The sequence below is a fragment of the Aptenodytes patagonicus genome, chromosome 6 (assembly GCF_965638725.1).
Source record: "Aptenodytes patagonicus chromosome 6, bAptPat1.pri.cur, whole genome shotgun sequence".
Classification (NCBI taxonomy): domain Eukaryota; kingdom Metazoa; phylum Chordata; class Aves; order Sphenisciformes; family Spheniscidae; genus Aptenodytes; species Aptenodytes patagonicus.
The window spans coordinates 55,294,598-55,415,504 of record NC_134954.1 but is presented as its reverse complement, the minus strand read 5'-3'; the positions used below and the strand labels follow the sequence as shown (position 1 = coordinate 55,415,504).

At 38.3% G+C, this 120,907-nt stretch overlaps 1 protein-coding gene across 6 annotated transcripts; it reads right to left on the bottom strand.

The window, feature by feature from the left end:
* Positions 1-23,054: 23,054 nt before the first annotated feature.
* On the bottom strand, positions 23,055-109,988 carry COBLL1 (cordon-bleu WH2 repeat protein like 1). Of its 6 annotated transcripts, none has more exons than XM_076342740.1 (14): positions 109,554-109,988; positions 60,095-60,274; positions 53,003-53,204; positions 51,847-52,075; positions 50,090-50,128; positions 49,111-49,205; positions 48,743-48,982; positions 40,249-40,393; positions 39,569-39,637; positions 33,761-34,019; positions 31,147-31,232; positions 28,183-29,810; positions 27,367-27,549; positions 23,055-24,348 (listed from the first exon to the last, which is right to left on the bottom strand). In XM_076342740.1, exons 1-14 carry the CDS (start codon positions 109,595-109,597, stop codon positions 24,262-24,264), a joined length of 3,486 nt encoding a protein of 1,161 aa, XP_076198855.1. In that variant the 5' UTR covers positions 109,598-109,988; the 3' UTR covers positions 23,055-24,261. The 6 variants fall into 6 exon arrangements, with proteins under 6 accessions (XP_076198855.1, XP_076198857.1, XP_076198861.1 ...); XM_076342742.1 differs by having other exon boundaries at positions 33,761-33,914; XM_076342746.1 differs by having other exon boundaries at positions 33,761-33,842.
* Between the last annotated feature and the right edge of the window lie 10,919 nt (positions 109,989-120,907).

Below are 120,907 nucleotides of genomic sequence, written 5' to 3'. Positions count from 1 at the left end.
CGCCACGCCGGGGCGGGGGGGGGGGAGCCCTTCCCTCCGCTCCCTGGCGGCAGGGCGAGGCGGGCCCCGGCAGGTGCGCGGACCCGGGACCCAGGGTCGCGGTGTCACCCGCCCGCTCGGGGCGTCGGGCCGGGACTGACGGAGGGGTCGGGACGGCTGAGGGGAGAGGGCGCCGCCGTTTGTCTCTTCAGGAGGCAACGCGGGGCCGCCCCGCCGAGCGGCCCCCAGGGGGCCCCGGGCGCGGCCCGCTGTGTGCCTCGGCCCCTTCTCCTGAGCGGAGGAGTAACGCTTCCCTGCCCCGGCCCTGGCCGGGAACCTCCTCCCCCGGGAAGCGCCGGCCCCTCATGCAGCGGTGCGCAACAGGGCCCAGCCGCGCACCGCTGGACGGGCCTGGCACTTGTCTTAAGCGCCTGACAAATCATTAACTAAGCTGCCCCATCCGTCTGTGAGGTCGGGAATTTATGGTTATGCCTTGGAGAAATAAGGAATGAACAAGGCCGGGGAACAGACCCATTACCTTTGTGTCAAATGAGCAGCTCGTGAGGTTCCCAGCTGGGCCCAGCACTCATGTTCCACCACAGCTCCGATGAGGGCGGAAAGTGGAAAGGTTTTTCGTCATTGTCTTGGGCTCCCCCACAGCAGCCTGTGCTGCTGAGGAAGCCAGCTCCTGCCCTGCTTTATGTACACAAAATCCTATGTGGCAATTCCATGGCTGTCCTTATCGGCGTTCATCCTATTGCAAAATAAAAATACCCACTCCCTGTATGAAGAACAGTTTGACGGCACTGAGCAGAGTGGGTAAAATCATGTAAGTCAGTCAATTTGATAGAAACTCAAATAATTAAAGCCCAGCCCCTGGTAGAAACAGCTGTATGTAGAAACCTTCTGACTGTACTTGGCGTACTCGGGGGCAGTAACTGATGATGTCGGACTGGTGAAAATTCAGAATGTTTTGGGATGTGTGCTTTGCTGTTTTCCTGGACCCACTGAAGAAATCCTCACATGCAAGCCAAAATTTCAATTCTGGAGAAAGATTTTTCTGACATAGAAGCAATACTCACAGTTTTTATTTTGGCTGAGTCACAGATGCTTTTGCAGGACGTTTATTTTCAATGAAACGAAGGATTCCTTGTCCTCTGAACAGCTCATTCTCTGTTATGCTGACAGCAGAATTGCAAGTCCGAGTTGATTAACAATTCTTATATACACAGACTGGCAAACATATCTGGAATTTTACAGTGTCAGATGATTGACTGGATTTGCTCGTTGCTTGTGAACAACTATCCTTTTACACAGTTGCACAGACCAGACTACTGGTTTTTTGCCTAATTGATTCACTGGCATAAATGTGGCGTGTTAAACCTCACTGTCTTCAAAAGAACAGAAGGAAGGACAACTGGTGTAGGTGTTCTAGGTAGAAAACTGAGGTCGGGAAGAGAGAAAAAACTTCAAGGGGCAATTGTATGCTGATATTAATCAGCATTTAAAAAGTTCAGCCACAAAAAGAAAATATGTTTTGACTTTTCACCCAGTCTGTGCAACTTGTTACATAGCTGCAACCTGACATAAGTGGTACATTTTTGTGTCTTTGGCTTAGTCATGTAATTGTTTTAAAATGGCAGGCAAATAGAAAACACAATTAGAAGGAATATTAGCAAATAAATGAAATACTTCTGTGTTTCAAAATAACTTTGCTAGGATTCTAATGAGTCATGACAGCAAAAATGGCACTTGTAGGAAAGATCAATAAAAAATGTAATGCTATTACAATTTCACTTGAATGTAGTAATTTAAGAAACAAATTGACTTTAAAAAAATTCTTTTCTATTTCTCATAGTCTGTCCTGATGCTTGCTGCTTTCAGTGCTTTCTGTGGGAATAGCATAGTATGAGAAAAATACAATCATTGGAAAACTGAGGCACAGAAAGACCTACATGTGTAGCATTGGAAACGTTACATAGGTAAGAATGTGAAACTAAAGTTTCTCCTGACTTACTGTCTCTCTTTGCAAACAACTGTAAGGATAAAAAAGATTGCCTGAGCTTGGCTAAAGATGTCTGAGAGCATTTGACCTAGACTCTGTTCAAGTGTAACCACCTTTAATGCTTTCTTTGAACAAGTACAAACCCAGTAATCTCTGGACAATTAATAGTGTTGATATTAAAAGGCTAGCAGATTTCTGCTAAGTCCTGACACCAAAATACTTGTTGAGCTGTGTGACTTGGCTTCCTTTTTATCATAAATACACCTAAGCTGCCTAGTCTGTTTTTTGATACTTGCTATGCTTCTGCAGCACAGTGGTCCTTGTTCTAAGACTTAAATTTCCGTAAAACTAAATTTCTGGGCATTCTTCAATCCTCAACTCGGTAGTTTTGTTTTCTCTTTTAATTTAATCTTCGTTAGCCCTAATCAGGACCAGGTATTTATCAAGTAAAATTAAAAATATATATTGAGAAAAACCCCAATGGATTCAAACTATTCAGTATGCACCCCACTTCCAGAAAATCAAGCTCTCCAGTTCTCAAAAGCCTGTGCGCTATTTAGAACCATGGGACTTGATTAATGTGACAAAATTACGCCTTTAATTAGAGTAAACTTTCACAGTTATTACTGACAAAAGTGAAGATTTAAAAAATCCAAACTATCTGTGATTCTCTCTGAAAACTGTAGAAGGTTTTTGTTGGATTTTTTTATCGCAACCTTCCACACATCCCCCCTTGCTTTTATCATGATATTTTCGATGTGGTTTTAGATGTATAATGGTTTCACCATGAAAAGCTTCACTATAATTTCTTAAAGATGGTTACACTAAGAGAACTAATATCATACCTTTACACCATCTTCTGTCATAGCTGCAGTAGCAGAGAAAAGAATTATCTCTACTGAAGTACTAGATTGAAGCCACAGAAGTAGCTAGTTTTTCCAGTGCAAGGCTATAACCAGGCCTAAGTCTTGTCTCCCAATACAATGTTTTCTCTACAAGCACCCCGAAATAAATTGCATCAAATGTAATGATACACCTTAAGAAAAAAAAAGCAATTTGTCCAGTAAAAAAGGCATGCCTCAAGATAAAAGCCTGAATTTGTAATTTATGTGTATTTGTTATCTCAATGTACTTAGAATATGTTAAACACATACTATGGTCCTAATACAACGAGCTGTGCATTCTTGCTCCTTCTTGAGCATTTCGGAAGCCTATTTTTAACTTTGAAAACTGGCGCATCATGAGAGCCAAATTTATCCAATGAGCACAAGTAGAGATATCACTAGCTAACTTCTTGGCAGTAGTGTGTAACTCTTTGAAAATTACCTGTGAGTGAATGTTTTGAGAGGAGTCTTGCTATTACTGTAGCTCACATTGAACGTTAAGTTTAGAATTACTGTTAAAATGTGTATCTTTTATTGCAGATAAGGAAAAGGTTCCAAGGGATTAAATCGGTACCGCCAGTCTGTCATTTCCAGAAGCTGCTTTTCAACCTAATCTGAAACTCCCTACGTGCACTTACACAAACCACAGCATGGTAATACTCCGGTGTTACCCCTGACTTGATTTTCCTTTTTTGCACTTACTATCAAGAAGCAGATTTGCACTGTGTTTTCTGTTGTTGTTTGGGTTAGGCTAGGGATTTTTTACCTATTGAAAAGCATGAATACTTTAGCATACTTTGGTAAGAAACTTGAGGGATGGATTTTATTGCTAGTTTTGACAACAGTGTTTGCTATTTCAATAGCAAGTTCTGTGATTCCCTGTGACAGCTTTGTCCTCAGCCCAGAACATCCCCCTGCTGGAATTTTGCCTTGAACTGTAACAGAAGAACAGAATTAAATTCTGTGCAGGGTTTTGAGAATAAGAATGATACCCTTCAAATCAATCAAATCAAATCAAGAGCTTATGATTTCTGAAAGGTTGTTGTAGCTAAAAACAAATAATTAGGTTCAGCATAGGGTTGACTGGATGGCATGTAGGGCCTGTGAGATGCAGGTCAGACAACGTGACATACTGGCTTCTGCTCCCTCACACTAAGGCTGTGTGAAATCAGTCAGCAGTGTCTATAATAAACTGTGTATTAGGTGATGCGATCTGCACTGGCCAACCTTGAACTTCTATAAGGCATAAAGTTCCTTCCTAGAGAGAACTGTAATAGTCCAGGGTGAATATTCCGTATGTATGGATTACAGTGGCTAGGTTTTCATCTAATGGGTCTAAATCTACTGGACTAGATGTAATCTTCTGGGTAGTTATGGATGAATGAACCGCATAATATACTGCTGCAGTTATTTGTGGAAGTGAATTGACGAGTCTCAGGCAACTGATTTAGCAGTGCTAAACATTTGTAATGATAGTATTGTAATGGAAGAAATGTTTTTCTTTTAATACATTTCTCTGTTCTTATTAATCCCTTGTAAATATTTGTGATAATTAATGCTTTATTAGCTCCTCTGAAATAACCACTGTGAAGAGTGAACAACTTCAAACATCACATAAGTGATAAAATATTTAGATAAATTAAACCGCTGATGTTTCACAACAGCAGAGTACTGCTGATACTTTTTACAGCCCTTTTTCTGGAACTCCACCTTACAGAAAGAACAAATTTCTGACCTTATATACCTTCAGAATACTGCATACAAACATGTAATTGTTATGGAGGGAAGGATGCAGGTGAGTCTGCTATCTAGTACTCCTTGTGTTTATCCAGCACACAGAAGTTCAGTTTCCATAATGTGAGTTGTTGAGAAATCGGATTCGAGATCCTTTAACACTAGTCATTTTGTAGAGTGGGAAACAAAATACAAGCATTAAAAAAAAAAACAACAAGAAATGTAGAGCTAAAATGACTTTTCACAAACAGCCACACCACTCATAAGTCTCAGCCATTTCTGAGCTGCTGCCAAGGACACTGAAGCAACAGTACCAGACAAAGCACAGTAAGAGTCTCCAGATATACGCAAAGAGGAAGGGAGACGTAGAGTTATTTCGGGCAAAAAGAAACAACATACCTGGTCAGACTCAAGGCAGGCAGCATTCCACTTTTGTTACCAGAGTACAAGGCTGATACATGAAATTTAAAGACAAAATGTATTCTGTATTTTGAAAAAATGATGTATAGAGATTTGTTTGCCTAAATGCAGGCATCTAATACCAATTTAGATACCTATTCTACCATGCCCTAAGAAGGCATGGGTTTCCTGTTCATCCTATGTCACATGTGACAGCGCAGTGTGGATGTTTCACATATCCTTGGACATTAAATATGGCACCAGACACTGAATTTCACTCATATTGTTTCTTTTCTGCTTCTGTAACATGCAGCTCACAATAGACTATCCGTGACTTTAGGAAACAAAATTAAAGTCTAGTAACTTCAGACATACTGCATTGTGAAATTGGGTTTTGGAAGCTTTTATTAGATCTAAGGAGATTTTTCTCTAATTCTGGGAATAGTAGGAAATGTAAAATGTGATTGTATGCATATCTGTGTACATGTGAGGGGAGGAGGAATCTTTCTCTTCCAAAATCACTAGAATAACAGCCCAGATTTGCACGCCCAAATTTGCACCAGCCCTGATTGAGCAAAGCAATTTCCAAATCAATCTAGCTGTGCATGTGCAATTTTGAATGCCTTGAAAATGGGCTCTGAAAGGGAAAGCTCTGCTGAATCTTAATGATGGACTCATTATGTTCCTCCCAAATGACAGAAAGTAAAACAAACAAATACTTATCTGGCCAGCTGGAATTCCTAAGGTAGTGCCACTGTATGATAACGTATCTGCCACTATTTTAATACATCACCTGGTAGGACATTTAGTACTCTTTGGAATGAATTAATCCCACAGGGTTTACACAGAGAAGGGGCATTTGCTCTGTTTCAAGAGTTTTTCCAAGAAATCTGTATTCAGGGAATGAGGTATTCAATAAACCTTTGAAAAACCAACCTACCATTCATGTTTTAAAAGCATTGTGCTGACTGCTTGGAAGTTATTATATTAAAAGGTTATTAATGCAAATGTCTGTAATTCAGGAACCCTATCTAACAACGACAATCTCAGTACTTATTATGAACCTAATTATCACAACATCAGTGCACCTAACATTTTAATGTATTTATTCCCTTCATACGGATGAGTAAATGTTTGCATCTTTATGTGCCTGAACATGTTTAAAAATTAACCCTAAGTGGGTATTCATAGTACCTGACTTTAGACATTATACCAAGTTAGGCTGGCCATTTAACATAGAGGCATAGAACTTGCATGGAGAGAAACAGAAAACTCCAGAGGTCAACTAAAAAACACATAGGGGTTTTAACGCCGACAGCCATGCCAGAATAACTTTTTGTTTCCTCTGACTACATGGGAAACCTAGGGAGAACTGTCTTCTGACTTAAGCATCTCAGTTAGCTGTTGAAAATTAGACAATGCAATTAATTTGCTAAGTGATTTTCTCAAGATCTAATGGAATTTGTGGCTGAGTAAGGAATGCAAACTCTGAGTCCAAAATTAGTACACTAACAATCAGGCTGTCCTTCTTTGTAACTATAATGAATGTTTCTTGTTTCTAAAAATAAAAAAGGTAAAATGTATTAATACTTCAGTACTCCCGACAATAAGCCAGCTTTAAATCTGGTCCAAAAGGTGATTTTCCTTTGAGCTGGAGAAAAAAGCACCTTTTCCTTTGATTTCACGTTTACTGAAGCTGTGCTCTGGAGTTGTTTAGTAGCTACTCTACTTCATTTAAAAAGTGATTTTTATTCTACTAGTCCTCATTTTACCATGACAAATAGAACAATTTCATAACACCGAATGTAAGCAACCTTCTAGTTCACTTTTGTATATTTATGAAGGAGACATTACACAATACATGAATAATAACATACAAGATAATTCCAGACAATTGTGTTACACACAGTGGCCCTGTAAATTCTACTTAAAAGTCAAAAAGTCTTACAAAATTTTCCCTTGGGATGGGAGGGGAAATGAGAAAAATGCTGGCTACTGAACAAGTTCATAAATAATTTGCACCTGACTTCAAAGAAATTTAACATCTGATGTATCTGAAGCATTTGGGAAGCAGGAGTACAAACTGAGATCACATCTAAAATTAGGAAAATTGTTATAGCCACTCAACGCTTTTAAATTCAACCTTCAGTGTTGTCCGCCAGTTCCATAAATTTAGTTCAATCCATTGTACTTGTCTGAGAATTCAAGTATAAGAAAGCAATATACGGGGGTTTTTTTACATTCTTTGAACTTATTTTATAAAACAATAGCAATACAGTTTTCAGACTTCTAACCCACCTGAACGTTCATTTATCATCCAAGAAGAACTACTGGACTAATACGTTCCCTTTCATAAAGTCCAGGTTTTTATAAATCCACACTAGACACAAAAGATGGTATTCTTTGTCATGACTGGATTTCTGTGCTACTGGATCACTCAAGATGACATACCCATTCTACAGAAGGAATAAGCACACAGTCACATTTCTGTCAAATTAGCCACAGCACTTGATAAAGAATCTGTAGCAGCTTTATGTTTCTGCGTTGACTTTATGCAGGCTGTGGGAGAACAGACAATATCTGATCTGGCAAAAAGCCTACTGGTAAAAAATTCCACCCATGGAAAATCTCTTAACAAATTTGAACTAACAAAATGAGTTTGAGGATTCTCCTTCCTGTGGCAACTCTTCAAGGCCTCAGGCCCATTTTAGCATGTTGTCAAGCCATGGCCTCAGAGCCAATACCAAGCCTCTGACCAAGAAATCATGCTAAAGCCAGAATGTGTCGCTGAAGGTGATACATGAAACTTCCTAATTAATAAATTGTACTTTGTGCAAGTGATAGATGGTGCCTTAACTAAATTCCAACTTACATTCCGCCAGCCTGCATGGTTTTAGTTGGAGAAGTTACTTTGCATTGTAGCTGGAGGTAGCCTGTTGAATATTGCATTCAGTCCAAATGTAATTGCAGTTCAGCAATGGGTGAAGAGAGTTAATTGTTGCATGGGCTAAGTTTTGCTTCATTGCAACTTGGATTCAGGTGAAAATGGATGTACAGTTTTAACAATGTTTTGAGTTTCTGTGGGGAGTAAGAGGCCACCATGTAAATACAAGGCTTCCAAACATTCTACTTTCAAAGTGGCTTTAAAAGAAAGGTATATTCCAATCTTTTATCAGCACAGTCCCTTCAGAACATTTCTCCTTTTGTTTATTTGAAGGGAAGATCTACCATTAAGTGATTTGTTAAGACGTTAAAAACCCATTCCATTTTCTACAGATAGTTTGGCTGGCTCTCAAGCAAGAATGTAGGCTTCTATTATAACATATTGGGAGCTTTTAGAACCAAAGCAATTCATAATAAATTTATTCAAATTGACACATTTCTGGTTACAATGTCTTCATTATTTCTTCAGAGTTATGAAACATGAATTATATCACTGTAACCACAATACCAGTCAAGGAAATCTGATTTGCCATGAAGTCTGTTTGTACAGTCATTGTGTAGCTCAAGGCATACATTCGATTATTTTCTTGTACTGTTTCTTATATTGGTGTTATTCCAAAGGCTATAGTGGTATTACAACCTCATTACATCTAATTTTAAAAAATATTCTTGCACAGCAGGCTCTAAAAATATATAGCTACATAACAAATTAGAAATAATTACATCACTAAAATCTATTAGGCATACATTGAAGAGAAGCATCACTAAAATCTATTAAGCATACATTGAAGAGAAGTGTATTTCAGATTATTTTATATATTTCAAACACTTTCTGTTTAAGCAGTACATGCATTTTATCATCATAGCCAGCAAGCTAGCCAGTATTTTATTAATTTCAAATTAAAGCTGAATTAAATTAACACAGCATAGAGTTCCTGAATCATGAGAACATAATCATTAGAATGATCAATATAAACCAAAAAAGGACTTTTTAAAGCAAAATGAAAAGGTTCTCCATAAGTATCTTTTCTCTCTTAGACTTAGTTTATTAAATTCTTCTAACAAGAATGAAGTGAACTATAATTAAAAAAAAAGAAGCTGATAGCCTCTTTTACAGCTTTTTAGGATGGAAAGATTTTTTTTCTCTCTCACTTTGCTGTCAGAAATGAAAGCCTGAGCTGCAATTATTAAAGGTCTGAATTTGCATTTTTCAGCAATCCAGAGAAATGAGAGCAACTATTGTTATGATCATTATCATTATAAAGTTCTTTGTCTCTAGATCTTCTAACAAAGTTGTTGGTCAGCTGTTTGTTAGATGCCTTGCCAGTTATTAGATAATCTCATAGTAGATCAAAAAGAACAGCAAATTAAAATGATAGCTTTGTATATTCACAAATGGTAAATCCTCTATAAACTAAAGCAACTGGATGTAGTGCCTAGTGCTAGAAGCTAACACAGGAAATTTGCAGCAGCTAAAAATATATTGATGGATTTGTTTGTAAATAGCTGATAGGATTTTGTCTCTAAACCTGGTTCTCTTTCCCCCAGTCCTTCTTGTTGAGACAGCTGGACTAACCAACCTCTCAGAACTAAAAACTCCCCTAAGCCAAGACCTCTCAAGCTTACTGTATTTTGAACAGCTATTTGAGGAAGAATGTTAAAGACAAAAAGACTCTTGATAAGACCTTGCTGGCCTGAACTACCAGGGAGAAGGACCAACTTGAGAGAACAGAGTGCAAGATCCCTTCTGGAGTAGTGGAAGAGGGTATCTTCTCTGCCAAAAGTCAGACAAGTTCAGATGGCTCTTCAGGTAACTGAGCTGACTGAGTAAAATAGGCAACCCCAGTCTTATTCTAGGAATGAATCTTTACAGACCTGCCTTAGAACATCTCCAAAACCAGCTCAGGCAGACACCCAGAGAACTGGTGTGTTAGGAGCTTATCTGCTAGAAGTACCTGACAGGAAAAAGTGAAAGCTAAGCAGAAGTTTACTGTTCCTAGGGAGGTTTGAAGTATGCATATTTTATTTCCAGTTTTCCCTTACAAAGTATATTTACTTGTATTATTTTTCACTGTGATCAGATATGTGCATATCCCTAGTCTTCATGTGAAGCCAGTCTGGAAAGATGGAGTCTCACATAGCATCCTCTGATAAGTCTCTGCCTTGTTTCACTCCAAATTCTGTTGCTGTAGCAGTTACTGTGGAAGACTTCAGTGGAGGGCTACAGCTACAGGCAGTCCTCTTGCCACTGGCAGCCTTTTACAGAGCCTTCACCCCAGGGCCTATGCAACGAACTGTTCACGTTCAGCGTGTTACAAGGTAGAACCGGAGAGATGAAGTGAGGTGGTGGGTCCTCACACTTTTGCTTTGGAAGTGAGGCAAGATTATGTTCCTCTGCACAGACTGTTAGGTAATCAACACCATGGGCATAAGTGCTTGCTTCCTTGTCCTGCATGGGATGGGAGAACAGCTGAAAGACAGTATCTGCATTTGGTATAGGTTCCCTCACCACTGCTTTGGCTACCTCTGGCAGACTGGTGGCATGGTCACTCTTCAAAAGCTTTTGGTCCACCTTGCTGTGCTATGTATGCACTGCAAGTGAGTCATGGATGTGCTAGAAGGGCCTCCCAAGTACATGAGAGGTGGTGTGGCACCGTGGTGAGGCAAGCATTGTGGAGAACTCTTCAGAGTCTGCTGCATAGATGTGGACAAGGTACTCTGACCTGAAAAGGTCTTCTGAACTGCTTGGCAGCAGTCACATAGAACAGTTAAGGTATTGCCATTGTTTCCACAGTTAAGGGAATTAATGCATTTCCAGTGTCCGGCTGCTGCATAACTAAGGGAACGGAAATAATTTAACAGGTACCACAAATTGTTTTCATACTAGGATTCCATTTTTCAGGGAGTAATAGAATATATCAAATTGTTGACCCTTTGCAAGCAGGCTTCAACATAAATTAATTGTTGTGTAAAAAACTGAATTTAATGTTTACAGTGCAATTTGTCACCGAAATGGAGGCTCAATTAGAGTCTTAGTGATTTACTAAAGGCATTTTAAACATAATGTCCAAACAATGCTACATAAATTAAACATGATGTAATTGAGTGTAACACTAAGTGGCTCATCACTGTTGATTCATGTGGAAATCACAGAAATTTTACTGATCATTATGCATTCATTCAGTATTAATGTAGATACCATATGTGCTTCCATAGGGATTCTACTGTTACTCAGCATTCATTAAGTTTTAATGTACCATTAAAAAGGCATCAAAAGACCCATCTAAAAATACTGCTACAAAGGTAGTTCATTTAAAGAGAGTTAAAGAAACATGTTTCACTTTAACATTACAATACAAAGTAAGTTAATAATGAATCAGCAGAAATAGTTCAGGAGAAAACACCGTTTGATTGCAAGCCAGATTAGAAAGAATAGTTGAACTAAAGGCAATACATTCTCCCTGTTCTAGATTTCTGGACAGCTATCTGTAGGCAAAAGTGCTCATCATGCAAGTACATGGTCTTCATTCAACTGATGCTTTACAGTAACCTTCAGCATAGCGATTGACTATGGTGAAAATATGATTTTAAAAAAGGGGAGAAGGAGTACAAATTATGGCCATATTGCCTACTGAATTCAGTTTGGTGGATGGGGATTGAAGGGGGATGAGAAAACGACAGCAGCGTTAGTAACTTGCCCACAGCTCCCTGCTAGGCCTGGTGTGCATCCGCTAGCAAAATGTTTTTCCAGGAGTGAACTCTAGCATGTCTCAAGTATTACATTACTCTAACCCCTTCCACTCAGGGGCATACTTTCCATCAGAGCCAGGTATTGAGGCCCTAAGCACATCCTCCCTTGTCTTTCGGGTTTGGCTTCCTGAGCTAAAGGCCAGGCCATTGTGGCTGGTGACCTTGGGAAGAGCTCTTCAGACAGCTCAGTGGGGAGGCTGTATTCAGGGCTGTCCCCTTCCTGGGGAGCTGCTCTTGATCTGAGGCTCCAGTGTTTTGTCCCCACTTGAGTACAGTTCCTGCTGCATCCATGCCTGTGTCTGGCCATGGACCTGCTGGACTGCACCCAGAGCCACAGACTTTTCCTCCTCACTATGGACTTGTTTGGTAATCTGGACTCTTGGCTGACCCTGGCTGCTGTGTCCAGGGCCTGCCCTGCTTCCTCACTCAGGGATGGTGGGATGGGGCCCTGCCCAGCAGGGTCCCTGTGTTACCACGCTGGGTTATGACTTGCCATCCCTTTGGAAGCAACAGCTCTTGGTGCTCAGCTGGGAGGTAGCATGTATGTTTGCTTGGCAAAGGGTTTTTTTGTTGTTGTTAAGCTTATTCATTTCGCATCTCACTGTTGGAAATCTTATATATTTATGCCTTGATAACTTTCTGGGAAAATTGCTAATGGATGAGTTAGCAAGATTAGATGAGCTATTCTAATGAAACATAGTATGTTGCTAGTGGATTTCGATAGAAATTCCTATCAGAAAAATGGATTGAAATTTCACATGTAAAGGTGGCACATTTTAGCTGCCAAAGCAATCTCATTATTTTAAGTTGAAACTAATGAACAACTATCACAGTAAACTGAGCAACGTATGTATCATACTGTCCTGGTTTCGGCAGAGATAGAGTTAATTTCCTTCCTAGTAGCTGGTACAGGGCTGTGTTTTGGATTTAGCATGAGAAAAATGTTGATAACACACTGATGTTTTAGCTGTTGCTACGTAGTGCTTACACTAGTCAAGGACTTTTCAGCTTCCCGTGCTCTACCGACTGAGAAGGCTGGAGGTGCACAAGAAGCTGGGAGGGGGCACAGCCAGGACAGCTGACCCAAACTGGCCAAAGGGACATTCCATACCATGTGACATCATGCTCAGTATATAAACTGGGGGAAAGCTGGCCGGGGGGGCCGCTGCTCGGGGACTGGCTGGGCATCAGTCAGCGGGTGGTGAGCAATAGCAGTGTGCATCACTTGCTCTGTATATTATTATTATTATTATTTCAATTATTAAACTTTTTATCTCAACCCACGAGTTTTCTCACTTCTACTCTTCCAAATTCTCTCCCCCATCCCATGGGGGCAGGGGGAGCGAGCAAGCGGCTGCATGGTGCTCAGTTACTGACTGAAGTTAAACCACGACACATATCCTCAAGTTTTTAAACTCTTTTGTTCACTGGCCAGAGAACTGAAAAGATCACCTGTGAATCAGATGATCACATCTGTGAATAAATAGGACTTAGCAAGGTTCTATTCAGCTGGATATTTAGTACTTTAGATATCCTGCAGGTGACTCATTATGGCAAGTAGCTGCAAAAGGAGACAGATTTGAAAAGTAAATGTGGCCAAGAGAAAATATCCTCTTCCCAAGATATTGAGAGAAGTGAATCATAAGGCATGCTCAGACCTACATCTTTGTTTTGACAAATGTCGATGACATCTAACAGATATAATGGCAAAAGTGTACAAGTCTCAAATGCCTGTGGTACAACCCCTTACGTTATGTAAAGACATGAGTGGCATAGAGAACATGAATGGGGATTGATGAGTTAATGTCTCTTTCAGAAGAAGAATAGGGGAGGATAAAATTAAGCTAGCGAGTGGAAGTTCACAACAAACAAGAAAAGATGGTTTTTCAGATAGTGTGTCATTAAGTCAAGGAACTCCTTGTCACACAGTACCGTCACTGCTCAAAGTTTACAGAAGTTGAAAGAATGAGTAGCCGACTTCTTGAACAAGACGACTAAGACTATTAAATACATAGAAATCATCTTCACTTAGGCATTCTCAGAGCTAAAAATTGTTGAAGGTTGAGCGTACCTGGTGTAAGTATTACTTTGTGTGTTTTATAATTTTATGTTTTTCTTTAGGCATGAATTTTTGATCATTGTCAAAAGCCAGGTAACAGGCTAAATGAACCTTCAGTTTGACCCAATACAGCCATTCTTCCATTATGCGCCGAAGGTGGAACAGACTATTGCTTGAAGATACAATGATTAATCACTTGCCATGGTGTAGCAACTTTTTTGTGTTGAAACACGGTTATGTCATCCTAATCAGTCTTCCTTTTTTTTTTTTTTTAACACTAAACCAACCTCATTCCTTTAATCTTTCTTGACATGTTTTCTAAAGGTCTTATAACTCGTTTTATTCTCTCTCTCGCCCAAATTGCCTTCCACCTTTAGATTATCAATCTAAAGAGTCAGAATTCAATCTAAAATATCTGCTGTTTTTAACTGGTTTTTTTTTTTTTCACTTTCTGAGACAAAATCGTTCCTACTGGGTTGCAGCTTGATTTCTGCTATATCGTTTTCTCCACCGATGCTCAGGCAACTTACATTTCACATTACCACCAAATTATATTTTTTAATTAATGTAGTAGTTACACAAGAAAAGACTCACCTTCCCCCTTTTCCTGACACTATGATCTAGCAGACCCTTCCTTATCTCTCTTTTCAGCCTTTTATCTTTAGTGGGCACCAAAGAATATCTTTTACATCTACTGAACTTCCAAACACACTTGACAGCCTAGAATTTTTTTTTTTTTTTTATTTTGAAAATTCTCATTTTTAAAAAAGCATTAATAGCAGACACAGGTTGAATTAAAAAAAAAAAATCAAACCCACCATTTCCAGGTAGAGCCCTGAAGCCCACTTCCTCCAAACCTCCCTCTCTCAGGGTCCCTTGTCCTGATGGACCAGCCCCAGGTGAACTCCGTGCGTACAGCTCATGCCTGTGTCTCATGATAGCTTCTGGTAGAGCTCTCTTACACAGCTCACAGTAGAGCTCTGGTAGAGCTCTCTTACACAGCTATGTGTAAGAGAGTCACCATACAGCTATCAGCAGCTACACAAACTGTTATGCTCTCCTCTTCCCACCCCTGTTGTCTTGGTAAAGGGAGACTCAGGTAAACAGTGTCTCTATCAGAGAGCTTTCTGTTCTCAGCACTCTGGAGATGGTTAAAACATGCCAGCTCTGCCTATTGGCTGTCTCCCAACAGACCTTCTGACCATTCAAGAATTAACCCTAGCAGTACTGCAGCTTTTAATAAAGGTTAACAGTGTGCTAATCCTTGAAAGTGAGGCACCTAACTGTGCAGCTGCCTGGGTGCCCATCTTTCTCTCAGTCCTCTACAATTTAAAAAGGAAGTCATCTGCAATCCACTTCTTCAGCCTTTGCTTCACCTTCTGTATCACTTAGGTGCTGAAGTTCAGAATTGCAGCAGCTTGGCATACATACCGTAGGGACTTACTTGCTTGGTACACGCACTTTGTAGCTGCAGGTGTCCCCCGATGTGATCCACGTTTGTGTGGCCAAATGCACTTCAGTTTGCAGAACGCAAGTGTTTAATTAGCTACTAGCATTTGAAGAAATGGAATAGCGTCTGCTGATGGGATCAATCATGCTGTTTAGCCAAGGTGACCAACTGCAGCTCTCTTCACATTCCTTCCCCTGTCTCCCTGTTTAGTTCAAGTGTTTCATTTAGAAAACTGCAATCTGCTTAACTATTTTAAAGATGATTTTCATTGTATTTTTGACAAGTCAGAGCTATATAAAGCCTTAAGCAACTGTGAAATAAATTCATTTGTCCTTGCTTTACTGCTTCAGATTAATTGTGACTGTAGCCATGTCTTAGTTCTCGTTCAGGATCACATGGGGGGGGGTGTGTGTGTGTGTGTGTGTGTGTAAACAAACAGGCAGACACACATATAGCTGGGGTGAAACTATGAAATTCTGAGTCCAACAATAGTTTATTATTTTTTCAACTAGAAATATATTAACCATTAGTAAGTACACTAGTGGTTAATGTACGCCAGCACTAGTACACTGAGTATGCTAGTACTTGCAAATAGCCACTGTTAGCCAGATTTATTCTTTAACAGATGTTGCACCTGCAAGTTCTGTGGACTTAATTCTCCCCCTGCCCTGAGCTGATCCTATGCTTCAACTCCTTTACTTCTCTGGATGCTCGCTATCACATATGCAAGCCCATTCTTTAACATTCCCATTCTTTTAACTATTCTGTCACTTGTGAAAATTTCCTTGTATGTACTGTACTTCAGCGTGTTCTTGTTGCTCTGGCTATGATGATATCAAATATCACAGGCTAAGCAAGGTCAGCCCTGCTTAGTACTCAGAGGGAAGACTTTAAACAAGTGACATTACCCTTTGTGTGGTACAGGAGAGGGTGCTACATTATTTGTAGTTGGTATTTTGCTTTTTGCCTTACTGTGTTACAGATTGGTAAACAGTACTAGAAAACCCTGCTGCATTAAAATTTGCTTATTTATAAAAAAACAGGACACAAAAGGAAGACTAAGAGCCCTGTTCAGTCACTAGACATGACAAAGTCAGTTCTGTAATGGTGGAAACATCAGCCCTCCAGCCATACCGTATTCTAAGTAACTACATTCTTCGTACCCAACTTTCCTTTGACACTTGCAAAAGACTGTTCTACAACAGTTTAATGCTACAGTCTACACCTAACTGATAATTACAAAACAATTACCCACAAACTACAGTTTCAGTATTTCAAATCATTCCAATCCTTCTTTGAACAAAAAACTGTCAGCTGGTAGACTTCTTTAAAGTACTCACATAACCTGATGTTTCGTCTTTTTAGTTAAACCTCACTATTTCTAATATATTACTAAGCTCTATGTTTTCCCCTCCCTGCTTCTGTATCAGCTTACTTCAAAATTAACAAAATTTTCTGATATGTATATTGATGGAGTACACTCTTTTTTTCCATTATTACCTGTAGGAATTCAGGTATCTGATACCCAGGTATCAGATGAAAATAAGGTACCACTGTGACCGTCTAACCCTATGTAGTGGTAATACTATATAACCTCATGCAGTAATCTCTGCATCAAGCCTATAATTTGTGATCAAGTTAAATCTCAGTTCACATACAGAATGTAAATACTGACTAAACCTAAGTTTCTGTGGGAAGTTGCTATAATGGTGTGCTGCTTTTGGCTGGGGTAGAGTTAATTTTCTTCACAGAAGCTAGTATGGGGCTGTGTTTTGGATTTGTGCTGGAAGCAGTGTTGATAACACAGGGATGTTTTCGTTACTGCTGAGCAGTGCTTACACAGAGTCAAGGCCTTTTCTGCTTCTCACCCCACCCCACCAGCGAGCAGGCTGGGGGGGCACAAGAAGCTGGGAGGGGACACAGCTGGGACAGCTGACCCCAACTGACCACAGGGATATTCCACACCATGTGACATCATGCTCAGCATATAAAGCTGGGGGAAGAAGAAGGAAGGGGGGGACATTTGGAGTGATGGCGTTTGTCTTCCCAAGTAACCGTTACACGTGATTGAGCCCTGCTTTCCTGGGGATGGCTGAACACCTGCCTGCCGATGGGAAGGAGTGAATGAATTCCTTGTTTTGCTTTGCTTGCGTGCACGGCTTTTGCTTTACCTATTAAATTGTCCTTATCTCAGCCCACGAGTTCTCACTTTTACTCTTCTGATTCTCTCCCCCATCCCACCGTGGGGAGAGTAAGCGAGCAGCTGTGTGGTGCTTAGTTGCTGTCTGGGGTTAAACATGGTTTAACAACAAATGGTTAATTAATTTCTTTCATATTAGTAATGTTGACTTCCTTATGCAAGTTACAGAGCAGCACTTAATCTCGCATTAGTGTCAGCAGCACACAATGTTCTCATTCGTAAATCAGAGCAGGCCTGAATTTACATCTTAAAAATGACCAAAGACAGTTATAAAGGAGCCATGACTACTAAAACAGGAACAGCTTAATATTTCAAGAATCACTGACATGGTATAGACATCCTCAGGTGCTGTTCTAGTCCATTTAATAAGGGAATGCCTCTAATCAAAGCCACTGTATGCCTTAAGTGACAGTATTTCATTAATGAATAAAGTGATTAGGTCCACCTAATTATATACTGTTAAACATCTGGGGATCCTTCACACTTAAAGATGTTAAAACATTTTAACAATTGCACATTTGTTCAACATTTAAGTTTAATATGAAATTCAGATTAAAAAATCCACATAGAGACTTAAAACTATAAAAAGGTGATGCCCCATTGCTTTGACATTCTCTGAGCACAGCAACAGCAGAAGCAGAACCCCCTATACTGACAATTGCTCTATTTTTAAAGTTTAACTTGAAACTTTGAAGACTGATGGAATATTTAATGAACATTTCTTGGCACACTGCAAATTCTTATCTTTACAGTAAACTGAGATATAGGAGACGTTTACAGATTTACAGTTCACATAACCTCATGCAGCTAGATGCCACAGCTGCACAAAAATGCGGATAAATCATAAGATTAAATCTGTGTTTGATAGCTATGTAAATGCTTTTGAATATGCCACTTGGTGATCTATCTTCATTTTTTGCCATTAAATAACTAAGGGAATGTGATACTTAATTCATATGTGGCACATAGTTAGGTATACTATGAAGAATCATGCCAATCTAATGAAATCTATGATTAAGGCTTTGAATTTTAGGTATTTCAGTTTATTCTCCCAATGGAAGGAACAAGGGAATGGTCCATCAGCAAGTTGTGGGTTTTTTCTGGAGGAGTTCAACTACATTGATCTCCAAGCTTCCCCTCCCTCACCCCAACGTCCCCCACCTCTTGATGCCTGCTTTTTACTGAGAGAGAGTTGGGCCACTATTAATACGAATAACAAAACAATGCTGCCTTACATTTCATATAAGACAAGACTAGAGTGTATTCTTCAGTCTTCCACTCCGATTGAGTAAGTTTTCTTCAGCCTCTTCATCTATTCTACCAGTTACTCTGAGGAGTATTCAAATGACTAAGGAGGAACCTAAGAATTAGCTTCCCACCCTACCCCTAAACTCCTGTTTTGAGCATTGTTTGGGAATGCCCATGCACTCATGGTAACTAATGCTTTAGAAATCACCAAGCAGATCATCTGTTGAAACAGAAGACAGTTCTTCACATGCAGCAGCTGATATCAAGAAAACAGCTACTAAAAATATACTCATTATACAATCACAAACTGGTAACTAGTAAATGTCACTGGCATTTGTGTATAATCACAATGGCTGTAGGCTGTAGTATGTTATCGGCACTAGACTGTTGTCAAAGTTTGAGAAGTTCACAGAGGAATTAGCAACTTACATCCAAATCCAACTCTTTTGGATTCTTTTTGGCACTGGAGTTGTATCTATTTCTGTTGGAGATGACACAGCCCTTGTTATTTCCAGGCCCTGAGTTATACGTGCACAGTCAGTCTGAAATAACGATTACCAATAGATGTAGTTAAAATTTCCTAATAGTTTTAGTGTCCTTTTCAGATACAGTTGTTTCTCCCTTTCCCAATGCTAAGAAATTTTCTTTCATTGCTATATTAGCAAATGCGGAACAATGCCTGTCCTGCACAGGATTGCATTTTCATCATTGTACTTATTACATGAACGTGGATCACAAGTTACCAGGCTTTCTAAAAGTTATTAAGCTTTTAGTTTCTGGCTCGCACCCACATGTTCCAAAATGGTACAATATTTGTAGAATCCTGAAGCCAAAACAGAAAACAAAATATGAAAAGTAGGGGGAGAAGCAGCACTTCCTATTGTAAGACACTGATGAAGAATACCAAATTCATTCAACATCTTCCACTGGAAAGCAAGTGAAGTCATTCCTCAACTGATAATTTGCCTGTAGAAGGTTACTCCTTCGTGCATTAAACAGGGGAGGAGCAGAAATATCCTTCTGTCTGTCCTCACAGAAGTGGTGATTCTCCAGACCAGGAAAAGCAGAACTCTTTTTTTCTCTCTCTCTACCTCATCCCCTCTCCTTCCCCCTCACATTAATTTTGTTCTCCTAAGTATCTTGAATAATTTAGGAATAACTAAGTCCATTAACAGTTTTAGTGGTCTTTCCAGGGTGATGGAGGGAGAGGGGAAGGAAGTGTTCATCTACTCCTCTTTCACTTAAACACTAGCTGTTGTACTGTTATATGAATGTGAGGTTTAATACAGCTAAAAAGAGAAAACTATACGTCTCTTCCAAATCTGCTCCTTGAAGACATATACACACCAAAAATGTTAAGGTGTTAAGTGCTTGTGTTAACGAGCAGGAACAGCTGACAAAAAATAATGCAACTTTATGTACAATACATTGCAATAGATTCTTGACACACGGTTTCTGTGTTAGTTACCATATCACATAGTTCTTGCAAGGAAGACAAAACAAAATGAAGTATTTTTTAAAAGTGTAGTATCCCGTTACTTGCAAATTTTGTGTCATTTTAACAAGGACACCTTCCCTCTCACAAAGCTACCTAATCAGAAATTTTAAAGGGGAAAAAAAAATCCACCTTACCTGTGATTTTCAATCGGATTGTATAAAATAATCCACATAGAAAGCATCCTTTTCAATTAAAAGCTGTGAAGCATTTCCATTGATATTGCTACAGCTTTGCTTAATCATTGAAATAGGCTTCACTTGTTATAGATGGATTTCTTGTGATGTTTCAGATCAGGTATCCGGTCAGCAGCCAAGCTGAACAGAACATTGCAGCTTCAGAACCTCAGACCATTCACTGCACCCAGAAACAATTGTCGTGCCTGTGAAGATGGCAGCTCCGGTCCAAACACACTATTTTGACTTTAGCCTCACATTCTATTAACACGGACACAGACAATTAAATTAAGACACATTTTCCTTTCTGCAAAGAGCTCGATTTGCTTGGCTACCAACCCATCAACTTAGTCATTTACAGTTAGTCTTCAATCTAGTTGTAGTTGTCCAACGCCTGATAGATGCACTCTGGCCAAGCATTACATTCAAGGATGTACACCCTACTGCTCAACAGCATCTTTTCTTTGTTTCTGTTTAACAGAATTCTTTCAACCTTCTCTACAACTGCGTATTAAAATAGGATTCTAAGCAGCTCCAACTGAAAATGTTTGCTTTGGTTGGTAACAGGTGCCTGTACAAACTTCAAATTAAAAGCATTAGCTGCTCTCATGTTCTATTCTCATCCTTTAGCTGGTGTGTGTGATCCCATGCCTCTTGGTCCACATCCATGTCATTTTAATGTCTTCCTTGCTCTTAGAGATCTTCATGTTGTATGCCACAATATGCTAGGGCACAAATCACAAGTAGCTGGGAAAAACTAGGGCACTGATTACTAAATATACTTCCCAAAAATGGAGACATCCAGTGGTTTAACATCTTTCAGCTGCAAGTATGAGAACTCTTGCCTTGGCCTTAAAACCTGTAGGCACAACAATATTTCCAAATACTATCTGGTGATGCTTTCCCAGCAAAACTGCTCCCTTCTCCAGGTACATCTGTAGTCTTAATTTTATTCTTCTATGGAATAAATAAAAATTATATCATCTATAATAACTAACGAGATCATTTTTACTCTCTCTCTTCTTTTTTCTAGCCCTCCTTTACTTATGAAGACCTGGAGTCTGAAGTAGACCAAAAATCCCACTGTACTACATGGATATCTGCTGCTTCTTCGAAGAACTCATGACAGTAAGTCATAGCGCACCTTTATTGGGGTCTGCTATTTCGTCTGCACAATTACTCTGACATTCATTTACTGCAATATCCTGACTTTCCTTCCCTAAACATTTTGACTGCCATTCAAAAAGCAGCAAGGGGATTGTAAGTGGTGTGGCATAACTAGTTGCCTTCTGTTGGAAGACATCTGTAGTACAGGTAGCCGAAACTGTAAGTATTCTTGGGCCAAAAAAAAAGTCTGTTTTCCCTGATGTAAGGCATCCATAACAAAAATTTACTGTTGTCTAACTTGGGCTTGCAGTTGCTAGAAACACTTACTCGTTACTTGAGCAGAAATGTTTTCTTGTTTGAACAATGAATACACAGGTCAAGTTCATCAACAAGAGTTTTTCTGGTAGAATTTAATACGAGAGTATAAGAAAAAATGAGTCTCTAGATATACAATAGCAAGATTTAAAAATGTCTTACATATATATGTCAGAAGAAGGGGGAAAGAGAATGTTTTTCTAAACAATATTGCCAGCTAGTAACAGAAAATCTCATTGAAGAGTTTCACAGTACTATTGTGTGTAGACATGTCAGTTAATTATCAAGCAAGTTCAGTTACAAAGACAAGAAACCCTAAAATTCAAGCAAGGTGTTTTTAGTTTTAATCTCTGTTACTTAAGATGATATTTGCCTTCAGGAGTTCACATAGAAGGGCAATGTACTTTTAACATACGGGACTAAGGAACATACAGTAGTATAGTTCTGTAGTCAAAACCAAACAAAACAAAGCAAGGTTATTTGATCTTTCCCCCAAATCAGAATAATTGGACTCCACCAATTTGTTTGAAATAGTGAAATGTCATGTAGACTTGTATTACCACAGATGGAGATTAAATTAGTCCTATGAAATAATTTTAGTCACCTTGGCAGAGAATACAAAGGTTTGAGAAAAAACGTGACCCCCTCCCACCCAAAGTACAAACAAGGAGATTCCTTTCACAGGGCAGCCTCTCTGTGGCAGTTACAGATCAGCATGTTGTATAGGAATGCTTAAAACATGGACTCAAATATCACAATGAACACAGACACTAGAATCTTGGGAGAGTTACAATTTTCAAGTCTGTCCCTCAAGACATGGTGAAATCTAGAACGTAAGCCCCAGTCAGAAACTAGAAAAAAACCCATTACCTCTTCATTCTCACCATTTTCAAGTGAAGGATGAAGCGTTCTTTTGCAATTAGACCCTGAAACAGATCTTTGAACTACCATGTGGGTCTCCCCACCCTTGGAATTGGCCCTTGATTGGAGGCAAGAACAAGGTGGAGAAGGAAGTGGTAATACACACTGACAGGGGACTAAGATATATGAGAGAACAGCAGTGAACAAATGTTCATCAGCTCTCTTTATGAATTTTTATTTACTAAAACGTTCCTTGAAGGGTTTCAGCATTAAGTTAACACTGTTATTTGTAATCAATAATTGACTCTCTGCTAGAAAAGTAATGAGACCTCTTTGAGATTATTGCACAAAAACCTGGCAGCAAACCATTAATAACCCTTTGAAATGCACATATAGATCAGCTTCTGAAACTGACTTACAGAATGTCTCTAAAGTACAAAATAAATACGTTGTTAAAGAATAGAAATACTATTACTTTTATTTAAATCAAGTCCAGCAAGAAAATATTTTAATATGGCAAATACCCGAGCACTTGCTGCATGCATCCATAACCTAGCTATTTCATCATGAATGTGATCATATTTCCACCCCCTCCCCAAAATGTATAACCTTGACAAGAAATGGAAAATAGATAAAATATAACATGAAGCATTTTCTCTTAATATTATTCCCATTTTGGTATTTAATGCTTAATCTATAAATAGACGCTCTCAGACACAAGAATGCTTTAGAAGTGTGTTATTGTGCTGTTTTAAGATTAAAATATTTTACATGAATAAGTCCCAAGCAGTTCATTCTTTAATCATACTTCCAGTGAAAAAAAGTTTCTTCTATTTCATTAAGTATCAAAACTGGAATTTGCATTTTATCAGTAAAGTGACTATATGCTGATGACTACTTTAAAATATATCTTGTTCAAAAAAAGTATTGCTTATCTGAGTGCTAGGTAAATACTATATACAGGTAGTCAAAGAGTAGATGAGAAACGTCATGTAGTGCTACTGTTAAGAAAAGTTTTTAAGTAGTACAAAAATTTCCAATAATTTAGGTCCTGATTTTTTTTTTTTGTGTGCGCTACCAGGAGATAATTAAAGATTAAAAAAAAATCAAAATACATATCCCAACTACTCTCAGCTGAAGGAACAAAACCATTTTTTAAAGAGAAACAAACTATTGCATGTAATTAAGATTTTCTATTAATTACAAATTTAATTTAACAAAGTAATATGGAGGCAGCATGTGGTAAATTTAAATTCGTACAATCTGTTAAAGTAATACACAATTGAAAATTAATGATCTGAAATTCTTAGAATGCTTTAAATCTGATTTCAGCATAGTGCTGAAATATTGTTCAGTCTTGAAGGCTAAAATCCAGAATTTTTGCATCTCATTCTAACATAAGCAAAGCTCATCTGCACCTTCTCTTAAACCTTTTTAGCAGCATAGTCAGCTTTATAAAGAGAAAAAGGCAAAATATTACCATATTTTACATATTCTAATAATCTTTCCAAGGCATCAAAGGACCCAGTTGAAATTCCTATAACAATTGACAAAAATATATTAACATATACTTGCATTTACACTTTCAAAAATTTGTAGTTAGTATTAAGTTGGCCTATGAAGCAGTAGTAAAGTGCAAAATATTTGGTATAATATCTAGTGATTAGCTTTTGCTTCTGTGGAATACAAATGAGTAAGCCTGGCTCTTCCATTGACAGATATGGTGTTTGATGGAGGACCAACCTGGAGGTGGGGGCGGGGGGAAGAGAAAAAAAAAGAAAAAAATTAACCTAATTTTTCAGATTCTTCTCTCTGTAGTATGTTACACAGTATTATTTCAAGGAAACAGAAATACTGCTAACTTCAGTTAGCATTTTTCTCATCGCAGTGAAAGACCTCCTATATGATTTCTGAACAAAGCACATATGCTACAGAAGTAGAAATATAAGAAATTACTTAAAAACATATTTTATCCTATCTAAAAATTCCGTGTATAACTATTCAAAACACACATAATTTTTAGTCCTTCTCCAGACCCGGTTGCAAAGAAATACTTGAAAAAAACATCACTAAACCAAACACTTCTGATTAAATATTGAATAGAGCTGATTTCTAACAAAAATCTGCTAACACTCCTTTATACCATGGTAATGTTTCTTTTATCAGGAGCAAACTATAACTTCTAGGATAGATAGCAAAGACCTGATTTTCAGGGGAGCTGCATAAACCAACAACTCTGACTGGAGTTAATGGGAGCTGTGGATGCTCCACAGCCATGCGAACCACATACCACAGCGCACAGTTTACTAAACACAATGAAAACATTCTGAAGAGAAAAATGGTTAAAAAGAAACCTCACTTGACCCATTTTAGGTTAGTAATTACTGAGGGCCCTATTGAACAGAAAAGACCAGCATCACAAAAGGCCACATATCTCGGCATTGCATACTCACAAAATAAAGTAAAACAGCGGGAAAAAATGAAGAATTTGGCTAGTGGTGCCAGCATTTTATTTTTTTAACGATTCTCTCACAGAGCTGAAAGAAGGGAGAGTACAGTAAGATGTAAAAAGAGAAGCAAGCACCTGACAGACCTCTTTCACAATTCAAATGGATCAGGTTAGTACTCCTTTTACTGAGTGCAGCCCGATAGTGGAAGCTATGAGGTGAATGCATTTAAAAAGTCCTTTCAATGCTGGAAATCACTTTTGGGTGCTAGTAAGTTATTGATACAAAATGCTTCATTTCTCTGTTTGTCCTACTAGTGCCAGTTCTCCATGTTAAACATGAAATGAGACCATCTTTTTATTAAATTTGCCATAGACCAAAAAACCTCTCTTTCTGCTGTCAGACATACCTGTACCACAGCACATGTGCTCTGGGTAAGAGTGAAAAGAACAGCATGTACAATTTTATGTTTGGCAAAATTTCAGTGGGTTCTTCACTGCATTTTTGTGCGTGTGTTTCAGGTTTTCTTTGAAGCCTGTTTCAGGTTTCTGTGTTGCAGAATGCTTTTCTTTATGTTTACAGCATCTTCATTATTATAATTTTTCCTTAAAAAGTATAGCCCTTTCCTCACCCCCAGCCTCAACAGATACTATACTGAGAAAGAACATCTCCCACCCACAGAAGAGAACGGGAGGGGAAAAAGGACTTCAAGCGTCATCTCTCTCTTCTTCCCCATGCCACTCTTGTACCTAGACCGATAAAGACTATGTGGGTCAAATCTACCCTAAGAACATTTCTATTAGAAAAGAATGAAGAACCACATAATGAAGTTTTCCTTTGTTTTCTTTCTAGTAGAAATAGACTTCTTGAATTTTGAAAAGCACATTATGAACTTTATTTTTTAAAAGTTATAAGCTACTGTGCCAACAGCCATGCCTATGCATATATCCCCATAGAATCATAAAACAAAGTTCACACACTATGCAAAATAAATAAAGTTCAGTATTACTCAGAATGTAATTATGCGTTGGAGGAAAAAAAAAACCTTAATAAAAATATATGCAAACAAAAACCAAACAGTATTTCTGGTAGAACAGATAGATTTGACCTCTAAGCGACTCTGAACAATACAGCATTTGCTTACTCTTACCCTGTTTTTAAAGTGGCTGTGCTTAGTGACATGTAGTTAGAAGTAATACTACGGTGTACTATGTACCACTTTTACCGACTAGAGGCCAAAACCAACTTGAGCATGCTTGTAACCTTTCTGGGAAACTGAATCTTCCTATTCAGTGTAGAAATGATGGGAGGTCTACAAGTGTCAGAGAGGCTGTTGCAGTGCTACACTGAAACAGAACCTCACGTGTGAATGGATTGTTCTACTATCTGACCATCCACTGAGAGATTTTGACCCTAGGGAATCAAAGACTTCCATAAAACCAAAAAAACCCCTCACATCCACCCACCACACATAATTCGTTTCTTTCAAGTGGGACAGGAAAGAGAAACAAAAACTACTGAATTTCTTTAACCTTCTGCAATGAGAAATTATTGCTCTATACAGAACGCAAAATACTAATGCTGGGTCAAGAAAGCTTTGTGTGAGACTATCATTAAACTATCTGGTTACAAATTTAAAACAATACAGATTTTTAAAGTGTGCAATGTTTTACCCAATGAGAGAAGTATAGGCAAATTTTAGGAGAGAGAAAAGAAAAATTAAGCCACAGTTTTAACCTGAGGGGGTAGGGGAAGATGGTCCTACCAGGACTGTTGACAAAACACTGAGAAATATCTTGCTAACGATACCAAACAGCAGCAGGAGGCTTGAAGTACACTTAAGAAGAATTAAGGACCTGGTAGAGTCTAATAAATAGAAAAATACAATCTTCAGAACTTCTGTGCGTTACCTGCCTGCAAAAGATTGCAGCTACTTCAGGTGTAGGGTGAAGCTGCTTAGCATGCGTCTAAAACCATACCACTTCAAACCATATAAACATAAATAATTGAGTATGTTCCTGATTTTATTAAAGAGATACTTAATTGATAGCTTAGAGATTTCTAATTCATTTCGGGAAGGTTTCCGACTGGATTTGTACTGTTTGAAAATACGGACATATGAAGCTTTGCATGCGCATTCACCAGTTTAGTCTGCAAAACTGAACACTCTTCCCTACCACCCTTCCCATTGTTAAGAGACCTCCTGGTAGCACTTTGTGCCAAAGCTAACTGCTTTTAGTGTCAGGCATTAACATAGTAATTTTGAAGGAAGTACCATGAGTTCATTGTTATGGATGCAATGATGAAAACTCACCCTTTTCAATTTGGCAGCAGCTTCTCCCGAGCGGATTGCAGCCAGCAAGCTCTGGTGGATCTGTTCTGGGTCAGAGCGCTGGAACGTCATCGCGGTTTGTCTCTTAGTGACAGGGGGTGGGTGGTCAGTGGAAGCACCTGACTGCGCCTGACTCTTCTGCTCACTATTCACATTGCTGCCTTTCTATAAAGGGAGGAAGTGGGAGGAAAACCAAAACAAAGCCTTTTAATCTGAATTAGTCATAAATGGAAAACTAAGTCAACATGGCACGAAGTTGCATATCAAACTGCCGCTGTTCTAGTGTTTGCTTCATTCAAGATTTCAGAGATCAGCCACATTTCCAGTATAGCACATAGTTTCTCCCTCAGATAATTATGCCAGCAAAATTTTATACCCCTGTTCAAGTGTGTTTGTGCCATCATCACTTGAAGCCAAACTGATCACGCTACTCAGAATTAAATTTAAGAAATCAACACAGAGAACCATAGAGAACAAATCATAAGCACTCCCAACATAAAAATAGGTATACACAGTATAAGTGATTCTATTTAATTTACTGTTCTTCGAAGTAGGGTTTGCTAATTATGGCAAGAAATAATTATTTCCAATAATCTGAATGAGGTAGTTTTCACTTTAACATTCCCCGTTTTCCTGTATTTCATTATGACGCTGTGCTACTGCTAGACACCACAAGGTGTTTACACCATATGAATACAGCGCTTTCTGATCAGGGAGCAGTTCAGAGACTAGCCTCTAGACAAGCCACACTAGATGACAGTGGATCAACAGTCAACCAATATTAGAAATAAAGTTTACCTTATCCATTAGACTATTTGGTGACCCCCCTGTTATAGTCTGTAAGGAAGGGTTTTTCACTTGAGGCACAGAGGTAGCTGAGGAGAATTCAGCTGCCGAAGCAGCAGAGGAGAGTTCAACAGGAAATTCCTCTCTCGGTGCCTGGCTAGTGATTGTATGTGTCTTATTGAACGACTGTGACCTTTTCACTGCGGATGAGACGGCAAGAGCAAAAGGGGATGGTCTCGAACTGGAATACGGCTTTGGAACTGCAAAAGTTCTTAGAGTTCTTAGGTTCAATGGTGCTGGTGGACAGGAGGGAAAACTTGAAGGTTTATTGCTTTTAACAGGAGAAGTGGAGGATTCAATTTTTTTTCCATCATCAACCTTTTCTTCATCTGCTGGAGGAGAGGAAGTACTTGTTTTAGGTAAAGACCAAGAAGTGGGATCAGGTGACGAGATTTTTTTTTCCATCTCTGTATTTTTAGCTTCATTTTGAATAGAATTAGGAGCACAAACTGTACTTCTGGCAATTGCAGATGTCACATAATGACCTGAAGCTCTTCGTTGCATCTGCAGAAAAAAAGAACTAGGCTTTGTTGTAGGACTTAATGCATTTGACTTGTCCTGAGTCTCAGAAGCATTTGTATTATCCAAGCTTAGCATCAGTGGGACACGCTGTTTGGAAGACACTGTTTCTGTCCGATTGCTGTCAGTAGTAATCTCAGCTCCAGACATCACAACATGTTCAGAAATGCTGTTCACTCTGTGCAGTAGATCGTTTGCTGCTGCAGGTTCATTCTGTGAACCAACCTGTAAATGACCCACACTTTTTGGAAGATGAGGAATTTCAGCTTGCACTATGAATTCTTTGGGGTCTTCGTGCTTCAGAGAGTTTTCCAAAGTAGATACCTCTTGATCCTTATAATCTGATAGCATTTCTGATTCCCAGCTCTTCATTATTTCTAAGGATTTTGGAGGCACTATTTTATAAGTAGTCATTCCGATTTTTGGTATGTAATCTCTTGTAATTTCGTTAGCGGGCTTGGGTTTAGGTTTGGTGTCCTGTCTATAAAGAGGGTAACCTTTTACAGGAGAGCCATCTGGAGTTTTTGCAGTTATTTCTGGTGAAGCAAAATTACTGCCATTTATACAAACATGACTCTGATCTTTTATGGGAATTACTTTTTCATGGGTAACTTCTTGTCTCTCAAGATTTTGTTCTGTTGAAGTATCTTCATCCCCTTGTATTCCATGCATCACCTGAAGAAGGGGGTTGTTTGTATCTGTATTGCGTTGAGGGACCAGTCCTCTGAATGTGGATGATTCACAACCCTGAGGCATAATAATTTCTTTCGGTGTAGTCCTTCCCAAATTGGTATCCGATGGACCTGTCTGGATTGCAACATCCTGAGTTTTTACTGTGTCCAAGCTGGTTTGATTTGTTTTCTGATCTTGCTTTTCTACAATCAGTTGAGGATAATTCCTGTGACTTACAGAGATGTCATTTTTACATGCCTGGCAGTTTGATAGTCTGTCAACTTCAAGCTTGTTATTTTCTCTAAAATCTACTGTTCTAATTTCGGCTGTCTGAAGTTCTTTCCCTTCTTCTGTTTTTGGAAGGAGTTTTGTATCGCTGTGATCTTTAACTTAAAGAGAGATTCCAAAATTAATACAAATGCCAAAAAGATTCAACCTTCCCCCTTGCATCACGAAGCCCTGCATCCAACGTATTTAACTACAACGACTGGCTCCTCACCGATATTAAAATTTTCCTTAAGTCTTACTTTTAAAAGCTATTTAAAGATATACTTATCTTTGACTAATATTGCCAAATAATAGTATTCTAACCCAGGTATTCTTCCTTAATTAACAGGCTACTGGTGCCATGCATCAACTTAATAGAAAAATCTATTCTAGAATAATTTAAAAAGTGCTAAAGAATTTCAGTTCATTATATAGGCATCAGTGACTCAAGAGCTCAAGGACTATTCAATATTAAGTTATATGCAATTTTTATTTAGTTCCACACCTTTGTGGCTTCTCTTCTTTAGTTTTAACATTACAAGTGTTATTTGTCAACTACACCTTATGTATTTGTACAAGGGAACAATTGGAAAACATATGGACAAAAGCAATTTTCCAACTCTGTTTTTCCAACTGTTTAGCAGGGCTGATAATTCAATTTTCTACCCCCAGACTAAACACATGTAGTCCTCTCCAAAACACAGGAATGTTTGGGTCAAATTGTTTTAAATACAATATTGGGAAAAAATTAAAAAAAAAGAAGTCTCATTTCAAGTATGTTATAAAATGGCAGTTAAAACTTATGTCACATATAAACAGGACTCGTGCAGTATGTTGTTATGATTTATAAACAGAGGTGCACTGAATATAAAAGACTATGGAAGGCCTGATATATAAATCTGAAAATCAGTGTCACAAAAGAGCAAAATAAATCAGTCAGGTCACTAAATCCATGGAAAAATTTATGGTCCATTAGATACACAGGATGTCGTCATTTCTTTTCAAATCAGCTTGTTACTTTGTTCTATTTGTATTTAAAAATATTTGCATTTTCATGCAGAAAACTCATGCTAATTTCGTAAGCAAAGAACAACGAATGGCCTCTCCTTCCCCAGTGCAGTGCCCATGTCACACCACGTGGCAGGATAACCTCTGCGTCGAGCCTTCCCCCTCCTCAGCACTGCTCCACCCATACTGCCCTACAACAGCATGATGCAGCTTTGACTACAGCTACAAGAAGTAATAAAAAAATATTAAAAATAAAAACCAAAAAAAGCAAAACTGCAGTCAATTCTTGTCACCCCATCTCAAAAAGGATACAGCAGAGCTAGAGAAAGTACAAAGAAAATCTGATGATAGCAATTCAAGAGTTGACTGTATTGTCATTTTTTTCAAAGGAATCGAAAAGTTCTCTTCAACCTTGTTTTGAAGTATTAAAAATGAGTGGGAACTACTCACCATCGTTTTTATTTTGATCCAAAACTCTAAGCTTCCTGTCTTTTTCAAATGCAGCTTGCTCACTGCTTATCTTAGTCTGTAGTCCTCTGCAAAGCACAACAGTACATTAAATATGCTGGTATCATTCATTTCAGTAAACACAAGAAACGATGCAAGAGAACTGGCAATATTCTCCAAACACAGATGGACAAAATAGAATCACTCTGCCAAACATTGGAGTACTCAACAGAATAGATTCTTTTACTTTTTTTTTTAAAACAAGAGGAAATGCTGCTATGATATTTTACCAAAATGACATGCAGCTTCACTCTCTTCTGTGTAAGCAGATGATCAGTTTTCCTTTCCCTTCTCCCCCTCCTTTTGTTTACTCGTGCAGATTGAACAAGCCCCTTTCCAGTAACAACTTAGTTTCAGCGAAGCCATAACGGTGATGGTTTATCATTCATATAACAGTGTTCTTCGTGTGAAGTGTTCTGATACCCCCAATATTTAAAACGTGTCCTTGATTTTGTCCCCAACACTATATACAGGAAGCTGCATGAGACGCTGACTGCATATGAACATATGAACCGTGCAGTACAGACTTTTCAAAATAGTAATGACAAATGTTCTGTCCCTTTCAAGAAATACCTTGAGAACAACAAAGAAACATGCATCAGACATGTTACTTGCATACTAAACATTTTGCAAATGCATACAATTTCTGTCCTCAGATCATGGGGGAAAAGAGAACTGCACAAATGCTGAATAAACCCCTCATCTTTTTTGGGGGAAATACTAAGTCCTTGGGTTAAAAAGGTAAATGAAAAAGGCAAAAATGCTTACAGTTTCTCTTTAAAAAAATTATTAGAACTTCAAACTTACATCTCTCTTTAAGATACTTTTCTGTAGTTACAAATACTGGCATTATAAGGATTCCAATTCATTTGCCACATCAAATGTATTAGTTGTCAGGAACCAGTGCCTTGAGCTGAAAGATCTGCTTTGAATCATTTGAAATGATAAATTCCTCAATAACCATCCATCCTTATGTTGCTTGTACAGTCCAAAATATACTGTCAGTGTCCAATAAACCACTAAACAGGAGCATACGCTCTCAAAATTATTGTTGGAAGAAAGTTAAAGCTCAGTCCTGCACTCCGAACTCTTGCTTATCTCCATTCCCTTGAACACAGCTGAGGGACTGAACTACAAGTATTCACAACAGGCTGAACTGTTTAACAACAAACTCCAAAAGCCACAGAACACCACAAAGTATCATTAGAGAAATCAGTGGTTTTGACTGGAATATTACACATATCCCTAGTTTGATTAAAAAGCACTTCTTCAAAGTAACTAGATCTTATATAAAAGACCTGAATTATCAAAAGGTTTCCAGAAATACAATGTCAGAGAAACCGTAGTCCTCATTCTGGAATGCCTGTGACATTTCAAGAAAGAAAGGATTGCCAAACTCTGAAGTTAAGGCGTAGTGCATGCTAGATGATACTCACCAGGATTATAGGCCATGAAAGGCTATTACAAGTTAGTGGGGGGAAAAAGAAACATCCCCTGGACAACTGGGCAAACTGGCCCAAAAACACAGGTCTGATAATTTGCAAGTTCAAGACAACTTAAAAATAACATTTGATTGATCCTCCTCCTCGTAGATCCCCATAGAGCAGACACAATATTTGACAGGACAGAGCACCAAAGATTTTTGCAAAGCCCCATTTGGCCTTGGACCGACAAAAAAGACCCTTGAAATAAAAGTCAAAGCTCTCCATACTACCTTGAAAGTTCTTGGCTACTAGAGCATTCACACATTTTGGCTTCAGTACAATAATTGAAATAGTTCTTTCAATTTAAATTGGGAACAGTAGCCAGTTTAGTTGCCCCAGGGAACAGAGAAATAGTGAATTACATTAACACAATGGGACTTCTCTAGACAATCAACATTTATTTCAAGCAGGCACTAACTCATGTTGGAAACCTGCTGAGTCAGGTGGTTTAACAAACATGCTGAAGGGCAGCATCACCAGAAGGGAAAAAGAGCGGTTAAGGAAACTAATGTGTTTATTCTTTAAAAAGGCAGAATTAACTTGTTTTCCTGAGAGCAGACGGGTCGAGACAGGTCAAGACAACATGGCTTATATGGGTAACATAAGGAAAAGACAAAGGAAAAATTAAAAGCAAAACAAATATGCAAGCAATGGATAACTGTGCCCAGAAGAACAGAAATGGCCGATCTACCTGTTTTTTCCCAACTGTAAGAATGAATTTGTAAATTCTCATTTAACTAATCAATCCAAATTTTTTCGCAGCATGCTGCTCTAGTAAATATGCTGGGTATTTTAGAGCCAGGCTCAGCTTTTCTGGGGTCTGACCGTTCAAGTAGTAAGGAAAGGGAGGCTTAAACAGAATAGCCTGCAGAACACTTCTTTGTCATTTTTGTTGAAAAGCTTCATGAATTACTGTGCACAGAAGAGTGCTACAGTGAAAGCTAAGCATATTAAGCTCATTCCTCTCTCACAATTCTCTATTCTGTGCTCCACAATGAAACAGCACTCTACATTTTATTTGCCTCCCCCATTCCCTCCCCAATGCTCCTTTCTTTGTCACAAAATGTACTTACTTGCCATCTGTGCTCATATTTTCTTGTTTTTCTTCCTTGAAGCTTTGTGAGTTGTCTACAGAAACACTGCCAGGAGCTGGAGCTGATGAAGCAGGATCATTTTTTTCAGTTTCCAGTGGTACCTCAGCAGAGCTGAAGGCTGCAGTAATCTCTCCTATCCCGAGAGAGGTATTTGTACTTTCACTGTCCTCTCTCTGTTGCACACTCATCTCTTCCTTTTCATCAATTTCCTCCAGGTTGTATTCTGAGCTCCTTACACCTACACTCACAGAAAGAAAGAAGGAAAAAAAAAAACCACCCCACCAAAAAAGAAACCCGAAACAACCCACAACTCTCAATGCAGGGTGTAATACAAAGGGACTAGGGAAGTCAGCATAAGTAGTTTGAAGAAGGAAAACTGAAACTTCTCTTCATAATTCAGGTCAAAAAAAAAAAAAGACAACTCAGAGTTTTAACTTCACAGTATTTTCTGGTTCTTTCCAATTCTGTCTTTTTACACGTGAGAATATGCTCATCGCCATGCTACTGTCCATCTGTTTCTGCATCTGTAACTACTGTATAACATTTTCCTTGTTTAAGCCAAGTGCTGGATTAGGATAGATCAAAATGTATTTAACAATATCATAATCCCAAATTTCATGGAGGTAGACAGTTTATTTTACCCAGATTTCTTAATACGTCTATTAACTCTCCAATGAGGTTTAAAATACACGGTTCCTTTATATCAGAGTAGGTATGTTAGAGAACAAAAGAGCAAGCCAAATCTCAGTTTTGCCCATGGTTTGAACAAGTTTGCTCACCACTATCAAAAATTTCCCATAATTACCTTAAGTATATTAAAACATAGTTAGAAGTGTCTTGTGCAGTGCCCTGTGTTACAGTAGAAGTGCACAAAATTAAAGTACATAATTATTTTTTATGGATTAACACTTTTCTAAGTTTTCAGCTACAGCATAGTTAAATTAAAAGGTTTAGTTACTGGATTAGAACACACATAAGTCAGTGTACGTAAAGTTAAGCTAATAAATCCGCCTATTTTGATTTCCGGAGGGACTAACAATCTCTAGCTTCACTTCACTGCCAGGAATCTTCCTACAACAAAATGATGATTCACATTTTTCAAGTATTAGTAAGTAGACCACACAATTAATCTCTTGGCTTTGTAACTTGCATTCTATAACACAAAGAAAATAGTAATCCCATCTATATAGTGCAATATGGTGCCATGGAAGGCTACTGGCAACAACTGAGCCATACAAGCAGTGCGCTCTGCCTGACCTGACCAGGGTATTCCTGTCAGTTCTGCATGCACCAATACCTGTTAGGTACAGGCCTTGCACTTGGGCAATTAGGTTTCAGACTTTTCTAAGCTGTACCAGTAAATTTCCAAGTGTAAACCAAGGCTAACAATGAAAACAAAATACTGGCTTTAAGCAAGCAATGCTGGAAAGTAGCAGATCCCAGAGTACGAAAAAACTTAGATTGACTTTTTTTTGTACAGGCTGGTATCCTACAATGCTTCCAGTATTTCTCTAGAAGTACACTGTTACAGAAACATAACGGAGGACTGTATATATTGGAGAAAATCTCAGTACAGAACAGAAACTTCGATCTTTCCAATAGGGTCATTAGTTAAGGGTTCAGTAATACCAAAGTTACTCATTCACAGTTACAGAGCAACTACAGAAGCCAAACATTTTACTATTTAATTCTAGTTTTTTATATTGCACTCTTGTAATAATGCTTTGTAGTTACACGTTAAGCAATGTGATCAACGTGTCATAGCGCTGAATGCAGAGGTGATTTAGATCCCCAGGGAAAGAGGGGCAAGACTGCAAAGTGGTGCAGGTGGGCTCCTTCCATGTGATTTAAGCATAGGTACATACCAATATGCCACACTGGTATTAAAGGGACTCCTTAAGGATTTACTATTAGTAAGGGACTCCTCTTCCTTTCTCCCCCTCCCCCCCAAACCCTTTCATCTCCATCTAGAGAAAAGTCATGCCAGCAGCCTAATATTTTGGGAGATGATTTTAGTGATAGCAGTACCATTTTATGCATGCAAAGATAAATATACGTCACAAGGCACAAACAAAGCGTAACAGAATGTGGGCAAACATCAAGCCTGCTGAGACTATTCCACAGCCCATAACCAGCTCTCAGGAACACTGTCTCCTTCACCGATGAGAACTATTATGCCATGGGCCTGAGCCATCAACAGCCACAGGAACAAAGGCTAAAGACCTTCAGTCTAAATACTCTGTGGAAACCTGAATTATACAACAAAGCACAGCCAGGACTTCTGACAAGACAAATGGAAGCATTCTGGAGTTGCTATGGCTTCATGCCCAGCCACTGCTGTCATCTCTGTTGCTTTTCCTCTGGAGAGAAGTATAACAAAGGCTGAGTTGTATCTATACTGATGGGATGGAAACTTAGCTTGGGTTGGTAGGAGACATTGCTGTCATTCCTGCTATGTGAAATTCTGTCCTTTGCTGTGCTAGGAACACTTCCAAGTCTGGGAGTGGACTAACCTGACCTACAAATGTGTAATACCAAACAAAAACAACCCTCGCGCTTTTTCCAAAGTGCTCTACTTCATTTGTCAGCATATCAGCCTTGCTTGGAGTTAATTTCAACTTGTGCTTTTTGATCTGTTACTGGATCTCACTCCAGACCCGGGCCACCACTGCTGCAGCAGAATAAAGTCCGAATGTGCTTAATACATAAACAACACTTAACAGCCATCCTTCACTTACATCATGCAGTTAACTCCCCAGAGGAACAGCTCAGATTTTGTGACTTGTTTCCAAACCCTCAGTGTAGTTTTTATATGCAACATATCGCTAGGAAGTACTTATGGCAATACCGGCTAAATACTGTTGCCTTATTGCTTATATACTCTATATGTAAGTACATATATAATATAAATTTCACTTCTGTCTGTGTATAATTTCTCGTCTGTGAACATTAGCCATTGAGTTTAAATTCGTCCTAAAAGAACATTGTTAAAGTGTACAGGATGACGTTGTGAAGACATACCTGATAAGATGACTGACATACCAACTGCAAGTCTCCTTTGAGTCAGTAAGAATACTCTTTGCACAACAGAGAATAGGCGTCTGACACTGCTCTGTGAGCCATTATGCTTGTAAGCACCAAAGCCGGAAAGCCTGACTGCATCATGCAAATCTGCCAGTGTTTTTGCTCTTGACTCTATAGTACTTAAAAAGGTTCTTAAGTGATACTGTAACCAAGAAGATTATATCAAGGGATTTGTTTGATGAGAAATTATTTTAAAATCTGTAATTTTTTAATTATTTTTTATAAAACACCATTTCACCCTCTTCCTCAGAAAAAAAGACTGAGCATTAATTAAGCTTTGGGAAGGAACAAAAATCATAATTGAGAAAAAAAATTGTTGTTTGTGATCCCAAATGTTCAAATTAATTCTCTCTAAATATTTGTTCTAGTAGATGTATGCCTTCAAACTACTTTTGTCAAGGTACAGTCTGTTTTTACACCATGGGAAAACTGTCATTTCACAACAGAGATGTTGCCTATTCCAAATGATATAGCACAGTTCCACTTGACGTACACGTGTCTATTAGCTATGCACTACTTAGACACCAAATAACATTTATTGAACATTTGAAATGGTTCATTATAGGGCAGAAAGTAACACTGTATTTGCTAAAGTAGCAAATCCATAACAGAACTCCTTTGGGAATGCCAGTCACAGCTGAACAAAAACTCGCAATGCTTCCAGAAGCCTGACAATCAAAGCAGTATTAATCCAAATGGAAGGAACTACTGAGTTTATGTAAAGTTAAAATTATGTCCAACTTACCAATTAAAGACATATTGAACTACTTTATCTATTTAAAACAATACCCAAATCTACATAATTTTCAGACTAGGAATAGGATGAGTGTACTGCAATTATTTTGCTGCAGGTGAATATTGATTCTCACAGCATGATGGGCTTTGCTAAAAGGACCCTTTATAAATAGGCCTCAGGACAGTTTCAGAGATGCCACCAGAGAGCAGCAGTATCCCATGAGAAAAAGAAAAAAAAGGCAATGAAGCTCTGCTATGTGACTTGTCTCTACATTTAAAAAAAAAATGCATTGCATTAAGTCTTCAGCAAAGGACATTGCCTGAAGACATCAGCAGCAGAACTAGAGAATGAAGACTGTCACTAACTGCAGAAGTAAATCCTAGGGCTCAACACAGACTGTTCTAAGCCCAGTGAAGATGATTCCATTTTTCTATTTCTTTCCATTACAGCTTAAATTAAAGTATTTCATTACAAAACTCAAATGCCTCAAGCAGAGGTTCCTAAATCTATGGAAAAGCAAACAAGCCATTTCTATGAAGTTCAGGACTTTTTATCTATGCAGCACTCGGACATTACAGTGATGGGAAATGCAGAAATTCTAGCATGGACCTACAGTCTTAAGATAGAAAGAAGCTCAGGAAAACCAAAAAAACTTGATTTTAAATCATAGTATGATAACTTTGCTCATCATCTTAGACCCATCACATGTAGATAAACACAGTTTTCAACACAGAAAATTAAGTACTAATAAACTTCATTAAGAGCCACTCACTTAGAAGTGACTACCCTCCTTCATCTGCTACAACAACTAGGAAAAGGAAAGGTTACAGCTTCGTCACATCTTCAACCTCAGACTACACAGTATAGCTTCATACTTCCCATTCATTAAGTTACATATTATTTCTATTAAAGGTCTTTTCTGACAATTTACATAAATTGCCCTAAACAGAAACCAAGCCCAAATTTACTCATTACTGATCTTTTTTTTTTCCCCCTTTACCAGAGACCTAGGATGGCAGGTGACTTTTTCAACTCTTGTTGCAGTACATTTGCGTTTTACCACTCCAACCAATTTGATTTGCATCCCAAATAAAATAGCTGGAAAATTACTTAAGAGTTCCTGTCAACTAGCACAGAAACTGAGTGTTTAGCCTCATATAATGCCAGTGGCACGCCACATGCTTAGTGTTTATATATTTCATTCTTAGTGAAATACAATGAAGAGTGACTTTTCCAGACTGCACTGGCACTGATTATTCTAAAAGCTTTTAAAATTTTAGAAGACTCCTAGATGCCCTATCTTGTATCTGAACCCTACAGTCTGATGCTTACAAACAACAGTACTTAACAGTACAAACTGCATAAATTAGAAGTATTATGTTCAGCAGCTAAAGAATTGTATTTTAAACAGCTATACTTTTATATATCACATTTTTTCCATAGCACCCAACAAATGATTTAATTTAATGTATAAACAACCATTTTTACAGTTTGTATTTACAACTTATGTTTTCAAAGGCTGTTCAGATGCAAACCAAAAGGCAGTCACAGATTTGCTCCTACCCCTAGGTTATGCAGGTCAAGGGCAGCACAAGGAGGGGTTCTGAAAACAAGACTGGGCTTTAGCTTTGGATAGGTTTGTTATGAGGTATACAAGAATCACAAGAGTTCTGGCTTGTTCTTGTCTACAACTTGTGGGGGAGGAGGGAAAACAGGGATAATGTTTAGGTTATTAAATGTAAAGCACAGAGACCAATACAAAATATATTGTATGTGTTTCTGTAGACAGTAAAACATCTGTATTTTAGAAAGCCATATTTGTATTGCAAAGGAAAAGTTAATTGATCTGAAGCGTTAAAATTAGTTCTATGCTTAGGACACATCTGTAGTACAGTAATTTATTACTATGAATTATCATAGCTTGCTATGAAGTAAATTTTATCAAGGCATTTGGAAAAAGAACCAACCTGTTTCAGACCGCATTTCGGTGGCTCTCTCTTCCACTTTAGTAGGGGCTGATTCCATTGACTCTGTTACTGCAAAAGGTCAAGTGACAAGCTTTTTTTATTGCCTCTCAATTTCTGCACCAACAAAAGTTCTAGATAAAATGTTAAATTGTGATCTTATAGACTGGTGAGTTCTTCAAGAAATGCCCCTTCTCTTAAGCAACCAGTGTTCGTTGTCACATTTCCCAGATATTTTAATTTCAACTCTAAGGTATTTTTGAACCAGAGAACTGAATTTTTGTTCAAACAGAAGAATTACAAAAGAACAATACAAAACTTTCTCTAAAATTCTTCCTCTCAGTCCATTTCCTATTAAACCTTCTCTGATCCAGAGGAGCTAATCTTTTCTCCCCTAAAGCTGTCCACCTGATTAACACAAAAACAATTGCTATAGTTAACCTAACTATAATTAATTTGTTATTTTCTGCTTTTTTTCTGATCTGCGTGCCCTAAAGCCTGCCTACTTTCTCACACTACATGAGCCAATCTCAAAGTAGTATTACCGCTCCTTACAGTCTGAAGATGTTTGGCACTCATATTTTAACTTGAAGTTCTTATCTCATAAGGTGGTATTTCTTTAATGTTTAGCCAAATTGCCATACTTTCTGTCGCCTCCCAATTAAACAGCATAAAAAGATTACCAGTCTCATTACTGCTTTCACTTTGATCTTCTGGTGCTCTAGAGGGTGGTGAGGGTGCTTTGCGCTTCATCCTCCGTAGAGAGGAGTTCACGGAAGCGGTGTCACTGAGCGGCAGAGAACCTTTCCGTACTAATCCCGGAGGGCCCTAAGAAGGGAGACAGGGGAGGAAGAAGATTATTAGCAATCAAAGAAAAACAGCAAAATAGCTGTAGTAATTATTCTCCAAAGTATTTATAATACACATTTGGGAAAGAGAGAGTATATACCTATTACCAAACATACTATGTTTTTCACCTTAATTCCTCCGAGTAGATTTAAAAAAAAAAAAAAAAGATTTTTTTTAGAATAATTGAATATATTCACAGAGGTACAAGATACAGCGGGGCCGGGGGGGGGGGGCGGGAATCAGTTGTTAATATATAGTATAAAAGAGGATTTGAATTCTTTTATGCCTGAAGGCTATTCTATAAACCCCAAATAATTCTTTCCTAAAAGTAGCTAAAAATCATTGTGGAAAGAAGCTTCAACTACACCCCGCTGCAATGACATGACATAATGTTCCCTTCTCCATTCCTTCAACAGCAGTCCTAATTGGGCTGTATACATAATTATTAGGATTTTGCTTCTCTATTTGAAATGCCTGAACTTTTATAGAATTTTTTTTGAACGCCAGCTTTCAAAACTTATCTTGGAAAGTACAACTGTCTTACAATCATAATATTACAATTAAACTTCAGTAAGTAAGTTGTAATAGCAATAATTGTAATACCTACTGATGTTAAATTGTAATAATGTCTTCATTATTGTAGGAAAAGACAAAAAAATTTCTTAATTCACAAATAATCAGAACCGTTAAAAAATGGACAAAGGCTACCTACTGAAGACTTCATAGTTTTTACGATACAGCAGTCCAATTGCATTTTAAATCGTTTTTGAAATATGTTCCGTGTCTCAAAAAGACAGTGGCTGTAAATTTGCCTGCCACTCTTAACTGCAGTTTGCCTTATGCTGAAGAAACCTTGTATTTCCACATCTATTAGAACGGTAACGTTCCGGATCTCAGCAACAAAGGAGTGTATTTTGGCATTAGACACAGCTGCCTATTTCTGTAGTAATTCTGATCCCTATCACTTGTCTACTCGACAATATAATAAAATCCAGCAGTGACATTCATTTCTTGCTGGAAGGATCCACACAGCAACTGGATATGGGGTCATCTTCAGAGAACTTCTCTGTGCTTCAATGAACCAGCCCACTTCACAAAGCAGAATACTGAGGAACAGAGATAGCATAAATACACCTACAAATTTTTGTTTCACTGATGACCCTTTCAAAAACATCACTGACAACAGAATTATTGACCATATCAATATCCGTGGAATAAGATACTTATCGTTTAGAAAGCTACCACCAAACAAATACACATCTTACAGTAAGGGTGTAACAGATGTTACACATCTGTACACAATCAAAACTGTAAAGAAAATTACTCACAAGAGACAAGATACTGGCACAAGATGTCTGTGAAGCAGTGTTTGGCAGCTCCTGTTAGATCTCAATGGAATACCTGAATGAATGAACTGGGACGGTGAAAACCATCCTCTGAGCTACCCTGGGCATACTACGTCACCTGTTTTGTCCCACCTCGATGTCAGGTATGACAGATCCCTGAGATACTTTACTGCACTGTAAGGAGCAACACTGTCCAAAATGTTCACACAATTCTACCTATCACTTTAATGCCAAAGCAAGCAACTCAAACCTTTTACAGCAAAGCAGGACTCTGGGTTTTAAGGAGAAAAAAAACAAAAGAACATTTCACCTTGTGCTTCAAGAACAGCCGAGGATACGGACATAGCACTCCACTCCTAATTAAAAACACTTGCATGCTTGAGTAGTTTTTAAACAAGTCAGTTTCTAGATTAAAACGTCACACGACAAAAATCACTTTACACTTTTACAGTTTCTTATTCACAGTTCCCAAACAGTTCTACAAGAAAATGAATGAATAGTATTCAGCATCTGAATTTATGCAGGAGGGGATGTCAAATATAGTATTATTTCCCCAAATGAGGCTTTTTTTATTGTTAAATCATTTTCTTCCTTGCTGTTGGGCAGTTCTATTTTTCTCCTCTTTGGTAGCTGCAGCCCCTCCGTTCTGCACAAAGACACTGTTTCTCTGTTCAAAGGTCTGCACCCTCATCTGCTTCGCACAGGCTCCCTCAGCTGACTTGGCTGGCACAGAGTTCTGCGCATACTCGCTCAGCTAAACAGATGTCACCAGAGTTCCTGCTGCACAGAAAAAGTATGTGTGTAGGGGGGAAATAATGTTCTCAGCGTAAGAGCACAAATGCTACTAGAAGATTTTTATAAGCCTTTCTACTGCCCTTTGCATCCAAAGAAACAAACGATTTGCAAAGAGAGATTTTGAGAAAGTACTAAATGTTCCAGTTAAGGTTCAAGTGTTGAACAGATTTTCTCAGGAATTATTCAACATATGAATATTAAGAGCTTTCAAATCCTAACAAAGGCTGTAATGTGAAAATAGTACTTTAAACAGATGGGAAAAAAATAATGTTATTAAGATGTATCTGACAAAGTTTTAGAATATACATCTGGGTGTTCATGTGTCATACCAACTGCCAATGATAACCAGTGCTTTATCAGTTACACTTAAATTAAAAATCATGTTAGAATCACTAAAGTAATTAATTGTGCTTGTGCAGAAACACCAGTGAACTCTGTCATAACTTCCACAACATATGTAGGAGTTCTACTTTTGACACTGTACATCCTCCTCATCCTCGAACAAGCAAGGGTGGATATGAAGCTTTTTAGCCTCAAATGCGTACCGACAAATTTGGCACCAAGTCCCACACCACCCCAAGCAGACACTTAGAGAGGCCAGTGTTTCCAAAGTTCCAGCCTCTGTAAGCAGTGGCAGACATGATGCCTGGCCTTTCTTATAATTTCAAAAAGCAAAGGAAAGGTAATTAAGCCACAGTAATTTTGCAGCTGGAATGGAAGGCAAAAAAAAAAGTAGTTGGGAAAGAATGTAGTGGTAGTGGTGCACTTCAGTGTGCTGGAAAGCATACCTCACACCAAGGGTCACTATATACACATTTTCATACCACCAGTACCTACCTCTTTTGCTCCATAGATAACCAGGTTTAACAGAAGATATACAGGCGACTAGGATATCAGGCACATTGCTAGTCATATTGCTAGTATTTCTTTCTTCCCTTTGTACAAATATGCATGCAAATGTACGTTCAAGGAGTAACAGGGGAAAAAAATTATATTTGCTCTTAACAATGATTAATGCGCTCAATTTCTATTACGTGACTTAAGCTTCCCAAATACGTAGCCAAAGTACTACAGAGGAAGTAATATACCTCTGACCTATTGGAAAGAAAGGACATACAGAATATATTTGGAGAAACTCAGCTGGTGTTATTCTGTCCAAACACCCGATACTATTCTCTCCTACGATTTATCTACATACTGGCCGGTACAGAACTAAGTACAATAAGGGGACAAGGTTATGCATTTGGTATACCAAAAAGTAGATGCATGCAATCTTCACCACCAATTCTGAATGATACCAGAATCATATCAAACGATCTTCATGCAAACTTCAGCAAGAGCAAACAGGTAGTCCTGAGCGTTGTCTTCTCTCAGGTAACACTGGCTCTATTCAAGACCTCCCTGATGTTCATAGGGCTTGCTGCATCATTGCCCAACTTCTCCTTTAAAGGGCTGACCGTCAAGTTTCAGGCAACTGAGCCTCTGGTGTAACTTCTTAAGTGTGGAACTCGTGCCTCCCAGAAATCTTAACTAAGCTGTTCCGTGACAGTGGCTAATAAATCTTCTCAGAAATACTTTATGGTTTAGTTGCTTCCCACCCTTCCCCCATTCTCCCATCTTCTCCTTCCCTTTCTTTTCTAAGGCGTAGACTGGAGATTTCAATTTCTTTAGAAGTTAACGTTGTGTAAATAAAAGCAAGCTATATTTCTACAGTTGAGAAGTCCTATCCATCACTTAAAACTGTAAATGTTTTGACTAAAAATCTCCACTTAATTGTTCCTACCCAAGCATAGCTTCAGTATACTCCTTTACAATAACTGAAAACAGTGTAAGGAGACAAACGTTCATGGGAAAATGAAGACATCACAGTCTAGTTTTTATAAATAAAGCATTAGGAATAAAATCAGCAATGACATTTTGGACATAATCAAATGCATTTCTTTCTTTTAAAGAAGTGTTATTACTTGAAAATTGCATCCACTTCTATGAAAACTGTGAAGATACACATACTGCATTATACAACAACACTTTGCAAAAACCCTTGAGAGTCCTCTCTACTTGCAAGTGTATTTAAACTTGCTAGTTCTAAACATACTTCTGGCAAGAGCCATCTTGCCCAAAATTAGAACTGACAAACAAGTGAGGGATTTCAATATTAGAAACTAACATGCTCATTTCCAATCTGATTTAATGTAGAAATTTGCTGGACAAACATTAACTATTTAAGCTTACTAGTCATCTTCTAAGTCTCATATAGAATGAGCAAATCATGCTATGTAAGAACTTGTAAAAGCTACCCTTACATCCATTGTACTAATTTCCTCCCTAAAAATAGGAACAGATCTCCAGAAACTAATTCTATAATCACTCTGAAATTGAGGCAGAAAAAATGCCAATCCTCATACCAGAATGTAACCGCACATATAAAGAGAAAGCAGTTTCTTTTTCAAGGGAAAAGAAGTGGAGAAGCTGTAGGAGGTAAACATTAAAACCCTTTTTCATACTGTGAGAAATTGGACTACAATTTGAAGACAGACAACAGTGAGAACACTGTTCCCTTAAAGTTGGCTCATTTCACTGTTGTCTGATGTTACTACTTTGGCATGTTTCTATCAAAACCAGGCAAACAGTTTATCCAGGCAAAACTGACTTTTCACTTTGTCTTCCTTGTGGATGTTACAAAAGAGATCTGTCCATAATAAGGCGCATGCAGAAGGTCATCCTGGCCCATAGAAGAAATAAAGTATGTATCCAGTCTGCCAAATAAACTGAAGGGCAGGCTTCAGAACTTCGGCGTTCTTCAAAGCAGTATGATTTGCAAGGAAATGCTTCTTGTAAGGCAAAAGCAGATAAAAAGTAACCCTTAAGAAAAAAAAAAAGGATATCCTGCGTTTTGTAAATTAGCTTAATGGGACACTGCAATAACAGTGAAACTCCCAGACATACTAAATAGCCCAGCAAAAAAAACCAATCAGCCTGGTGAGCAACCCAGAAAAGTCTTTAAATCCTCCCAGCAGGACGCATATTTTCAACAGTGGAGAATATGAGAGACCAAAGTCTTATATTGTTTACAATGAAATAATTGTGGTCTAGTGTGACCATTGTACTTGCTGCACTACTGAGAATTGACCTGAATTAAACAAGTATAAATTGGTTACTTTGGGTTGAGAAAACATTAATGCACATGACACAGATGATGAAATGCTGTGCAACCATCAAAACTGACTTTATTCTACAATGCTTATATGTTTCATTTCAAATTCTGTATTTAGGATGTCAATCCTTGCAATAAAGACTGATTCTTACTATGTATTTAAATAGTGCCCAATTTAATTTATAAAGTTGCAAATCCTGTAAAGGGCATTTTTATTTAAATAAAATTATTTTACATTGTCCCTCGCCTAGCACCTTATGTTTTTAAGGGAACTGTCCTTTATTTTACAGTTAAGTGAAACCAGAAGTCTCAATAGCTGGAGACACCTTTTTGTTTATTTTAGAGACTTCAGTGGAAGCTCTGAGAAACAAAGCTTCCAAATCTTCCCCTTGCCAGCATTACTCAAGCAGTGCTTGATCTCACAACGAAAACAAGTATTTGTTGGGTTCTGTTAGTGATGAAGCCCTACTATATTTTTTTCTGTTCTCCTAATTATGTGCATACAATTTTGAAAATCAAGAGTCTGACTCACCCACATGAACAGAAAAGTCTAAGTTGGAAGGGACCTTTAGAGATCATTTGGTCCAACCTTCTGTCGAACACAAGGTCTTAGATTAGGTTATTGCAGGAGCCTGTCAAGACACAGCTTGAATATTTCAGGTGAGGGAGCTTCTACCACTTCTCTTGAGCAATGGGATTACTCCATTCTAGATAGAGAATTTCACATGCATCTTTTTTAAACCTCATGCCATTGCAAGCCTGTCACTGTCTCCCTGAATGGTGGCTCTTCTGGTCTGCCTACCTCTCCACCCAGTTTGGTGTCAACTTCAAATTTGTTGAGGGTGCATTCAATTCCATCATCTAGGTTGTTCATAAAGATATTTAACAGTATTGGACATACTGCCAACTCCTCAGGAACTCCACCTGGCAACCAGTCTGACTTTGAGCCATTAACTACTACTGTTTGAGCCGGTTTTTGTCCTACCTTATGGTTCATCTGTCTAGTCCATACCTTACTGGCTTTTCAACAAAAAAAACGTTGTGGTAGACTGTGACAAACACCTTGCTAAAATAAAGGTAGATGTCCTCGTCCTTCATCCTTGGACTTCTGCTTGCCACTAAATTACAAAAGCCTTTCTTGTTGTTCTTGACACCTCCTGCCACTTCGAACTCCAGGCTTGCCTTTGCATTCCTAACTGCATCTCTACATGTCTAAGAAGTATCTCTATATTCCTTTTTGGGAATTGCTCTGTCCCCTTTCCATCCCTCACATGCTTACTTTTGCACTTGAGCTCCCTCAGTAGCACGTTTAAACGGGACTGTTTATTTTTATGCCTACTCCTTTTCCCACTTAGGTGAATGGACCGCTCTTGTGCTGCAGGAAGGCTGTCTCTGAAAATATCTCAGCACTCTTCCAAGGAGCAGCTTTATCCTCCAGGGAAGTCTCTCATAGGATCCCTCCTAAGAGTTCCCCGATCAAGTTGAGCAATATGTACTATGCAGTCCAAATTCATTCATTAGATTATATTTATTGGAAAGTAGATATTAAAAAGACAAAATATTTTACATGAATTAATAAAATTCAAAGCACAGAGCAAATATTTGCCCACGTTTAAGTCCCAAGCTCTGAATTATCTGATAAATGACTGTGCAATCAAATCAGAATGAAACAGAAGTCATCTTAAAAAACACATGCCAAAGGCTTCTAAGGGAGCTGCACAACGTAGTACAAATTAGAAAATACACACAAAAATATAACTTAATCTGGACTTCTGTCCTTTCTTCGTGAGCTATTCAACTTCAGTCAAATCACTTCAGATGAATAAGAAATGTCAGTACAAAATAATAAATCTAAGCAATTTTGTTGAGTGACAGATCCTAGCCCAGCAGTCACACATTACTGTTAGACATAATAGGATATTAATAATTTAAAGCATGTTGACATTAATAAATTATTTTCAAAAAATTTGAATTCAATTAAAAGACAAACATGATGAGGTAAAAAAAGATCATGATTTTTTCCCTCCCAGAGTTCCTTTTATTAAAATACAGAAAGAAACCTTTGTCTTCTTCAAATGATAAAGCTTTTCAGCAGGACGCAATACACAAATTCAGAACTTCTGTTAAACAGTGCTCTCTTGTGGCTCTGTGCATCAATGAAAGAGTAAATCATTGTATAAAGATAAAAGAAATCACAGTTTGAAATCTCTTGTCTCTAACACAAAATTAATCTCTCAGGCTTGTATTTAATTTAGTTCTCCATTTTATTTTTCTAGGATGCCAATAACCTCATTTATTAAAGAGCCCTTTAGATACTGCATTCAAAGCAAAGTATGAAATTTAAAAAAAAATTATGACGACAATTTTAGCCTTGATCTTTAATTGGAATTCACAATTGACAATATGTGCAGTATCAGGATAATGCTTAATGCATCAATTCTCCCAAATTCTGTTGGCAGACTTTCTGCATTGCATGGGATATATGGGTTACTTAAATATGTAGCCCACATCTCATAGCTTCAATTAAATACATCCCTATTTGATTAAGATAAAACCTTACTTTGACTTGCTAGGAGCACAAGAATGTTAAGACTACTTCCCAAGATTTCCACCTTTTCCTAGTAATGTAATGTAAAGAACAAACCACTCTCTATCACACATAACTAAAACATTAAAAATTACTGGAGATATCAAAACATCAATTACTGGATATAATAAAGTGAGACAATGTTCTCACATTTAAATATATAAACTATTCATTGAAAAGAACAAAAAGGTGCTCACAATACCAACTTACATAAGAAGTTGGTTTTGCCTTTTCAAAATACAGCAGCTACTTTGGATACATGATGTAAAGTTCAAAAGGAACGCATCTTTCAATTTATGTAGTTATTTTCAAACTAAAATTTTTAAAAGCAAGTACTACACTTTTATTTCCCATTTATATCGAGCCTCAGCAGATATTAACAGGGTTATCAGGATTATTCTGGCTAAACTTCTTGATTTAAGAGAAGTGAAGCAAATGTAACTAACCTGTTCATTCCTATCAAGGCTGTTAGATTTCACAATATCAGATGCCGGTCTGACTTGGGCTTGTGCAAGTTCCTGGGGAGCACTCTGAGAATTTGGCATAGGCGGTAAAGGAGCTCTCCGTTTCTTTGGCATTTCAGATGGCAGAGTGTTTGAATCATACTGCTTACTAACAGTGTTAGATCTCGTGATGAATGTTGGCCTTGGCTTGCTCATCAATGGAGTTGCTGGGGCACTGGCAGCCTTGGAGTGCGGGGGAAGAAAAAAAAAAAATCCAAGTTACTTATACTTTCTGGAAAACAACGAACCGTATTGATTGCTCAATATGAGTATGTTTCTAGAAGTTTTGCTTATACAAAGTTCCATCTTACTTGTTCTCTTTTCTTCTTGCTTCGTTGAAAAAAGCTGAAAAATCCTTTGTTTTCTTTCTCCTTCAGAACATCTAAATTTTCAGATTGGTAGGAGTCTAAAATAGAAAATAATCGTTCTAGGTGTTATTTATTGCACAGATTATTCCTCCTGCGTTCTTACTATTTCACTGTCTGCCATAAGCCTCCTGGAAGGATATACAAAACAAGTCGTAAATCACCTATATTAATAGTTTTTCTAAATGCTGCAAAATGAACAGGTTTCCTACCATCCATGTTCTTCCTGCCTTTCTCAGAACTCAGAATAGATGAGTTTCAGCTGCTATTTATACCCCCAGCACTTAATCCAGCCCATCCCACTTGTCATGTTATGGTTCATATCACAAAGGCTGTAAAAGGGAAAAAGAGGATCAGCCTCTCCAGCTCTCAATTCGTAACAGTTTAAATTCATGGCAAAGTGTGAAGTGGGACAAGTCAGGCACAAGCCTGCACATGGTATGACTAAGGAGAAGGATCACCGAAACACCTGATAGGTGCTGCACACGTAACTGCACGGCAGTCATAGTAAAGATAGTCAAGTCCATTCTGGTATCTTGCAGAATTTACCCTCCTTACGTCATCTTATTCATGCAAATAAATTGTAAATATAAAGGTTGTCTCCTTTTAATTTTTACTAGGTTTGACTTTCTTAAAGAAATCCCATTGAATGCAAATGCAATAAGCAACAGAAATCAGCAAGACCACTATTTATATATCAACATAAACATGACTGTAAATTTAATCAATCGATCTAGGGTAAAAGTATACGGAAATACTTTATATATAGCTGGGTATATCCACTTCTGTATTATCTTTTTAAATATGCATTTATGATAGGACAGAGAGAATTATTCATGACACAGTTAAGCAGATGTTATAATAGGAGCGGATGGTAATGTCGCTTAAGTGCTACAGTTTCACTGCCTATTTCAGTAAATCGTACCTTGCAAAGACGGTAAATTTAAATCAACTGGTGATGTGGCTACAGAAAGACAAAAAGACAGACAGAAAATGTGAATCTGAATCAAGGATGCAGTTACAAGTTACAAACACAGAAAGCCAAGCTGAATCTTCAACATTAGGAAAAAGTAACTGGGTACTTTCCTGAAATAAAAGGGTGTGTATCTTTACTACCTAATGCTATAAGCCATTTAAGAACTTGAGCCTGACATGCAACATGCAACACAGACTGGAATCTTGTAAATAAGGAGAGAGAGTCCACTTATACGTCTGAAGGAAAGAGGAAAACTAGTATATAGAAAAGTTTGCTCTGTAAGTTTTGGATTGTCAGGCAGTCCAAACTTGGAAAACAAAGAGGAATGTATAATTAAAATACAATGTGAATAAAATAAGATTTGAATTTAAATTCTATTAAGTAAAGGTATACCTCACCATTTACTTTCATAAAGCTGAAAATTCAGAGCTTTGAAGTTGTCTGCAAAATTGAAATGCTGAACTACTTTGTGTTAAGAGAACTGAAGTATATCTATATTTCCTAGCGGGGCACTGCCTTGTAGAAAGTGTATATGCCTTTGTATTCTCTCCTAAGGATTTTTGGCTGTTGATTCAAATGAAGCACACGTCATTCTGTGCAAAAGGCAGCTCTACCAGTCTGTAGATGAAAGCAGTAGCCAGACAACAAACAAGACAATGCACTATGGGCACATGTAGTCCAAGTAACATGTTTAGGCAAGTCAAAAGACGTTGTTTTCCAGTGAAGAAGAGAAAGATTTCATTATTGTTTTCTCCATGGGAAAAGGACATATTTTCCAAATCTATCAATCATTCTCCTGTTCTTCGAGATAACTGTCCTTTAGGAAGTAATTGAGAGAACTCTTGAAACTGTAACCACCAAACGATAAGGTTACCGTATTTAGGTAGAAGGAGGGAAAAGACACAAACAAAAAACCCAGCAAAACCCCCCAAGTTTTAGAGCAGAAAGAGAAACAAGCAAATAGAACAGTGGTCAAGAACAGGAACGAGCCAATATTACTGCATTCTATATTGAGGTAAAATTTCCTGTGAGAAATGTCTGAAACAGAACAAACCACACTGTATAGAATTTTTAATCACAGCACAATAAACCCTTCATGAAAAAGACAGGCTTACAGCTGTCTTAAAACCAGGCATAGGAATGTCTGTACAAATATCAGGAAGTTAGCTCATAGTGCCCCTGTTGGACCGTGATTAAAAAGAGAATTATTATTCCTTCACAATCTATAAAATTAGCAAACAGCACTCAGAAATATACATAAACACCATCAGAATAACACTTTTAAATTTTAAATAATTTTAAAAACAAAACTAAATTTCTCTAATGTTTCTGTTCTTTTCAGCTCATCATGATTCTATGTCTTTTCTATGAGCTAAAGGGAAATACAGTGGTGTTGGTCTTCTTGGGGAAAGGGTGGGGGAAGGGAAGGAAAGGAAGGGGTTGCTTTTAAGCAATGATTTGTACTTAGCCACCTTTGCTGGTGGCTAACACTTTGTTAGAAAATAAAACCTTTATATAGCACTTCTCAAACATAAGTACAGGTAAACTTGTCCCAGTTTCGATTTTGTGGAAGACTAATATAATATATACTAAATTGCTAGAAATTAATTTCTTCATAAGTAAAAAAAACCCAACAAAACATATACGTTATTGAAATACCAAGTAATTATCTTTTCTATAACTGCAATTTACAAAAGTTATCTTACCTCGACTGATATCCATGGCATATAATTCTCTTAGTCCAAGGTCATTAAGAGATTTTGTCACATCAAGGGGTTCTTGAGACTGGTAATTCTTCAACAGCAGAGTGTGTGAAGGATCAAACTCACATTTACTACAGATAATTGGTATGAGTTCTTGAAGGGGTGCGTGTGGACTAACTCTTACTACCGTCTTCTGTGTCTTCTTGTAGTTTATCACTACCCTTACTGTTTGCTTAAGAGAAGAAAGTTCCAGTAAATACCAGCACAAATTCTGAAACAACTGGCATTTTTATAACAGCCTTACACTAATCACAGGAATTCCCCTCATGGCCAACTTCACCAACATTATAGATTCAGTAACATTACCAGAGAAACTAAGAACTAATTTGCGATTCCCTTCTACTCCAGAAAAGAACACACGAAATAGTCTGCTCCTCCTTTAGCATCTGTCATTTGCCTGCCCAGCAGGGTACATGTCCGGAGCGAGATGCCCTACGAGGTTACATTAGGTAGCTGTAGAAGTCAGCCAATGAGCCGTGAGCGTGTGTGTGTGCACGCGTGTAGGATGAAGGCAAAAGGGCAGCAGAAGAGCTCCCCTGGCCCTGCGTAAGTGCTTTAGATAAATTAAGAAACAGTATTTTTCTATACAGCAGACAAGGCGGGAGGAAAGATTTAGGCAACACCCAGAAGTTGCTTTAGCACTTCTAAAAGCTCCTGCCTTCTTAAGGGTATATAAAAAAAGTCGAGTAACAACAAAAAAGTACAGTATGTATTAAAGGAAAATGAACATACAATTAGAAGGGCATATGTATCACAGCATGACAGATGGTACAAGTTGTTGATTTTCAGTTCGTGGAAGGCTGTATTCAGCCACACTTCATCTGCAGAATTTGTCAAAAGGGCAGTAAGGCGGGGGATTTCAAATAATATTGTAACGTTTCCTTCTTTTGGCAGCAAAGATGTTTGCGGCAACAAATTGTGATATATTTTACCTAAGAGGAGGTTATCAAGAACATGGAGCCAAGCATTTCACAGGGGTGCACGGTGAGAGGATGAGAGACAACAGGAAAAGCTGAAACAAAAGGCTGAGCCACCTGCTCAACTTGTTGAATACAATAGTGATTCTAATTTCTCAATACGCTTTAATTTTAGTTCTCACCTCTGGTATAACCGGAGCAGGTTTCTTCTTATCCATTTGTTTTGGCTTTACAATCACCTTTTCCACTTCAAGCATTCCCACTGGTGTGTTGGGTTTGAATTTAATCTGGCTATTTTCTGCTGATACCAACTCTATAGTATAACTTGATGGATTTAAATGATACTGTGCGCAGAGAAAGATCAGCAAGTCCATCATGGGCTTCCTGTAAAAGACAAATGGAAATCACAACAGATGACAATTAAGCAGGCTATAACAAAACATGCTGCTAAACATTTAACCCAAGTCATCCTTTCCCTTCCACAACTAAATAATTACTGCCAGGCACCAACTTTAAATATCTTCAACATCAAAAAAAAAAAAAGCGCCAAACCCAAAAAAACACCACTAAAAAGAAAATGAAACCAGCTTACACAAAAGTATGCCAAGTGCTTGAGCAACGGGGGAAATTTTTGCTCATGCGAAGTGATGCTTTTCCTGAGGTCAGCAGGGAGATGTGGATTAGCCACCTCTTTTGACATTTAATGGGAACCGTAGCAGTGGTGATAAATGCCCTGCTATTCATTAAGAACAGTTTCCTTCCAAAGCTTGAAATTCTGCATTCTGAGGTTACAAGGGACTTTATTTTCAGAAATTCTGAGCGTGAGCCATTTGGAGGAAGCAGGAGAAATCAAGTTTGAGGAAGTCACCTTTTAAGGAGGTCTTGCATTAGGATCCCAAAATGAGAGCCAGGTGTTTAATACAGACAGAGGGAAAGAAGCTAAATGACAATATAGTAGTTGAATGCCATTTCTTGAGAAGCTCTGTGTGATGCAACAGATGTCCTTTTCACAATTAAGTATGGCAGACCGAATTTTTCATATGTAGTCATTAACTGTATGTCCTTGTTCTCTCAGTGCTCAATGAAGAACACACGGAATGGTGTATTAAGACAGGCTGAACATTCCCAGTTACTACTGGAATAAATTTATTAAAGCTGTACTTTAAACAGAAGTGCCATAGAAGTTTAAAAAGACCAAAGGTAAGGAGAGTATCCTAACTTTGCATGTTACAGCAACTGAATAAGGTTATACTTCAGGTCACTGGAACTGGTCATTCCTCAATAATTTTTATAGAGTTGGGTAATCATCTGTAAGGAGCATTTCATTTTGATGCCCTCTGCATCTCTCAGTTACAGCTACAAACAGGGAAATCTATCACCTGCTCTGTCTCACAAGGATATTACGAAAATAATTTAAAAGTCTGAAGCAATCAAATGCTATGTTGAAAAGAACACTGAATTGTCTAAGAGAAAATTACTATAGGGTTTGGCTGGTATGGCTTTATCAGAAATCTTAAATTCTAGATGTAATCTCGTAACAGATGCAAGTATTCTGGTAGCATAGCTAAATGTGGAAACAGATAGCTTCTGCAAAGAGCCATCAAGCTAAGCAGAATTCTAGATAATATAAAGATTGTGAATACATTTATTAAGTAGGAAGTTAAAACAGACTTTTCATATGATACGGTTCTGTAAAAAGAATTAAGAATGACTCAATGTTAGAAATTACTGCGAACACTGTTTTTTCCCCCCCTTTAATTAACCCTAGAATATCATTCCTGTTTTCACTTGGTCTTAAAGAACAAGTGTTCCTTAAGCAAACTGCCTTCTGATTTCTAGAAGCAGGGCTGGACTCTCTGGTGCACGCACTGCACTTCCAGAAGATGGAAACAGTTTGAAAGCTGACAGATATAGTTACTGCAGACCTGTTACTTTGGGGTTTTTCCCCCAGAGGAAAGTTTCTGCCTGCTTAAGTGGCAGGAGAATACTTGCCTCAGGAGACAAAGGCAGGAGGAACAATAAAACCAAAAAAACACAGAAATTATGCTCTCAGGTGTCAAAAAGCAGCTATCAGATGGTCTACAGAGATATAGAAGAATGTAATATACTCCCGTGCCTTCATCTAGATGATATATATCAGCCTGAGGAATACCATGAGAAATGCATTGAGCATTGCAGAAAAATAACTATTCCTCCCTCTTCACATAGCTAAACCAGAGAGTTTATTTCAATTCTTCTCTCTCATATATCACAACCTGCTCAGATTAGAAGAAAGAAGGAGGAGCTACTCTTTTTCTTGTACTTCTAAACCCATAATAGAACAAGTACATCCATCTCACCCTAATAAGAAAAGAGCTGCAAATGCAAATCATGTCATTCCCCCATTTCACTGGGGACAGGGCAGGGCAGGGGAGGAGGGAGCCAGAGGAGACAGCAGACACTACTTTTGTAGTGACCTTTCTGGTTATCAGCCTATCCAATAAGTTATCCATTACTTTTTTTCTGGTGCATTTTTATACACTGACTAGCTTTAAAAGCTGCCCTTCCTCTGGCCTTCAGTTATTGGAGAAGGGTAAGAACACCGAAGATGACCAGGACAAGAATTCACAAGCAAAGATCGCAGAAAGCCGTCCTATGGAAATGCACCACTATGACAGGGGCAAGCCCTCATGTTAACCAGAGTCACAAGAAGTGACAGAATGATATATGAGAAACATAGCCGCTCACAAACAACAGACAGGTACATGCAAATTAGTACCTGAAAACAGTGATTCAGTGCAAATTTGCTTTCCATTGGTACTTCCAGAAATGACCTGCTTGACTGGAGGATGCTAGACTTTTAAGTCCCCCCCCTCCACTGGAAGTCAAGACACCTTCAGCAACTGCTTTAGACAGATATTCCTACAGTGATACAAAAAGCAATCTTTTTTTGTAATCAAATCCTCCAAAACTTGTAAAACTATTTTTTGCTAAAGCCATCAAGGATTGCAGGTAGACCAATACATATATGACAGTAAATTTAACTGCTTTCATAAATAATATTTAGTAAAACTCCAAGGAGTGGCCATCAGCTGTCTCAGAGTACAGCATCTGCTTGTCCTCCTTTATCTAATTTCAGTAAAATCTTTATTTGCAACTTCTTTAACTTCATTACATTACTTAGTTTTCTGGAGATCTCTGATCATAAATTTATTTACGTATTCCTGCACCCCTTCATCCCTCATCTATTTTCCTCTGGTTATTCCTACCTGATTAAATAACAATAAAAAGTGGCTAATAGCAGCCTCTTGTTACATCACATAACTGATAGTTAAATGAAGACCTTCCCCTAGAATGTATCAAACCATGTTATGTTTGTAACAAACAGTGAAAGGTGTCACTTCAAATACTGGCTCAAGTGTTTAAAGGAAAAATTCATCAAGTTTCTACACTCCTGTCCAAAAACGAGGGCTAGAAACTTGCTACTTTAAAATGAGAAAAAAAAATTTAGATTCTTACACAATCATACTTTAGGAACAAGGTCTTCCCATCATGGGACTCACAGTAAGCACCACTGAAGAAACAAAACTCTGTCAGTAACCACCAAAAGTATTCCTAGGTAGGGAGAGGAGAAGGGGAGAGGAGAAAAGAAGAGAAACCTACACACAATTTGTCTTTCTTTAGATCTCTGATTACTTAAGCCTATAGCTTCATAGCCTTTCTTGCAAAAATATTTACTAATTCTATTCTCTAAAGAGGAATAGACATTTTTTTCATGGAGAACAACAAAAAACCCACCAAAACCCCCAGAATTTGTTACTAACAAATGTAAGTACAATAGGTTTTGAAAAGTAGGGCAACACCACAAAGCTTGTTATTCACTAGCTAGCTATACAGAGTAAACCAACAGTTTATTAAGAATACCCTAATGACTGAAAATACTCGAGAACGGATCAAATGGAAACTCACAAAGGACTCTAAGAAAACAAACTCAGCAAAGCTAAGGTCTCTCTGAAAGGCGTCTGAAACTGAAGCCCTAAACATACTACCCTGCAAAACTATTTGTTTGACACACCATGTCACTATCATATTGGACCTTGAAATCTCTAAGTTAATTTACTGATGCATACAACTGAAACTAGTGATTCAATTTTGAGAAAACTTTGTCAAACTCTGCATTTTTTCCTTGTGGAAAAACAAAAAACTAACTTAAAACGATCAGGCTGCTAAATAAAATAGTTCAAGTTATTTTTCTTCTTCTTTGGCTGCAGAAAATTCTTCAGTCCTATGCTGTATTTAGAACCAATGGAGAAGATTCAGAAACTTCACTCTGAAAAATATTCTAATAAAAAACCAAAAATCAAACAAACAAGAAAACCCCAAGCTTCACTCATTCCTTCCTCTGAACAGCGTACCTTCACTTCCTACCACTCCTTGCTCTTACCGTAGTTTTTTGGGGGGTTGGTTTGTTTGTTTTTAAGTAACTCTTTGCCCAGACCCGCCTGCAGGAGTCCTGGTGACAGAAGAGCACGAATGCCACTGTCAGATTCTGAACAGATGAACTGAATCACTATCACCAACTACTACAAAATAGAAATTGGTGTCTAGGCTTAAATAAGAGAATCCACCCATGCCTGAAGTTTCAGAATGAGGAATGAGCTATTTCAGTCCTCCTTCCTTTTCTCAGCCTCTCAGTTTTTTGCTTTAGTTGCCCATAGAACTCAAGGATCAAAAATTATTCTCTCTCATAATCTTTTTCTATAAAACCCCTTTTGGATTTCATTCTGATCCTCTTCTGCCTACTTCTACTCAACCAGGATATTTATCTATGTAACATCTTTCTTTGTTCTACATAGCTCTTGCTATCCACTATGCCAAAGCAGGGATCAAACCAATCCAACTTCATCTGAGAACAGTAGTTCCTTATGGTGGACTGTGGCATTTGAGCACATGGCTGTACAAAGTCACAGTTTTGCTTTTTTCTAGTATGAAATTTAAAAAGGTATTCTCTCCTCAGGAGCTTTGAAGCTGCTCTTCTCTGATTATGAACAGGAAAGAGACAAATTAGCAGTTTATCTGTTGATGTCATTTCTAGAGGGATCTTGCCTATTTGTCCACAAAATACAACTATCAAGACAGAACAAAACTGGAAGAAAAGATAGTTTGAAGTATGTTTCACAGCAGACTGCAGGTCCTGCACAGTATCTCCCCTCATTCTGAGTGAGCCTAGCAGTGCTAATACAGGCTCTGGTTTGCAAGAGAGCCATTTATGTAATCAATTACATACAGGATCTTGATTGGGAAAAAAAAAAAAACAAACAACAAACAAACAAACTACAAAAGCCAGTAACTGTGGGATAATAAAACTGATTGGGAAATGTGTGTGCTTCCTGATAAGCCTATGAGGTTTGTCTTGAACACTGAGTAATTAAACACAATGTAATTTGACTGAGTGAAGATACACGCAACATTCCTTTCTGGCACTTTGTTCTGAGCAAAGCAAGATAGAGGGCACATGGTACTCGTAAATGTGGACAAAGGGAGTGAAAAGAAGAAAGAGAAGTACCTGACAGTGTACACATGGAGTCTCATCTTTAAGAAATTTTAAAAACAGAGGAAGGCACCGTATTTACAGACAGCAATATTCCTTGCTGTAAACAAGCTAGCAAGAACACCATAAAGCAACATAGTAGTCAACAATTATTTCAGAAAATTTCTTCTGAGAAATATAGCCTCAGATTCAGATTTAAGTTATCCGAAAAATCACATGGAGTCAAGGGGGTGGGAAATTCCAAAAGTTCATCCATTGCAGCTCTGGGGAACAAGCTGGTATTTGATGTCTAAGCAACGACCTCATGAACTCTAGCAAATGACAAAGCGTGCAAACAGGCAGGAGCCACAAAAGTCTTTATCTCTCATTAAGAAGTGAAATAGGTGTAACTACACATTTACATTACCTGGTTTAAATAAATAAATAAATAAATAAATAAATAAATAAATAGGTCTGCTTGTTTTCAGTAGCAAAGACACTGGTAATACACTAACACAAGCACAACATACAAATAGTTTCTTTACTTGAGCTTAGGAAAGCAAGAAACTGACATCCTAATTGCTCTGATCCATACAAGGCCTTGCATAGGCGCCTTCTTAGTAGACCTGCTATGATAATTAATATAACATTTTAAGTCCCAGAATTTATGATTTCAACCCACCAGTCAATGTCAAGGTCTTTCTGAACTAAAGGCCACTTGAGTTATATGCACAACCTATACTACCAATCAGCAGATTGAAATATGTATTTCAAATAAAAACCAGCTTAAGCAAAATACATTTGTTTAAAAAAAAAGTTTTCCAAAGCTGTAGCTAGAAACAATTTCTTTGAAGCATTATAGATTTTGTCTAAGTGATGACACCTTCTTTTAGGACTGCTAGTAGTCTATAGGTAGTAGTGCTGAGCAAGTGCTGAACATATGACTTTGTATCCAAATAGGGTGCAGGAACTCATCCTTAAGTCTAACAAGGAACATTTATGTGGGAAAATTCAGTGACTCATACAAACCAATATTTTGCTAGAGATTTGCAGTGACTGGAAAGAACAACAGGTATGGCTATGCATCCTGATAGGTGCCATACAGAATTTCTCAATCTCAAAAACCAGTCTTCCCAAAAGGTAGGCAAATGTATAAAAGAATTTTTCCACACCTACCCAAAAATCATAGTAGAATCATAGAATGATTTAGGTTGGAAAAGACCTTTAAGATCATCCAGTCCAACTGTTAACCTAACACTGCCAAGTCCACCACTAAACCATGTCCCTAAGCACCACATCTACACGTCTTTTAAATACCTCCAGGGATGGTGACTCAACCTCTTCCCTGGGCAGCCTGTTCCAATGCTTGACAACCCTTTCAGTGAAGAAATTTTTCCTAAAATTCAATCTAAACCTCCCCTGGCACAACTTGAGGCCGTTTCCTCTTGTCTTATCGCTTGATACTTGGGAGAAGAGACCGACACCCACCTCGCTACAACCTCCTTTCAGGTAGTTGTAGAGAGCAAAAAAGTCTCCCCTGAGCCTCCTCTTCTCCAGGCTAAACAACCCCAGTTCCCTCAGCTGCTCCTCACAGGACTTGTACTCTAGACCCTTCACCAGCTTCGTTGCTCTTCTTTGGATACACTCAATGTCCAGGCTTACAAAACTCTTGTATTTTACTGAGTGATTAAAACCTGGATGAAGGTTGAAGTAAACTAGAGCAAGAAAAGAAAATTAAACAAAAATGTCATTCTGTGTAACTTACCTCCCATTAACTGTAGTATACTTGATCACATCTCCTGGCAGGACCACTGATAGTTCAATATCTTTATCGATTACATTCTCTTTCTGTTCCATGATGAGGTTGGCTGATGCTGTGTCATCAAACGGAGAAACAACAATGGGTTTTGTTTCAGATGGAGGAGGCGGTGCTTTAGATTTTCTTCTGAAATAAATGGATAAAAATTAAAAGTCAAGTATGTCTTTATAGATATGATTCCATACTGGCAAACTAACAAGTCTCAGAACAGGAATGAACCACACAATTCTTTTCACTCAGACTGTGTAAGTGATATGTGCAAGGAAGGGATGAGAGAATATTTTCAACATACAATCAGTGGTGACAGAAGATACAACAGGCTAAGGTATCTACAATATTAAAAAAAAAAAGCCCAATAAACATCAAGCCCAAAACAAAAAGGGTTTTTTAATATATATTAAAAAAAGTAAATTAATTACTTTTTTTCTCCCTTGGGTTATGCAAAGGACCCTATTTGTGCGTTCTCCAAACAGAATTACTGGATTAGTATAAACAGAAATACTGTACTATGCAGTATGAAGCCAAATTGCACTGACAGTATGTTTAACATATAGGATAGATAGGCTAGGGAATAATCACACTTTTCCCCCCCAAATTTTTCTTTTGATTATTAAAATCATTCAAACAAATCCTACCAGCTCTAGTCTATTTACTTCTATACAGTAATAAAATAGCAGTATAACCAATACTACTGTGTTGTAATATTTCTTGACATTTCAGTCACAATATGCTTTCACATTTTCCCCTCACCTATGCTGATTTCCTATTTTAATTTTCTCACTATCCTTTCCCATCTTAGTGACAAAGCAGTGTACTCTTGAACGCAGAGTGATCACTGAATAAATTTCACTTATTTAATTTAAAAAAAAAAAAAATCCAAAATGGTATAAAAGGAAAACTCTCTACATCTCTTAATATACTTATGTTACCATAAATTCTGGAAGGCAGGACTCTCATGTCCTACAACATATAGTCCGTCATCCCCTTTTATTCAAATAACTTTCCACAATTCACCGATATTGTCACAAGGAAAAGATACTATTATTAAAAAAAATATACTATTATTAAGAATTTCACCACTAGAAACAAAACCGAAACACAAAGTTCATGAGAACTTTTTAATTTCTTATAAGCATTCTTTTAAAAAGCTTGAATGGAGCCACATTCACAGAAAGTTAAAGTACATTTTAAACATAATACACAAAGGTTCCAAAAATACTCTTGCAATTTACATTCTGGAGCTGTACCAAAGTTTGTTTACTTTAAACGTAACCAAAGAAATTAACTTCTATAATTGTCCTACGAATTAAAACAAGAGATCTAGCGTACAACAATTAGAAACACACATCTTTCTTGCGAAAACAAAGTTTAAAGTCACTCACAACGAAGAAGAAACAAGGTCCAGAGCAGCATTGCAAAAGTCGACTGTGTAATGAGACTTCACATGACCGACGTGTTGCTGAAAGTGCTTAGAGTTTTGAACTTCAGAACTCCGTGCTGAATAATTAACTATTCACAGCCTCTCAAACCTCATCAGAAGTACCCACAGACCTCCAAACACACTGAATGAGGATTCACCATCAAAATTTATACCTCCTCTCTGTTAATGTTTTAAATTACTTTTGGTGCGCCCCATGTACAATTTGAGATGTGTGGTGTTAGCTGCAAATTTAACTTTGGTCTCTACAGCAACTCGCCTGGGTTGTTTCTGGGTTATGTGAACATTGCAAAAATGTATGAATCAAACTTCTTTTTACTCCTCCCCCACTTTTTTTAGCTTTCATATAACTGCCAAAAAGAAATTATTAGCCAATACAGAACACCAATACAGCTATTAAAAAACAAAAAACTAAAAACTCACCCTATAACCTGTTATTAATACCAAAAAAATCCAAACCCAAAGTGAAGCAGCACTGCTTTTCCCCTTCTATACTCATTCTTACAACTTGCAAGTGACTTCAAATGACCATTAAATGATACTTATTGCAACTGAACTCAGAATTTAATCCTTGAAGACTACATGCCACAGAAATACTTGTTTGCAAATGCTAGTGGACTCTATTTTCCATTAAGCAGACGAACGCAATTTCATTGCTGGAACTCTGCTATCACTAGAGAGTGCTCAATCACACAGAGCAATAAACGCACGGTCCACATCAGTAAAATGCGGCTTTATTTATACAGTGTCTAACTTACGCTGTAGAGAGCTAGCACTGATAAAATACTCTTGTCACAACTTGTGTGCAACAGCTATATAGATGAAGTTCCATGTATTTATAAAGAACACATACACACACACGCAGGGTCAGCCAGTCTAACAAGGTTGGCTGAATCCCCCCACACACCACTGCAGAGCTGTGTACCCTACCCATCTCTAGCGCATCTGCATGTTCTTTATGGTTAGTTACGCTTAAGTTTCCCACCCCACACAAAAGGAGGAAAAATCTCCAAGTATACTTTCTCAGAAGTTATGCTGAGTTTTTGGCAACCTCTTCTTAAACAACAGGGATCCCAATACTTTCATTTTCTGTTTCCAGATGCCGTGTCTCTTTTTTCTTCATTTTTCACCAATTCTCTCATCTCTCATTCTTTGCCCAAAGTATTTACATTTGGTCTTACAGCTTTTTCATTTCTTGAGTTTGTTTCTCTGCCTTGCCACAGGAGAGGCTGCCTGACAGGTAACGGAAGCCCTGCATTCCCAGCACCCCACAGCTGGTATTGGGCAGCAAGAACAATTCAAGTTACCATGATTATTACAGCTACAGGTGTAAATCAAAAGCAGCAAGTGACAGGATGGTGGAAACACACCTGCAGGGGTAGTTTTAACCTACCAACCCTCCCCTCCTCTTTTGTATTATGGGGCTTCCAAGAAGCTGATACAGGTGATTTCTCTCACAAAGGCATCCTCCACACGCCATTTTATTCAAGCACCAAAAAGTAAAAACAGCATTATCCAAGTAATTCCAAGTCTACAGCATCATTTCAAACACTTATCCATCATAAAGAACAAACAAAAGCCCAGTTCCCTCTTGCCTTTTCACCTCTACCAGGTAGTAAGCAAATCAGGAGATCTGCTGGTTTTTAATGAATTTGCTAAAAAGACAGAGAGAGTGGTTAAGGTGGTTTCTTCTCCTGAAAAGAAGAAAACCCTTGATTTTTAGTAAGACAAAATACAGCCATAACAAAGAGAATGAATTCCCAATCATACAAAAATAACACTTCAGAGGTCAGAAAAAAGGTGTTCAGTAAATGGTCTCACTCACAGCACCTTTCACGTTCAGGTAGCTTCCACATGTGCTAAGAGCTAAGCAGACCTATTCTAATTTTCAAAATAAACATTAGAAGGAGTTAGAACAACCAAAAACATACTCTTTATTTTCATGGCTACTACAGAACTAAAGGAAAGCTGCGGGAAGAATCAAAGTACAGCTTATTTAGCGATGACATAGAGGGAGTTAAGAGAAATTTTAACCAAATAAGGCCACAACTCATAATATAAGAACACCTTTGGAAATTGTGCTGCAGTATCCTACACAATGCAGTATCCTACACAATATCTTTCCTTGTCTCCATAGGTCCCAGCCCCATCAACTGACTGACCTTCCCTACACCGGACATTAAAACTGCCAATCTCAACTCACCTGAAGGGATGTGCTCCCCACTGTTTTATCACCAGATAAACAATTCCAGCTACCTATTGCACTGCAACAGCTTGAGTGTCATCTTCTGTTTAACCAATTGCTTAAGACAAAGCAGGAAAGGGAAAAAAAAAAGAAAAACACAAAAAAATCCACAACTTTCTTCTCTGATTCTTCCTAGCCTTGGAAAAGGCAGCCAGAAGGACACCCACAACACTCTCACAGGGTCCCACAAACACAGGCTGGTGCAGCCTGGGCAGAGTTTGTATTTCCCTTGTTACCAGTGCACCTGCAGCCCACTGCTTACACCAAGTCTTTCAGCTAGTCCTCATCTTCTGAGATTATATTGTTTCCAAGAGAATAGATTCATATCTCTCAGAAATTTAAATTTCTGAAGTCCCACCTGCAATTCCCACCAGTCTTTGTGACAGAATACAGTTACTGTAAAGACATTAAAGAATTCTTTCAGCCAAATGCAGATAGAAGACTTCATCATTTTGTTAAGAAAAACAATACATATTTTAAAAATCAAATGCAAGGCCATAAAGTCAACATTTTACGTGTTTCAGATCCCACTTCTACAGAATAAAGTGTCATTGCTCTATCTCAACATATTTCCTGCTTGCCAAAAAAAAAAAAAAAATAGTGTCAATGATCTGAATGTGTGGAAGCCCTTGTTAAAATAAAGGTCTGGCACAGTAAATAAATAAAGCATCTATTTATTTGATTTTCAAAAAATTCCTGTTCGAAAGTTACGAGCAGTATATTTTTAACTATCAGTAACTAGAGAAAGGCACTTAAAAATAATGAGAAATACTTGAACTGACAGTGACCTGGATATTCCAGTTATCACCAGCACTTCCTTTCGATAAGGATCCCTTTCCCCAAAAAACTGCAGAAAGAAAGAGGAAACCTATCTGCTAGATCTGTGCACAACCAAAGGCTACAGCATAAAAAAAAAAATCCACCTCTTCAAATCTCGGTATCAAGGAATATTAATGTTTACAGCACTTAACTTCCCGGTTTGAGCACAATTACATGAGACACTATACAAAGACAGCTTGATAGCCCTCTCACTGAAATTATTTTGGATCTAACCTCCAACAGCAGAACCATCTCTCAAGTTTTCTATAGCAATCACCTAGGACAGGAAAGGTCATGAGGGACCTTACCTGCAATTCAGTCATCCCTCAGGTACTGAAAAAGTTTATTAAACATAGTACAATAAAAACCTTCTACTGCACAACAGATGGACTTAAGTTTGTTAATTTTACTTACGACACCATGAAAAACACTGGTTTATACAAAGAGCAACTACACATTTTTTTATGTCAAACTTCACAAAATTATATATGCCAAAAGTACAAGCAGCACTTCATTTTATTTTCATTCAGTCAGAAAAGGATCTAGTTCTACTAAGATCACGTCACGAGAGGAAAAAGGCCACTGCAATAAAACTTCTTCTAGAGCTTTTCTTGCCTTTCACCTCTCAACCCCAAGCAATTACTATAATGCGTTCTTGATTATTACGATAATGCTGCTCCACAGCTACGCCATAGTAGCAGACAGCCGAAACCTTGCACATCATCTGCTCAACCAAGGAACAGTTGAACAAGAGTTCAGGCCTACACTGAGTACATTAATTTGTTTTGTTTAGGAAGACACATCAGTTTTGGCCAACAGGTATACAAAATATTTAAGCCCCTAATTTCGCCTATAAGCATTCCCAGCCCAATACTCATCTTTAATACTCACAGAATAAATTTGTCTTCTACACTAAGCAAAGATCATGAAAGTACCAACTTTCCTCCTGTTTATTCAGTTCCCTCTTTGTAGATTACGGTTTCACAGCATCACCACTGCACATCTTCAAGATCAAACACTACTTGCTAGGAAAAAGCTTGGAGACAACTGCAGCATTACTATCTGATTCTGTTCATCATAGTCCAGTAAATGACTGAAGTTAACAATGCAAGTCACTCAAAAAATCACTGCTATATGTTTCAAGGCATATGTATAGATAACCTCTTTTAAAAAAAAAAAAAAGGGGAAGTATTTCATAAGACATAAATGTTCAGTAATCCACATTTTAAGTTAGTTCACAAGTTGAACGTCCCAAATGGGGACTTGATAATTACATAATCAAACACATGAAAAATGGAGTATTTTACAATAGTGTCTATTGTCTACAGGCCAGTCTGAAACGCCAGTTTCATCTGCAGTATAATTATGGATGATATTTTTGTTTTCTTTCCTTTAGTGAAATGCAGCTCGATTTTCATTTTTATTGTTCTTAATCTGAATACTAACAATCGCATTGACATATCTGTTCCACATGGAGTACTTTTCTTTTAGCTTGAGAACTGGAATACACAGCTTTTCTTGTTATAGTACCTACATAGATGTTGTAAAGCCACTCTGCATAACCTTGTGATAGACTGAAATGAAAATACTCAAGAAATAGGACCATTACTCTTCCCACCCTTACCCCCACCAGCCCAGCAAAATAGCCTATATATGAGCACAGGATTTATCTTCCATGCACATGAAGCTTTTTTTCCTGTCTATGATCTGATACTTGGCATCTAGTCTCTTAAAGCAAAAAAACCTTCTTCCAGAGATCAGTGAAACACTACATCTCAACTACCTCTCACTGCTGTGTGCTGCATCTTACTTCCTCTGTACACACATATTTCTAACAAGTTGCTTGAAACAAATTCTAGATTTTTTTCAGTCATTTAAAGTTTTAGATCAAGAAGTCAAAAGTTATGCTATACTTGTATCAAAACACTCTCTGCACAGCTGTATTGTTCTTGTGATGCAGCAACTGAACTTAATACTAACTAGTACCAGCAAAAGTCTATGTATTTTAAAGTTGGTAAGAACAAGGACTCACAAAATCCTCCTGCCAGAGAAAGTACAGTTGTTTCTATACAACACACTTTATGTTATGGCACACTTGTTGGCAAATTACAGTTCACTCCTTAGATTCTCTGATCAGGGCTTGGAATGGGAAGTCCCTAAATTTACTTACCTTCTGCTACCTTTACAGCTGCATTGTCCCAATTTTAGCTCTAATACTCCTCCAAATAAGACTGCCAGCTATCAGTCAAATCTAATGGAGAACAATGACTGCACAAAAGAGTATGCTTTTAGGAGCACTTCCAGATGAAAGAAAACCTTTGACATAAAGAATGTCAAATAAACCATTCAGAGACTAATGTAACATCTCAACTCCTCCTATTTTCTTCAGAGTCACTCTGTCGGTTCTGGATTTTCAGTGCTGGTTTGCCCTAAAGCTGCTACAAAACACAATTCATACCATGACCATCCCATAATGGGAAATGGGCACTATGTGGTGGAGGTATGTGAAGTGACGAAGACATTTCCTTGAATCTTTACGACTTGCTAAACACATAAGGCTATGAAGGCAAACTCCCAGAACTAACAGTCAGCAAGTAGACTTTGCTCCTCAAGAACAGAGTTCCTACCTTGAGGTGGGCATGAAGATACAAAAGTGAGGCAACTCTTGAAAACTACCCTTAGTGGAGTCTAGGTTTTACAGCAGAAGCCCATGCAATGGATCAAGTGAAGTGGCTGCCATTTGAGAATGTGTTCTTTCTTCAGGTAAAGTTACTGTCTACTGTTAGAGCCCATCATGTATTTGGGTCTTGCACTGAGAGACTAAGACAAACATGAACAGGGAAAAAGGCTCAGATAAACTGGGAAAGCAAACCACAACAACCTGCAAGGAGATCAAGAACCAAGCTTGAAATAAAGTACAGACTAGAGAAACTAAGCAAACCAAACAAACAAAAAAACCCAAAATGCTGAAAATGTGAAGGAAAAACACAGAAACAGCTTTTTCCTGGTCATTGCGTATCTGTTGTAAAGACAATCGAATGAAAGAGTCCAGACATCTCACCTCAAACAAGTATCACTGAATGTGATGCTTTTGGTGTCTGCCAACCACTCCCAGCTTTGACTCACCTTTTTATAATACATGAAATAGGTATACAATCATTAGACTCAGCATGAATCTTTACCTTTGCTTAAGATCTATGGCTGTACGTATACACCGTAAAACTTCTTTGTTCCTCCCTTCTTACATAAAACAGTCTCTAAATTTTTCTTATGCAAGGAAATTAAAGTTAAAGACTGAAGGTAGTCTTGAATGGCACATTCAACTTTTGCTTTCAATTCCAGCACTGCTTGCCAAGAATCTAAAAGAAAAAAAGTCACAAAACTGATAATATTGTGTCTTCCTGTGGACATTGTTTTCTGTGATCCAAAAGCAGTTATGTGAAAACAAAGTAATCAGACTCCTCAGCAGTACATTGCTTTCCTCTCTAATGCTGTGATACGTTGTCCACATTCACCTTTTAATGAAAGTCTTAAAACAATATAGTTTTCTTAATCACAATCCTTAAGACCAGACAGCTTCTGGCATGTGACAGAAAAGCTATTCCAAAACACTAAGATTTGTTCTGCATATTAGAAGACTTACAATTTTGGTTTTAAAGTATCAGCAGACCATAATGAGCAGTTTCTAAAGTGGAAACACTTCTTTCCACCCTCTAACTGAATGTCTGAACTTCCTACTTCGGTCTGTGGCTGATGTTTTCTAAGAAGAGAGACCTACATGGGACTGTAAACATAAAATTGACCTAAGAACTATTCTCATTTCATTCCTAATGGAACTTTTTCACCACGTCCGGCATTCTCACACTAAGATTAACCTGAAAACATAACATTTATCTGAAGACTTCCACTTAGTCTCTAACTTGCCATCACCTCTACTTCTACCTAAATCATGCTCAAAGAAGAGTCTGCTGTTGCTCATGAAAAGCACCTCTCTTTTTGGTGGAACTTAAAATAATAATTTTTAACTGGAGTTTGGCTAGTTGAAATATCACATTCTATTCATCTTGACTAAGTTATTACCAGGCACACAGGTTTCCACACAAAATTTGGGTTGCCAGAAGTGCTGCAAAAAAGGTTACTTTTAAGTTAGTTTTAACATACTGTAGTATTCTAATATTTATCCTTAACATTAAGCAGCCCGAGTATTTGCTGTACCAGCCTCGTGGCATCTATATAACGTGCCTATCAGCCTTGATACTAGGCTTTCATCTCGAGATCAGTATCACTATTTGATACACAGTCTATCTCTTTATTTCTACGATAAAAGCACCAGCTGGATGTTAAGATCAAGGTATGGATCAATGAGAGTCAAGCACTGTCCATTCTTAGGTTATACCTTCAAGCCAGGCTTATGATACATGTAGGACAAAATAAAGGAAAAATATTTGCCGTACCGGCTCCATAGAGAAATATGAGCTTTCAGGTTCTGAACTCATCTGCTTAGTTATTTGGGGAAGATTCTGAGGTTATATGGTATGGTTATCGTGTCTAGCAGGTGGCTCAATAGATGCCAAGTTCAGAAACACATTTTAAGTTCAATTTCCAGGTAGAGGAACAAACATGAACAATTTGTAAATCTTTTGATGTAACGGGATATTTCACAGTGCACTTCTCTATACAGATTCCCAAGGCTGAAAGGAGACCAAAATTGCAAATAATACTGGTATTTTAAAAATATTACATAAGAGTAAGATGGTACTAGAAATGAGGCACCAGGTAAATAGTTCTCCCAACACAAAAATGTGTTGTGCAACTGATATACGAACTGACACGTCAGTAGTAATGCTATGGGTGATAAGATTATTAATAAACTGATCTTTGAAGATTATGAGTTTACTCAGCGAGGTTCCAACAAACAACAAATCATCTGCAGATGTTCTCTTACTTATGCCTATATTCAGATAACTGCTACAACGAAAGCAAAAAATGTAAAATACCTATGTTTCCACTCTCTTTCCATAAATAAACTGGATCAAGAAAACGAGGCATCCCTGGAATCAAGACATGTTTTCAAAGCTCTTGCTAGAGAAAAGTTTTTCCTAGTCAATGGGATGTGTGGAATCCCCCCCTCAGTAGCCTCATAGCTCTGAAGAAAAGAATTTTTTTAAAAAAGTCTTATCCTAGAGAGAAATAAATCACAGCACTGGGACGGTAACCATGACAGTAAGGTGAAAGCTTAATGGAATCTTCGGACGTCTGGTTCACACTAAAAGCGAGAGAGCAGCAAATGAATCCTCCAGTTCCCTCCAGACCATTTGGAACAGACACTTGCCCATCTGATTGTCTGTCCCCTTGGCAGTGGCAGTCTTGAAAACAGAAGAGCCTGTATTCGAGCCATAATTCATGCAATGGTTTCTCTTATTACAAGGAAAAAGGGGAGATTCAGAGGCAATGTAAACACAGATCTCTATGGTACAGGCATGTTTTTAATTGTGCCCCTCAGCATTAAAAGGGGCACCAACTTCAGTATAAGCTTATGTAATGTAATTAAGTCAAGTACAAATTTAAAACTTTTCTTTCTAGAAAATGATTCATTCATTGCTGTTCAAAGCCAAATCATAACTATTATTACGATGATCTTTTCAAGCTCACTTAAAACATATGAAAGACTACCCGGCTCCTGAGCACAGATAGCCACTGAATTAGTGTTGTCTTACACCATTCAACAAAACATAGTTAGTTCCTCTCTAGGCATAAGAATTGCCTTGCTGTTAGGAAGACAGCCAAGAGCTCAGAATCCTAGCAGGCAACAGAGGATAAAAAATACTTTATGCTATAAATTAGCATAAAGTGTATTATTATTACTGAGGAATTATAGAAATGTGTTCTGATACAAAAGTTCCTTTGCAGCACATTCTCTTGTGCCAAAAGAAATATTTCTTTTTCTCCAACCCTAAAAAAAAACAAACAAAAAAGAAGAGGTGTAGTGGAAAATTAGTTCCAACGATGTTACTTCAAAGGAGGTTAAGAACTTAGACTTCTGAAGTAAATAGGACTAACACAAAATACAAATACAAACTTGGCATGTCCATGCGCAACATACCTCTGCAGTAAGCAGATACTTGTATCTATTTGCAACCTTTTCACAAAGTATCAAATGCAAAAAATAACCCAGATTTACTACCAAAAGAAAGTACAAAAAACTTGAATGACATTCAAAACTATTAAAACTTCCTATGACTCACTTAGCCTTTATTATATTTATGTTATGAAAACAGCCTGACAGAAAGGAAGGAGAGCAGGGAAGAGAAAGCAGTAAATCTGTAACAGTAATTGAGTAATATATAACTGGCTGAATAAACAGGAAAAGAAAACAAAGAGCAGTTTGAACTGAAAGGGGGAGCTTAACCTTTGATACGCTAATAAACCTAACAAATGCTTAAAACTCAAGCAAACATGTTACCTCCACTAGGAACAAACCCTCAAATCTTTTTCAAGAACTGCTGTAAAAGGATGCTCATACAGATGTTTTTCTCCCATGACCAGTAAGAAAAGTTCAATTAAGGGCTCTCAAATAGAGCAAAACCTGAATCTGCCCTTCTGGCCGTTATCTCCTAGTCATGAAAGCAGGTATAACACCACTGTCTTTTCAAAGCCTGCAGATGAAACACCTAGCTCTGCTCATGGCTTTTTCAGCTGCTATTCTGAACATCAATAGAGGTAAGAATTGTCAATTTATCTGAGCTTTTCTGCTGCTGCTTTTCTCTCCTGTTCAAAATTGTGTTTTAGAAGTAACACTGGAGGCAGGCACTGGATGGATTTAGAGGTTGGGAAGGAAAAGAAAAGCAGAGCCACACAGCGGCCAGGAAAGAGGCTAATACAGACCCTTCCCTTTTTCCTCACATACACACATGCCTCAAATATAGGTATGTGGGTGTAGGTGTGGGTGGCTAATAGATAAAATAACACAGGACAGCAGCTAGGAAGCTCTGGAGTAACAACAGGGAAGACAAACTTTACTCCCTCTTTCTTTTAGCTGCTGTAAAAGGTTGGGTTCAACTGCAGCAGTCCTATTTCCCAGCTGAAGGTTCAGATACAGGAAGAATAATTGAGCCAAGCACAGCGATGCGACTTTGGAAAGCACTGCAGCCAATTTCTGGGTTTTATGCAGGTGTTTGGAACACAACAAGCCTTCTCCCCTGTAGAAAGCTCTTCAGCCACCAGGAGCCTTCTCTTAGCAGTTATGTCCTTTAGCTACCTAAGTTTGGTAAGACTTCAAAATGTTTTGTACATTTGCATAACCAAGAAATAGGAGGGTTTAGTAAATTGGAGAACAGACATGATATTAAGCACTGGAAGAGAATGTGAAGCAGGGAAAGTTTCCTATCCTGAGCAAGAAGCTTAAAAAAAAAAATATATATATATACACACACACACACACACACAGATGCTATGTGACACGAAGAATGGACAGAGAGTTTCTACACAGATAACCATGTCAGCAAACAAGGCATCCTAGTTCATTACAGGAAAGAAAATGAAAGAGAAAAAAAGTTAAGTTCAGGCTAAGAAATTGTATTAAAACCAGCATTTTCTTTACTAGATGGCAAGAGAAGCATCTTGGCAGTTAATATCCTGAAAGCTAGGATGTAATAAAGAGGTTTCTCATGAAGTATAAACAACGTAGATTTAGTTCCCCAAACAGAAGCACCGAGCATCTCAGGCTAACACTCCTTGCAAAACTAAGAAGAACTGCTTTGAGTACCTACCTGCCACCAGATTCTTCTGCTCGTCTTTCACAGCTTCTTCCTCAACACTCCCTCCACTCCCTGCATCCTCCTCAGAAACCAAAGTGGGAAACCCTCTTACCTTCAGGAACAGGGTTGCATTTACTACCTCCTCAAATGTCAGTGCTGCTGCTGGAGCCCAAGCCTCATTTCTTGTGCACTGTGTGAGGGGAGATAGGTGGTACAAAGCACAGCCAGAAGTCCTATCCCAGTTCTCTTCATAGCATAAGCCCAATCAGCAGTTTTCATAGCCCCCTTTGCTGCCGCTGACAGCAGAAGCTCCCTCCCCTTTGTCCTACTTTAAATTAAACTCCCTCATTGGCTGGCAATTCAGGGCCCCAAATGAATGCTATTATTTCCTCCCCAAACTCATCCCCATCTACACAGAAGAGTTGTCATTAGCCCCCTTCTCCGCTTTCTTCTGTACACTCAAAATCCCCTAGATCCATTTCTTACTTGATTCTTGCAACAGGTAAGGAAGGAAGAAGATATTTCTTCAAAGAAGGCTGACTCTCTGCATGATGGTGGTAACACCAAAGCTATTTTGGATGACCCACTACTTCCATTAGAAAGCCCCTGCTCTTTCTGAAAAAGGGATCAGGACTTCAACATTAACTATAAAGTAGGAAAAAATTATTTAGGAAAGGGAGAAGCATACTTCTTACTAACCTTTATAACTGTTAGCAGCAGCAGCAGCCTGCTCTGGGGAATGTAGAGAAACTTTCCTATACAACTATGCTGATGAATAATTTGCTTAACTACTACGCTTCACTCCTGTATTCACCCCCTCATCCTTTTCAACTTTCACTCCGCAAGTTTACACCCAGTATTTTTCACTGCTGATTTTTTAACATATTAACATATCATTCCGTGCCGGAAGCATACTGACTTTTGCAAGAAGTTCAACTGAACAAGATTTCTTAAATTCTTTCTTTGTTGCTGTAAGCAAAGTGCATCTTGGCATTGTGCAGTTATTTAGGTATTTAGTCTATTTAAGTATTACAAAATTGTTGTAATGCTTTCCATGATAAACAAAAGTGATATATAATATTCAAGGCATACACAGAATACACAGCAAGGACTTTACTATATTAAACACTAAAGGCATTGACTTTTACAAGTTATTACAAACAACAAGTGTTTTTCTTCCAAACAAAATTTTAGATCAAAATCAGACGAAAGACAATCAAAGTCAGAAAAGTCTTACAGTCTGAATGAAATAACAACATTCCTCATTTAAAATAATCTCAATAATCTCGTTTGAACTTCTAGGCCCCAGTGAGCAACATAATTATTGTTAGTATGACACTCCCCAGTAAGATAATACAAGTATTACTTTGAAGCCATTCTGCTGATCATCTAAACAAGGAGAGGGAAGAAGAACAGCTAAAATTGATTAAACTACTTTTCTGCTTACCTCCAAGATAACACAGGTTTTTCTTCTCCATTAAAGTCACATGAATTTCTTTCAATAGCATATGTAGGTAGAAGGGGCGGAGTGTGCGTGTGCATGGCAAGCTCACTGTTGTTCCCTTCTGCTACTGGTGACATCAGTAAGCCTACCTATTTATAATCCCACCACCTGACCAAACAGCCTACAGAGTACATCTAGAGATTTGTATAGCCATTAATCCTGACATATCTACTTCAGCCAATTCAAAAGACAGTATTAAGTAGCTTTGTTATGTCTTCTGTGGCTTTATACCATAAAAAGAATCCAATCCTGTTTTCCGCGCCCCTTTTATTTTTACAAGACAAGTTTAATGGGAAGTTTTAAAATTAGGACTCTTCCTTCCCTCCATGCTTTTTAGCCTTCCCTATTTCTCTGTCTGTAAGATACCCGACTAAATAGTTCAGGTGAGCAAATTTTAGTGATCAGTGGAATACTTAGGCAGCAGAGGCAAATAACCATTTACATCCAGTTAATTTGATCATCAGTACTACCTACAAAATTATTGAATCATGGAATGGTTTGGGTTGGAAGGGACCTTAAAGATCATCTAGTTCCAACCCCTCTGCCATGGGCAGGGACACCTTCCACTAGACCAGGTTGCTCAAAGCCCCATCCAGCCTGGCCTTGAACACTTCCAGGGAGAGGGCATCCACAACTTCTCTGGGCAACCTGTTCCAGTGCCTCACCACCCTCATGGTGAAGAATGTCTTCCTTATATCTAATCTAAATCTACCCTCTCCCAGTTTAAAGCCATCACCCCTTGGCCTATCACTACATGCCCTTGTAAAAAGTCCCTCTCCAGCTTTCTTATAGGCCCCCTTCAGGTACTGGAAGGCTGCTGTTAGGTCTCCCCAGAGCCTTCTCTTCTCCAGGCAGAACAACCCCAACTCTCTCAGCCTGTCTTCATAGGAGAGGCGCTCCAGCCCTCTGATCATCTTCATGGCCCTCCTCTGGACTCACTCCAACAGGTCCGTGTCCTTCTTATGTTGGAGGGCCCCAGAGCTGAACACAATACTCCAAGTGGGGTCTCACGAGAGCGGAGTAGAGGGGGAGAATCACCTCCCTTGACCTGATCAGGATACGGTTGGCTGTCTGGGCTGCAAGTGCACATTGTCGGGTTATGTTGAGCTTCTCATCAACCAACACCCCCAAGTCCTTCTCCTCAGGGCTGCTCTCAATCCATTCTCCACCCAGCCTGTATCTGTGCTGGGGATTGCCCCAACCCATGTGCAGGACCTTGCACTTGGCCTTGTTGGACTTCATGAGGTTCGCACAGGCCCACCTCTCAAGCCTGTCAAGGTCCCTCTGGATGGCATCCCTTCCCTCCAGCATGTCGACCACACCACACAGCTTGGTATCGTCAGCAAACTTGCTGAGGGTGCACTCAATCCCACTGTCCACGTCACCGACAAAGATATTAAACAGCACCGGTCCCAATACTGACCCCTGAGGAACGCCACTCGTCACTGGTCTCCACTTGGACATCGAGCCATTGACCGCAACTCTTGGAGTGCGACCATCCAGCCAATTCCTTATGCACCGAGTGGTCCCTCCATCAAGCTTAAGATCTTGATGAATCAATTTTGCAAACAGAAGTACAGTATTTATGCTATCAGGAAAACAAAAAACAACTTTGCAGTGTTTGAAGTAGGATAATTTACAGAAGCGTGACCTCACTGTCAATTAAAAACAGAAGCTGCTTAAAAGCAATTCTCAATTCAGTTACCTCTTCCCAAAGTCAAACCTAACGCATATAGCCATGTGAGGACGGCTTACAATTAAGTCTGCCCAGGGAACGGGAAGGAATGCAGTCAACAAACTCTTTTGGGCAAGCGCTGTCATCAACAGCAACATCTTTCAGGTTCCCATCATTGGGAAATGTTGCTTCTAGATCTGTATCCGTCCACATAGTGTTTTGAAGTGGCTTGTGTAACCACTTCAGTGAGAGGATAACATCTGTGTCAGTGCATGTGTGCTGAGTGAACAACATTACTGACAATTCCTTACCTAGCCTCTCCTACCTGAGAGGTCCTATCACCAGTATCCATCCCCCATTACGTCTGACAAAACAGAAATCTAAGTCAGTTTTACCTAACGTGTAACATTGAATGAAACAAACAGTCAGATCAATCATTGGTTGTGTTCCAAGTCAACTGCACTCTGCAACCAAACTTCAGGAGTTAACAATATGAAGAATAGAAAACCCTGAAGCAATTTTAATTGCTTGAAAAGCTGGGGACAGCGATAATGCAGACACAGCCAGACTTGCAGACTAGACTGCCAGTAGTAAAAGTTTCAGTGCAGACAGGGTATCAATAATGTCTAAAATACCAACACATTCCCTATGGCTAGTATGTCCTACACAGGACAAAACATTTGGGAATTCCACTTGGAGGCATTAATTACTATCCGGGTCTAAGGGCTGAAGCTAGAAATATTCAATTAATATTAACAATAATAAATTATCTTTTTTAGTCCTACTGGTATCTTGCGGTACTAAGTTTTACATAGTTTATCTACTTAGCAACTCCCTTCTTATGGCTTTTACATATTAAGCAGTAAATTTATCACGGTTGAAAAATCATGTGGTTTTCATTCAGGGAGTCACCAACGGAATTTAATACTATCGACCACAATAAGTAACTGCCCAACATTTCAGATAACCTGAAAGGGAAGAAAGGAAAGGTTTTCCATTTCTACAAGTATGTACCCAGCTATTTCTCCTGCATCTCACAAAGGTTACTTCTACCCCCACCGATATCACTCAGCATAGGCTACTAGTATTTTTTTTTTTCTTCTGTAAGTTCCTAGAACACTTGTGAAAGGTAAAGTGTTGAGAATTTTTAAAAGACGGGGTGGGAGGAGAGCTTAGACAGGGTATTAGGAAAAAACTAAAAAAAAACATCTAAGGGAATGGAATTAAAATGTTTTGTTAGAATTTCTTTAGGATTAGAATTTTAAAACGCTTCTCATTTTTCCATAAAGCATCTACTTAAACTACTCATCTTGGCATTGCTGTATTAGCAAACATTCCCTAAAAAGGAAACATCAACTGACTAGTATCAGCAGCAAAAGGGAATGCATGTGAATGGATCATAAACATGGAATTTTATTTCTTGTGTGTATGCTTTAAAAGAAGTAAACAATCTAATTTTGGTAAATACAATGACACTATAGGCTTTTTTGGTTTTTTAGTGCTAAATACGAAACACTTTCTAAAGAGGTCCCTGTTAAGGTCACATTTTTAGTACAGATGTTTCATGCTCTTTAATCCACACAATTGTTTCCAAGACCAAAAGGATATGAAGACTTGCATATACTAGTGAGGGCAGTAAAACAAAAGCTTCTCAATATTCATTTTTAGATCTTTAATACCTTCAGATTCACTTGTCTGCGATTACCCAGAGCATTGAGTATTTCTGCATTGGGGGAAAAAAAAACAACAAGAGACTCCAAAAGCCCAATAGGCTGTTAGAACTTAACGGATGTGTATCAATTATCTGCATATGGAAAAGCTGGTCAGAATTATTATCTGTTTTTTAAAAATCCCCAATAGGGACATATCTGTGAAGTTGGGAGATCTTTGAACCTATTGTCTCTATTGTTATAAACAAAAGACTGTTTTTCAAAACTATCTGATATTTCATCTAACCCTGAAATAGTAATGATTATTTTTTTAAAATAATTTCCATGAGAAACTAAAGTCTGAAAGCAGCAAGAATAGCAGGAAACCTGGATTACTAGGCTATGAATAGGCATTCTTCCAGATTAAATTCCTGCTTTATTAAATACTATTTCTTCAGTTGCTTTGTACCTACTGAGATGACATCTCATCTGTGATGGATCAACACAGTCAAGTCTCCAGGGAAAGGCAAATAGTTTTGTTCTATCAAAAAGAACTGGAGAAGAGAGCATAGACAAGAGGCTTCCAAATGGCTTGGAAGCAGACCAAGAACTTGTTTTTCTTATGCAAGTCACACATCAACAAGGAAAGTTGATTATAGATTGTAAAATCACTCAACGTTAAGGGGGACTTAATTATTTTTCCATTTTTAACATTTGGTTTAAGGATTTTATGCAGCATCATTAGACAATTCTGTTGCATGTTCTCTTTTCACTTACTTGGAACAGTTAGAACACAACAAATTGGTACATGTACAAATGGTAAACGTAAGAACACAAGAGCCGAGAGACCATGAAAGCCGTACCACACCTTTGAACATCCCTGTTGATCATCTCTGAACCTTCTGCAGTTCTGCTATACCCTTTTGGAGATGACAGAGACCAGAACAGTGCACTGTATTGTCATTATAGATTTATACAGTAGCATAATCATGTTTTCTCTTTTCTTCTCTATTCCTTTACTAATATACATGGCAAACTGATTCGTATTAAATTTATCTAAAGTGAATTTAATCTCATTTTATTATCCATTTATTTTTGTAAAATCCTTCTGCAAGTCTTCAGAGTCGTGTCTCCTCTAATTACTATGAATAATAACTTTTTACTGTTACCAAACTGCCACCTCACTATTCAGCCACTTTTCTGTGGCAGATTATTGACATGCTGAACTAAGAGTTCCAGCACAGATCCCTGTGGAACTCCAAGGTGGCCTCCCTTCACCTTCACAGTAGACCATTTCCCATACCTCTGTTCTTATTTTTGGGCAAATTATTTAGCTATGCAGGGTCTACTGTCTTATGCCATGTTTGTTTAGTTTTCCTAAAAGGCTTTAGGTTAGAGGCTAGCAGAAGCCTTTTGAAAGACCAGAAAGACTGCATCAGCTGGCTTTTCCTTATCCGTTTGATCAGCACAGCATTTAGATTCTTTATATATTTACAGCATTAAGACATTTACATTGTAGATATACTGCTATATTGAAGAGTTCCTCATTTTATTCTAACTGTGCTTGTTGCACCACAGTCTGCAGAGAAACACATTTTGTTCATAAGTTCAGCCACCAAATGTATAGTTTGTCTTGAGTACTAAGGTAGTACTTAAGAGCCCTCACCAAAGCTGTGCTAGTTGCTGTGCAAATTCAGGACAAAAAAAGAGCACCTACTCAGAAAACTTTTGGGGACAAAAGGACAAGCCCATATTTTGGGCTGCCTGTCCACAGCGTGACTTCCCTTAAACTGCTGCACAACCCTTCCACCTCTCTATCTCAGTTACAACCTTTTATCCTCATTTTCACATCATAGATCACTCCTCTCTCTACTCAGCACAAAAGATAACATGCAAACTTTAGCACATTTTATGACCCTACTGAGTCATATTTCATCTCGCATGCTAAGGATCTGTCTCACTATCCCGTAGTTGTAGTATTTTCTTCCGTGCCAACTCTCTTCCTGAGAGCAATTTTTGTAACTTTTTCCATGGGACCACCACCTTCTTCTCACCTAAGGCTCTACCTGCATTACACCTACAAACATCTGACAATTAAGTATCCATAATATTTCTTGGTAAGTGCATGGTAACACATTACAACTTCCCTCCTTTTTAAGGTCAAAGAGAACCGCAAATCAAGGGACTTGGGAAAGTCTGTATGGATTAAGCTCTATAGAGGAACACAAGGGTTAAGGTAAAAGGAGCAGCAAGAACCCCAGCATCTGATGAGAGCAAAATGCTTCAATTCATGCTCACTATTCAGAGAAAGAGAGAATACTAATAAATGTTATCCAAGAGATAATAAGTTTTTATTTACTTAAAACCAGAAAGAACTGTAAATTGCACGACAATCTTCAGCTTCTCAGTTTTGGCAATTCAGACATGTTTGAGAGAATATGACACTGAAATTGAGGGGTCATTAATTGCCCAGCAATTACCATTTCGGAAAGTCAGCGCCTCTTCCTTCCCGAATATTCAAGTTACAATATAGAAATCATAAATGAAACAAAATACATCATTTAAGGGGTAAATGACACATTACTACGGTGATGGTACTGCCACGGCACTAGTGGTTGCCACAAATAAAATAAGAAACATATAGAAATATAAGAGACAACTGTGGTTGTAAATTGGGGGATTTTTTTTCTAATATTTTTCATGTCTACTTGATATGGCTAGGTAACAGATGGTATATTATGTTTTTCCTGCTTTGACACAATTTAAAAACAAGCTACAGATGGCTATAATAAAATCCTCATTAACACAGTTATATTTTCACAGTTTAGTATAGCAATAATGAAACTTTCAGGTCTGGAATTTCCTGTTGGTTAATTAGCGGTTAGGTTAATAGCCTGAGGAAGTGCACAACCCAAAAAGTTTCCTTATTGTTTAATCATATAATTACTACATTCATATTTCTGGGAAAGCTCTCAAGACAGATTTAAAGTCACAGTAAAGCTACCTTTATAACCCTCCCTCTGTTTGTGAAACAACTATATTATTTTATTTAGCAGAGCGTGTAGGCAGGAAGGCCATGAAGAGGCCTCATTCAGCTGCCTCTGGGAAGTTTCAGCTTGCTTTTTTTTTTTAGAGATACCAACTTACACTTACAGAATTCTTCAAATATACATTACACCAAACACTCTACAGAAAAGCTAGGATCAACAACTCTTGGTCTACTGCTACAATGTTACCATAAGATCATTGATTAATGCTTAACTAATTCCTTTTTTTTTTTTTTTTTTTTAAATCCCAGTTTATAATCCTCCACAAAAACTTGAAATACGACATATGCTTAGCAGCACACCAAGATATCACTAAATCTGGGACCTAGAAAGAGAAAAAAAAAGAATCACCACAAATCTTGTACTCAGGTTATTTCCATAAATGAACACAAACAGGCATAACGCTACCTGTAAGTTAAACAATATGATTAAAATAGTAGTGAAGGATGTGGTATTCACAGCTAAAAGCCCTCTGGGGTTTAGTAATCCACACACTAGTTACTAACTGATGACACTGCGCCTTCATTACTGTGTTACTTACGCTACAAGATTAAAGCTGCAGTGAATAGCCATACCCACGCTCCAGTCATGCCTTCACTAGGTGGTACAGGCGTATCCCCAGATAACTGATACCTGAGCTGGTGCTATGGCACAAGAAAACTGGTAGCTTGGCAGAATCAGGTCCCAAAATATTATTGAATGTTGGTTTTGGTTTTTTTTTTTTTTTTTTTTTTTTTAACTGCCATCACCAAAAATCTACACTGAGAAAATACAGCACCCTTGTACAAGCAGTAACATACTGAGTTACCACGCAAAGACCAATGGAAACAACTGTACCGCTTTTTGAAGTGCTAGAGGTTCAAGAGAGGATAGCTACTGCCAAGCCATCATGAAAGGAACGTAATGTGGAAAACTTGACTTGTGACTGAAGTTACACAGTTAAAAAGAGACAGTATCCAACTATTTAAGAGTTGTAATGCTAAAAATATCTTTTAAGCCCCCAAGCTCACTTATGACAGAGAACTGCAGGGAAAGAGAATTTGGATTTTCTAACACACACCTTATTATTTAACAAACACATTATTATTATGACTATTCTGTAAGGTTCTGGAGCGCTCCCATTTCTTCACAATTTATTTAGACAACTTTAAGGAGAACTGAAACAGTACTATCTTCCTTAACCAGTGGGAGCCACGCACAACAAAGACTTTCTGGAACACTAAATGTCACTATGGGATTCAACAAACGAACGTACCCAAAACCAAACAACTGAAAAAACCCCGCAGTGTTTTTGGAAATCTGAAAATTACAGCTCCAAACAGAGTTACTGTGCCTCCTTAAATTACTCTCGGAGGCCTAGAAAGTTAATCAAAAAATGACAGACTAAATAAAGCTCCCACAGTGATTTTCTTCTGGAAAATCCCATGCTTTAATTCAGAAACCTTCAGATCCAGTTTCACATACAAGTTTTCATAATCATATGCATTCCTTGACAGAATAGTCTGTACTTAGACAGATCTTTTTATGGCACTGTTGCTGTAAGGAATTTAGATGTACCTTTAATAAGAAGTTGAACAAGTTTCTTGTTCTGAATGTTTACACATATTATAATGCTGTTTTTAAAAACCTGTACCTCTGCTCAAGTTTAGTAACAATCACTCTTCTCCTCCCAAAACAAAAAGTTAAAAATAATGCAATGTTTCATTGCTAAACAGTTTGTGAAGCAAGGACATTTTGTGTTTGCTTCATCCAGCACTCACTCAGTCCGTTCTTCAGAACTGCGTATCTGGTGTTGTTGTCTTAGACTTTTGAGTTCCTGTGCTTATCAGATGATAAATTAGAAAGAAAAAAAAAAAGAAAAAAAAGAAAAAAGAACAAAAGCAAACATTATACTAAGTTATAAATGTTATACTAAGTTATAAACTTTGTCATGCAAGTTTCAGACACTTCCTCAAAGTGAAGTAAACACAAGACAATGGAAAAATTATACAGTTAATCGCACTGGGATCAATACTAAAATTTGTAATGAACAGCTCTCCCCTTTTTAATGATGACATCAAATAATTCAGATCATAGTTTGTTTTACAAAAGCTGAGACTGATTTACAAGAGGGCCTTCGTTCCAAAGGGGTAAGAAGCCATCTGGGGAGTAAAAGCCCACAGTTGCAAAGATGGCACATTGGAAGGAACACGCCTCAGGTTCCCTGCCACCCATAAGATAGGAATGAGGAAGAAAAATACAGTGTTCTTTCTTACTTAATATGCGCACACACAAGCTCCTTAATTCAGATAAGCATGTATCTTTGGAATCAGTATCATGGACAACTAAACTGGGAGTGTACCACACCAACTTCTGGAAGGGGTGGCTAGTCATGCTTGGGGATTCTCTCTAGTATTCAAAAGAAAAAAGCTCAAATCAACAAAGTTGAAAAAAAGAGAAGAAAATATGCCTTTCAAAATACAGACTTCATTCTAGATACAGCTGAGACAGTATGGTACTATTAACAAAACAGTTTAAAATATCTCCAAGAAGATCAAACGTAACAGGCTAGCACCCTGAAAGTGCTATTTGCATCATTTATGATTTAAAATTTAAAAAAAAAAAAAAAAAAAAAAAACCACAAAACCACAAAGGCTCAAGTTTGGTTTTGTCTGCTTCAAACCATAATTCTAGAGTAATATTCAGAAGAAGTACAAGCGCTCCAGTTATACTCAATCTCTATTACATGTTATAGTATTGGGGAATTTATGTTTTTATTTTACTTTTAGAAAATCTATAAGTATGATCCTAGAAAAATGCTCCTGCCATGAGCTATCACATGGGGGGGGAAAAAAATGTATTTTACATTGGCAAAACTTGACAGAGCTCATGTTTCATCTTCCACCATTCTAATATTTTGCTGGAACGCCCACTTGAATGTAGAAACCATCCTTGCACTACCTCAACAGTAGCTCATAGGCTCCTTGAAATTGCTACTAGATAAACCAGATATTCTAGAAACTAGGTACAACACCCTATATTGCATGGGTGTACAGCTCATCACACAGTGCTATACCACTTGTGCATACTGTCTCCTCTGTGCAATAGTACAAAGCAGATGCTTCACAACATTCTGTATATCAAAACATCCCAAGTTCTTCTAAGCTCTCCACAGAGCAGGACTGTCAGCTTGATTTTCTACCTGCTCAGAAAACATTAAAAAAGGAGGTGATATAAGTATTCAAACACTTCTATTTGTGTGGAGTACAAATACTGAAATCCTATCAAATGAAAAAGCTTACAAAGAACAAAATGAATGAAAGCAGAAGGAAAGAAGAAATGCCAACAGCACAGTTTAATGAAGCTGAGTTCTCCTGGACCAAAAAAAAAAAAAAAAAAAAAAAAGAGAGGGAAAGAGAGAGAGAAAGAGGGAAATATTTACTCATGCAGTAAGAGGCCTCTTATGCCATAGGAATTTCACAAATGTTTCTAGGTGTCTTGTCTTGATGTGCTGCTAAAAAACCATTACATTATTGTAGAGTGATATACCAGCCACAGAACATTTGGTCTGCTTAGCTGATATTTCTACTTTTAAACTTAGGCATACACTTTTAAACTTAGGCATACAATACACGAAGTTTTTATGGTCTAGAGTTTTACTTTAGCCCAGTAAACTTTGCAAGCCTTCAACAGAAAGGCAAACAGTTATGGTAGGTGGCTATTTCTGGCAATTTTTTTTCCTGTCAAACATCAAACAGCCCAAGCTAGACACAGCATATCACAGAACTGAAGGAACGGCATGTATCAACGCTGGGGTTTTTTGTTTGGGGTTTTTGTTTTGTTTTCCCCTCCCCTTGTGGACTGCTTGTAAAAACCAAAAAGCATCTTTTCATAAAGGTTCCTAAAGATAGAAAGTTTTATAGATGCACTCATGTGACAATTATTAAATTTTATTTTAAAGAAAGATATAAACAAAAGTACCTATTAAAAATATATGGAAGAGCATACAGCACAGTCATGAATTTCACTTTCACAACAGTGAGCACAGATTTTCTTTCCCAATGAAGTGCTGTCAGAGACACTAACAGGCTTTTATTCACAATGCTGAAGTCTTACCAGAACTTGAATCACACAGTATATAAGTTTTTTTAAAATGTATTTTCTTAAAGTAAACTTGCAGTCTTTTTGTGATCTAGGGAATGAAGTGAGACATTTTGCTAGCCAAAATTCTAATACGGGAAGGACTCAAGCCAGGACCTGTGATACACAAGAATGTACATGCATGTGTACATTTCAATATTCTGTTTTCTGTTTTAAGAAAGAGTAATCAGAATTGTCCATGACTTACATCTGAGTCATTTGAAAAACATCCACTGAACAAAAATCAAGATCTAAAGTACAATGAAGTTGTTCCTTCCACTGCAATTGAATTACATTACAGCCTGAAGAGATTCTGCAATAACTACCTTAAATCACAGACACTTTAGTTTATACATCCCCAGTACTGCAGAAGCCTGATGTGTGGTAGAAAGAGCAAACAAGCTTCCTAAATAAAGATGAGTAATCAAAAACTTCTCCGTTACTTTCCCTCACATTCACTTCTTCTACCTTTGGTTGTTACTACCTGGAAATTCAGGCTTCCAAAAGGATGTATTTAACTGCAAGCATTAAACTACTCAAGAACTCTATGAGAACAAAGTACAGTCTTTTAACTGTTTCTTTTTAAGCCTTTTGTTCATCATTTTGCTCAGATACACACTGCATTTATAGTAAACATAATTTTTTAAAAAAGCTACACTTCTTGTCAAAGAATGGTAATCCTTCTGCCAACACTGGAAGAAGAAAACTCTGCATTTTTTAATTCTCACTATTTAAGACTTTCCAACTCCACATAACAAACAGTGCAACCTACAGGTACGGCCTGTAGCATCAGATATTTCTTATGCTTAAGATTCTGCAAGAACTCAGACGCCACATTCACACACCTCTACTTACAGTTTACAAGCAAGATATGTGAATTCAGAAAAAGAAACATTTACCTTCTAGAAAAGGCCAAGTATAATTTCTATAATTAGGACACAAATGTGAACATAAGCACCTGCTTATCAGAGAAAGCCTAGACACATTAAATATACAGCTTGATACTTACCACGCTCTCACATTTTACGTTTCTATTACAGAAAAATACAAAGTCCTCAATGAAGACGCCAAAGCCCAGAGGCGTCTGAACAAGACATGCCGAGGCTTTGCTAGCTCAGACTCGATTTGTCCCCTTAGTCACTCGTCCTGCCTCTGCACAGCACGAGTAGCTCTGGGGCAGGCAGCAAGCACTCTGTGAAAGCAAGGAAACGGAGGCAGCATGATCAGGCCAACAGCAGAGCAATGCAAGCGCGGAAAGTTCATTTCATTAATATAAGTAACTACTTTTGTAGCAAGAAAATACTGAAAGCACATTCAAAGCATTATAATAAAACCCCTTACAACATTAAAAGTATCAATTTTAAACAGTCAAAAATGTAGCCAAACACACTTCTTGGACTGGAGAGTGGCAGGTCAGCTTTTGGTATATTGGGGACAGGTGGTGGGCTGTGGTGGTAGGCCCAGGGAACTGCTGCTGACACTCCTGCATTGAGTGATGATGTTAGTGCTGCTACCTAGGCAAAAGGGGCAAGAAAGTTCTGCTCCCTGCCAGAATGGCAGGAAGAAAATACAGATAGGTAAAAACCCCTGCCTTTCATCCAGAGACATTAGTAAGACTAAGCTGGCTGTGAGGAAGAAAACAGGTTCTGCTCTCTGAGGCAGGCCAGGCAGGTGAAGTGCTGAAAAGTTCCTTCCTATATGCTTGCTTGGTGTGAATTATCCTCAACATTTCATTTCCTCCTATACATGAAAACCACAGTCTTAAACCTGCAGGTACTTACCCCACCAGGATTTGAGCGACTCTTTAAAACGGTGTAAGGCAAAGCATGACATATCCCTCAAAGCATAATGCTGCTTTTAAGAACAAAGTCTCTGTGACATCCTTCAATTAAAGTCAACAAAAATGCAGATGTCTTGAATGCAAAATAATATCAACTATTTCCATAAGAAATGCTGTGTCTGCCTAGACAATCTAATTTTAAAATGAAACCATCTTCCTAGAAAACTGACTACCTGGAAATAAACTATATGCATACATAGCATTGCTGGAACAGATGAGACCAATTAACATGCTCCTTCAAGTTATTGCTGTGACTTAACACATTTTTTTGCTTTCCAGCTCCAATGCGATCTTTCCTTTTCAATGACCAAACCAACTATTGCTTAGTGATTTGATGCAGTAGGTGAATGAACCAGTATTGCTCAGAAATCCTCTTTCTGGTTCTCCGTCTAAGCAGGTTTCAGCAGGGACAACTAATGCTGCCTCCCGGAAGTTAAGCAAAGAAATGTGCTGTACTATCCTGGTTAGAGCAGGTCTGCAGCCAGGAGTACAGACATTTTAGAAGTTCACAAGTAATCTGCCCGCTGGGGATGAGGGAACAGAAACTGGTTAGTTTAAGAGAAGCCATGAAAAAAGAAAGCCACAGGGTGGCACTGCAGGTAGGCTAGATTTTGAAACTACTTGGCTTCTTACTCTTTTCCAGGCAAATCAGAGCATATCTAATCCCATCTGTATAAAACAGGAGACTGGTTCATTAATTTTTCTTCAAACATTGTATTGTCCAGCAACAAATATCCCTAGAATATAAATCACATCCTAAAAGAGATACTCTACTGCAGAGATATCAGGGTATTTTATAAATTCATTAAATGGTATTTAAGAGCATAACACAAGAATGCTATTGTAAAGATACTCTAAGAATTTATAGGTATTTTGGGTTTGTCAGTTAATTTTGAAATAATTTAAGAAAAAATCTTCATAAAGCATGTGCATTTTCATACAAAAGCTAAAGAATTTTCTTCATACCATGACTTTTTATCAATATTGAGATTGCAAAAATCTCTAAACAGTTCTCTCTTCCTCTGAAAGGAAGGACAGTATTAACTTCTGAGAAAGCGAATGGAAGTCTGTGAAAAAGTCTTAATACTGCATTCAACACTATCACATCCTTTTAAAACATTTTCCTTCTCATGTATAAAAGAATCATCCATCATTTCATCCAAAACAAGACTTGGTACAGCAATATTTCAAAGCTAGACTTAGGAGTCTATTTAATCTGCTTTGTTGGCTTCTTCTCCCTCAAATTTCAAATCCCTGGCATTGGAGTCAAAAGCCAAAACATTTGCAAGAAAAGCTATTTCTGTTCATTTAGTGAAGAAACTGATTTTCAAAGGAGATTTGGAGGTCATCCAGGATTGCAACAGTTACTTTCCACTTTATAAAATGAAAGGTTCCTTCGAGGTATAAACCTGATATTTCAGTAGATTCTAAACAAACAGATAATATATGACTATGCACGACCACTTTAGTCACCTGAAGTCTGAGATCATTTTAAGTTTTCAGTTTTGAAGTATGATCAGCAACAGTCTTCCTTGCCAATTTTTCTAGTAATAAATGAAAATAAGGAAAAAGTTGTATTTTAGTTCAGTTGCATCATATTATAAACTAGAACACCAATTCATCTGCTGTCATTTTTCTTACCCCAGAGGGCAAGAATTCTAAAAAATAAAGAGTTTTATTCCCTCAGACAGAAGTTCAAGAGTGGATTGGTAATTGTTTCAACTGCCAAGTAACTATAAACCATTCTTTCTGCTATATGATTGCTCCTTGTATTTCTTAAGCTGTTTGTATATGGAGACTATGTTGCTATTAGATAGCATGACATTAATATATTGGCAAAGAAATACACCAATATAGCAGTGACTTTAACATTCAATAAGGCAGATGATTATGTAACAGTATGGCTTTCCAAAGCTATACAAATTTGATTTGAGCGTATTATTTACCTATTTTGCTGACTCTCATACTAAAGCACTCTACATTCTAATAAACGGTTTTAGAACATGTGCCTGACAAATACTAAATTAACAAGTTAGTGACCTGGTAAAATAAATTGATTTTGGTACCAAGAACTCAGTGCCTGGAGTCAGCATTTCTGAAAAATCATATATTTAATAGAAAAGTAATTAAGACCCCCCAAAAAAAATCCCACCAGCCAACAACAAAACACAAAGGAAAATACTTATTACTGAAAAGATTTAGCTATTATTATTTCCTCTGCTTGGGTTTGGAGAGCAAGGGCTTCTGCTAAAGTGTTTCCCTGTAGGCACTGAGTAACTACACTCATGAAGTGTTCTTCATGCAATAACTTCCCAGTTCATCAATTACGTAAACTATAATATTGTTTACATACAACACAGCAAGGTCAAGTGCTGATGCAACTAATGGAAGTGAGCTCCATTAATTCTAAATAAATAAACTATTTAAGTTAAAAATAGACACACTAGATGCAATCTAATAGTGCTTCAAATAGGTTTTCTGTCCACCTCTATTGCCACCTATACCATTATTAATAGAAAGCTAAACGGAACTGTACAAACTCGGGAAGTAGGTACTTTGCTTATCAAGGCCATACCCTTAAAGTACAGCCTCTGAGAAAGCTGTGTATAATGAGATATATGAAGGAAGTAACTAGCATGTCTTCTATTCGAGTTCTGTTTTCTTCTGCTTTTTAATTTCCCTACATAAGGCAGAGAAGTGTTCATTGTTAATTTGTATGTATTTTGCACAGGTTTGGAATAACGCCTCAGGATGACACTAGGAACTCTATGCAATTAAATTGCTAATTTTGCTAATCATATTGCTAATAATCAAATTGCTAATCATAATTTCAAAACTAGCCAATGCAGTAAGCTTCCATAGTTGGTCATTAGTAACTTGAACAGCACTTGGTCTATGACATGGCATTACAAAACTTTTCAATTGTAGATGAGAGGTTACACACACACACACACCCCCCCAAGAAAAAAAAAATTCAAATACTAAAATTTTAACTTACAAAAATCAAATACCAAAGAAAGGATTCTGCCAATCCTAGTCCTGTCTCACCCACTGTAGAACAAAAACAACCACCAAAAAAAAAAAAAATCTGTTTTCACATCTCAGGTATCCAAGAACTTGATATCTATTTATTGATGCAGATGACTAAGAAGTTCCCTTAGTTGTTCAAATATCCTAGAACAGAGGTATTTGTTCAAGAACGTAAAGAACAGAAATTAAACGCTGCATAGCTTTTGTCACTGCAACGCAAAACATTTATGTCCTATTCTTAGCAGCTGCAGTATCACACAATTTTACGCTCTTCCTCAAAAGTGCAATCAATATGTAGCCCAAATTTCTATACAACCCACAGGAATTTAGACACAAGAAAACAAAATTTAAAAAACCAAAACAACCCCCCCCACACACAACTATTCCTAGCCAGCACTGTGAGACACATTCTTACATTCCCATGGAAAGTTAACAGTACAAGGAGTATGGCCACATGTTCCCTTGAGGCCATGCACAACTGAACTATTGGACAAAGAACAAGTTCTGGTCCCCATCGCTTGCACATACACATAGATCATGGGAACTCATTTTCTCTGGGTCACTTAGCTACACAGCTGTGTGTGTTATTTGTTTTTAGAACACAAATGTCTTCCTTTAAACGAACAACCAATTACTGCAAGATAAAAAAAAAAAAAAGAATCCCAAAAAGACAAAATTATCTGTATTGCTAGTATGGTATGCTTGACAGCATAAGCTAAAAAACATATGCAAAAGCTCCTATTTCACTGAACAGTACAAGACTGTCTTACAAGTACCAATTCTACCAAATTAAAAACTTAACAGTTTAGACAGGTAACTATTATCATCAGATTACTCCCAGAAGGAGTCCAAAAACTATGTTGCAGAAGCCCCATCACACTATGACAATCTTGTCTCTGTCTCTTGCTGACATATGACTAAAACTTATGCTAACTTTCTGCATTTTTCTAGGGAAATAAATTTATTTTATCATCTACTTAAAAGAGAGATTAATAACAGCTATCAGGATTATCTAATGGATGAAAAAGGTATTTCCACTCCTGGATTTCTACTCAGTTTTAAAATGTAGCCTGCATACATGAAGACTTCTTTAACAATTACAGTAGAACAGGGGAGTGACTGTGCATGGAAAACAGATGTAATCATGTAACTGCAGCTACCATAATACATAAGAGGTTTTGTGTTGAAAGTGCTGGGACAGCCACAAATTAAGTTTGTTAGACAAAGTTGGTCTAGTATTGACTCAGACATACAGATAGGGATCATAAAAATAGGCTATGGCTTTATTTGTCACTTCAGATATGTACAGAGGACCAAACAAGCTGTGACTTACTGCTAGGAGATACCAAAATTCACCTGTCAAATTAGGGATTACAGTAGGTAAAGACAGAGGAAATGGACTGTGTGATTCTGGATGACTTCACGCTCCTCCTCCTCTTCATAAGGTCCACCAACCTTTCGCCATCTTCTATATCTAAGGACCAGCCATTACCTACACAACCTCACTGGATCCCACTGCTAATCACGGTATGAATTACTAGACCACACCTTCTAACTACTCACCAACAGCCTGGCTGAATCTGTTTTCTAAACAAAAAAGAAAATTAACATGGTTAAATAATGGTTGTTCATAAGACACCTCGCTCCAGTGCACTATTTCTGTGTGTGCAGTCACACGGTTTCTCAAGCTCACCATCATTTTTAGTCTCATAATTCTATTTTCTGCATATTTGCTGATGTGAAACAACAGGGTTGAACAGGGGATACACCTGTCACAGTAACACTGCAGACTATGTGAAGTTTAAGTATGATCCAGCAGCCTTTAAAAATATTCTGTACCATGAGCCTTCTGGGGTCAAAGGTGGCTAATAAGGATACCAAGTGTCTGTCAAAAGCAAAGAATCATAACAATGACGTAAGCTTCTGAGAAAATTGTAAGACAAATTTTACAGCTAGGCCGAGCTATCATTTCTCTACCTTTTTACTGGTCTTTTTTAGCCCCAATTACATGACTGCATAACTTCATCACAACTGATGCTAAATGATGCAGCTAAGTGACTGGTGAAGGGAAAGATAGAATCATAGAATCATTTAGGTTGGAAAAGACCCTTAAGATCATCGAGTCCAACCGTAAATCTAGCACTGCCAAGTCCTCACCTTCTTCATTGGAGGGGAGAAACCACCTCTTTAGGTTGTCCACTCCTGTTCATATTCTTTTAATTTGTTTTTAAATAAAAAGAAGAAAGGAAATCGTCCCCACTTGCTCATAGTGGGCAAACCCACAACATCCCGCTGGGTAACACTGGCTAGAAGTCCCAGCCTTCCACACGTCTTACATGAGGGGGCTGGAAGTGAACAAGAACACAAACTGAAACTAGAAAGAACAATCTTTCTGCTCTTCTTGAGCTTATGTGAAGCTCCACGCTGTGGTCAGTGACACCTGTCACCACAGATTCTTGAAAAAGAATACGTATATTTAGCATACTGGTTTATATACTTGGAATTCAAGACACTTAGCTTTCTTTAGAAGCTGTGTTAAGGGAAGTGCGTAATCAGAATTACGTTAATGTTTGGCAGATTATTTCTACTGTTGGCAACTACCAACAGTGACGACATACACAACATTGTTATCTGAAAACATGCAGAACTTGTAAGACTAAGCTCTAGAAAACAAAGGAAAACACTTGAACTTAAACAGTCAGTGAGTATACATATATAAGTATGTGTAAGCATATGTAAATCAACAGAACAAGTCAAATGAGTAAGCAGCGATTTTAGTGGTATTTAGAGTTAGATCATTTCACCTGCAAAACATACTCTTGCTTATATGCCAGAAACAAATATGGATGGATGAATGGATAGCTTAATTTCATCAGCACAACGAAACACAATTCCATATAGTCACCAATACTAAGGCTTGGCATTGTTACATCTGGTCTTCTAACCAGAATTTAAGATTAGTCTGAGTTAGTAGCAGGAGAACCTGGTCTCAAGATGTACAGTAGAACCTGTTTATCATACTAGCCCAAACTTTTTTGGCTTTTTTAAACATGTAAAACTCAAGACAGTAGAAACTGAAACAAGCTGGCTGTTTGCCAAGACAGAGTAGACCCTTTCCTACATTTTGGAAAAGGTACCTACAAGCTTTGTTGCCAAAGGATCCAGTTACAGGCCTTGGTACACCATCCTGTTTTATCATGTAGCTCTTTCTGAAAAATCTGAATATTTTATAGCCAAATTCCAATCTGAAACTCCCACTTATGGAAGCGCAAGGGATGTAAATCATCTCCTTCCTTTCTTGGCATCCTCTGCCTTTGAATGTGACACTGTTATGTTCAAATCAGACCAAATTAGCAAGTCTAGATATTTAAAGTGACATTAAGCAGACAACAGTGCAATCAACCCTTTCAATTCTTTGATATGCCAGTTTTATCTCTCTCACCAGTCTTCTTTATTTCCAACAAAATTATAATAATATAATACAATATAAAGAAACAAACAATGCAGATCTCGGAACTATTACTGTTATTTCACTGGATTTTCTGTATGTGATTAAGCTTAAAAGCAAGTTGAGCAATCTTTTATACTTACTACTATTTCAGTATTGCACTAATTGCAGCAAGAATCCTTACACCAGCAGACCAATCTAAAATAGAAGTCGGGGTATATCAGCTGGGACTATGAAATGCTATGGTACAATGCAAATATTCTACCTAAAAGGCAATTAGTGAAAACAGATCAGATAAATAAAAATTGGCTCAGGCCAGGTTAGACTACCTTCCAGCAAATACACTTGAACTTTTTCTGATGACAAAGCCAACATTTAACAATAGGAACCAGTGGTACCCCGACTGTTGTAGTTTAAAGCGTTCCATGAAGCACCAGAGACGCTGTGAAAAACATGCTCCTTATGGGGTTTTTTAATCTTTTTATTTATTTTTATTACTGAGGATCTTTGCATGTCAAAACGGAAGCTTGATTAGTGAAAGAATACATCAGAATTTATCAGCTCCTTGTACTTAATTTCTTCTTGATTTAATTCCCAGGATATTTTTCTGTTAATTGTAAGGTCAAAAAGGACCTCATGGAAGCAATAAGCAGCAAGAACTAAATAAACAGAAGACCGGATCTTTAATGCAAATGTGTTTCCTAGAGGAGAGGAGTAAATCAGTGCAGATAATGTAGTACAGAAGCAGGAAAAAAAAGTTTAAAAAAAAAAATCACATGTTTCAAAACAATCTGTTCAGAAGACTTCTCACTGGAACATAAGTAGCTCTTCAAAACCAGTGCCCTGCTGAGGAATTTACATACTTGCCAAGGTTTAAGTTACTAATCAAAAGCAACAGTTATTTGCTTTGTAGATGGAAAGTTGTGATACTTGCTCCAAAATTTAAAAAACAAACAAACAAAAAAATCACAATCGTTTTAAGGTACAATACAACCTGCACAATGAGAACTGTCTGCGTGAGTGCATAACTGAGACAAGAACTCCAGAATACATCCCCCCTCATTAGAAGTTTTAAGAAAAATAATACTGGCAGTATAATTAAGAGGCCTTCAGAGTACTGGACCAGTTCAAATAATGCTTCATGCTTTTCAAATCCAGCAGTTACAAGGTCACATCAGGGTAATTCCACGGCATGTCTCCTGATAGCCACGCTTCTGGTCTGTCAAAGAACACCATGCATTTATGTGAACAGCTAGAATTTAAAATTTATCTTTAATGACCATAGGGCATGACTACTTAAAAGTTACATGCACTTTCCAAAATCACTGGTCTACCCTAAATCATTACCCACCCTTATTTGATGAACCGCTGCTACAGACACTAAGACATCTGATAACTGACAAATGTTTTCAAATAAATTAGTTTCTGGCCCCAGAAAAGATTCTCCCTCCGTAGAAATTACATATCTCTACATGTAATATGGAATCCTCCCAAGTATATCCAATATAACTCGGATCTGTACTACAGAACTCATTGTGTTTCAACTAAAAGACTTCACTCCTGATTAATTCCTACAACTGTTTAGTACAGACATGAAACAAATTCAAGATTTTGAGACTTCTTCCTCCTATTCCACCCCTGTGAAAAAGCAGGAAGAAGCAGATTAGTGAGGCCCTACTTCTTAAGAAATACATCCATTAATTTATATTGGCATAGTTACGTCCCAGTTTTAAATCTAAAGTTATTATATCAGCGTTTATGTAAAAAAATAATGGAAAGTGCTCTAATAGGTATCCCCTGAGAGCATCTCATCTCCAGTACTTTTGACTGAATCGTTTTCTAGTGGACACAAATAATGTGCACACTACATAAGAAAATAGCTCAAACACCAGCAGCGTAGCTTATTTAACCTTATACAACCAGTTCTCTCAACTGTGAAAATTTATAAGAGTAATGAGTAATGTTCCAAAATAACAGCACTATTCAGCCCTTTAAAGTAGTTGCTATTTCAGATGTGCTACCGGCTGAACAACAAGACTGAAATGTCTTTTGGAACATTATATTATAGACATATTTTTCCTTAGGTATTACAACAACTTGTTACATAAGCCTAAACAGCTCCTGAAACATCCTTCTCTCACAGAACTTCAGGGAACTGTAGATAAGCGATGGTAAATATTAGAAAAGTCATTCTGAATATCAAACTTCATGACAACTATAAATTTGAAAGACGAATCTATAATTCAGTATAAAGCAAAATCTATTAAAACAATATTAAGTTTATGCTGTAAAGCCTTCAAGAGTGAAGCACATCTGCTTTCCCTTACAGATCTGCATAATTGACTCACCATTGCCACCCTCTCACTTTCTTATCAGACTCCTTGTTCCTCTACCATGTAGGCATCAGCAGCATGGACTGGTTTCAAATCTGATTCACTGTCAGGAGTCTTACTGCAGGGAGGCTAACTCTGCATTTGAGTACAGATACTAAGAGGCTGACAACTCTCTACTAACCAGTGTAAACTGCTATGCTAAAATCACTCTACCAAAATAGTTCTGGTTTTGAGGACTTATCCCAAAAAATTTTCTATAAAACCACATATAATATTACAGGAACATCAATTTAACCTTTATCCATATACTTATTGTTGTTCCAGATTCAGCCACTTCTGCCTAAGACAAACTTATTTATATTTCTTAAATAACAATCTAGGCTATCCTACAGTGTACTACAGATCTACCATGGGGGTTGGACTAGATGATCTTCAAAGGTCCCTTCCAACCCAAACAATTCTATGATTCTACAATTTCCCTGAAGAGAAAAATAAATTGGTAGAAACCAAAAGCAGAAAAGTAATTTGACATACTTCCTTCCTAAAGAGAGAAAGTGTACTTGGATATAGTGCTTTGAAGCATAAAAATTATTAAATTAATTTTAAAAACAAAATTAAAGGCAACACCGTTCTAGTCGGCACTGAGGAACAGTAGAACAGTACATTGAGTGGAATGGGGGCAGACAAGTGCTTTAAAAGACTTTATGAGAATAAAACAAAAAAAACGGCTTAGCCTATCAAACAAAAATTTAAAGGGGCTATAAGTGAACTCTTAAAAAACAAACAAACAGTTAGGAGAAGGAAAGGTCAGACATCAGTGAGGGGAGAAAGCCACCTGGCCATTTCCAGATGACATGACTAAGTGGACACAACTTGAACTGGCAGGGTTTAACAGGCACTGGGGAAACAACCCACATCCCCCTCAGTAAACCACCTTTGGCTTGAACATAGGAAAGGAGGTTTCTATTTGTATAATCTAAGGAACCGTAAAGAGATAAAAATAACCACATTCTGTTTGTCCTATTGAATAGGGGATTAAAATAACTGGCAACGCTTTAAGTCATGAACTAGAGGTGGATTCATCAGGTCACAATTGGAAAAGGAGAACTGCCAGTCCTTGATAAGCATGGCAATTACCATTCTTTTATATACAGAACTACTCTAAGGGAGTACAGCTTCCTTACACAGCAATAATAGCATATCCTTTGATTTATACAGTAGTCCTCCAGCAATACAACCAACATCCTGTTTTCATCTTAAAGTACAGCTGGGCAGTTTGTCTACGGGCTTTATTTATCAGAGTTCCTATAACTGCGTCCCTTCTCATTATGAGAAACAGCACCCTCCAATTTAGCAGCATTTTATCTTTCTGATTCTTTCCTTCTGAAAATTCTAATATGGTACCTACCTGATCTACAGAGTATATAGATGTATATACTATGTGCTTTGAGACAATGTGACTTATGTTTATAAATATTAACTAAAAAAAGTAACACACTTCTCCCACCCAGGAAGTCATGTAAAAACACCCAAGAAAATTCAGAGAAAAAGGATTTTCTTACTTTATGGCTTTCAGAGGAAAAGGACAGAAATACTGCTCAAATGATCTAAGCTGTAAGATCTCACAAAGCCCTTAACACAAACACACAAATTCCTGAGATCTGAAGCCATCTCTAAGTTCTCCCTGGATTTAGTTTTCCCTAAATATAATAGAGAATCTCTGTAAAATGCCTAAAAGAGTATATGTATAAAAAAATCTATTTGGAACCTCTCAGCTTATTTTAAGTATTTAATAATTCTATATCCTGTGTTATCACAACAGTCAGAATCCTGTCAGAAATCCAGTATTTTCCACATTCCTACCCATAAAAGTAACCAGCCAAATAGCATTTTGAATGATTTACATGCTCATATTCTGTAACCATGCAGTAACTCATGAACATGCCATTCACATGTTGTCACACTTTAGAAATAGAAAGACCAAGAGTGCTTAACTGTTAACCACTGTACTTGTTCAAAACAGTTTTAGAAGAAATTGCTGCTTGTTGAATACATTAAATCACTAAAAACTTATAAAATAAGGAACGTATTGCTAGTTGTATCTACAAGACATCCATGTTTTTTACCAGTTTATCTTCAAGCAAGTGGTAAGCACCATGCCAGCAGAATGTCAGTGGAAACAAAAAGGCAATTACTAATACCAATATAGGGCAAACTTCTTAATTAGAAACTAATGACCATGATTCAAGAGCACTAGAGAACCTTGAATTTGTCTACACTAGCCAAAAAAGGCCTGGGGTGGGGTGGGTGGTGGGGGTGAAGGGGGAAGAATAGGCAAAATTACCACCAGCACAGCTACAGCAACAGAAGCTTCAGTGACAAGGTATGTAGATCAGAACATCACCTAGACCAGAGCTTCTACTCTTGTCCCTAGTGGTAGGAGCTGGGTCAGGGACAAGCTGCAGATAGTTCATTTGCTAAAATCTCTTCAAAATTTGCCCCGATTTCCCCAAACTTAACTGCAGTAGATCAGTGCTTCACTGAATGTTGTTACAAAACTAAAGTTAACATGTTGAAAAACAGAGCAAGTAATCAGTCTGGAGAAAAGTTCATAAGCAGCTATCTACACAGATGACAGAAGCAAAAAGAGACACAAACAAGAGAACGCTAAAATTTAGCTGCAAACTCTGTGAAATTGAAAAGTTCACCCTCACTCTGCCGAGTAAAACTCTTAAGTGCCAGTAACCTAAACCCCATTGACCTCTCCTAGGTGCCACATTTTCTTTCTCCCAATAAGCAAGGGTTGGGTTTCGAACGCCACTCAAAGGCGGAAATCCATGGAAAGAACTCTAGCCGCAACTTGAATCTCTTCTCCAATATGAAGCCAATGGTCATCCATTCTTTTGACACACATAAAACAACAACGACCAGAATTTTTGGAATTTTTATTACATGGATATAAAGTCACTACCATAGTGCGAAGAAAGGCTTCTTTGGATCCAGGAATCCAAAGCTGACACTTCAAAAACATCCACAAACTAGAAGAATATGCTAAGGTGAATACAGGCAAGGGAAGAGGGCCTAAAGCAACAAAAGCCTTGCCTAACCTTAAAAAGAGAAAAAGGAATTACCTCAGTCTTCTGTGATTACAAACAGCTTATCACTGACTTCTAACTGAAGAAAAGGACATAAAGAAGCTGCAACAAACTTACTCCACCAGCTCAACAGCAGCAGCAAACCCACTCAGTTCAGAAGACACTGAAACTTCCTTCCACCTAGACTGTCCATAAGGGAGGGAGGGAGGTATGCAACCTCTGTTAATTATTCCACTACTATCAAAAAAACAAAAAAAAAGGGGGGGGGGGGGGGGGGGAGAGTGAATCTCCATATTCAGCGCCAGATCTCTGAATGAATCAGTCTGTCTCATAAAGAGTCACCAAACCACTTCTTTCTTGCTGCCCCTTAAATATTTAACTGAAAATATTTGTTAATCAAAGCCACAGATAAACACAATAGTACATAATACTGGTACAGCTACGTCAGTTTGAGGATGTAATTCACATTTTCTGACGGATCTCATTTTACTGTCAGAAGCCAAAAGTTTTTTAATGGGTTGAGCTTAATGACTGAATTTTTACAATTTCAACAAATGCTATGCCATGTTTAGCTATCCCTTCCTATCTTTGATAAAGTATTACATGCTCTTTTACCAACAGACCGGAGGTCTTTCTACCATGTTGAACATTTATTCATGTGATACCACAAACTGACTCAAGGAAACACTTACTCTCAGTGTATAACTGAGAAGTGAAATGTGATGTGACAGGATATGGGAAAGGTCAATAACTGTAGATAGAGTTTTCCAGATCTCATTGCTTTTTTATTTTATTTTTAAATGAAAGTTAAAACCTCATAAAATGATTACTTCTAATCTTGGAGCTTTTGTTTACATTTAACAGAAGAACTTTTTACATACTCAACCATTTTTCCTTTCTGAGAGTATGTTGTTGGGTATTTCTATCTTAAGTTGCTAAAGTTCTTTCAAGTGACTCTGACAAACGTTTGTTTACAAAATAAGCAATTCACTGGGGACTTCATTTCCTACTACAGATCTCAGCACCACGAACAGGAAGAGGCAGCATCAGCTTGTCAGAGTATAGACAGAATGCATTCAGCAAATGTGAAGGAAAAATCCAGAAGTTCTTCTCTAGTGGAGACAGCATGCAGGACATCTGTCTCTTCTGCAGAGGGGCAGAGCTTTGACTGACACCATATAGATCCTTCCACAAGACCACTCAGTCAGGGTACCAAGTAATTTTAAAATCTCCATCTACAGTCAACACATATAAAATACTGCTTGGCATTGTATAGGATGAAATTTCAGCATTTATTTTATGTGTCATTATTTCCAAACATTCTCAATTCTACCATAAAAACTTATTCCGGATTAAGTGCTGGCAAGCAGTCTTTAAAAAAAAAAATAATAATCCTGTAAACCCGTTAGCTGGTAGGCTGTACATATTGGAGCTACAGAATCCAGGAAAATTTTTTGGTAAGCGGGGGGGGGAGGAAAAAAAAACACAACCCACCAAAAAAAACCCACAGAAGCCTAGAAGCAGTATCTTAAAGAACACCATCAGAAAGAAGAAATAAGAACCAATTGATTTGTCTGAATATTTCTAACACTATCATAGCACCAAACCTCTTTTTTTCTCTAAAATAAATCATTGTCTATTTTTAAGGTTTCATTTAACATTTACAATTCATTGCATTTCCTTCCTTCTCCTTTATTCATTTGAGATTTATGGATAAAGAGGCATTACAGCAGTGTATTTTGGGAGGAAGACTGGAAAATTTGTAAGAATGTTTGGGCAGTGGAAATATGAGACCAGTCAAAGAAAGATGCTTAGAAATAAGACAGCGATTCCAACAGTTCAGACAATGATGTCAGATCCTTATTACTTTTCCAAAATAAGCTGCTTCAGATTCTCTCCTATCCCCCTCACTATTGACAATCAACTCTGAAGGAGTGCTTATAAAATGCTTTGGTTTTCCATAGCTTCTAGATTTTCACCTTGCTTTTCTATAAAAGTGAACAAGCATTGCCTGGTGTGTTGAGACTATTTCAGTAATACCTACACGGGGGGGGGGGGGGGGGAGGACATGGGGGGATGGGATATGTGCCCTACACTGCAAAAGAACAATCAAAACAAAACCCAAAAGTTACCTAGATTTCAAAATCCTCTGATCCCTGTACATATCACTTGGAAGAAAAACAGACCCCTCTCCCCATCCCCCAAAAAACCCAACCAACCAAAAAGAAAGAAAAGAGAAGCATTAAGGAGCTGAAGGAATAAAGACACATCTGGCCCAGTTCCATCAGTTCCTTTCTACAACAAATGTCCTGACAACCTGTCATGCAGACATCAAATTAAATATATCTAATTCTGAGGAAGGACAGCGTATAATACATTAAGAAAATTACTGCTACTGGCCCACCAAAGTCATAAGTAAACTCTGACTTAGTTGAAAGGAAAAAAAATAATAAAATAAATCCTATTTCATGTCTCTAACTATCACTGCTGCCTTAAGATCTCAGCTCCAAGTCCTGCCATGTCTAAGGCATTACTCAGCCATAGATAAGTGAGCAGATGAGAACAGCAACTGCAAAGACAGCCTATGACCCCTCTTTAAAGTGCCATATGAAAGGGCCTGGGAAGCCCTTCGCCCCTTAAACACTGTAGCAAAAATAGTCTCCATGCCCATATAAGTGCAAGGGAATAAGATGCATTAACCTAGGTAAAATGCGATACATAATATTTAAACACAAAGCCACCTTTAGAAAAAGAAGAATCTATAGTTTCAGGGTGAAGTCAGGGGAAGAGAAATCAGATACAGGCAGAATGGAACACAGGACAAAAAAAATAGCGGATGGAAGGACCAAGCTAAAGGGCCAGGTTCTTTTTAAATCTCAAAATTTAAAAGAATGCACAAAAACAGAATCAAAAAAACCTAAAAGCAGAAGGACTCTATGAAAGAGTTTAAGGACAGGGTCATACATTGCAAAACAGTTTAAGGTAATAGGAGGAAGGAATCTCCTCCACCCGTAAAGAAAAAAAAAAACAAAACAAAAAACCACACCCAAAAACCCAAGTGTTGTCTTCAAGAGCATCTGCCACCAATAAAATCAGATGGGGAAAGACCACTTTAGCTTCCAAATGTTTAAAATCACAACGGTTAAGGTGCCTTAGGAATTGTAACAATCCTTCGAAGTTCCTAAGCATGATCTATGAGAAAGGCTTTTAGAAAAGAAGCAGTAGCACACTGAAGTTTAAAATTCAGCAAAACAGGGCTTTCTCCAAGTAGCGAGTACTTTAAAAACTGAATGAGGTAAAAATAGTTCAAGGAGGGTGCCAAGGATGGAATTAGTGAGGCTACTTTGTAGTGTGGGTGGAAGGAGAGGATCAAAATTGCAGGCAAGGGGAAGTGAGAGACCATGAATCAGAGACCAGCAGAGGATACAGAAAAGTTTTTGTCTGGAGACTTCATAGAGTAGATGGAGAAAGCAAGATCCCTTAAGGAATGAAAGTTTGGGAATCTAGGGACAACTTTCAACACATAGTGGTGCCTGATTTTTGAGGAATTAAAGTTTCTGAATTACCAAAAAAAAAGTCAAAGCCCAGATTTCTGTCATGGCTTGAATTTCTGATTTTACACAAACTGCTGAAAATAATCAGAAATTCCACCTCTGGAAATTCCACTTACTACACAATTGCCATCAACTAACTAATGCCTTGTTTGTCTTCCAAACTAAAGAGCTAAAAAAAAAAAAATCCATCCATGCAAATAGTTTCTATGCTTTCAAAGCCGTCATATTTCATTCTGCACAACATGCATTTTTAATGAAAAGAACAAAAAGTTTAAGTCCACAGCTAGTAGTGAAGAAAGATGTAACCCCTTCAGGCAAAAATGGAGTACAACCAGCATGATGAGTTGTAAACATTTGTTTTCTCAACTTCAACACTAACAGACATTTTGGCTCCTCTATTTTTTTACTAGCTCCAGAGACAAAACATTGTTCCTCCCAAGTAAAAGATGCTTTCAACGTTGCTGTGAGAAGGACAGTTAAACAATAGATACCTCAGTAGATTATCTTCTACCTGCAGTATTACATCCAGTTGTTTTGTCAGCCTAGTTTGACAGTACAGAAGGACTGTACTAGGTTTTACAAAGGTTAAGAGCAATACAATGATACTTAAACACATGGTAAAATAGTAAATGACAAAACCCAAACTTGATGCGCTATTCTTCCCTATTGCCCTTCTAATTACCTTGAGACCTACATATAAAAAGTATCTGGGCAACAGTAACACAAAGTTTCCACTGCTACCCTACTGATAGTGCCATATACTGAAAATACTTAGTTAACTCACTTTATTCAGCAAAGCTCCCAGCACATCAAACTGGGAAAAAAAAAAAAGTCAAATTGGATGCAACATATAGTAAAAAAACAATTCATTTTACGAAAATTACAGAAAAAGCAGTCCCTCCAGGCAAATTTGTCAATAATATGTTTGTATTATAGGGACAACTGAAAGAGATGCTTATGCCTTTCCCATAGCAAAACATTTAAAAGCTACCTGCTAAAAACGCATGTACAGAGCCTTAGTCTTTGGAAGAAAATGCACCTGAAGGTCTGACATGAAAGCCAGGTGAAATATTAAAAAGGAAAATTGGTTTCCTGTTGGGAATTAAGGCCCATGAAAAGAACAAGATTTTTAAAACAGTAAATCAATATTCAGGAATATTAAATTGAAAAGGGATTTGCTTTTAAAGAAAAATACCCATGTTTCTAATGCTGTTATTTTGAGATGGAGTGGTGGGTTTTTTGTTTAATTAAGACAGTATCACTTTGTAGGAGAGATGTAGGGCAAAGAACAAAAATTGTACCATTGTTGGTATTTGAGAAAAATTCAAGCTCACAACATTTCTTGTTTAGCATAGAGTAATTGTTTGCATTGTTTGGGGAGGAGGAGAGGTTGGTTTGTTTGTCTGTTTTTAAATAAGATTGATCTATGTTTTCCAAACCAAATAGCTATATTTCCAGAACAGAAATAAAATTCAAAGAAATGTGCAGAAAGGATTTTTAAAATACAGCTAAGAAAGTACAACTTGGAAGCTATTTCTTCAATGAAAACCTCTGTAGGACTAAAGTTTCCAACAAAACCAATGCTTTCTCACAGAAGAAAGCTTATGCCTAGCTCAATATATTCATGTTCTCTATTTTCTTTAACTGAAAATAGCAATCCTGACAACCCTAGTCTTGCAGCACAGTCAACATATATGCAAGCTCCCCAGCGAGACACTTCATAGATAGATTAGGGATCCATCCTTTAACCACCTACAGCACTTTGATCATTTACAACAACCAAAAGACACATATAAATGTACATGCCCCTTCTGAACTGGATAACCTCCTAGCAAATAAAAAAAACAAATCCAGGAACTCTCAATTCTGTAAAGATTCCCATGGTATTCCACTTCTGATGCATAAAAAATGTTTCTTAAACTATGAAAAAAGTGCACGTTTATCCAGTAGTCCATCACCATGCAAATTTTAAGTCAGAACACATCTACTGGAACTCCAGTTAGTAAATGTTTAAGTTTACTTTCATACAAAGAGTTGCATTTTTAATTGTGGGACCTTACCTTAGAAGAGAATTCAGGTGAAACCTCAAGTTTTTAATTGCTTGTTACAGCTCAGAACAGTGGGGGGTGGTTTTCCCCCTTGAACTCTCCATTGTCACACGCTGCACAGTCAGTTTCCTCTCCACTGTGCTAATGCTGGGCGTGGCGACAGAACTCTACAGGAATCCAGGAGCCAACATCTCGGCTTCTTGTCATCCTCTAATGCCTTGACGTCAACTCTCTGAGTTTTAGAGCAGTACATAGTGGCAGCAAATACTCACAGTAAAGAGCAACTCTTTCTCAAACAGCAGGCAGCTATGTGAACTTAAGTCAGAGTAGCAGGTCAGCTGTTGGGGAAGCAAGTAAGAGCCAGGTGAAAGGGAAAGAAAGCACAATCAGATCTGTTTTAACTTGCAAGCAGCCATAAAAGAGAACACGCAGCATTCCTTGCATCCACTCCACTAACAGAGCAACTCATCATATTGACTTGTTAATTTCTAGAAAAAAAAAATATTTAGTTGAGCAGGCACTAACATTGTTACAACTCCCATGGCTGCCTGGATAATTTGGCGTCTGCTGTTCCCCAGCACACATAGAACTACGACAGTGGCAGCTAGAAACAACAGCATCAAGCTAGAAAAACTTGCATGCTTAGAAACTTTCTTCCAAGCTACAGTCAAGAAAGTCAGAAGCAGTACTGGACTTCATGAAGGGAGACCTATTTAGATGTTGCCAGACTACAGGAGAAACCATTTATTTGTGACTTTAAGATATTCCTAGTGAGTTAATTTATCTGTCAGATGACAGGAATCCTGTAAAGATCTCCAGTTTCCTCTGGAAGCTAAGCTTTTGGTCCCCTACAATGGGCTCTTTTCTTCTTCCACCCAACACAGATGCACCTACTCAACATAAACAGTGATCTTCAAGTTTACATAAAGACTGTAATCTCCTTTAAAGTTCACAAAAAAAATCCAGTAACAATAGAAAGAACCTATCCTAAGATAACACTGAAACCCACCTTCCAGTCCCAAGCACTTTTTCCCCTCACATGCTTTTGATACCTCACTAACAACTAGCTCTCACTTTTCCTTTTCGCAGGATACCATCGCACTTGGATAAAGCTTTTGTAACTCTGCTGATTTCTATTTGTGTATTACCCTCCCACACATTTTTTCACCCTAGTATCCACATTCCTCAACCCCCTAATGTTTCCTTGATCTCATTCCCACAGCAACACACTCCAACAGTGAACATTACCACTGACTACTCGACAGGCACCCAGCTATGACTTCAGACTTGACAAAGTTTGAGTAATCAAACCAGCTTTTAAATACAACATTCAGTTCGTGGCACCACTGTGTCATGCAACTATTTGACATTGCCTTGCTTAAGGCGGATACATTAAAAAGAACAACATAATCACCTCAAGAAGTATTACGTGTATGTTCAGAACTCAGTTGGCAAATTACCCCCTGGAATGATTAGCATTCAAGTGACTCCTGATGGGGATGCACACACAAAGTAGCTAACTCCCTGTTTCAAACATTCAGCAAACTCTATGGTCACAAATTCTCGAAGTTCTTTCCATTTTGTTATTGCTCAATTAGTTGATCTTCATCAGGGTCATGGGGGTGAGAAAAAAATGAGCTATTTATCTTGAAGTCTTCAGTCTAAGAGATAAAGCAAATCTAAGATTAGACTACTTGTTAGACCCATGCCAGCCTAACTTTTGATCCTAGATAGTGCTACCATTTGGTATCACAAGCACAAAAGGTGTATTGCATTTATTCATAAATATATGTATACAATAATGTAGTATACAGAGCAATAGCAACAGCTAATTCATTGCAAAATAAAAATGTAGTTTCAGCCCGGACCTAAATTTCACCAAACTGAGCAAATTTAGATACACCCCCCCAATCTGCTGCTATGGCTTGGCAATAGAATGCTTGGTTTGAAGCTATTGCTACACTTTCTGTCCCATCCCACACTCCACAACAGGGAGGACTTTCATTTATACTTGAACAAACCTGTGGCTATGTTGTGAACAGACTCAACCAACAACATGAAAGAGAGGAAGAGAGCTCAAATCAGTATTCTAAGCTTGATGCCAGACACTTCTCAACACTGAGCCACAGCTGATGTCTCCAGAGATCTGTAATCTGATTGAAATGATTTGATAATAACTCAACGGTCACACACACAAGAGAAAAGCTAAATTTCTTCTTCTTTCTGAAAACATCTCTCACTTCCTCAGACAGCCCTAATCATATGAAAAAGACTTCTCTCCTGTTCTTCTTATTCAACTTTTCAAATCCATTCACTAGGCCAAGCAACCAGGGAATGGGAGCACGAAGACACATGTGAGGAGTGTTTCTGGTAGTAAGCTCACCAAAGCTCAGTTTGGCTCTGCCCCCCTGCCCCCCCGATACAACCATCTCTATATTCAGCCCCTGGAGAGCAGCTGTATCTCCTAAGCATGTTTTCATTAGACACACAAAAACCAAATGACAAAACAAAGGGGATTTGCTCAGGTAAAGCAGGTCAGAAGCTGTTATTTTGAAAGTAAACATATAGCTTTAAATATGATTTAAGGGAACAAATGAAATAATATAAAATTGTCAGAAACTGATTAGAATTGAATTAAAGGTGGAACTCAATGTGCATTCTAATATTTCAAAGGAAATCAATCTTCCATTTACCGAAATCCAAATTTGCTCCAGTATTTAACAGCTTATTAACTGACAATACAGTTCTTCATGGTAAAAGCCTGTATCAACTATTGAAATCTACTTGGTAATGTAAAAATTTATTTACTCCAGGGTACAGGATTGCTATCCAGCAACAGCAGGAAAACTGTGTTCAAGAGGCAGGATACCAACCACAGCCACTTTTTTTTTTTTTTTTTTTTAAGTATTAAAACACACATTTTCCTATCATCCCGTACTGCAGCCAATACATAAAGCCAATTCAGCTCTGTGATGAACAGGAGCAGACTGTGTCAACTGGCCTGGCAGGAGCACACTGTCGTGAGTGCTGCTCAGACTCAAAGCAAGATAGATGAGCTATAAAATGCCTTAAAAGTAGGTCCAGCCAAGTTTCTTCTGCTACCAGAAGAAACTATGTGTCATGTCCAGCCAGTTACTGGGCACACCTCCTATTCACCATATTCCAAAAAATTCCAGCCAGTTACTGGGCACACCTTCTATTCACCATATAAAAAAAAAAAAAAAATCCAACAGAGGTTGTTTTTAAAAATCTTTACTGATTTACTTTGATTGTACTGTGAGATACAGTGGCATATACCCCTGCATTTTTCCCCAAATTCAAGCAAACGTTTTTATCCACAACCAGTTTGAATAAATAATTTTTCAATAGGAAAGCATAATCTTGCATGCAAAAACATTGTCTTCCAGCGTATAATTACAGGATCCTTTTCCAAAGCTTGCCCCCATAGAACTGGTAACAAAATTCCATGTTGAAGAGCCACCGATGATTAAGTTATATAGAAGTTCCAAGGCTAAATAAATATCAGTGCTTGAAAACTCACAAAACACCTTCAACACCTCTAGCCTTTTTAACAGTTAGCATAAATAGACTTTCTAAGCTGTGAAGAGTTATCAGTAAGTATACCACATAACTTCAAGAAGAAGAGGAGATACAATGCAGAACCATATCATTTGGTAATTCATTTAAAGAAAATTGCCATTTCAACTGAAATTCTTCCCAGATTGCAGAATTTTTCCTATCATCTCAGAGACAGAACCGCAGTACTGCTTACTATTCAAAAACGTATCTGTGGATCATTTTCAGTAAACCAGGAGTTGACGTTTTTGTTGGTATATCTAGATTATTTTCCTCAAATCCAGCGTTTGGATGAGCAAATGAGACCATCTTCAGGACATAATTAAGACTGCCAGTAAAGAACTCTTGTTTTAACAAGAAAGGAATGGTAAATTGATTTCCCAAGTACCAAATTATACGGGAACAGCTGATAAAAGGCCTGAAAATATATCTGCAGGGCTAACGCAAATAAGCACTGCTGTTAGCTACATTTTTCAAAACTGAGATATGAAAGCTGACAGATGCTTGAAGTCACATTAAGGGAACAGAACGACTTAGAGAAGTCAAGCAGCAGCCAAAATTCAGTATAACCAACAGCTTTATGGCAGGCGACGGGCCCAGAGAAGCTGTCAGAACAACCAAAATTTTAATTGTGCCTTTTTGCTTCTTGTCATGTTCCTGCCCACAAGCAAAACTGAGGACCTTCAAGACATACTGTTTCAGTGACTTCCTAACCTGGTATCATGCTCTATTATCATACGCTCAGTCCTTTCAACTATGCTTACGCACCCAAAGTCTTAAACATGCAGTAATTATATATACTGTGATTATACCTTCTACATTGATTAACAATATAAACTTCATTTCTCAATGGTCATACATAAACATGGAAATGCCACAAGGCCCTAAGTGAATAAATACCCCTCCTCTGAGTCCTCCGTATTCACTACAGCCATGACTTCAAACCGATCCGATCGCTACTGCAAATACTACAGTAAATTGCCATCAACTGCACCTGTTTATCTTGTATTCACTTGGTCAAAAATCCAACGAATCCATTTTTGCATATAATATGGAAGCTTCAAGAAAGTCTTGGTGTTAAAAAAAATACACTCACCATCTATTTTGTCCCCAGGTAACTCCAGCGGTCTTGTCAGTATTTTGAATCCCTCAAGTTCCTACTTTAGTTATTGAGTGAATTAGTTTTCTTCAAACATACCTGACTACTTAACGGGAAGTCCTCCTCCTCCTGATCTATAACTGGGGTAGTTTTACTTAGATTTAAAAATACATTCTTTGAAGTTACATCTTCTGACAGATTATAAGCAATTCGTCAGAGAAGCCTAACATTTAAAAACAAAAAAACCCTTTTACTTCTCCCAACAGATGCTGCTTATTTTTTTTCTCTTCCTATGTGGGCAGCGACGAAAGCACTGAGAAGCGCCCAGCTCTCCCACACCGCTACCACCGCTTTTACACAAAGAACTGAAAGCTGACATACGCACACCTTTACCGATGGTCAGACTGGTAAATTTTGCGTTTCGGAGATTTCACGGAGGAGCCCATCCCGACAACAAAGTGCTCCCCGACAGGTACTGCACTAGCGGTTTCTGGCAATACTGCAGCCCGGCAGAGGCACCCGGACGGCAACGCCGGCAGGCAGGTCACGGCTCGTCCCTGCGGAAATGTCCCCGGCGACGGCTGGCGGTACAGCCCGCACACGCACGCCGCTGCTCAGCCTGGCACCGCCGAGGAGGGCGCCGGCGACGCGACGGACTTGTCCCGCAGCCCCGTCCCGCCGGAGAGCAGCCAAGAGAACCGGCCGAGATGCCGTCGAGGCGCGGGAGACGGCGCTCTGCCCGCCTGTTCCCGCCGCGCCGGCAGCCGTTTAACGGTCGCGCTGCTCCATCTCTCTCTGCCTCCCCGCTACCGGCTCGGCTCTGCCGAGGCGTTGCGGCCCCGCGCGGAGCTTCCGCCTCGCTCCCTCCGCCGCCGAAGCAGGGGAAGGGGCACACGCACTCACCCCCCCCCGGCGCTGGGGAGCCGCGTCTCGCCCCTGGTTGCCTCCCAAACGCCGCACCTCACAGCCGGACGCGCACGACACCGGCCTCCCCGCCCCGAGCTGCCCCCTCGCACCTCACCTCACCCGATCTCGCTCACGGCCCGGCATGACCGCGGCTCCCCGCCGGCTGCCCCTCCGGAACCGGGGAGCGCCTGGACCTCCCACCCGTGCGGTAATCTGTGCTTACCCTGAGGGCGGCGGGGCGGCCGCCTGCTGAGCGCGGCCGTCCATGCCGGCGGCTGGGTGAGCGCCGGTCGGCTCTCGGAGGCAGGGCGGGCGCAGCCGCGAGGATCCGCCCGCACAGCGCCTCGGCTCTCCGCCTCACCTGCTCGGGGCGGGCTGAGGAAGACGGCCCCACTCTGCCGCCCCCAGCGCCGCCTTGCCCTCGAGCTCAGGCATCCCCCGCTGTTTACAGCATGGCCATGGGACACCTTCCCGGGGCGGCGGCCGCGGCCAACGCACACGGCTCCGCTGAGCTGCCAGCGCTGGGGCGACCGCTCGCTGAACCACACCTTGGGCGGAGGGGGAAAAAAGAAAAAGAAGAAAAAGAAAAAAAAAAACCAACTTCGCGGCGAGAAACTTGAAACGCGGAACTTTCCCCGCTCCGGCACCCGCGGAGAAACAGAGACTCCCTGTTCCCGTCCCAGCTCCTCCCTCTCTCGCCGCCTGCCCGCCTCCACGCACCCGGCCCTCCCTCCAGTGGCGGCCCGACGCCCGGCCGGTACGGAGATGCCGCTCGGCCTCGGCCCCGGCCCCGGCCGCGGGCTGTCAGCAGCCAGCGGGGGCAGGGCCGCTCCTCTCGGCTGGAATTTTCCTCTCCCCGAGCAAAGCGTCCTGGCGGCCGCCTCGGGCTCAGCCCTTCCCCATTCCAGCCACCAGGGCGCGGGGCGAAATCCCTACAGGTGGGGAGAGCCAGGCGGGGAGCCCGGGGCCGGGCCGGGCCGGGCCGCCCGGGGGCAGGGGCGGCGGTCAGACCCCGCGGTGGGATCCAGCGCGCTCAGGCAAACCGTTCTGCTCAGCGATCAAAGCGAGGTCGCCCTGTGCCCTTTGTCGAGGGCGCCGGGGACCTGTCCCGGGTGTGTGCGTTGAAGTTTCCTCGCAGCCGGCCCCCGCACCCCTCGGCTCGCCCCCCACCCCTCATCCCTGGCCGCCGGCGGGCGGCCTCGGCCCCGGGGTGGGCAGCGGCGCGCCCCGCGGGTACCTGGGGCCGCCGAGCTGGCTGCAGCGGCTGAAGCCCAGCGTGACCTGCTCGTGTCACGGGTAACTAACTACCGGTGTTAACAGTGGTTTCAGCAAGATCTTCACTTTGCTCTTTGAGCATGACGGCACTTAAGTCTTTTCTGTGTGATAAGCTGCTCCTCTGCAGTATCTAGTGAGCAGATCTGGCAGTTCGCTCTACTTATCCTTGTCAGCACAGAGCACTTTTCCAGCTGCGCCGTGTGATCAGGAGATGATATTGCACAGTAAAATACAACTCTTTATGCAGGTAATATTTTGGCCAGTGCTTAACAGAAGTTGAAAAATAGCCAATGACAAAGCATTTATACCTTTTTTCCATAGGGAAAAAGTAGAACTTTGTATTCTAGTACAAATGTCCTTTTTCTGACTAGTTCTAAGATTACATATCTGGAAAAAATATTGTAATTGACCATTCTATGTTAATATTATTCATAATATGGACATTGTCTAGTATAATACTGTATATAGTATAATACATATATTGTACTTTAATAACATTTTACTTCTCCCCATATGCCCTTCTCATTTGTACTGTGCTGCTTCAATAAAGATTTTCTTCTGCTTTTATTTTCTGCGTCTTCATTAGAGATTAAATAACCCTCAAGCTGCCTGTTTTGACAGACCCTAGAGGTTGTTCACACCCTGAATAACCACATGCCATTATCAGGCACGTCCCATTAATCTGTGTACATTTCTTAAACCAAAAACTGAATCACTGATGAATCAGATGGATTTTCCATGGTCCAGTTTTCAAAGACACGGTGTTCAACAAATTGATCACTAAGAAGACTCTCGAGAACAATCCCACTGAAGACCTTATGTAAGTCTCTGAGCCTTTTTCTCTTTTGACAGACCACTTTCTTTTCTCACGCTCCTCAAATTGTTTGGCCACTTCCTAGGTTAGGATGAAGGTTGACAATTCCTTTGTATGTTGACTGTTCCTGCAGTAAGGGCAGGGTAACTTTCTGCATTCAGACTGTAGCCTCAGTTTAAGTACAAAAGAACTTCATGTTTCCAACCAGCTACTCCTTGGGCAAAACCATTAAGTGACTGCATCTTCTAAATGGTAATGAAGCTCACACGTTGCAAAGGTGTGAGATGATTCAACACTATAGTGCTGTTTCAACTGAACTGAAGGCCATTGTAGCTGACCGTGTATTAGTTAGAATAATTGCATAAGTTGGTGTGATGTTGTCATCCCTTCTAATCAACTTTGCTGGACCACCAACAGGTAAGGAACTGTTGTACCATTCTCTTTAAAATCTCATTTGAAACACTATATGCTATAGTCTAATTCTTTTGGCAAGTACTAATGCCATGAAGATTGCAGTCTATTGAATAGCTCACATGGGCTAATAATAGAAACTCAGCAATGCCAGGAAGAAAAATGACATCAGGGAAATAACCTAAAAAAATTTGTTAGTGGTGGCAATTTCCAGTAGACACTGGGGAATTACCTAAAAAAGCAGTTCACTGAATAATGCCAATCTCACTTAAGAGGGGAGAGCTTATGCTTATCTTCTTACACTACCACTTCTCTTATTCAAATCTCGGTTGTTAACTAAACACATCTGAAATGCTGATCACTAGAAACACTGTAGGCTCTAAACTTGAGTGCCTGCAGACTATGATGTTCTGCAGTGACAGTTTTATGATGACTAGACTTTAAATAGTGGGTCTTATGAGACACTGGAGATACCATTTGTCCTAGGGATCTCAGTTTTTAAAAACAAATTCTAGACTCCTATGGCACTTTGGTTTTTAACAATAGAAAATCAGTTCTCCCTTTGAGTTTCATAAGATGTTGACAGTCAAACTCTCTTTATTTTTCTATTTTTAGAAAGTTCACAACTTTGTCCTGAACTCAAAATGTTGCTCATATAAAGCAAATGTAACTCACACACAATAAACAGAAGGCTGCAAGAGGGAATACCAAGTAAATGGGCTATTAATACACTATTCATGTCTCTCAAATTGAATAGTTGAAAGAACATTTCAAGAAAAGTTCCCTAGCTTTTTCAAGCTGATCTGTGAAGATATCATTGTAGCAGTTAACAAAGTGGCAGGTTATTAATTGCACAGTTGCAATAATGTCGTCCTTTGTCTATGGTTTGAGGTAAAACAATCATTTAGCTGGAGGCATTAATCCGTGTGACAAGTCGCCACCCGCTGCACTCAGTGAATGTACTTGGTGCCATTGTATATTCAGTATAAATGTTTGCAGATTAATACCCAGTTCTGATTACTGTTAGCATAACCTTCAAGTTATGCTTGTAGTGAGAACTGTTAACTCCTATTTGAAGGAGAACCTCTAGCTTAGGTAGAGACATGGAGTTCCAGGCAGCTTACTAAGTATGGGTTTTTCATACAAGTTAAATTACTAAAACCAAAGTCCTGCCTGTTCTGAAAAAGCAGCAATATCCCATGGCATTTTTCATAACAGTTAGGAGTTGTCCTAGATGGCTTTGGGAAAATCTCCATGCCTCCACCCACACGGTAGGATAGTGCTGGTGATTGCTCCCCTCTGTTCAAGGGGGTGCCAGAAATGTGGAATACAAATATTTTGGGATGAAACATGCTGTAGAAATGTAATAGAGTGTATGATTTTCAAACAGGTATGCCCATTATTGCCTGTGGTGAAAGCTATTAGAAGTGTTAAATAGACCACAAGAGTCTTACGATATTTTTCACTATTGTAAAGGTCTGTTTACGAGGTCTTTCTTTTAAAATGTATTCATATGTAACACCGTTAGTGGCATTTCGTGATTTAAGGATGTAAGCTGAATGCTCTCTTAATGTAGTTTTGTACATAGAAAATCATACTGTATCACATGGTAGTTGTTTTGAATAATATTGTGCAATGGAGGTGTGAAATAGAATATGGAATTGAAGGGTGTTTGCCTCGTTAAATTAATTTTATGATGCATAATTAAAATATATTAGAAAGCTGAGCTGTTTTATTCTGCCAGTATAGCAAACATGATAAAAATCAGTTTTTTACTCTTATAGTATAAACATAAACCAAGGAATTATTATATGACTCTTGCTTTTGTTTAAATGAAAACTAAATCTGTATGTAATTTTTTTCTACAGAGCAGGCAATCAGCTTACATCGCATCCTGTTGAACAGTTGCCTTTTCTGTGTTTGCATTCCAGCATGTGGGTGAGGTTTTGGGAAGCATGCACACACATGCATATAGCCACTGAAAGTATTGCTGTAGGCACAGGGACAGGTTCTTGTGCCCATCTAAACTGTGCGCTTAATTGAAGAACACTATACACATCTCATCTATAAATACACAAGAGGAATAGTAAGCATTTTGTTAACACCTTTTTTCTAAGGAGCTCAGGGAGCACTTCTAAATAGTAAAATGTTACCATAAAGAAGTTAAAATGATTATTTCTATTTCTCACGTTAAATAACCTCGGTGCCTGGAGATTACGCAATTTGCAAAAATCACAGCTAGTTAACAGCACAAGTGGGATACCACTACTTTATGTCACAACTAGTTGTATGCTCTACTCTCATCAGCAGATGATTGTAAAGAAAATTAAATTACAATAATAAAAGGCATCTGCCTGGATGGATCCTATATTTTTAAGTACATGGAAAATTATAAAATTGGTTTTAAAATGAGTAGGCTCAAAATTTGCATCAGAGATTTACCAAGTAGGGCACTGATACATGGATTTGATAAACATCTGAGCATAAAGACATCCTATGCAATATGTTGATGGATTTATATTCAGTTTATGGTAGGGCTACTGATTTTTTTTTGATGAGACGAGGTGAGATGAGAGGAGAGAAGAGATGAGGAGAGGAGAGGAGAGGAGAGGAGAGGAGAGGAGAGGAGAGGAGAGGAGAGGAGAGGAGAGGAGAGGAGAGGAGAGGAGAGGAGAGGAGAGGAGAGGAGAGGAGAGAGAATAGTTCAGTTGGGAGGGATCTACAACGATCTTCTAGTCCAACTGCCTGACGAGTTGATTGTTGAAGTGCAATGGAATATATAAAAGAATGATGTATCTCCTCTTACACAAAGAAAAAGTGGAAAATAGTTCGAGTTAGGACTGTCCTATCTATGTGGCCCAAAGTAATATTAAAATCACCCTACAGCTGGGTTTGTACTGGTGCGCTGCTTTGTAATGGAGTCCAATTACAGTAACTAAAGTGTCACAGACTCAGCTAACCTAAACAGGATTACACAGGTAGTACCATTTAGTCTTTGTGTTTAATGTTATATTTTAATAATTTATATCTATGCTGGCCATCTACACAAAGACAGGTTTCACCCTGAGAAGGAGATGGATCACGTTATTCTAAATTGTAAGCAATGCAGCTGTCCGTTTAACGCTTTGGCCTGACAGATGAACTACAAGTAAGACTACAAAAAGGTACCCCATATACTATCAGATACAGGACTAAGTAATTTTTGCCTTTTATAGAGGGTTTTCCCAATAGTTGCTACTACATATAATAGTAAATGCAGGGTCAGATCCAAAAATATTTTCTTCTTTCATTAATACTGTCCCAAATATATTTTGCTCCTAATGTGTACATTACAGGCATTTACTTTCTTAGAGATACATTGTCCTTTTGGGTCATATTTAAGATTAGCATGATACTATGATGCATTCCCATTGCTACCATTATGTTTTTACTCTGCTAGTGTTTTATTTTTGCCTTTGGATCATCAAGGGAAATGTTTTACCACATTACACGTCATGATTTGTAAGTTATTTTGCTTGTTGAACAGTATTTTTGGGAATGCATTAAATAACAATTAGTGAGGTATTCATGTGGAGTAACTTTGCACTTGAGTAATATTAGAAAGCTTCAGATGATGCGGAGTAGTGAGTGATTTAAGATATAGAATCACATATGCCCTGAAGTATCCTGTTGCAATGTTAATTATTTTTTAAAACAGCTTTGTCTAATGCTTTCAAATCATGTTAACCACAATAGTTGCAATGAAGGATAGGTAAGAGTGAATTTAAATGTTCATCTTACCTAGGGTTTAGAAGAAACTACAAACTTCACTAAATTGCTATTGTGCACTAAATTTACAAATTATGAATGTTCATATATAACTAGGAAAGTATGCTGTGCAAAAATCCTCAACACTGAAGTCTATAAAGTCTAAACACTAAAAAATACTTACGAAGAAAAACACCTTTGGAAAAAAAATCCATTCATAATATTTGCTCAAATGATTAGTAATGCATTAGCTTATGTCCTATTGTATCATAAAATAACACTACAAGAAACATAATCTCCTTTTTCTATTAGAAAAATACACTTAGGTCCAAAAGAGCTTTGGGAATTTCTTCAACAGAGATACAGAAAATGTAGCAATAGCTAAGCTATCAGTAGAGGAGTTATCTTAGGTCCTGAAAGCTATATTCCTATGGTTGTACTGTATCATGAAAGCAAGATATATTAGCCCAGGAGAAGCTTTATGCTGCACAAATTTGCATCTCTTCGTACTTTAGCTAGCTGGCTCAGAACTAGCCTGGGTAACTTTACAGTTACCTCTGAAGCACTACGTACATTTAGGTGGAATCTAGTGCCATAAGTTAAGATGCTTTTGAAGCATGGAGAGGGAGTTAAATACTTAACTTGGATGTTATGAAATGCATGCTCTGATTAGACAACTGAATAAATGGGGAGTAGAGAGGGAAGAGGCGCTCCTCTGGAACGCTAACAAGAGAAGAGATGCTTCTCTGTGTGCAGCATGCTGATTCAGGTATGCTTTAGAGACCTACTGCTGGAATGGACCCCACAACAGAGCTCCAAAGGGAAGCATTTATCTTGTCTATTTTAAACACAAGATGGTACTGAGATGTTCAGCACAGACAGATCCAAGATAATTCTGGTCACGTATGTGCATACAGTGAATTCTAGGGACCTGGAGAAATCTATTTGTCAAAAAAAAAGGCTCATCTCACCTACAAATGGTGGCAGTTTCAAGAATACCACACTGCACCAAGTTCCATTTAAGTCACACTGTGTGCACATATGCCACTTTGTAGATCCAGAAATTATTAGTGCTCTAAGCTTTTAGAAAGCTGGAATTTTTTTTCCAATAAACATTTGAATAAAAGTCATGAACAGATACTTATATAAAGGATTCAGTCAGAGTACCTGGCTGAGTTTACCAGCTGTGATAATTCCCACAACCTTTTCAAACACATTTTCCAAGTATGTCACTTATTGCTATGATTCTAAGAAGCAAGAATGAACACGGACGGGAGCTCAAGGCTGTGTATTAAAGCTGAATTTGGCTTTATGTCTAGTATTTGCCTCATCAGGGGGAGATGAAACATAGGTTACAGAAATTCCTTGAGGTCTTCAGCTGAAAATTATTACTGATCTGAGTTTGAGAGTCTGCATAAATAATTTCAAGTCATTTCAATGCCCAGCTTTGACTCTGTTTCTTTTCTGCAGTTTGCCAGTGTCTCCTTACAGAACTACATCGTTAGTGAGCATCTATGTGTAGTCAACACAGCTTGTGCAGACATGTCAAAGACAGTTTGAAACTAGCAGCTGCGTGAAGCTCAGCATGGGCTAACAACTCATCTTCAGAGCCAGGTTTCCTGGAGAATGTAGAAGCTTAATTTTTTTATGTCTTTGGCTATGCTTAGCAGCAGTACACAGGACAGGATAGCTCAAGGGTAGCACAAGTATATTCTCTGGCATGTATGCACCAGTATATATATCACTGTATCTGCCCTGTAAACAAAAAATGGTAATTAAGCAGCAAAGTAGTCTCACATATAACAATAAGCCCATGGCAACACAGACTGAGAAAGCTGTCTAGCCTTTGTGTGTGTTGTATAAAAACATAGCTTGTATGCATACCTATTTGCTATTGATTTACCAAACTGCAGTGTATATATTCAGCATCTTGAAATGCTTCTAATTTAAACAGTTAAGATTTAGCTAAGTTTAATTTTATTTAAGAAATGTATGGAGCATTTTCTAGCACTAGTTTTCCCATTTTTTTAATTGAGGGATTGTGTCCATACACCATGGAAGCACTCTTCCTGGCATCAGAGCTGCTGCTATTTCATTCTTTCTTCCTCCAAACTGCTATGCTAAAGTCACTGCTTACTATCCACCAACTATAGCACGGCTTGGAAAGTTTCATTCGTATCTTGACACAGTCAGGAGGGAAAAAAAAGGCTTAACAATCTAGTTTGGTTTTGTTCTGTTTACTATGGCACAAAAACAAATATAATGATGCTTAGAATTCTCACATGCTAATTACTATGTATACATGCAGCAGTTTACATTGCTTTTTACTATACATTAACATCTATTAATTCACCCTAGTTAAGTACTGTGTACTAATCAGAGACAAAGGTTGCATGAAATTGTCCAGATATTTTCATAAAAATAAAGTAAAAAAAAACCAAGCTAGGCTAGAGCTTTAAATGCTCCATATGGAACCAGCAAACAGAAATGCCCTTAGCTCAACCAATTTGACTTGGGCAGTAGACCAGATTTAGAAGACTGTGCAATGTTTTATGCATAGCAGCACAATTGCACAATTAAAAGATTTGAAGATTCAACTTCTAAGTAGCTCGTTAAAGGTATTTTTAACCTTTTACTTTGAAAAGAAAAATCCAACTAAATACAGCAAAAAGATTTTGAATGCATCAGACAGTCCCACTCCATGACCAATGTGTAGCTCCAGTGTCACACATTTATGCCAGGAGATGTGAAATTGCCATCGTCATCTATACTGGAGCCGTAGGCCACTCAGTTGCTCTAACAGCACTACAGCTATTTCTGACTTTGTGGAATGGGGCCAATGTTCTTCCCAGAAATAAAAGTTAGAAAATGAAAAGATCACCAGTTTTATCTCCCCTATCTCTTCCTGGAGAAGACTGGGCGAGTTAATGGAAAAGAAATCCATCAAGAGTTATTAAATACAAAGCACCATCTCTGGCTCAGGAAGTTCCTGAACCACAGATTGCTTGATAATAGGAATATTTGTGGAAGTATATATGCTTTCCCTTCATTTATAGTGTTCCCTCAACATCCATTTTTGGACATTGTCTGAGACAGGATACCAGGCTAGATAAGACTTTTGGTCTGACATAGAGAGACCATTCTTATGTTTTGAGGTTCTTTAGATATATTGGAGGTCTGACTTTAAAACAGAAAGGCCGCATTTTTTAATAAAGGTAAAGGACTGCTAAAGATGTCTGTGGTTTCTTTGAACCTACTGTAATTATTATTTCAAGATTTTGCCTTCAGTCTTAGTTTTTACATTGTAATGCACCACACCTTTCAAGCATTAGGCATTCAAGGAGCTGGTAAAGGCAGTTTGGTGGTGTTAGAAGGTAAATTACAGCTCTGCTGAATGGCTCGCTTGGGTATTGACTTTAGAAGCTCTATGTAAAGTGGCGATGCTGAATGGCCTTATTAACAACTCTGAGGCCAGTGTGTGTGAAAGTGACAGCAGTGGGACAAGGAGGTGTTTTATCTCTCCCTAGCAGTGTATGAAATGCTTATTGACCTGGTTGAACCTTAAAAGTCAGCCCATTATAGACAGATACAAGTTCTTGGGCTTCATTCCAGGCTAAGATTCACAGATAAACATGTGTATGCTAATTAAATGCATCAGAGTCTATTTAGGCCAAACAGTTAAAGAGAAAAGATTGAAACAGTGTTGAGCTGCCCAGATGCAGAAGGAGGAGAAAATAAGGGGAAATAAAGAGTCACCCTAAATGGTTCATACTCTTTTTTATTTTACTACTTAGGAAACTGCATTTGAGAAATAAGCAGCTGTAGACTCTGGTCAACATGGGTTGAGTCACACAACCATTTTTCAAGTGAACTAACTCTTGCCTCTTGATTTTACAGACAGAACCCTGCTGCATAACCCGTTTTAAGTAATTCAAGATGCACCTTAGAAAATCCTTGGCCCAAGGGCAGAAAATTTTTGAAACATTTGAAGTGAATGAAAAAGAACAGGGAGATAAAGCTGCATGGTGGCTCAGGAGATAGATTCCTGTGAAGGCAGAAGGAAATTGTTTTAAAACATAGATTGTGATTATCAACTTTAGAAGGAAACATGATATTTTTCAGCATAAAATATGAAGACTGAGACGAGAGAAAGAGAACCAAGAGGTAAAAATGTCCGGCAAGGCCAGACCACGTGGTTAAGGAACACGAAGGTACAGGAACAGATTCATGGCACAAGTGAAAATAATGTTCTTGGTCTGGACAGATGGTTAACCTTGCATACTGAGACTTTAATGCCCAAATCACTCAGTGCTCTCTAGATCAGAGTGACTTTTAGGCTAGACTGTGTAACTATTTGTCATCATTTCTAGCAAATAAACTATTCCGGGGGGGTGTTCTACTTTTTCAAGCCACATTTTTTCCACTCCACATGCCACTGATGGAAAAAATGCAGAGTGCATAAAGAAAAGTGCAGTATGAATTTTGCCACGATTTCATCCTTAGTCAAGAGTGAGAGAGTGTAATGCTGGTACTCTTCAAGGTCTGCACTCCAATGACTTTGATCAACTGTCTAAGACTGAATCACGAAATCAGATTTGTTACTGTCTTAATGTATGAAAAGAACAGAAGCAAAGTGATGCAGCTTCATCAAGCAGCTATCATTCCTATGTAAACCTGAAAGGTAGTGAGTGTGAATCTGAATTTAGGTCTTTCAAACTGAAATGGCAGAGACAACTAAATTTCTGATTATCTAGACTGCTGCAATTTTTGGTTGGAATAACTGAATATAAAATAAAATTATTTTTGCCCATGTTCTTCAATAAAATAACAATTTTTAATCCTTCTTATGACAAAAATTATATCTGTTACAGAATAAATTTGTAGCTGACAAAAAGTAAACTCTAGTTCATAAAGATTTAAACCACTGATAGTTAACCTGAATACATCTTTATTCAGTTAATATGCTGCTTATGAATTGCAAATCAGACTAAATATATGTTCTGTTGAAAGCAAAGCAAACAATAAAAGTGAATCTGTTGTATTCTAAGAGTCAAGGAGTCACAGAAACATGTATTGCTTGTCCAGTAAAACATAACAGAAATTACTCTCTACAAAGGAGAGAACCTATTCTACTGATTCACCAATGCAGAACAGTCAGACACCATGGATGAACTCCAAAAGATCCTTTGTGATACTTAGGGGTGCAAATTTACCTGATCTTTCAAGGTTCAAGCATAGGTGTTTTCAAGGTTTTCCTTCTTCCTGCCATTCAGGCTAAGAAGTCTAATTTTTCAAAGGTCACAGATATTCAAGTCCCCGTTTCTCTTTAA

Excerpts from the sequence above, each read along its gene's own strand:
- COBLL1 (XM_076342740.1), bottom strand. The coding sequence starts at position 109,597 with ATGGACGGCCGCGCTCAGCAGGCGGCCGCCCCGCCGCCCTCAGG. Across the intron at positions 53,205-60,094 it reads TATACTACAGTTAATGGGAG|GAAGCCCATGATGGACTTGC; the intron begins GTAAGTTACACA and ends TGTCTTTTACAG. Across the intron at positions 31,233-33,760 it reads AATATGAGCACAGATGGCAA|AGGACTACAGACTAAGATAA; the intron begins GTAAGTACATTT and ends TGTGCTTTGCAG.